The following is a 130,639-nucleotide window of genomic DNA, read 5'->3' on the forward strand; positions in this document are numbered from 1 at the left end:
AGGGTGTTGGGATAAAGCATTTTGCCCATCACTAGTCCCCAAAGTGCAGTCTCTCAATATTTACTACACAACTTTCAGGAATGCTTGAACCTGTTTTCTGCAGGTTCATACGTGTGTGTGTGTGTGTGTGTGTGTGTGTGTGTGTGTAATAAAAACTTTCATACTCTTCGTGTATATGTGTGTGGCATTATCAGCACCTGAACTAAATTCACAACACCTTATTGCATTTTGCGTAGCGGTGCTGGCATCTTAAGGTGATCACAGCATTACAGCATTAAAGATATAGTTTCATTAAAGCCATAGTAGAGAGCTGGAGCTGGCACAGCAGGTGAAGGCACTTGGTGGCAATCCTGACAATCTGCATTTGCTCCCTAGGGCCGCGTGGTGAAACAAGAGACCCTGCTACCATAGGTTGCCTACCCTCCTACACACACACACACACACACACACACACACATAGCACATGCATGTCCCTCTACTAAACAAATAAATGAAATAAATATTTTTTAAAAAGAATAGATCATAAGTACGTATCCTTTCATTTGTTGCTTTGAAAATACCTAAGACACAGAGTGTTCTTAATTCTTCTTCAGCCGCCAGTCACTGGATGTGGCCTGAGTCTCTGTACTTCCATTTTGTGGCAACCACTTTGAAAGACAAATTGAAGTAGGCGTGCAACACCCTTCCTCTGACTCCCCACTGTCTGATCAATAATATGAATGAGAAGTTTGAGGAAGACCGAACAATAACCACATCTTGTGCTGTTGGAATACAGAAGCCCTTGAACTTGAGTCCTAGGCAGAGACACACAATAGCCGTGTCTGCAGCTATCTTTATGTTTGTTTTATTTTCTCTCATGTGCAGGTTTTCATAGTGCCTTCTGGGGTTTGGATATGGTTTGGTCGTCGGAGGTTCTTTCCTTATCTCATTTTCCTAAAACTAAAATTAATTAAACTACTTTGCTTGAGTTAATTTAATGATTAAAATTGATTTAATCAGTATTTTTTGATTAAAAAAAACCAAGAGGGTGAATGGGAGAAAAGAGAAACTTTATTTTTCCGCCTGAGTAAGATACTTACAAGGGTAAGGGATGGAATTTCCTCGGGCAGGGTAGTGATAGGGTCAGCCAGCAGGGTTGGAGGATATATCACATGAAGGATATATACGATGTGATCTGTTAGGCATTACAAAAAAAAAAAAAAGAATGTCTATAACCATAGTCCTCCATAACCTGCCACTTACAGCTGTTTTCATGAACAAGAAATTGGAACTAGCCTAGATGACCATCAACATAGAAGTGCATAATTAAAATCTAGTGCATTTACACAGTGGAATTTCATTCATCTGAAGAGAAAATATGAAAATCATGAAATAGTCAGGAAAATGGATGGGTCTGGAAAGCATAACATTTAGTGACGTGACCCAAACTCAAAAAGACAAACTCATGTGTGTTCTCTCATAGGCAGATGCTGACCTGTGAGGTTTACATTATATGTAAGTAGGGTGCAATGGTAGGGAAAGCCTAAAAACCTAGGAAGGAGACCAAGGGTAAAAATAAATGTGAAGGAACAAGGACACGGGGAGAGGAAGGAAGAAAAGAGAGTGGATAGCAGTGGTGAGGGGAGGGAAAGAGTCTCAATTAAACCACACACGCTTTGATGGGAAATGTCATAATGATATCTAATGTCTTGTATTCTAATTAAACTTACTGCAAAAAACTCAAACATAAAACAAAAACCAATGTCATCTGAATACATTCTAATTATAAGAAAATAACGTGTGTATTCTAGAATGTGGGGAAATGCATTGGTTTTCGTTTGTATATTTAGTGTTGTTTTATAAGTTTGTTTTGGCATAGTTTATCTTGTGTATCTCAGGCTATCCTCAGAATTGCTATGTAGCTGAGGCTGGCTTCAAACTTGTGATGCCCCTGCCTCCACCTCCCCAGTGCTAGGATTGCAGGCATCTACTGCCACACCCAGCTTTAGGATGTGGAAGTTTATATGGTAGGAAATAAGAAGGAACTCAGAAGGGTGCCATTTCAGAAAAGAAAAAAAAAAAAACAAGGGTTCACTTGCTTATTAGAACATATATCACCTCTTGGTTGGGAGGGGTCATTCTCTAAGAGGTGAAACGGAAGAGGTGGTTCTGGACATAGCATCTGGTTTCTCCCTGTTGTTGGTCTGTGGTCTTGGGCAAGTTAGCCTGTTTCTACAGACATCTCAATTAGGAAATGGTGCTGATGCTGAGGTACTGATACTGGGTCATTAGTGAGGATTAAATGAAAATGCAAGATGTCGTGCACAGCCTTGTGGGTAAATGCTAACCATGATGGTGATAATGGTTGCTGTTCATGGTTGGTGGTGGTACAGGGTGATTTCAATAAAAGTGAAAAATTATTTCAAAACAGATTTTTTTTTTGGTCATAAAATCCTGTGCTTTGGTCTTTTGATTCTTCTTCCTTAGGCCCTACCAATGTAAAAGACCAGTACTGAGTTTTGTCCTTTTCTGAAGTTCTATCATTAGCTAGCTTTATTTCTAGAACTCTACCTTTAAAAAATTTCACCTCTGATATCTATTTTTAAAAGAACAGATACTCCTGATTTCCCTACTTCATTCAGTGTTAATACATTGATGTTATTGGAAAGTTCTGCCTCATTGCACTTAGCAATTTCCAGAATTATTAAGAGGTAAGTTATCTCTTTGATGAAGTGCAATTCCTGGGATTCTTTTTTTTTAAGACATGAAATTCAGAGAGCACTGTCCTTTTTGTCCATTATTCATAAAACATTACAAACGACTGAGGTATTTTTGCATGATTAATGTATCCTCTAAAAGAAGCAACAATTTTATGTAAGTCCAAAATGTTTGGAATATATAGAACATATCTGTGTCTCATTAGCAAGTCGCTGGGCCAGGATAATGCTTACAGAGGGTTTTTCTTCTGTCTTCTAAACCACTGCTAATGTGTTTGATGAATGCCATTCTCCAAGCGCCACATGATAGTTAGAAAAGAGCCAATTAGGATCTAAGCTTCCAAATCACATTTAGACGTGATGATAAATTCAAACAAGACCACCTGAGTCAATGGGGGAACAGGAAGTGTTTGAAGTTGGAGAGAAATGGTTTTCTCCTTGGAGAAGTCAGTGATAATTAAAGGTCAGAAATATAACAACCACCAAGAGCTCTAGCGCGCATGGTCACGGAGAGGCAGTGAGAGTTAATGAGAGTCAAAGCAAAGGAAGATGCATGTTGACGTCACAGATTGTGCCTGATTAAATGCCAGTTCCTGCTCAAGGAAAAGGTATCCAGTGCTTCAAAGTCACTGCCGAGGGCACGACACACAGTTCTCCACGTGTGAAGTAGAGCATCGTTTCCACTTTGCCCAGTTCTACAGTCTATGAGTCACAGTGCAGGACATGGGCTATGATTTCCAAGACTGGCAAGGAGAGCTGAGCTTATCTGCCATTGTATAGCATGAAGCAACCGAGCAGAGTTCCTGTAGCAATCACACATTGTGGTGGTTAGTGTTGACTGTCCGCAGGCTACAATCACCTAGGAGACAAATCTCCAAGCGTATCTGTGAAAGAATTTCTAGGTTGGGTTGACTGAGGCAGGAACATTGATCTTAAATGTAGGCAGCACCATTCCAGGGGCCAGGACCTTAGTCTGAATAAAAAGGATAAAATGAGCTAAGTATCAGTATTCATCCCCTACTTCCTGACTGTTGCTGCAATGTGACCAGCTGTCCCATGTGCCTGTCTTTATGCCTTCTCCACTATAGTGGACTGTGTTTCCTAGAACCGTGAGCCAAAGTAAAACCACCCTTCCTCAAATTGCTTTTGCTGAGTTTTTTTTTTTTGTTTGTCACAGAAATGAGAAAAGTAAGACACACACATATTATCACTCCATTTATAAGATCTGTGGCTGAAATAATACTTGAGTGGCCATGGCAGTAGAGTGGGAGGAAGTCTAGGCAGGATGGACCATGAGAAATTGAGAATCAAGCTTATGATCAGGATGATGTTGATATGTTCTTGAGGAAGTCTTTCTGGACAAACTAACATATCCTTGTCATAGTGGGCTGTAGAGTGCAAAAAACATTTGTTGACCTACTGCAGGGTCCATAGCAATATATGCATAGACTATTAGCCAACTGACTTTTGGATGCATATTGTCTCTATATCTTCCGCTGGTCTTATCCATTCCCTGGCTTTAGTTATGATCATATCTGTGATTTCCAGCCTACTGTTTCTTGCTTTTACCTCTTGCTGCCCTGTATTGTCTGGCCTTTACTAACTTCAAGACTTTCCTATACGGCAACATCTCTGATTCATGCTTAAGTCTCTGTTTCTAGTTTTCAAACAAACAGACATTGACCAAAAAAATGGTGATAACCATTGTCAGGCAAATAGAGGAATAATAATCTGCCTTGGACAACTTGTCCTGATATACATCAGAACATGTTACTACCTTTTCCAGATGTCCCAACATTTGTACCATTTGCCCTAGAGTAGAAGTGTACTGTGTTTTCTTGGGGCCTATGGTCCTGTCCCATGATTTGGACCTGATTTCTCAATGTATTTGCATATCTGATTCTTTTCATCTACCAGTTCTGGCTAGAATATTGACTCCTCTCAGAAGCATTTTGTAACGATCCCTGCAAGTAGACTTATCATTCTAACTTTCTTTTGTTGTGCAATCTTCCCTTTTCATATCAATTGATACTTATTTTTACTTACTTATTTGTCAGTTTAGTTTTACCTCGGTCAGTTGATTCATGAAAGTAGGACGGTGTTGGCAGATTTTCTTTTCATTCATTCTAAACATATGAATGGATGGATGGATGGATGGATGAATGACGAGTCCCCAGACTCACTTCAAACATGTTGCTTCCTATGTTTTTCACCAACCTGAGACGTTTAATCCTACCTCCAAGCCATGCCTCTTCCATTAATCTTGCTATTAAGAATTAACCACTTACTCTTCCTAGATGCCATACGAATTTATACATATCTCTATTATTTTAAGAATTTATCTTATGCTATATGACTGTTAACCCACTTATTCTTCCTTACCACCGTGCCTCATCTTTTGAGGCAACAAATGTGTCTCACTGATCTTCTGGCCCATAATTAAAATAAAGAGAAATAACTCCCAGATAATTGTCAACTTTTTCTGTTTATCTGAGAGTTCTGTGTCAAGCACTACTCTCCATTCTTCAGAACTTAGAGAGTTAGTCTTTTAGCACAAAGTCTGGGACAGAGATAACTCTAGAAATGGAAATTAGAGACTCACTAATAGATACTGATAAAAAGTTGTAGCTGGCTGTGGTGGTGAATGCTTTTAATCCTAGCACTCAGGAGGCAGAGGCAGAGGCAGGTGGATCTCTTTGAGTTCGAGGCCAGTCTGATCTAAAGAGCTAGTTCCAGGATAGCCAGGGCTACATAGAGAAACCTCATTTCTAAAACCAAAACAAGAAGAAGAATAAGAAGGAGAAGAGGAGGAGGAGGAAAGTAAAATTGCACAAAAATAAATATTTTTATTTAATATATAGCACTCTTAAAATGAGGAACAGCAAAACAAAAAGTCACTGTGTTCACCATGAAATTACCCCAGAATTGGGCAATTTAGAATAATACCAAAAGTTTCTCATCTTTTTGAACTTCAGAATCAGGAAGGAATTTAGCTATAATTCTAAATTACCCTAAATTGTCCAATCAGTGTTAGTGTGTTGGATTACAGTGGAATAGACATAAGAAGCAGGTCGTGCAGAAGAGTTCCAGTGGGGGACCTTGATAAGGACACCTCCATCCATTTGACAAGCATCTTAGAACAAAAGGCAGGCAAATCATCCTCTTGATCAGCATAAAGAGATTTGTAAGAGATGCCGCTGGAAACTTGAAAAGAGGGCTTCTGTACCTCTAGAGAACTTCTGAGCGCAGAACTGGAGCATGTGCAACCTCTGCTCTCTCCTTGCTTTCTGCGAACAGCCTGCAGCCGGAAATAAGAAATCTAACATATAGGCGGAGATTGAAATTAGGGTTGGAAATAGCCCTGTTGCGGGAACTTTAACACCTCACTGTAATTTCTGAAAGAGCCCTGAGAATAAACTAACACTTTTACAGACTGAGCTGCCAGAAGTCTCCAAGTAAAGAAACCTTGATAAAGGAGAGGCACTGGGGAAAGAATCATGCCAATTACAAACTGAAGAAAAGAAAAGTGAGTATACAACAAGAGTGAGCACCAGAGGTGCTTGTGAGAGGCACCCATGGACCGAGCATCCATTTGACCCTTTGAATGAAAAATGAAATAAAAAAGGGAAAGGCGGGTATGGTGGAGGAGAAAGTTTATTGTAACTGAAAGGGAGAGCAGAGGCTGGGACATCTGGGAGAGTCCAGAGGGAGCATGGGCAGACTGAACTAGGCCATGTGAGAAGAGAGGGGGTGGCAGAGCAAGAAAGAAGCCACCAATCAAGAGGAATGGCCTTGGCCAAGACACGGGCCAAGAGAGTAAAAGGTAGACCAGAAGGTGGAAAAGGACAAGTGTAGCAAAATGGCTGGATTATATAGGGAAGTGTTCAGTCTCTTGGCTGGAGAAATTTAGGGTAGGTGCAGGGTATTCCAGCCATACCTTGTAACAGGTAGGGAAGGTAGAGACTGAGGGATGATGAGAGAATCTGACAGCCAGATCTGCTGTGATATGTTAAATAGGCACCCGAACCATTTGTCCTGGGTTTGAGACCCAGGGTAAGATTTTTTTTTTTAAAATACTGCATGGCATTCTTGTGAATGTCTTCGCTATTGACTGCCATAGTAGTGTGTTCTGTCACCTCTTCCTCCAGGGCAACAAGTTACTCAGGTGATGGACAGCCCTAGTAACCCCGAGGGACTCCCCCTATGCCAACCCACATCTCTCACATTTGCCTCATAACCAAGAAACATTCCTCCATCCTTCCGGATTCTATCTGCTGACTGGGTTGGGAGAGATCAACTGGGCAGACAAATACATTAGATTCAGTATTACTCTCAAGGCGTGTTCCTGAAAATGCTGTGAGGACTCCTCCACTCACACCCAGTCTACGGTTAGTTTTGAAGCTACATGCGCTTTGGTCAAACCCTAATTGAAGATATCTGTTGCAAGGAAGGCCTACTTGTTCGTCCTGGCGGCCCAGCTAGCTTAGCCCTGAAATAACTGTATTAATTAAATCACTGCTTGGCCCATTAGCTCTAACTTCTTACTGGCTAACTCTTACATATTAATTTAACCCATTTCTATTAATCTGTGTATTGCCACGTGGCAGTGGCTTACCAGTCAAATTTCTAACCGGTGTCTGTCTCAGGCTGAGGATCCATGGCTTCTCTCTGACTCTGCTTTCTTCCTCCCAGAATTCAGTTCTGTCTTCTCTGCCTACCTAAGTTCTGCTCTATCAGGCCAAGGCAGTTTTTTTATTCATTAACCAATATAAGTAACACACAGAGGGGACTTCCACATATGATATCCATGACACATTACACTTTGTGCGGACTAATGTATACATTTTGTGTAGGGGAAGAGAAATGATTCTGCACCCGCTCCAGTCCAGTAGCTGAGCCCTGCATAATAAACTCTATTAGTATTACTCTTGCAATACTAACAAGGGAAGCATCATATATGCATACACATGAAAACAGAGCTATATAAGAAAAATGAAATATGCAAAGGTGCCACTGGACATCAGAGCTTAGATCCCATCTTAACCAATGGCACTGCCAGGAAATGAGAAGGGGAAGACAAAGGGTTAAGGTCTTAGGAGTGGTAAGTTATGGACTCCTTTGGTTTGCAAGAGAGTAGAGAGGTAGTCTGTCTGTGTTCTTCAGTTGCATTGAGCACAAAATAATTCTTATGCCCAACTGGCATCTTTTGGGGTGGTATATGCTGATCCCCTTGAATAGAAGGGTCATAGTTTAATCCTTCTGGGTTCATGTTGTCATAATCCCTATTCAATTTTTGCAATGACTTCTAAATGACGGTAGGTCAAGGACACAAATAAGCAGTTAAAGGCCCAATTGCAAATCAAAAGCCTCATAATCACATATACCTGCCATTGTGGGACTTCCACTTCTGAGTCAAGAAACCCAATGGACAGAGGAACACAGTGTCATAAGAAAACTGGCCATCATTTAATTCCCTATGATAGTGAGCCTCAATAATATTTCATCACAGGGTTGCATTGTTTACTTGTAAATCTGTGTCATGCTTGGTTTCATTTTTGTTTTGTCAAAAAAAAAAGACCTTATGACTCTCCCCTCATAACTTTATCAGTTCTTATTCTATTATATCATGAGCTTCACTCCAATCCTACGATTTTTTTTTTGCCTTAAAACACATGTGCTACAACATTTCAGTTCCCATGAATACCCTTACCCAACTTCCTTTTTGAAGTTGCAAGAAGACTTGGTCAAGGATGTCTTCTTCCATGCCACAATTAATAAAACTCCATTTTGATTGGTGGCTTTTCCCCTAATTTTCAGCAAGATGAGTTAGTTAAGGCTGGATATGGTGGTCACAGCCAATAATCCTAAGATTTGCAGGCTGAGGCAGGAAGACTGAGAGCTGGAGGCAGCCTGTGGACTGTCTCAAAAAAAAAAAAAGTCTGTAGAGTCAGAAAGCAAAACTGGATTTTTTTTTAAAAAAAAAAAACATCTTATGTGATTATTTACCAGATTGTCTAAATCTTTTTCTTGGAAGTATGCAGAATACATTGAGAATACGAATCACTCATCTGGCCCATTTAGCTGGGATAATTGGTGAGATAATGCAGGAGAAGATAATGTATGCAAAACACTTAGTGCTTAACATAGTTCCTGGCGCAGTACAGACTGCAGGGAACGTTAGCAGTATTAAATGCTTGTCTTCCTACAAACCCGAATTTCAAGTTCAGATTCATAGGCTACTTAGCTCCGTGTTTCACAGGAACCCTCTGTTCTTCCTCCCTTTCCCCCAGCCTGTGTATGTGGTGTGTGTGTGTGTACATGTGTGGTTGTGCATGTAGAGACCAGAGCTTGCCCTGATGTATCTTCCTCAGTTGCTTCCCACCATCTTTGTTGAGGCGGAGTCTCTCATTAAGTCTGGAGAACATCAGTTTGTCTAGGCTGCCTGGCTGATGAGCTCCAGGAGTCTGCACATGCCCACTCCCCACGCCAGTGTTGGGATTATAGAAGTGCTTCACAGCCTAGCTTTTCCACGTGGGATCTGAACACAGGTTTTCACACTCAGCTTCTCCTTTAGCTTTCCGCGTCCATTCCTGACATCAAGCTCTTTCTGTTGGCCCTCTTCATCAGCCTTGGACTCTTTCTTGAGGCTGGTGAACTCTGGAGACTAATTGGTCAGTACCATCTGAGCTTTTCTTCGTTTGAGGGATTGAACTCCCTGTCTTCTATCTTTGGCATATGCTCTACTACTGACAACCTAGTACCCCGACAACTGATTCTAACAGTAGAAAATGAGAACTGCATAATCACTAATAAATAAACAAATTTCTCTTTCTACTATTTCACCTAAACAAAGGAACAAACCTACAAGTTCTCAAAAATATCATGAACGGGGTCGCCGTTAATCCTGAGAGTCTTGATTAAGTTATGAAGTTAATGAAATTGGGAGTCTAAGAGAAACCCCAGTTTATCTTTAAGTAACAGATTTGAGTATCATGAACACAAAAAGATAATTTAGGAAGAGGGCTATCCCAGGAGGTTTGTCATATTCCTACACAACAGAGGCCAAGACACTCCAAAAAGCATTTCTGTATTCCCATTAGTTCCTAAAATTCTACTTTCTGAGATAGCATATCCCAAATGCTAACCCTGTGTTATTGTAGAATTCAAATTGACTCTGGAATGAAGAGAGAACAGATGAGCTATAAATGTGCGAATATAGGCTTCCAAGTCCCAAGAGAGAATGTTTAAAGAAGATCTCCAGAAATGTTTGCTTTAAGCTTGAGGCTTAGTGGATGGAATGAAGACACTGGTGACATCATTTCTTACCAGGGTAAGTGGGGTGCTGAGTTTGTGTGTATTCGGGGGTAAGGGTGGGAAGGCTTTCTTCCGGGAAGGGGTGTGCTGAGTATGGTTTGATAACCAGTCAAGGAATAGGAAGGATGATCTCATTTAGAGCATTTGCTGATCTCTTGCTGCCTGGAATCTATCAGCATGATGACCCTGGGCTTGGAATTAGAAAGAGATGTACAATAATGGCATCCTATAACATATCAGCCATACACAGCAAACATAATCTCAAGAGTAGGGATAATAACAAATTTATTAAGAAGTGATGAGTTCGAATTTTGATTTATCCCCATCTTCAATTTAATTTAAGCAGCAGGCTTATAAGGTTCACTTTTTAATAATGGTTGTATTTGATGACTATTTCACCAAGTGTAACGTTTGACTCTTGTGTGCTGAGTACCACTCATTTCTCCTGTCCATGGGGTTTATTTGACACCAGAAATCAATACTTTCATCCAGTTTTTATTACACTAACTTGTCTCCCATTCAAGGTATTCATTCCTGTAGAAATTGTCTCAGATAACTCCTTCTGTCTCAGTTTGGACAAGGATAGCCCATTAAGTCTTCATCGTTTCACACCTCCTTCAGGTCTGGGAGGCAAGGAGTGGAGGCAGGAAGGCGCTGGAGCCATTGGAACGACAGCCAAGCACTGAGACTGTCTAGAGATTATCTGTGTAGGGACAGAGCAATGACACTTTTCTCATAGTGACGTCGACCAGGCTGCTCAAATAAATTCATGTTCCAACTCAAATGACTCATTTTGTTCGAACATTAAGTTCACAGCCAATTTGTCAATAGAAGCAAACTAGCACTTCATTTTTTAACTCAAAAGTGATGCTTCAATTTTGAGTTATAATTCTTAATTTGGCAAAAGACTGATGAAAGTCCCCCAGAATGATACCAGAGCCATCCTGGCACTGTGTTCAGCTTGGGTGCCATATTTTGCAGGAAGCTGGAAGACTGGAAACTGTCATCTGAGGACTAGTTTAAGAACTTACTTTTTTGAGAACTCTAAAGGCAGACATGATGTGTGATTGAACTGCTGTCATGTGGGAAGGATTAGAATTTGTTTTAGCAAATGATCATGGTAGATAGAAATGGGGGGCGGACTGGGTTTTAGGGACCTGACTTCCAATTTTGGTTTTGTTATTTACTGATTGGACAAGTCTTATAAGCTCTCTAAATCTCAGGCCTCTTATCTGCAAAATGGGGTGTATTCATTTACTATAATAATGTATCACATTACCATACATTACATACATTTCATGACTAAAAGCAGCACGAATCTGTTATCTTTCAGTTCCAAAGGCTAAACTCTAAAATAGGTCTTCTTGGGATCAATCAAGAAGGAGTTTGTGGAGCTTTGTTCTTCCTGGGGGCTCTAGAAAGAATCCATTTCCTTGTCTTCTCTGCCTTCTTCTTCTTCTTTTTTTTATTTATTTTCGAATCAGGGTTTCTCCGTAGCTTTTTGGTTCCTGTCCTGGAAGTAGCTGGAACTAGACCAGGCTGGCCTCGAACTCACAGAGATCCGCCTGCCTCTGCCTCCTGAGTGCTGGGATTAAAGGCGTGCGCCACCACTGCCTGGCTCTTCTCTGCCTTCTTTAGGCAGATTGCATTTTTTTTTTTTTGGCTGATCACCCCATTCCCTAGCTTTAAAGCTATCAAAACTGGGCCAAGCTCACTGTCTTGTATGCATATATATGGCCAGCATTTCCTTGAGATAGAATAGCCTGTATTGTTGCTATGTTTTAAGCTAACTGGCAACCTAAATCTTAACCACAATCTTGATTCTCCCTTTCTTCTAGTCTCACACACGCACAAGTTGCAAAGATCAGGACATCTATGTTGGCCCATTAATCTTCCTACTACATAGTTAGAATATGAGGAAAAAACAGTATCACACCATACTCAAGAAGTGTGCATTATTCAGTACAGCATAAGAACTTAGGGAAGTTTGAGCACCATCACTGTTATCTTCAATAACCTGTGTGAGTTTTGTAGGGTTACCTCAACGAAGTACCATAAAGTAGGTGATCTATGCAACAATAGTATATTGTCCCTGGAGTGCTAAGTATGAGGCCTTGGAGGTCAAGGCATGCCAAGAATGACTTCTTCGGAGGGCTCTGAGGGAAGTATCTATTTTAGACATTTCCTCAAGTTCTTGGTAGCTTGTTGGCTTGTGGATTTATCAGTCAATCATTTCATTCATGTTTCCACATTTCTAGGGTTCATGGTTATGTACAATTTTTTTTCCTTTCTATAAAGATAACAGACATAGCCAGGTGGTGGCAGTACATGCCTTTAATCCCAGCACTCTGGAGGCAGAAACAGGCAGATCTTGGTGAGTTGAAGGCCAGCCTGGTCTACAGAGTGAGTTCCAGGACAGTCAGGGCTGTTACAAAAACTATGTCCCAAAAAAAAAAAAACAAACAAACAAACAAAAAACCCAAGAAGAAGAAAAAGAAGGAGAAGGAGAAGGAGAAAAAGAAGGAGGAGAAGGAGAAGAAGGGTCCAGAATCAGTTCCCAGCATCCCCATGGAGACTCACAACTGCCCTCATCTGGCCTTTTCAGGCACCAGGCATGAATGTGGTCTTTGAGCACCAGGCAAAAGTGTGGTGCACAGGCAAGCATGCAGGCAGAACACCTATATACGTAGAACTAAATAAAATAGTTTTTAGTTAAGAAAAAAGTACTGAGCATTGAAACAATAGGAAAAATATAGTGAGGGCAACCCAGAGATTAGACACCACTCATTTCAGGCTCAAAGGAGGTATCTTTGTTAGGGTTTCTATTGCTGTAACAAAACACCATGACCAAAAGGCGAGTTGCGGAGGAAAGGGTTTATTCGGCTTACACTTCAGCATTGGCGTTCATCACTGAAGGAAGTCAGGACAGGAACTCAAACAGGGCAGGATCCTCGGGCAAGAGCTCCAGAGGCTATGGAGGGGTGCTACTTACTGGCTTGCTCCTCATGGCTTGCTCAGTCTGCTTCTTATCGAATTCAGAACCACCAGCCCAGGGATAGCACCACCCACCATGGGCGGGGCCCTCCCCTATTGATCACTAAATGAGAAAATGCCTTACAGCTGGAGCTTATGGAGGCATTTCCTCAACTGAGGCGCCTTCCTCTGGAGACTCTACTTTGAGTTGACACACAAAACCAGTCAGTACAGTGAAAGAGTAAATTTGAGAGACACAACCCTTGAGAAGAGCTATTCCAGGATTTCCTGCTTGCACAGTGTTTCTAGGAGAACATTTTTCCCTCTTTCCATACACTCAGGGGGCACTGTAGGGATGTCCAAAGGGAGTCTCAACACAGCTCCAGGTGCCGGAAGACCTTGGTGTTGTCATGCAATGGTGATTGTTCAGATATGCAAAAGGCAAGCGTTATGAAGATATGACAGCTTCCACTTAGATTTCAGAGGAAGGCATGGAAAGCACTCAGTGTGCAGCAGGTCAGCTTCTGTGAGAACCTCTGTGAGGGCAATGTGTGAAGCCATGAGTGACGCTGAAGATATAAGGAGCTCTTTAAGACGTTAGAGGTGCCAGGAGCATGGGGCAGTTGCCAAGGAAAGCTATGGACACTGAGCAGAACCAGTCTATGAGAGGAACCGTGTGGCTCAGAATGGCAAAGGTACAGGTGCAGAACTCCCCAAGCCCCATGGGACTCCCATCCTGCCATGTGTCTGGATGCCAGACACAGAACTATAGGATTTAATGTTTGGCCTGCTGAGTTTTGGTTCTGCTTCGGTCTCACCAGTCCTTTCTCTGCTCCCATTCCTCCCTTTTGGAATAGGAATATTTACTATGCCTCATTATATGCTGCAAATTTACCATCTGCTTTGAATTTTTTTAAGGACTCATGGTTAAATTTGCTTTGAGCCTCTGAGGCTTTCAAGTTGGGCCTCAGAACAATGCTGGAAATGTTGATACCTTGGAGGCTCTGGGACATGAACCAAAAGCCTCTTTGCGTTTGGAGTTTGTTCCCGTGCGCTTGGGGCTAGGGCAGAATATGGAATGCCAGCCACAGACTCACGCGTGCAGCTTGGCCTCCAGGGGAAGAACTGCCACTTGTGGAGGTGCCAGAAACTTTGGGAAATGGTGCTAAGTTGAAGGAAGTGGGTCCCTGGGATAGGTCTTTGAAGAGCGCATTGCTCTGGTCCCTCTGTTGCTCTCTCTCTTTGTGGCCACCATGACATGAGACGTACAGCTTTGTCCTACTATCTCTTCCATGATGTTGCTGCCTTACCATGGAACTAAAGGTACCAGCCAACAAAAGACTGGGATCCCTAACTTGTGATCCAAAATAAATCTTTTAAGTATTTGCCATAAAAAAAAAAACCTGGGTAACACATAGTCTTAAAACACTGTCTTAAAATTCTCAAAAAACTAAAAACAGAGATGGTGTGGGAAGCCCTTCTGTATATGTGTTGCTTTTATTGGGTAATGAATAAAGAAGCTGCTTTGGCCTGTGATAGGGAATAACAGAGCTAGGTGGGAAAGCTAAACTGAATGCTGGGAGAAAGTAGGTGGAGTCAGTGAGAAGTCATGTGGCCGCAGCAGGAGACAGACGCTGGATGCCAGATGGAACCTTACCCGTAGGCCACAACCTCACAACGATACACAGATTAAGAGAAATGAGTTAAGATATAAGAGCTAGCTAGGAACGCGCCGGAGTCATTATCCAAGCAGTGTGGCAATGAATGTAGTTCCAGTGTGATTACCTCGAATCTGGGTGGCCAGAAAATGAACAAGAAGCCTCTGCGCACCCAGAACTATCACATACATCTAAAGGAGGTGAAATTGTTATGCCAAAGAGATACTGACATTTCCATATTTATTGAAGTGCTATTTATGGCAGTTAAGATTTTGAATCAAGCTATATGTCCATCTCAGTGCATATATAGAATAGCTTCAACAGAACAAGATCCTGCCATCTGCAGCAACACATGAAACCAGAGGTCGTTATGTTGAGTGAAATAAGGCAGAAACAAAGACAATGCCATATGCTCACATTCATTTGTAGAAACTGTGAAGTTGATCTTACAGAGCAATCTAGTGAAACAGTGGTTATTAGAGATGGAAAGGGAATTTGAGAGGGGGTGGGGGAGCAAAGAAGCTGGAAGAAGGAAGATAAAACACAATTAAGCAGGGAAAATTAATTTAGTACTCTATAGTACACTAGGGAACTTACTGAGTATAACAGCAATTGATACATTTCAAAATAGCTAGATATTTCCAACACATAAAAATGACTAATATTTGAAGAAGTAGGCACACTTACTAACCATGATTTAATCACTTATTGTGTACAAATGTCAAATTATCATAGTGTGCTCCAGAAAGACATACAATATATTTCAATTAAAATTAATATTTATACAACATAAAAGACAAGGTTTTAAAATATAATAAATGCCAGGGAGCCACACCATTTCTCAGAGGTAGAAATGTCCCGCATCCTTGTCTGTACTCTCCTCAGTTTGGGCACCATAGAGCAGAGATTTACTGAGGCCTTGCCTGGAACCTGGGTAGTTAAACTACAGACACTTCAGGTAGCTGATTCTTCTGGCCAAACAGTTTGAATGCATACAGGAAGTTCACACTATTTTATGTATAGGGTAAAATTAAACCTGAGATAGCTTCCATGAACTATCCAGAAAAGTAGCAAAGTCACAAATCCTTCCAGAGGTGAAAGGTTGTTGGCGGAGTTTTAACCTCCTTATCGTTTTCTGGTTAGTTGTCCTTGGCCTCCCACTATGTCGTCCCTTAGAAATGGCAAATAAATTAGCATCATGTGGTTACAAACAACTGTATTGGAGATGCACAGCAAGGTAGCCCAATGAATAGAAGGAGCCTACTGCCAAGCTAGGATATGTGAGTTTATCCATGGAACTTGTGTGGTGGAGAGAGAAAACGGACGTCCACAGGTTGTCCTCTGACTTCCCCACGTGTGCCATGTCATTTGTAAGCACACTCAGGTAGAATAGATAAATATGTAACAGAAATGTAAGAATTGCCCTCAGATGAGTGTGTAGCTGAGTGTTAGAGTACGTGTTGAGTTTGTTCAAGGCCCTGAGTTCAGTCCCCAGTACTGAGAATAATTCATAAAATAATGAAAAGATGAATTTCACAATTATGTTTATAGGAGTTACAGCAGGGCTGCATGAGTGCTGCCCACTTTGTTTACTGGTGACTTCCTGTGTGATGGTGGTCATGTAGAAATGGCATTGCCTCAGTTGGTGTGACACACTGAGATTTCACAAAAATGAGATCAGCTATGGACGTATTTCATAGAATGGATCCCTATCCTGGAGTGACACATTGATGTGGGACTCCCCTGCATGCTCTGAATATGTTTTGTTACCATTGGTTAATAAGAAGCTGAGTTGGCCAATAGCTAGGCAGAATAGAGCCAGGCAGTGATCCAAGCAAAGATCCAGGGAAGAAGAAGGCAGAGTCAGAGAAACGCCAGCAGCTGCTGGAGAAACAAGATGTGAGGTAACAAGTCAGGAGCCTCGTGGGAAAATATAGAATAATAGAAATGGGTTAATTGAAGTTGTAAGAGTCAGTTAATAATAAGCCTGAGCTAAGAGGCCAAAGAGTTTGTAATCAATATTAAGCCTCAGAGTGGTTATTTGGAAAGTGGCAGTGGGAGAGAAACCTCAAGTTACAACACATGACTATAGAATAAGCCAGTTATGGATCTGAATGTAAAGCTATATGGAGTATATTTTCAGCTCTCATTCCTGCTATGTCTCTGTGAGCCTGTATCTAACTTTGTTTGCCTATAAGTCAAAGGGCTATATCCTTTGGGAAGGCAAAGTCTGGATCAATGACAATCCTTCCTTTTATAGGGCAACATGAAACCCTTCTGGATTCAGGATGACTTGATGTACTTAGCTTTGATAAGGTTTATAACATATTGCGTATGTGTTTGTGTATGTGTGTGTGTACATATGTGTGTTGGGTGTATGTGCTTGTGTGTATGTTTGTTGTGTGTGTATGTCTATATATTTGTTTTTATATTTGGGAGATACAGGAGTGTCATGGTGCACTCTTGGAGGTCAGAAAACAACTTTTTGAAATTGGCTCTCTCCTTCTACCGCATGAGTTCTGGGATCAAATGCAGGTCATCAGTAAGTCCTTTGCTGCGCTGTCTCTTTTGCCATGTTGTTCTTTGTAAGAACAAATTCTGCCAAGCAGACCCTTTAGCGAAAAACACCAAACCTCATAAAACATAACTTACCTCATAAAACAAAGTGCTTTCCTACAGCAATCATCTGAGCCTAGAAACTTCTAAGAAGGATTGCTTTAACAGTCTGAAATGTGAATCTGTTGTTATACTTTTTTTAAAAAATGAAGGCTTTTAGATGTTACAAAATACAATGAAACAAAACAAAACAAAAAACCAACTAAATTCAGTAACCGTGAAAGAAACTGATCTTTCCACTGAAATGTAAAAGAGGCGCAAGGGCAAACTCAGGATTCCAGAAGTCAGCATGGCGACTCCTTAGTTAATGCCACACTGACCGCTGATGTGTGGCGTCTCTCGAGGGCTCCCAGTCACACCTGCCGAGGCTGGCACCAGTGTTGTTGGTCATGGCTGACATTTGTGGCTACTAATGAACTACAGAAGTGAAAACAAACATCCAGGCAGAGACAGCCAACCTCAGATCCCATTATATGTGTTCACAGTGCCCCAGGGAAACCAGGTCCCCACTACAGCTCCAGGAACACCGGTTAAGACAGCCACAGACATCATGATGATGGCCTGGAAGGGTTTTCCAATTTAGAAACAGCCACTGGAGCAGGGGAGGATCCAAAGTGAGAAGTAGGGAGCAATCAATTAGAAGACAGGACACTCACTTCCAACAGGCAACAGGTTTATTCCTACATCGGTGAGGGTGTGTGCAAGATTCCATATAGGTTCTTTTAACCACAATTACAAAATTTAAAATATATTAAGCACATACATCATTTAAATAGAAAGGCAGTGAGGTTCTTTGTTCAAACAACGTTGGTTACAAACGCAATAGTGTGGGTAGATGCTAGGGTATGAAAAAATAGATTTATTGCCATCTTAACTAGATTTGCAGAGATCATGTAAATGATTTCGAAACCATGAAAGTGCTCTATTATAGAACATAATAAATTCAGCTGCTGGATATATTTACATTATATATTATGCTTCACACAGATGAAGAAGCAGCTAGGTCCACTCTCTTCTGTAGACTCTAGGATTAGCAGGCATGATCTAACATCCAAAGCACACAGCCAGGAGCTACTTCTGCTCTGAACGGTGCATGCTGGGTACGTATGAGCTGTGAACTATTCTCTACACAGCGGAAGTTGAGGAGACAAACGTGCTCTTTGTTCTTGGAGAATTTATAAGCCCAAGAATTTTGAAGCCTCACAAACACTGGGCAGGATGAAGTGCTCTTTAAGTGGGGGCATTGGTGCCTTCTCTTGTCAGTATGGTAGAGACCAGAAAGACGCTTAGCTTTGGTCTAGACCTTCCCACTAGCCGGCTGATGGAGGCTGGTCGTCTCTGCTAGATTTCCAAAGCCACAAGCAAAGGTGCTCTTTTCTCGATGCAACGCTTAGTTACACACATAGCTACCAAAATACATCGCTGATGTAACGGAAAAGCTTGCTGTTGGGGGCAAGGATGGCATTCCTTAAAAGAAATTACTTGAGGCAGAAAACAGCCCAAACGAATCCTTCTTGTGACTGTTCTAAGAAGGGACACCTTACATTTGTCTGACATAATTCACAGTTTTGAAAGACTTACTTTGGTGTCTTATATAAGATCAAGTGCATTGGCATAGAGGTTAAAAATAATCTTTGGTAAATCTTTCAATATATCTTTTACCTCCATGACATAAACCTCTTCTTTGGGAGCATCCACCAATAATTTCCTTATTTAATCAATGTTATCTATATAGACAATCTATACAAAAATAAAACGCATACATTTATTCCAAGGAAGCCTCTATACAAGTGAAGTGTTCTTTCAGCCAGAAATGTTTTCACTGTTGAATCCATTTGAACAGGTTTTGTTGTTGTTGTTGTTATCACAGCTGCATTGACTGTCACCCTGAATCTTCATTGCAATGGCCAAACACTCTCAAAGTTACCCTGCACTATAAGACGCTAAGGTGCTGTCTGTGTATAAGCAGTGAGAGATCCTGGAAACTGAGTCACACACCTGGTTAGTTAAAAAACCAAATGAACCAATTCAATTGCCAAATCTGCTAAATAGCCTGACCGACATGATCCTAAAGAATCTCAACAGTAGTAAGACGGGACAAAGATCCCTTACCCGAAATGCTGGTGATCAGAATCTGCTTGATTTTAAAAGTAAGTTTGGAATATTTTAATAACTGTGATTTGAATATTGAGGATGGATCCCATGCCTAACTAGGAAACTCATTTCTGCCCCTCATATGCCCTGGATCTGTAGCTGACGGTAAACTCACATGATTGTTTTAATGTACCTGTGTTCTGACTGAAGCATCACGCAAGGTCAGTTGTAGAACGTCCTACTGTGTCGTGTCAGCGCTCACAAATGCCTTGGACTCTGGAGCATCTTGAGCGTTAGATCGGGGGCTTAGGGATGGCCAACCTATCTGCTTTAATAGACATAAACACATGACGGTATTTTCAAAGAACCGCCCCGAGAAGGCAGACATGCCATTCTGTCTTTCTGATGTCAGCTTCGCGCATCTCCTCTCCAATAGTTTCCTCTCCTTACGTCATTTTACTTCCTCTCTGCAGGCGTGCTTTAAAGTTTCCTTTTCTGTAAAACATTCTTTCAACACTGGACACATTTTTGAAGCTTGGATTTAAACATCTTTGGAGTGGTAACGGGGCACTCACTCAAGCTGGCGTGCTATTTCTCTGTCGACTCCTCGGGCAAGAGAGCTGGTGAGCTGGGACTGCTCGTGTCTTCTTACCGCTCTTGTCTGGCTGACTATAGCCATTTTTTTTTTTCAGTTAAACAGAACTTGGAAAACCTCTGAACTGTTTCTATAACCAAGCAGCTAATTACTTGTTATTGTTGCGTGGTCAGCTTTGGTCTGGGCAGCTTTGTATGAACAAAAATTCTAGTGTGTTCCATGACTGGAACTTGAAGGAAAATATACAGATCTAGTAGCTTCAAGGATTCAACCTTCCAAAATGCCCATTAATTAACTGAGCAAGAATTTAGTACATGGCAAAACATTCTGGGATTTTTTTTTTTTTTTTTTTTTTTGCAAAGGGAGCAGAAAGTGTTAAATACGAGAAGTTAGAGAGAGGCAGCGTGAAGTAGAACATACGAGCCCTATTTTTGTGTTGCTGGACATCTGTTAAATCATTTCATATTATTTTCTCCTATCAATTTTGGGCCTTCTTCCAAGAGGTAATAACAAAATTAATTACAGAGCCTCCTAAATATAACTGACCCCAAATCGCTGTATTGTTGCCATTTTGATGTTGAAAAAAATTAAGTCTTAATCACTCTTCTATAATGCTGAGCTTATGAAATGTTAGCAATGGATGAAAGACGATGAGATGAACAGACGATAAAAATCACATCCCACTGGCACAGGTGCTCTTCGATAGGAAGAAGGGGCAAGCGGCAGAGAAGTGGAACTTGGCCACTGACGGGTGGGAACTTCCTCGAGATGAACGTTTGTTTGCAAGCCCAGAGAGGGAGATGCAGCTCTGAAAACCTGAAGAGTTGGCAGCTTTCCAGAGAAAAGCAGATTGATGATGTAACATTGATTTAATGTGAAGAGATTAAAGGAGTTAATTATAAGGAACCTGGGTAAATAATTATTAGGATGCAGAACAGACTCTCTCAAGATTTGATAGCCTTGAAGGGCTTTGAAGCCTCGCTGATTAAAGAGCCGCTGTCAGGTGCAGACAGGATGCCTGCCAAGGCAGGAAGTGGAGTGCTTTTGGAGACACAGCTACACGATGCAATTAAGGGGAGATGCATCCGATGAGCGAACGGCAAAGAAACCTTTTCTTTCCTCTCCTGGCTTATTTTGTGGTACCTGAGATTAAACCCAGGGCCTCTCACACGCCAGGCAAAATACTAATTTACCAGTAGTTATGTTTCCGTTCTGGCCCAGACTGCTACAGTCGATGAACGGATCAACTAGATTTGTATTTCATCTTCCGAAGAGAGAGACTGCATAGCAAAATGTTTGTTGCTAGGTGTGTGTGTGTGGAGGGGCGGGGGGGGGGGGTGTGTTAAACTAGTCTTGAGAAGGAGGAATCAGGGCTTTCCGAAATAGGCGACAAGAATGTATGATTTCCCCTGGTTGGGTGGCTGGATTCATTTCTGTATTCTGATTCTCCCCAAAATGCTTTGAGGGTAGGAGTGTCATTTATGGTCACAGGTGTGCAGGTGTTTTGTGGTTCTAATGCTTGGTTTGTGCAATTTTAATTACTTTCTCTTCCGCGTCTAGTGGCTTGAGATTGAAACGGCTTCAGCCCTTGCCAGCAGGCACCTTACGGAAGGTGACCACTGTGCCCTCTTGTAAGTTCCAGTCATCACAGTTACAAAGCTCATCTCACTGTCGTACGTTCTCTTTGCTGGCAAGGAAGCAGGTTTTGGAACAGCACCGAAGAGGTTCCAGGCACTTGCTGGGACTTTTCTCAGTGAACGAAAAGCTGAAACGAATGTCTCTTTCCGGTTTACCAGCTTGCTATGCATCAAGCAACATCGGTTTACAGCCCTGTTTTGTTTTCCTTGCTTGAGCGGGGAGGGTGGGAGCTCTGGATGGTCACACAAGCATGCTACCTCCCAGCAGCCCCTTCAGCCTGACTTTCCTTTCTCTCCTAAAAAAATGATCCCTAACAGACGCCACACCAAGACCATGTCTGACCTCCATTTTCTCCTTAGTTACACATCTCCAAGCTTACACCCCTGCTCCTCTTTTTTTCTCTCCAGAAGGTCTGATGAGTCCCTGGATACTGGATCAGAGCCTAACGGTGTCATTTTCCCAAGGGCACAGCGCACAGACGCACTGTGAAGACTGAATCCTCACTGCTGCTCACAGGGACCCTTAGGAACTGTTCCTCTATTCCTATACACTTCAGGTACCCCAAAAGACATCTCCAAATGGGTGTGGAGTTATGGAATTAGGAATATCCTAGTATATTTGCAAGCTAAATTTGCAATGATTTTTGGTATAGTTAGCTATCTTCAATTGTTAGGCCAATTATATCCATTTTTGTTATGGGAGTTGATGATTTGTAGCAAAACCACATATGCTCAAGAGAAACGTGATGTTTCTGCAAATGAAGCCCTGAAATCAACAAATGTGGCTTCTCACTCAGGCAACCACGAGAATTCTTTCTGGGTTTTTTTTTCTCAGAAAAGATCTAGGAACTGGGTATTAAGTTGCTCAATGTCCACTTTCTAAGTCACTGGAATTTTTACAGTCAACATATGGCACAGATTTAAAGATAAAATTGGTAGGATGTGTGGTAAAATCTCACTGCTTCAGCAGACTTAAGAAGATGTTGGTATATCATGCTTTCTTGGGTCAGGGGCGTGACCAACCACCTTAGCTCTTTCCAAAGGAAAACCAAGTCTGAATGCTGCAGGGACGCGCCCTGCTTTGTGCAGGAGGCTCCAGTCAGAGGGACAGCTGGCATTGCTATCGTTAGGTATTCGTCTCATCTGTTAGTGTCTTTCTCTACCGGAGTCCCCAGCCCTGCAGTCACTGCAAGTTTCATGGTCCTTGAGCAGACCACGGCTTGTAACCCTGGACAGATTCCTATCGACAGCTTCCGGTTTAGATCACACACCCAGCTCCGCTTTGGGGCTGCCTAGCCTTCAGTTTTTAAATTTATTTTGAATTTCTTGGCATATGCTCTACCACCAAGGTGTAGCCGCAGCCCTACTCTTTCTCTGACCGTCAGAGTCTTTAGACCCCAAGCTTCGTTAATAAAACAGCAGCTTGGCAAAGCTGGCCTTATGCTATGCGCTTTCCAGCTCGGCCCTTTGCTCACCCAGTGGGCATCAAGGCTGGCAAACAATTCAGCCCCAGGGATTGTCCTTGCAGCTTTCTCTGCACACATTTGGCCAGTGGTCCTGTCATACAGGGGTGAATCAGTTTATGCAGAACAAGTCATGAACACTTCAGTGTGGAAAAATAGTATTATATAAAGCTTAATATTAAACATTATGAAAAATACATATTTACAGGAGGAACTACAAAATACAAGTATGTACAATAATAACTGTTACCTTTAAATTACATAAATTCTTTAACATTCTCCCGATTAATAAATTATACATAGTATCCACAGAAATAGCTGGCACCTCCGCAGGCCATGAAGCAAAGGTCTGGCGTTGAAAAGTCACACAGTGAAAAACTTTTATCCAGGGCATCTTCGGTACATCCTTAATGTCTCGAATAGATTGCATCTGGAAGCGAAAATAGTGTGGTCAGAGATTGTAAAGGAGTGGTTCTCAACCTTTGGGTCACGGCTGTTTGACAAACCTGTCTCCAAAAATATTACCCTTCATAACAGTTGCAAAATTACAGCTATGCAGCAGCAACAAAAATAATCTTATGGTTGGGGGTCACCACAACACCTGAAAGGGTCCCAGCAGGAGGAGGTTGGGAACCACTGCTGTGGAGGGACATAGTAGGACTGTCCCTGCTACCCTGTGTATGACATTTATACCCAGAAGACCCTGGTGGATGTCGCTAAAGTTCCATGCAATTCAGGATAGAGCCTCGCCTTGGGTCCAGCCCACCCCATTTAGAAACGCAGATTCCTGGACTTGGAAATGACTCCTAAGTCCTGCCTCTGAGGAACAGAGGGAGCCACAGGCCCAGAGGCAGAGTAACTTGCCCGGGTTCTATAGCTTCTCAACACTAGACAGTTCCAGGGGTGCTTTCAGAATCCCAGCCTTTAGGATGGTGGTTATCTGTTTCGCAGCACCCAGAGCTAGCTTCTTTTAGGCACATCCAAGATTAGTTTTAAAAGGATTCTCAGACAAGTTAACACAAGACAAAGGAACCCCTAAGACCTTACCCCACCACCCCGAGTTTCTTAAAGAAACTGACATGCGAAAGCCTTAATTTACTTCACTGGATAAATTAGGGGGTTATTATTTACAACACAAAAGATTATCTGATTTACAAAGCACTGCCCTAAATAACTCCGTTTGGTGCTTTACAGCTTACTAAATAACATGATGGCTGCCGAGGGTGGAGGAGGGTAGGGAGGTGGACAGGAATGGAGAATGCTGAGAACCAAGTAAACCTTAGAAGATCTTAACCGAATTGACATTGTCAGCTCAAACAGAGAGGCAGGGCAGAAGGCATGTCTGCCAAGAGAAAGGTGTGAGTAGATCTCAGGCCCTTGGCAAGGAACCTAGGTCTATAAGACCCCTTCCCATCTAGAACCACACTGTATGTATGGTACCTTTGGCCTTAGCAGTGGGCCAGAGGGCTGGAAGTCTCTTCTTGCCTGTTAATTATCCCTTGATGAAAGTGTGCCTAATGAGGTTTGTAATTTTTTTTACTCTTGAATTTTTTATTTGAAAGATATTTCATTCTTGTCCTAGATGATTTATAAAATAATAGAACAACATTAACTGATTGTCTATTGTTTAGAGAATACTAATCTGACTGTCAGATTTCCACCCGTTTATTTTTTTGTTTCTATAGACGCTGCTCCTGGTTGTTTTATATTCTGCATTTCATAACTTGTGCCGTGGTTAAGCTATGGTTTGTCACTCCATTTGGTCTCTAGCGTGATGATCCTGGAAAGTGAAGGGACCTGTAGGAAGTGGGCCAAGTGAGAGGAGACCGTGTCACAGAGATCACAGAGACATTATTGTTGGTGGCTTAGGTTTCACAGTTGTTATCAAAGATCAAGAATGTTCCTTTCTAGTTCCCCGGTTTCTCCCTCACTTCATGATCTCCACCCCCCCCCTCACACACACACAATTATCATCATCACCATCATCATCATTATCATCTAATGTAATAATGACTAGCTGCTGGACCCTATCAAAGGCCAAATGCATGAGATTAGCCTTCTCATGGGCTCCATTTTTTTCTCTTATTTTTTTTTTATCTTTGTGCTTATGTCTACTAAGCATGAGCTCTACCCCTGAGCTACATCCTAGCCCAAGCCTCTAATCTGTATAAAGTATCTAGTCTCAAGTATTTTGTTACAGCAACCATGACAAGCTTCTTGTAAAGGTATTCACCTTGTGATACTACCAAAGCCAGGTGTGATGGCATGTGCCCCTAATCCTGCTAATGGCAAGGCTGAGGTAGAAGGAATGCTTGGGCATAGAACTCCAAGGTCATTCTAGGCAGCATAGCCTTCACCTCACACAACAAAACAAAAGAACCTGTTCTTAATGACAGTGCTGTGCTATTTATTGTAAATCAAAGTGCTTTAGTGTAACTAGTCCCTGCTATGACTTGAATACGGCGTCTGTTTCACAGGTCCATTATAGTCAAAGGCTTGGTCTGCAGGGTGACAGTGCTAGAGACCTTTGGAAGATGGTGAGTCTCTGGAAGGAAGCTCTTAGGGGATGACTTGGTCTTGCCTCTCCCAGCTGTCTCTTGGCTTGAGATTTGGCCATTTACCCCAGCTGGCACTCCTGACATTGCTGCCCACTGTTCACTATGAGGTCCTCACCAGAGCTGAGCTGGCACACAAGTCATGCCCTTGAATCTCCAAATGTGTGAGCTAAATGAACTTTCTGCTGGGTAAAGTCATCCACCTCCCGTGTTTTGCTATGGTAACACCAAGCCAACTAGGGTAATCTTATGTTGCATCACTGGTTTTCCCTCCAACCTGAAGCTGGAAAGGCTTTGCGCACGAAGTATAGTCTATCTACTTAAGAAGGGAGGAAAAATACTCAGTCACAGATGGGATTGCGTGAGAGACACTGAAAACCCAGATGCTGAATTCTTCACCGCAACAATTTTGTTATCGATTCCAGTTATGGTTTCAGTGCATTCTTCCTTCACGGTCAGTCTTATCCCTTACAAAAGAAATGTTCAAGGGACTCTTTTGTAGAGAGCACTCTGTAGGCAAGCAGAGGCTAAGAGTCTGGAGTGTAGATTATTGATAAAGCATTCGCTGGCCATGTGTGAGCCCCGGGTATCATGGCAGCAATGAAAACATTGTTAGCGTACTAAGTTTCTGATATAGTGTGGTAGCCCTCTCTGTTCTGCCTCTCCTCTCTGTTGCTACTTTGGGAGCATCTTTTGGGTAAAAGAAGTAATGGGAGGTTCAAGCTGGAGGAGCACTGAGCTAGTATGAGTTTCCAGACTGGGTGCATTTTGAAAAATGAACTTCAGGACAGGTGATCTAAAAGCCAGTGAGGTTAACTCTTACCTCTATGGTATTCTGGGTTCACATTTTCGTAGATTGGAAACAGGGGGTTTTCTTGCTCGTTCCGCAGTTTCCTTGCTCTGAGGACGTCCCTCACACACTGATGCAGATAGATGTACTGACACTGTGGAAAGTCAGAGAACACGTAAGAGGAAGTAGTCAGGGTTGACCTTGAACTCTCAATCTTCCCACCTCATCTCTCTAGTGCGGGGAACAAAGGCCTGGCTCCTCACACCCACTTTGACCCCAGGCTGAAGAATGAACTCACGTTTTTTTTTTTTTTTTTTTTTTTGCAAGCTGGGCAAGAACTCTCCAACTGAGCTACATCCTCTGCCCTCCTCTGCTTTTGGTCTTTTGTGGTGCTAGGAACTGAACTCAGGGCCATACACATATGAAGTGAGAGCTCTCTACCTCCAAGCTGTAGTACCAGCTCACCAAGGACGTCACAGAAACCAACCATCAGCAAGACGTGCTCCAGAAGTAGGACCTATCCTTTGCTTTCCTTCTCACAGGTCCTACTTGGTCTTAAGACGCCTTGACCTTTGGAAAACTGGCTGATTATCTTTATGTGTATGCATGTGCTTGAATTTATGTGCACCATGTATGTGCAGGAGGCCTTGGGGGCCAGAAGACAGGGTTGGTTCCCTGGAACTGTAGTTCCAGGGTGTTAACATCCATGTAGGTGCTGGGAACCAAACCCGGATCTTCTGAAGGAGTAGTTGGCACTCCTGACTGCTGGGCCATCTCTTGAGCTCCACAGAACTCCGATTTTTAATTAAATTGCTTGTGTGTGAAAGAGGTAAGTCGTGAAGGAACTCTGTTATACCCTGGCCATAACTTAGCAATAAATTTTTCAACAGTGATCCACCATGGGCTTTGAAACTAATTATTCTCTATTAATTTGCCTTGTCTTAAATATCAACTTCTCTTTTCCCAATAGGGTGGCCCTTCAAAAACTGATTACTTCAAAAATCATCAAGTTGTTACTGTAGCCCCACTTAATTCTTAATGAAAAATAGAAAAAAAATATAAGCCTCAAGTCACACAAGATTTTTTTTTTCTAATTGGGGAAGCCCTGGCTGAGCATTGACATATTCCATTTCATTTAATTCCATCAATCTTTGTAGCTTTATGTAAGATTTATGATATTATGTGTATAGCCATTCGGTTCATGATTCTTGAGAGCAATGTTTAGCTGAAGGGCAGACATGACATGTATCCAATACCTAGAAGATGATGAATTAGAGTGTTTATAAAGGTTCACACAGCAGGAATCTCTTGATAGCATTTGGAGGAAGAAAATATCAAACTAGAAAGAAAAAGTGACCTTGAAAGACAAAGACATCGTGAAGTGAGTGGGGTGTCCAGTGTGGCTGAAATACAGGTTGTACAGGGGACCCTCACGATAGTCTCTTAAATGGGACCTGAGACACGTGATCTCATAATACCCCAGCGTTTCTTCTCATGTGAACAGTCAGAATGTCCGACTAGTCTCTCTCAACAAGGTTTTGCTGTATCAAAGGGTCAGCCTGAGTTAGGCTGCAAATCTGCCCCAAGGCAGAAAGATAAACAGAGGAAGATGTTTGCAACTCCCCCTATTGCCTCTTCATTTAGATAGCCTCCTGATTTGATTTGATATAGTCACCAAAAATTATAATGATGACCTCATGGTTTGATATAGTGACCAAAAATTAAGATGCCCCATGTCCCTTTGTATCCCAAGATCTCAAGGTACAAGAAAGCTAGGATCACCTGTCACTATGGTCTCAGACAAATTAAGCAAGGGCTCAGAAATTCCTTTCTTTTTTTCTGCAGCCATTACCCATAGCATTGGACGGTGAATAAGTCCCTTCTGCACCCATGCCCACTCACATAGCCAAGCAAGTCAGGCAAGCTTTGGATTTTATGAGTCAGAACCAAGGCAAAGAAAACAGTCCTCTGGCCTGGGTCAATGCGTGGACTCTGTGGCACCAGCTCAGTACAGCTGTATAAACAGGAAGACTTGAACTTGGAACTCCAGCACTCAAATAGAGAGCCAAGTGTGCCTGTGCAGGCCTCTAGTCCTAGCACTGGGGATTTAGGGAGGGTTGTATCCGTGGGGTTTACTAGCCAGCCATCTAGATGAATGAGGGAGGGATCAGTGAGAGACATTGTTTCAAAAAAATAAGGGGGACAGCAATGGAGAAAGACATCCAGTGCTCACTTCTGGCTTCCATATGCACACAACACTCCCCCAACGCACATGCATATGCACAGAGAAAGGAATATGTACACACACACACACACACACACACACACACACACACATAATGTACACAGATACTTCCCCCAAAACAATGAGTTTAGTGTTAAGCACGTTGAGTTGGAGATAAATGTAACACATATGTGGGAATGAACAGCAAGCGAGTCCTTAGATAAAAGTTAAGGAAACAGGGAAGGAGAATAAGGGTCTTAAAACAGCAGTGTGTTCCTGGGAGTGGAGGAATAATGTAGCCAATAACGAAGATTGAAAGAAATTAAAAGCGTTATTTCTTCTGGAGCTCAGACGCTGGAAATACAAGCAGAGAAACAAGGTCACCGAGCCTTCAGAGCAGTGGGAAGAGAAGACAAAAGGGGAAAGGAGAGGAATGTTCATGGAGCGGGAGGAGCTTTGGGCCATGGACGCTGCCTCTGCTCTGGACACCAGACAGCGATGGTTCTAACAGAGATCCTGCTTGGGGCCAATGTGCAGCCCAAGATGTTGGACCAGTTCTTGGAAGCGATGCGTAATCCAAGTTTGTCTCTGAAACTAATAAAGAGCCTAAACACACGCATGTGCATGCATATTTAAGATTACAGTGTGTTAGCTACTTCTTCCCTCTCAGAGAGTAATTATAGTCTGAGTTTGTAGAAATGCCTACTGAGATGAAACACCGCTGTGACTTTTGAGCAACATAATAGCAGGGTATTTGCTCATTTGTATAAATAGATTTTAAAAACTGACACAGAGACGGAGAAGTTTCTACTGCTAAGACCTTGTGCTCCCCGGGGTGGGGAAGGATGACGGTTAAGAGGAGTTATGTAATTCTATCCCCTAAATGAATGATAGCTAGATCGCAATCACTGTGAAGTGTATAATTACTGGGGGCCCTGAGGATGAGTGGCTGGGGTCCTACCAGTGAGGCCACCATTACTTTTGTCTCAATTCACCAAGCGGTGTGGATGTGAGGTGTCCAGCAACAGCCTGAGGGAGCCCTGTGACTGTAGGACCACAGCTGAGCAAGCCTCTGGATGTCATGGCCACCTGACTCAAACCACAAGGACCAGAGGAACATATTTCCACCATGAATACCTACAGAAGAGGTGAGCTGGGCTCTCTGACCAGTAAATGGCATTGAAAACAAGTGGGAAGGATTATTATGGACATAACATAGGTATAAAGATCCTCCAAAGAAATGAAAGAAGTCGATTTGGGGCTTTAAGGAAAGCCAGATTTTTTTCTTTTTCTTTTTCTCTTTACAAAAGTAATGATATTATTATTATTATTATTATTATTATTATTATTATTATTATTATTATTTTACTTAAAAAAAAACCAATCCAAGTTCCCACTCCCTTCCCTCCTCGGAAAAAGATATTGAAGTAATAAGGGCGGCGGGGCTGCGTGCCCAGCACCCCGGCCGCCTGCTCGGCTAGCTTATGCCCCGAAATAATTACACGGACACTGTATTCCTCCAAACACTGCCTGGCCCATTCTCTTCTAGGCTAATTCTCACATATTAATTTAGCCCACCTCTAATCATCTGTATGTAGCACCCCAAGGTGCGCTTACCGGGGAGATTCCAGCCTAGTCCATCCTGGGTCGGAGCTTCATCCCGGGAGCGGGGCATGGCGTCTCTCTCTGAGGCGTCTGCTCCCGAGAGAGCTGTGGAGTCTCTGACCTCACTTCCTCTTCCTCCCAGTGTTCTGTCCTGTTTTCTCCTCCCACCTATCCTCTAACCAATAAAATGGGCCAGGGCAGTGCCTTTATTAGCCAATGACCTTCCTCCATCAAGATATCTTGATTGAGGGAGCCATTATGGGTTTAGCAAGAAACCTGGCTCTAGAAAAATTCCCAGAAATCCACAAGGATGACTCCAGCTAAGATCCTAAGCAATAGAGGAGAGGGTGCCTGAACTGGCCTTGCCCTGTAGTCAGACTGATGATTATCTTAAATATCACCAAAGTAATGATTTTTAAAAGATAGGTAGGAGCCAGGTGTAGTGGTGAACACCTCTAATCCCAGCACTTGGGAGGTAGAGGCAGGAGGAACTCTGAGTTTGAGGCCTGCCTCCTCTACCTAAAAAAGTTTCAGGACAGCCAGGGCTACACAGAGAAACCTACTCTTGGAAAAAAAAAAAGAATAAAATAAATGAATTAGCTAAAAATGGGTGGGGATATTTAAATACTCACTAGGGATTACAATGAAAATTGTTAAGTGTGATAAATGGCCTGGCGGTAATGATGTTGAAGAGTATCTACCTATTTGCATATATCTACATATGTAAATATATGTCTATATATGTGTGTGTAGAGAGAGAGAGACAGGCAGAGACAAGAGAGACAGACACGCAGAAAGGCACACACACAGACACACACATACATACATATACATACACACACACACACACACACACATATATATATATAATGATTTGTTTGTGGATGAAATAGTATAACAGATTTGCTTTATAAAGTGACAATTGGTGTGAGATACAGATGCACAAATAATGTGATACTGTTGTTTGTGGGAGCTGGGGTTTGGGTTAATGCAGATTCTTTATCTGACTTCCCCTAGTTACAGCCCTGCCCTCACCCCATGGTACCGGTGAGCAAACCGAGGGCCCTGTGTATAGTAGGAAAGCACTCTACCACTAAGCCAAACCTAGCCCAAGTTTTGCCTGCCCCTAACCAATGTCCTACTGAAACATTGAAAGGATGGTAGATAATTCCGAGAATGAAAGTATCAGCCAGTCATGGTTGTACGTGCTTCTAAACTGATTGCTCTGGGGATTAAGAATGGCAAGCTCTAGGCTAACCAGGGCTACACAATGAGGTCCCATGTCAACAAAAAACCTGGTCCTGGGAAATGGCTCCATGGTTAAGAACACTTCCTGCTCTTGAGGAGGATCAGCGTTTGGTTTCCAGCACCCACAATGGTTGGTACACAACCCCCTGCAACCAACCTCAGTTCCAGGGGAATCTACTGTCATTTTCTGGCCTCTTCAGGCATCCTTATGCAAGCTCACACATACACAAATGAGAGAGAGAGAGAGAGAGAGAGAGAGAGAGAGAGAGAGAGAGATAGGATGATAGTGGTAGTTGAGAGTTCTATATCTGAATTAGTAGGAAGCAGAATGAAATGGGGGAAGAGAGAGAGAGAGAGAGAGAGAGAGAGAGAGAGAGAGCAGAGACAGAGAGAAAGGAAGTTTTTAAAAAAATCTATACACACTTTGGGGAGAGCTGTAATACAATGGCAGTAGCAGATCTGGCAAGTAGGTTCTGCTTGCAGGAGAGGCAAGGGCACCAGGCTTTTGCCAAAGCTGACACAGAAGGTGAGTTCCACAGGATATTAATATACACTGCACCAGAAACAATTTTTTGGGGGGGGGGTTGGTTTTAGAATTGTGGGCTCAACAGAGCTCCAAGGAAACCTTGCTGCAAGATGCTGGTTGTGGAACACAGCTGCATGTGTGGTTTCCATGGCTACTGTGGTGGTACATAGAATTTTTCATCCACAGAAAGCCTTTAAGACCTTGCCACTCACCCCCTGGGTTAGTTAAACAAAAACTTAGGAAATCTAATGAGAAGAGAACCTGAGCTTTGGAAGGGGTTATTGAGGGAGTGAGACATGTTTAATATTCATGAGGTATGTGTGTAGAAGGAGCAGCGGGGCTGCATCCCACCACCCGGCTAGCTTTACCCGAAATAATTACACAGAAACTATGTTCTTTTAAACATCACTTGGCCCATTAGCTCTAGCCTCTTACTGGCTAATTCTCACATCTTGATTAACTCATTTCTAATAATCTGTGTAGCACCACGATGTCGTGGCTTACCGGGAAGGATTCTAGCCTGCTTCCATCTCAGAGAGGAGAGCTATGGAGACTGACTTCCTGCCTTCTTCCCAGCATCCTATTCAGTCTATTCTGCCTATCTAAATTCTGCCCTATCAGGCCAAGCAGCTTTCTTTATTAATTAACCAATGAAAGCAACAGATAGACAGATGACCCTCCTCCATCATGTGTGTATAGACTTGACTGTGGGGCCTTGGGGCAATGGCTTGGTAGTCAAGGCTAGGATTTTCCAGAACACGGTCCAAGCTTAGCCATTTCATGGCTATGGATTTTGTGTAAACATTTTTAGCCTGTTGGCCTCAGCTTCCTATGGACCTCAGCTTCCTAGCTTGGAAATAAAAATGAATACTATGGGATAGTATTCTGCAAATTCAAAGCACGGTCCAGAGGGAAACCTGTAACCTTCCTGATAGATAAACAACCCTTGATGTATCCAGATGTAACCTTCCCAATAGATATACAACCCTTGATGTATCCAGAGATGGAGGATGTACATGGAGGGGACAGATCTAGGGGAGAGAAGAGATTAGAAACTCCCCTAAGAAAGTACCTATGCCTTAAAATGAGTTCCTAAGTGGGCTGGTCTAGCCAGTCCCTCACGTATAAGCTTTTCTAAAGTACTCCATCTTTCTTCCTGCCTACCTAAATGAATTCTTCTCTGAGATGCTCAGTAAAAAACATACCTTGTGCTGAAGGTCACTGAGATTTGCTTCAAAATATGAGGTCCTAGACAGCACGTATATCCACTTTTCTTTCTCGCCAAGGTGTTCTAGACAGTTTTGGGGATAGGGTTGATGGGTAAGGTGCGGGGAAGGGCACTGGTGTCCTTCAGCTTAGAGTTCTTACCTCGGTCTGGACCATGTGAACTCTGTGAAGTCTTAGGTCATGCACTGCTCCAAAAATGTCCACAGAGTCCTTGGAATCCAACTGCTGGAGGATCCGGTCCAAGGCAACAAATGTCCCAGTTCTGCCCACACCAGCACTGGAGAGAAGCAAAAAGAAGATGGGTCCTCTGATATAATTCCCCTTCTATGACTAGATCACTAGACTTTGGCTATCTTCCTTCTCTCTCTCAAATTATAGGAGGATACATGAACCTTTCTTTCCACAGACAGGTTCTCTATCAAAGATAATCTAGAGCCCCCATGACTACCTAGAGCACCTATGTCTACCTAGTGCTCCCATGTCTACCTAGAACCCTCATTGTCTACCTAGAACCCCCATGCCTACCTAGAACCCCATGTCTACCTAGAGCCCCTGTGGTCTACCTAGAACCCTCATGGCTACCTAGAGCTCCCATGACTACTTAGAGCCCCCATGGTACCTAGAACCCTTATGTCTACCTAGAACCCTCATGTCCACCTAGAGCCTCCATGTCTATTTAGAGCACTCCCATGTCTACCTAAAGCCCCTGTGACTACCTAGAGCCCCATGGTCTACCTAGAGCACCCCCATGTCTACCTAGAGTCTGCATGTCTACCTAGAACCCTCATGATCTACCTGGAGCTCCCGTGGTCTACCTAGAGCCCCTGTTTCTACCTAGAGCTCCCATGTTCTACCTAGAGCCCCCATGGTCTACATAAAGCCCCCATGGTCTACCTCTTCCCACTTCCTTCTAACCCCCACCTAGCCTCATGTTGGTACATATCAAGCCCATGCCTATTTTTAGAATTTTCCTCCATACCTGCAAATCCAAATGGAACATTTTATGTTTTGAACATTTACTAAAATGCTTGATACTACATATTCTTTTGCCAAGTTCTCTACTCAATATTGAGTATTGTTTTGAGATTTATCCATTGATGATACAGAACTAATTTCATCTCTCTCTCATTTGCTGTTCTTTTTTGACTCATTGTTTACTTTCTTTTGTTTTAGTTTTTGAGGAAGAGCCTTGCTATAAAATCATGGTCTTCCTGCCTTAGTCTTCCAAGTGTTGGGCTCACAGGCACATGCAACCATACTTGGCTTAATTTCAACATTTTTTTTTAACTATTTGTGACAAACCACTGCCAGTCCACTCTGTGCTGGAGAGTAAGATCATTTTTAGTTGCCTGCTAAGAATCATGTCGCAGTGAACATCTACATGGCAATTGCTCAGCAGGTGGTAGCTAAAATGGCTACTGGTGGCTTGGTTATAAGGTATGAATAACTTGCTGGACATTGCTAAATTGCTTCTTAACACGGGACTCTTGATGCTGTGCAATTTGATGATACCAAGACGAATTTGGTTTTATTCAACCCAGACAGAATTAGAGCCAGTATATAGCTCTCATGCCTGTCTTTCACTTACACACACACACACACACACGCACACACACACACACACACACACACACAAACATACACACACATATATACATATACATATACATATACATATACATATACATATACATATACACACACACCTTCATAAGGGCTTTCTAGGGCCCATAAGAAATCCCTTTTCATTCTCCATTCACACCATGCTTTAGGTGTGTTATACACATGCCAAGGTTTCTGTACCAAAGTTACCTTTATCTTTAAAGCTATAGCAATCCATGTAAGCTTCCACATAATACTTGCCAAGCAAAGACCAGTGATGGCACCTCCACCAGTAAGTGAACGCCAACTCCTCCCTCTGGTTATTAAGACCAGTGAGACTTGTGACTGAGTAACATATCTAAATTTCCTCACTTTCGTCTTAAAAACTCAACTGTGAGTATATCCATCATTGACCACGGCACCCATTCCCACTACACTGTTCTGCTATTTCTAAATAAGCACCAATATTCTTTTCTTTTTCTTCCTTCCTTCCTTTCTCTCTTTCTTTTAGTTCTTTGAGACAGGGTTTCTCTGTGTGGCCTTGGCTATCCTGAAATTTGCTCTGTAGATCAGGCTGTCCTCGAACTCACAGAGATCCGCCTGTCTCTGCTTTCTAAGTGCTGGGACTAAAGACGTGTGCTACTACTGCCTGGCTCAATGTCTTTTGTAGACACCCCCTCTGGTTATTTTGGCTGGCAACGAACACATTTATAAGATAGAGAACAGTTCTCCAATGTTTCTGGAAAGAAATGCTTGCCATTGTTCAGAAAGCAGGAGACCCCCAAGTGTTTTCGATACTCATTAAAGCATTGAGGTTCAAAGACATATAAAAGTAGGGTTCCTAGGGTGTGGGGTTGCTGGGGAGGAATTAACACACTTGACATTTCTTTTACTGTGGCAATTCTCTGCTCTTTCTTTATTAGTGCCTTTCAGTTAGAGCTATCAAAGCGTGCTGCAAACATTAATTAGTGAAACACCAGGCTGCCCAGAGAGAGAACGCTGGTTCGTTAAGTTGATTTTAAGGACACATGAACTGAAGCAAAAAAAAAAAAAAGGCAAGAGAGAAAAAGAAATTTAAAAGAAAAAATTGACTCTAGACATCTGGAGTGTGTTAGCTAGGTCCTTTTGCCTGTCCCTTGTCTTCCTTCCTCCACATGAGGACATAGTTTTCTGTTGGAGGGTATACGTGGCTTCAGAGACAAGGTCCCTATAAGACCAAGATGTCTGTGGTTTGGTCTTGAAGCTTCTATAATTGTGAAAGGAAAATTTCTGTTGTTTATAAATTGCCAATGAAGGGCCCAGGGCATGGCAAACACAGGCCTGAGCATGGCAAACACAGGCCCGGGAATGACAAACACAGGTCCTAACTTGGCAAACATGGTACTGACAGGCTTTGCCTTTTACCCTCCTCCCCCTTGCTAAACCTTTAGATTACATTCCTAAAGCTGGTCACCAAGGTCTAGTCTCTTATTTTGCCATTGACTCATTCCTGAGGCTGACCAAGGTCCAGGAATCAAAATTGATTCTTTTGACTATCCTCATTAAAATACCCATCAGAACTTATCAATGCGCCCTAGCTCATTCTAACACAGACCTACCCTTTATTCCCTTTAAAATTCACACCCTGTAAAGCCGTTTGCTGCCATTTCTGCCTGATTCAGATTCAGCCATCTTGTCTCTTTACCTTGCTTAATAAAGGATCTCTTTGTGTAGGAAATCGGGGTTTGGGTGTGATCTGTGCCTAATCCAGGCTCCAGAGGGGAGCACCCCACAATACTGAGTCCTTTCACTGAGTCCTTTTACCTGATCTGAAGTATTTTGTCCTAGCATCGCCAGTGGATGTGAACATGCTACTAGACCCCGAGGGGAGTCTGGGGCAGTGATATCAATAGGTGGAGAAGGCTCCTTCAAGGGGAGGAGCGAGAACGCTAACTCAAGGAGGTAAAAACAGCAGGAAACCACAGAAAACACCCTGTCTCCAAAACAAAACAAAATAGCAGAAAGCAAGAAGAAGTCTGTGCAATAGACTCAGAAAGAAAAATAGTGTGTTTCCTCCTCTATTCAGGACCTAGATGGAAAATTACATGAGGTGCCTTGAAAGGGAAATACTCTCACAGTTTTCGGGCATTTGAACACTGGGTCCCAGTTAGTGGTGCCCTTTGAGTAGGTTTAGAAGGTGTGGCCTTACTGGCAGAAGTATGTCACTTTGAGTATCTATAGTCATGCCCACTTCCTGTCTTCTCTCTGCTTCTTGCTTGCAGTTCAACAGGTAAGCTCAGCTGGCATCTCCAGTCACATGCTACTGTTGGCTGCCATATTGTTTCTGCCACAATGGACGTGAAACCTCTGCAACTGTAAGCCCAAAGAAACTCTTTCTCCCGTAAGGTGCCTTGTTCATGGTGTCTTCATCAAAGCAATGGAAAAGTAACTAATACATTGTGTGTGTGTGTGTGTGTGTGTGTGTGTGTGTGTAATGAAACTAGAAAGGGGGCCATGAGAGGGGAGACAGTGATCTCAAGGAGGGAGAAGGCAATGAAATACTTATGACATGAAAACAGAGGGGGTAAGAGGGGAACCCATCAGAGGAAGGCAAGATATATGGGGGAGGACTGTGGGGGAGGAGAACATACAAAAATAAAGTATAAGGACATATATGTATGAAAATGTGATAATGAAACCTATTGGTATGCACGGTAATCTGAAAAAAATTAATTTAAAAATTTGGAAGCAAGCAAAGCAAAAGAATAAGCTTGTAGAGTCAACTTCTGGGCTAGAACGGGAGAGGAAATGAGCCAGACGTTGGGCTGAAGGTGAGACAGGACCATGATGGAGGGCGTGGAAGTCACTTAAGGATCCTATAGCTCATGCAGTAGGAAAAAGAACAAGAAGAGAGCGAGGGGGAGAACAAAGTGGGAGGTGAGGAAAATGGAAAGGGAGAAGCTGTGAAGAAGAATGAGGTTAGAAGAGGAGGAGAACACGAGGCACTCGCTGGGGGGAGGTAGCCCGGCTGGCTTGGAGATCCCCCATGGGCCATGCACCCTTCGCATTGCTGTGGACTCTTACTGACATCGCCCCCCTACCCCTGCCACCTCTTCCATTGCTTCTACCTGCAGTGCACTACTGTGGGCCCCGCCCCCGGGCTTCTGTTGATGTAGTCTCTGACTGTTCTCACAAACTGGATCAGGGACTGGGTGGTCTCTGGCACTCCATGGTCTGGCCATACTGTGTAGTGAAAGTGACGGATGAGTCTGTGTGCGTCCAGCTGTTCCTCCTGCAGGAGTGGAGAGCAGACGATGAGAGGGACGGCTGAGGGAAACACAAGGACTCCGACAATTGTGCCGCACACAACTTTTCATGGTCTGAAACTACAGGCTACGAGTCAGGAAAAGCAGGATTCAGAGTCTCCCCTATGTAAGCTGAGTTGTTTCTTTCATTCCGTCCCTCTTCCCTTCCTGCCTCCCTCCTCCCCTCCCCCTTTTCCTTCCTCCCTCCTCCCTCCTTTCCTCCTTCCCTTTCTTCCTCTCTTCTTCGCTCCCATTCTTTTTCCTGAGATAGGGTCTCTTGTAGCCCAAGCTTGCCCCAAGCTATCCATGTATTTGAGAATGACTTTGAACTTCTTGCCTCCACCTCCCAAATGCTGGGATTCCAAATATATAACCACAGTACCTGGCTTCTAAGTTGGGTTTTAAAATGAAGTCAAGCAAACTAACATACACTGCAAATCTTAAATTCCCTGATGGTCCACTCGGGTAGCACGGATTCTGAGACCATCTGCAAGATGAGATCCCCATAGTAGAGAGAGTCCTGGTCTGCTGGCCAGTAATGGTCACACTTCACCTAGAAGAGAACAGAGAGGAAAAAATAAGTCTGGAAACATGACAGCAAGGCCATCTTCACTCTCCCTCAAATCCCTGAGTTAGGGATCCAGGACCAGCTGCTAAAACTACTTGATCATTTACTTTCTATTAATCTGCTCATGACCAGTGATAAAGTCAGGATGTTCTTCCAAGGGATAGCAAGAAACTGCCCCCGCCCCCAGCATGAACCATCCCCACTTTCAGATTCATTCACCTTTAGGACAGCTTAAGGGTTTTTTTTGTTTTTGCTTTTCTTTTTTTTTTCTCAATGATTTCCTCGGTGTCCTGGTCCCACCAACCAATATAAACAACTTAAAATTTCTTCTGTTTGCACTTGGGGCCCTAACTCAGTGGCAGAGAGGCCTTGCCTCACAAGGCCTGGGATTCCTTCCCCAAGAATTTCAAGGAGAAGGGGAAAACTGTTCTGTCAGAAGAAAGACCTAGCCAAACATAGGAAGGCATCGTTTTCTGGTCCAGTGATGTTCAAATTTTTATCACTTTCCTTACCTGGGTCCGATGACAGAGGCCTTTGAGGAGTTAGAACTTGCATCTGAACTTGTGCTTATGTGCACAGAGATGAGGAAGGAGATTCTGAGTATTTGTTTTTATATTCTGCACAGTGATGTGGGATTTCCCTCTGTATGCTGTGAATACCATTGGTGAATAAAGAAACTGCCTTGGCCTGTTGATAAGCTAAAATTTAGGTAGGTGGGGAAAACTAAACTGAATGCTGGGAGAAAAAAAGGCAGAGTCAGGAGAGAAGCCATGGAGCTGCTGGAGACAGATGCTGGAAACTTTACCCAGTAAGCCACAGCCACGTGGCAATATACAGATTAATAGAAATGGGTTAAATTAATATAAGAGTTAGCCAATAAAGAACTAGATCTAATGGGCTAAACAGTGATTTAATTAATACAGTTTCTGTGTGATTATTTTGGGTCTAAGCTAGCTAGGTGAGGTGGCCGAAAACAACAAGCAGCCCTCTGTATAACAGAACAGATTAATTAAAATTGATATATTTTATAAGATACATATTCATTGGCTATCAGTATATATTTGTATTTCTGTATATAGACTTGGGTATCAAAACAATGAACATAACTCTTATTTTATTTTATGGTGAGGTAGGCAGATATCGCTACATATGTGTATTGAATTTCTATTTACATGGATATGTAATATGTTTACATGAATAAGTATTCTAGCCATTTCATCAATATTTATGTAAATATCATCTAGTAAGGTTAGTCTTGTGGAGAAAGACATAGGTCCCAGTCTAGGCAGGATGATGGAAGACAGTCTGGAAATCCCGCATACACATATTAAGCTCTTTACCTTCAGTCTTTTAATCCTAAATGTAGCCATATAAAATAAAAGAGTATAAATGGGGATTATAAATATATAAGGTTTTAATAATAGTTCAGATAGATATTTTACTCCATGTCTGCCAGTACAGCCCCAAATACTTCTCTCCTGGGAGGTTCCTCTTCTCTGAGGGTGGCTCTCCTACCCACACTCTGAAGGACAGAGCACGGGGTCAGGCATTCTCCCCACTCATGTTTACTTCCGACTCTCACAGACTTCACAGTTTGAACGAAATGTCTGACCAAGAGTTTAAAAAAGGATCCACATTGTTTTTATCATCAAGTGGCTTAATTCCCTAACAGAGTTCCCCCAGGGTGTCTTCTTGGGTTTGTGGGTGGAACTTTGGATGGGGAAGGAGGATAGAATTCCATCAGAAGAACAGCAGAGGGCAAAGCCAGGGAGGCAAGAAAACTGTCTACTCACTCGGCCTTTCTCAACACACTGGGTCACCATGACGATATTGTGAACATTTTGTTCCCACGCCATTTTCCAGAAGTCGTCCTTGGTGCCAGGAAGCGGTCCCTGTGTGGCGATATATTCTCTTCTAAAGTTGTTACCCTGCGATAAGTTTACAATGCAGAGAGTCAGAAACAATGGGCTCTTCAGAACTGTAAACAAAGAGCTAGCTCACATATTAGAAGGTGTGGGGATCTCTGCCAGGCCCCGGAGAATAGGATATGAGCACAGTTGTCAAGGCTTGGGAGTGGGAAGGACAAAGGAGAGAGCATTGGGCCATTGTTTACAGCCACGGTCCCCTTAATAGGCTGGGTCTGTGTCAAGGCGAATGGAAGATTCCAGCCCCAACAGAGAAAACCATTTTACTTTTGTGTGTGTGTCCCTGTGTATGTGTCTATGCATACCCATGTGTGTGTCCATGTATGCCTTTGTGTGTGTGTGTGTGTGTATGTATGTGTACCTGTGTGTATGTGTCTGTGTGTGCCTTTATGTGTGATTGTGTATATAATTAATGTTTCTGTGTCTATATGTACCTATGTGTGTGTGTGGCTTTGTTTGTGTATTTAGTGGTTGTGTGTATGTGTGTGTGTGTGTGAACTGTTCAAAGAACAGTTACTCTTTTTGGATAATCGACATTACACTAATTTGGAAAGAGGTATCATACAAAGAACACTTAATGGAAAATGAGCCATTCATGCCCTGAGCTTCTCCCAGAGGATGCACAGTAGGTCTGGACGTTCACTGCTTTGACTTCATCCTTACCATAGTGACCTAGATATTCCCACTAATTCCTTCTTCCCTTTGGCACTCCAGAATTAGTTCTAAGTCTTAGTGGAAGCTCATTTCTCGTTGCCTTTGTTCAAGCTCTCTATATTACATTGGTTCTGCCATCCACAACCCAGCCACCCACACACTGCTTCTCAGCCTGGCTAATCTTTATTTATCCTTAGCACCTTGTCTGCCTGACTGAAGTCATCTTTCATCTTCCTCTCTATCTGCTGGCATTCTCCTCCTCCGTGTTCTGTGGTACCTTCTAATCTCTTGCTACTCAGTGTGGTCCTCAGGCTAGCGGGGATGGGATCACACAGGGGTCATTAGAAGTGCAAAGTAGCAGTTCTACCTGTCTCTGACAGATAGAACAGACGGTGTTGAAGTGTGAGTGGTGTTGATGGTCTTTCGTGTAGGAGACACTGCTCTGGCGTGGTAAGCATGACATTGCCCTGTGACTCTTTAAGGTTGCGACTATCCAACAATTCTCTTAGAGACATAATCCCTTTATATATCTCAGTGTTTGGATTATAGTTATCACTCAATTGATTAGCACTTACTGAATGTATAGACAATAATGAGGTATTTTCCCAATTTTTTTGGAAAAGGAATTAGGGGCTCAGTGAGGTGACAGAACTAACTGTGTCACAGAGCCAGCCAGGGACAGAAGTGGAATTCAGATCAGATCTAGGTGTATTTTTTTGACCTTTAAAGCCGCCCTTTTTTGGTGTATGTGGGAGGTTGGCAAGATGTAAGTCGGTATCAGAGCCCAGAAGTTAGTACAACTTTGAAGTGTGTATGTGTGTCTCGCAAAAGTCCAAGAAGCAAGAGATTGGCCCTTTTGGCATGGTGGTCTTACCCATAGGGGCCATCTTCCTTGAGCAACACTAATCTTCCTTATCTCAGGGCCACAAAAAGGAAACAATCTTTGAACACGCATCCTGGGTTTGTGAGAATTGCACCTGACCTTGGCCGTTGTGAAAAACAGCGATCGAAGGGAGCAACCTGTATTTTATGGCAAGTGAACATGGTCTTTTAAATCTCGCAACTTGTTTCTAGGGAGAATAGTAGGGAGGCTTTGAAGGCGTCGCATGTCCTACATAACCATCATCAGCTTCATCCTGGGCATGACGACACGGGAGTTCACTTACGGGGATGTAACTGGCGTTGATGTAGTCAGAGCACGGGTCATCATCTACGTTGGACAGCTTCACCCTTGAGGTATCATCTGCAAGGAGATTGATTGAATGATTTGCTGCTACCTGGGATGATAGTCCCATGTGGGCAATGTGGTATTAGATTGCCTGACCTCTGATCCCCACAGCAGCCCCAAGAGAAGTGTTCCCATCTCTGTTTACTAAGTTGGGGCTCTGACATGGTAACTGACTCGGGGCATGTGATGTAGGTGGCACATAAACAAAGGATGCAGGAAACAATGGGAAGCCCCATATGGCTTCCTTTGCAACATTAACACCCTTGCTCCATGCAACAGCCAGCTCTCTTTCACTTCTGGAATGAATACCAGCAGGAAAACCGCCTTTGATGGCTCTACCCGATAGGGTAGGCTGCTCTTCTTAAAAATTGCTGACTATCCAGGACAGGCTCCAAAACCACAGAGAAACCCTGTCTCGAAAAACCAAAAAAAAAAAAAAAAAAAAAAAAAAAAAAATTGCTGACTAAAGATTGTGAGGTGAACCCAAGTGTGTCCGTCAGAGCCCTGCTCTTAACTTTGGTCATGCTCTGAGCCTCCGAGGAGAAAGAGTAAGAGTCGCAAAGAGAAATGCCAACTGGGACTCTCAGAACCAGAGTTTAAAATGGCCATTACCCTTGTGAGAGAAGCGCCTGAGCACTGGGGACATTTCTTATTAAAGTCTTTAGAGCCTGAGAGTATGCATATCTAGCTAATCGGCATACACACACACACACACACACACACACATGCACACACACGCATACACACACACGCATGCACACACACGCATGCACACACACGTATACACACACACGCGCACACGCATGCACGCACATGGTTCTTATGTAAGAGCACCACTAAGTTCCAACACAAAACTTACAGGGCAATATGTTGTTGTAGCGATTTTTCCCTCTATTCTCAGGCAAGAGAGCAATGTCACATGACTGGTTTCGACCCACGTCTTTTAAGTCCTGTTAGATTTAGAAAAAAGTTTGCAAGTGGAGATTATAAAATAAAACAAGGCAACTCATACAACCCCAGAGACACATAAAGAAGTGTACCCGAGTTACAGTTTACGGAACACTGGCATTCCGTATGCATGGGATCCGGTCCTTTTCACAACCCTACATGAGAGGGTTCTTAGTACTATCTTAATACTATCCTACAGATGCGGCTTAGAGGCCATAAATACCACGCTCCAGGACACGCATATAGCAAAACTGATATGCAAAGCCCCAGTACTCTTTTCCAAACTACTTTTCCCCTCAGACATGCTGAGTAATGGGCAGTATCACATTGAAATGTGTTCATTCTTTCTCACTGATCAGAAAGCACTGAGTTTGCCGTGCGTTTCCAACTCAAACCAGCCTCCGAGAACAGGTGGAATTCTGTTCAAGGGGCCCGGCACAGACACAGGAGTGCTCTCCTGAGACCAAAGGCATCCCAACTGTGACTTCACAGTCACATTGAAGAGGGAATGCTGCAGGTGGGTGCAGAGGCTTCCCGGGCCTGCACGGTACCTCATATTCCTTGGACAGAAGGTAGTTGGAGTCAGCCTGCAGTTTCATGAAATGCCCTTCGAACTGATTTATCTTTATGGGGCTGTAATTCAAAACAAAGCAAGAGGAGAAGAAGTTACTGAAGGAATGGGCTCTCACCAGGCTGAGCTGTATTTCAAAAGCGAATTAATTAATACGTTTTCTCTTACCAAGAGGTTTTCCGGTTGCTGTGAGATAGATAAAAAAAGAAAGAGGGGCCTTGTTAGCAAATCTCACAGAATACCATTTTTCAGTAAACTGGGCAAAGGAAGCTTTGGCACTTACCCTTTCTGGCCCAGGTTCAAGTGGACAGACAAAGGCCCATCCCTGTGAATGCTCAGGCGGGCAGACGGCCTTTCTCGGCCATGGCTGAAACATAGCACACAGATTTTTTTATTCTAATTGTGTTACTTGGCTTGTGCAATGTCCCCCATTTACGGTAAAGCTATGCACACTTGTGCAAATGTGAAACTTTCAGATTCCATGGAAGTCTGCACTCATCTGACATCTCTTTGGGGGAGGAAGAGGAGATGGGAACAATATGACGTCACCTTGCCCACTCAGGAACCTATCTCCAGAATAATGGAAAGATGTCTCCTGATGTTTGGTCATAATCATTTGCCACACTCAATAAAACTTTCCTTAAGAAAGTCCCCTAAGCCAGAAAACTTCAGATGCCAGATATGGTTGTAAGGGAGAATACAAGGAACACAAGGGGTTTTTTTTGTTTTTGTTTTTTTAAATTAGTGACAGAAAAGGGCCCCATTCAGGAAAGTATTCGTTTTAGTTCTTCCTGAAATTAGGATAGCTGGTGAATCCCATGATGTTCATGCCAGCCGTACTTTCTAGGGCGTTTCAGAAACGCATGCAGACAGTTTGGAAAAGTCTGTCTTCATGAGGTTATGTACCCCAACTGTTTTGTCTGTGCAAAAGGATTCTGGTCCATATTTAAATAGATCTACTGATGGCCTCTCATCAATGAGGGCCCGGTGCATCAGTGGTTTGTAGGAAACCTGGAGAGGCATGAGTCTCAGATTCAGTTTGACTCTTGTTCTTACTAAGGAAACTACGGGTGATTTAACCTGGAGAAATGAAACTAGTTTGCCCGTTCAGACTAAAGGGCATTTTTAGCAGTCTCTCTATGTTTGGGAGCCAGATCGCTAAGGGCTTCTTCACACTTACTTAGTCTTCTGTCTGCAGATGAAGAAGGCGACGAGGGCCACCAGCATGCCAATTAGAAACAGGCCAGCGCTCACACCTTCAATAACGCCAAACAAGGGCTCTGTGATAATCCAGAGGGAAACGACAAATAAAAGGAGAGGGGATTAGTGGTAAGGCACCAATCTGACAGCTATGAGAGCTGTCTTCCTAAGTAACATCGCCATTCGTGCCGTTCAAGAGGCCCACAGTGCGGTATTGACGACCCCAAAGCCATGAGCAGGCAGGTGGGGTGAAAGAGCCGTTGCCTACATCCTGTGATAGGCAGGTTGGTTCCAGAGTAAAAGTTCATCAACTCTGGGAGCAGATAATGTATATATTCTCTTTTATGCATTAATTAATTCTTTGTGGATTTCCTATCTTGCATCCAGATCCCACTCATCTCCCCATTCCCTTGCCTCCTCCCTCTGCCCTTGCAACCTCCCCTCTTAAGATAAAACTTAAAAAAGACCATCAAAAACCAAAACAACCAACCAAACAAGAGAAAGAAGAAGAGGAGGAGGAAGAGGAAGAACAGAAGAAAGAAGAGGAGGAGGAGGAAGAAGAAGAGGAAGAGGAAGAGGAGGAGGAAGACAAAGATGATGATTTTCTTACAGAAGCTGTCATGTGGCCCGGTGAGTCACACAGTAGACCCTTTAGTTCATACATCTTTACTTGAAAGTGTTCATTGCTATGAATCATTGGTCTGTTTTTCCTTTGGAAAGTCTTCCTATTTTGCTTCTCCTGTTTAGTTTTGGGAGCTCCACTCTTAAACATTAGATCTGTTTATTCTATATTGATTTACATTGCTCATCCAATCAACACAGACATTTTCCTTTAATGCATTTATGATTCTGCTTTGAATATTTGCTGAGCGTTTTTTTTTATTGGACTACATAAATTTTCCGTTCCAACATAATAGTTCAAATCAGAAAGAATCGTGTTTGCAAAGTCTCTACTCAACAGTAAATTTCAGCCAGGCACATCCAAATCCTCTTAGCTGGCTTCTGATCCTTCTTTGGCCCAGGATGAAGGAGGTTATCCTCATATTTGCCAGAAACAGAGAGGAAGGGCTGTGAGGTTGGACTATCCTTTATCGCTCGCGCAGGAGGAGAGACCAACACAATGTGCCCAGACCAAAAGTCTGAGCCTGCAGCACACCAGACAAGGAAAGCTGGGATGTGATGGAGTCAAAGAACAAGACCATGGGAGTCATGCAATTTTCATGACAGTGGAGAAAATCAGAGACAGGGCAGTGCTGAGACCGCAGGCTTAGATGGGAGATGCCTGGATACCAGCTGAACATGATTGAGCACGTTACTTAACCTCTTGGTACCACAGGTTCTTACATTTAAAATGCAGGTGACAAACTGCAGGAACTGTACTCCGGAGAGTGCAAAACCAAAGGGGTGACTGGCAAGTGTCACTCACCATGGCCACCCATGCTGTCCCCCAAACTTGCTACACAGGTTTCCTCCAAACATTTATGCAAAGCCTTTCAAATTTACATTTTAATTTTTTAAAATTATTATTGTTACTTTGCTGGGGATTGGACTTGGGGGATCCTTCCATGTACTAGGCAAGAACTCTGCCTCTGAGCTACAGGTGAGTGATGACACACTGACCTCTAAATTAACATTATTTTTTTATTTTTTAAAATAAAAAAAATTGTAATTACATTTACTTATTTATTTATTGTGTGTGTGCATGGGTGTGCCCTGGTGTGAATGTGGAGGTCAGAGGACACCTTGCAAGAGTTGGTTCTCTCCTTTCCTATGTGGGTTCTGGGAGATCAAACTCAGGCAGTCAGGCTTGGAGGCAAGTAACTTTACCTACTGAGCCATTTCACCGGCCCAAGAGTGCAGTGATATTTCATTTGTATTTTAAAAAATAAAGCTTGCCTTGAAGTTCAGAGAGTAAAAACAGCAACACCCACCAGCCTTACAGACCAGGCAGTGGTGACACACACCTTTAATCCCAGTAGCTACACTAGCTTGCCAGAGAAACCGGGCGGTAGTGGTGCATGCGTTTAATCCCTGCCCTAAAGAGGATTATGAAATGGGAGGAGACAGCTCTCACACACAGTCTCATTCTGCGATTCCTGGAGGCAGGATAGCTATTTTGGACTGAGGTAGAGGTAAGAGCCAGTGACTGGCTGTTTTGCTTTACTGAACCCCAATTTCGATCTCTGGGACAATTTTTATTAATTGTGCTACACAAGACTTTAATGTAGGGGCTGGAGAGATGGCTCAGTGGTTAAGAGCATTGCCTGCTCTTCCAAAGTCCTGAGTTCAATTCCCAGCAACCACATGGTGGCTCACAACCATCTGTAAAGTGGTCTGGTGCCCTCTTCTGGCCTTCAGGCATACAGACAGAATACTGTATACATAATAAATAAATAAATATTAAAAAAAGACTTTAATGTATAAGAAAACAACAAACAGAAGGAAAACAAAAATCACCTTTAACCTCTATTTTTGGATATCATAATTAAAAATTAATACTTAGTGTTTTTCTTCCCCACTTTTTTTACATGCACACTTGCCCCTAGTGTTTATGGGCGATTGCTTCCATGACCCATACCTAAATGTTGGCGTATTATTCCATAAAAACTCGCATACCCTCTGTTTGATGTAGGACACCTCTGGATTAACTGACAACGCTCATACAATGTGCATGCTGTGTCAGCCGGTGGTAGACTATTTTAAAGAACAATGGCACGAAAAGAAAGTGTCTTTATAATTGGCACAAACATATTTGTTTCTTGATTTTTTTTTTCTGGGCTCCAACAGTATTGAACGTGCGGCTACAGAGAACCATCCCCATATGTGTATTTTTGTTAAGGTCTGCAAGAAGTCTCACGATAGGCCACCAGTCATGTATGCAGTCAGTACGAGCATTTATTGATATCACCAACATGCTGGGGTCTACCCATCTGACAGGGTTGTGCATGACCACCTCCAGAGAAGCTCACAGGCTCCTTTCAAGCGGGGCTAGGGAAGTTCTAGGAAGGAGAGATTAGTCTGGGGGCTGATTGGTGGGTTTAAGCAACAAATTCCCAGGATTGGCAGGTGGCTGTTGGGGTTAAGGACTTTCCAGCGGCAGGGTAGGGAAGGTTAGTTTTAGCTAGCAGAAGGCTGTGGGCACGCCTGCTGATTGTTTGCCCCTGAGATGTGGCTTTCCTGAGAACTGCTTGCTCAACTCCAGCCCCCTCCAGTAAACCAAAGGAAGGCCTTGTCCCTGGCAGTGGCTATTAGAAACCTGTCATGGCTTTGGTGTGGCTCCCTGGCCCTCTCTGTCCGACCTACAACAGACAGCCCTTTGGGTTGGCTTACATTGTGACGTGTGTAAGCTCTTAGTACTGGTGTTTCTCATTCTCTTAACACTTCATTTTTAGTGGAAAAACAGCATGTGCTTCCTCCTTCTTTTAAGATTTATCTCCCTCCAGTCTGTTCTGTAGAACTGGTGTCGTCCCTCTGATCCACGTCAATCCATGGTCACGTGGAGATTAAAATCCAAGGGAAAATAAATACCAGCCACCATCAGGCAAGTCACCATCCTCCCCACTAAAGGCTCTTGTAGATGATTTGGTAACCGGGGAAGGCATGCGTGGGCGGAGAGGAGCCTTACCTGACTTGGTGGTGATAGGCAAGGAGAAAAACGTGTCTGAATAGAGGGGCTTTGTGAATTCTTTCAAGTCCTCGTCAAATAGCTGCGTAAAGGCCCGGATGCTGATTCTGAAAGAAAACACGTTTATTTATCCAGCGACTGAGCGGCGCAGGATGGACCGAAAACTGAGTTCAAGGGGAAACAGGATCGGTAGGTGGTTGTCCGGTGTGCAGGGTGAGATGAACTATGGAGCCAGACAGGCGTGGATTCATGCAACCATTCACTGGTTTGGTCATCAAATTCTTATTGAGTCCCTGCAGTGTGCAGGTCACTTTCTAGGAGTCAGGGATCATAAGAGGACTAAAGCAAAACTCTTACCACCCTGAAAACTTCAGTCCTGTGGAGGAAGTCATACAGCACGTTTATAGATACAATGTGTCTGATGTTAACGAATACCAAGAAAAGAAAATGGAATTCTTAAGAAAAGAAGCAGAAACAGAAGGAGGAGAAGGAAGAAGAAGAAGAGGAAGAGGAAGAAGAAGAAGAGGAGGAGGAGGAGGAGAGGAGAAGGAGGAGGAGGAGGAGAAGAGGAGAAGGAAAAGAAGTAGAAGTAGTAGTAGTAGAAGAAGAAGAAGTAGAAGAAGAAGAAGAAGAAGAAGAAGAAGAGGAGGAGGAGGACGACGAGAGGAAAGGAGAAGGAGGAGGAGGAGGAGAAGAGGAGAAGGAAAAGAAGGAGGAGGAGGAGGAGGAGGAGGAGGAGGAGGAGGAGGAGGAGGAAGAGGGAAGAAGACGACGACTTCAGGTGTCACTATGGTGATTATCATTAAGACTGACATAAGTCAGTAAGACTTTGCCTGGCTCTGATCAGCCAGAATACACACTGGCTCCCAGGGAACCTGACTGGCTGCCATGTTGCCTGGATTATCAGGCTTGCCACAACACCCAACAGAGAAGGTCCATCCTCTGAGGAAATAATAAATTTGGATGTCTGTAGCCTTATCAGCCAAGACAGGAGCTTAGGTTTCCTTTCCCTTGAGGATGCTGACTGGGTGACTCTATTTAAACACAATGAAGAATAAGAATGCCACAAATTCCTAGGGCAGGAAGGCTCGCTCTGCTGGCAGCAGCTGTGCTTTCTGGGGGCTTAAAAGCAAACAGCTGCTAGACTCCTGCGCCGCCTCAGAGCGAGGAACAGGTGCTTTCATTTAGGCAGAGCTCTCTCCAAGAGCCCTGTCTGGACCATAGAGCACTTTCACGTTTGCACACCTTAGAGAGTAAGTATAGCTTTAGTCTCATTAAAAGTGTCTGATGGAGCTTCACATTGTTTGGGTCTCCCCAAACTCAGTCTCGCTGAATATTTTCACAACGGCGAGCAGCATATATTACTTGAGAAAGGCTAAAGCAGTTGCAGGAGAAAGAATAATCTATTAAAACCCCTCAGTCCTTCACACAGTGTCCTGGAGCTTTTGTACAGTGCTGAAAAAGCCCTCTTTGCACATTACCCGAGAGTGGATGCAGGAGCTCAGCTTGTATAAATCACTCTCTCTAATATAATATAGAGTGCTCTTGCCGCGTAGGCTATTCGTCTACAGGAGTTCATAAGGCACTGACGTTGCTTAGCTGCCTGAGCACCTCATAATGTAATACGTCTCCCAGGCCAATGATGGCCATGCATCTAACCTGTAGGCGGTGTGTGGCTTCAGTGGTCCATCACAGAACTTTTGCTGACTGGGATCACATTTACCACCAAGGCTGTCCATCTCGGCTCCAAGCTTAATGTTAAAGCTCTTAGAACTGCTGTCGGGGCTTTCGGCGCACTTGCTGGCGAAGTAATTGGTCTGGTAGACTCTAATGGAGGCGTTGTGCCTGTATTCCAGGTAGGAAGGGAGAGGGTGCTGTTGTTCTGGCTTCAGCTCATCCACGCCTGCAGGAGAAAACCTACAGTTAAAAACTAGTGTATGTGTGTGTGTGTGTGTGTGTGTGTGTGTGTGCGTGCACACATGCGCGCGTCATGTTTCTAAGGCTACATGCTTATCCACTATCTTCGGTTATACCATAATAAGGATTTGGCAATCTCAGAATATGCTATGAAACTATTGTTTCTAATATACATAAAAATAATTTTTATAGTTATGCAATACACATTCGATTTTCTAGGCCACCGAGTCAATCAATTACATCAAATAATAACATGTCCCACAGTTCTGAATGCCTGGCAACTCAAGAGAGTGAAGCCACTCAGTAATCTCTCTACCTTGCCAAACTTACTGTCGTTGCAGAAACTCTAATGACCTGGGAGATGGAGAAGAGATAAGGAAATCATGTCCCAAGGCAGAGCAGTTGTCCCCCTGGACAACCTGCATGTCTAGAGTTGTCTTACGGCTCTCTTATCTTGAATACGATTTGGTCCTGGCTCAAATTTGTCTGCTCACTTTGAGCACTTCCCAGAATACTCTCCTTGTTCACCCAGCCTGCTGTCCACCCAGCCTGCTATCCATCCAGTCTGTTGTCCACTCGGCCTGTCTGAATGCTGTGAATTAGTTTTGATGTTGCTTGAGGAAAAAGAAAAAGCATACTTAATAAGGTAAATATTACGAAGATGGGATTCTGTCTTCGATGTCTTTCCAGAAGTGGGTTTATCACAGCACCTAGGACTTTGTTTAATAAGAACCACTCACCAGGAGAATATCTTAGAATTTGTTTCTCCTGATTTATTGGTATTTTATTTATTCTGTGCCTGGGGATTCAGATTTGTGGGTAGAGAAGGAATCAACCAGAAGAGATTAATTCCAAGAACTGAGGTCCTCCTGGTATTATATTCTCAGGACACATTCTAAAAAGGCTCCAGACAGAGACTTGGAGGTCTTTTACTTCTCTCTTCCTCTTCCCAAAAACCTAGCTGAAACCCTGACGCTAGCTTTCTAAAGGCTTCCTGGGTTTCTGCTTTTATACATCCCTTCTGCCACGCCCCTTAGCCAGAAGAACCCCCGCCTCCAGTGTTCTTAAGTCCCAGACTACAGATGACTTCTTGCTTCTTGTTTTGTCATCAATTTACCTTTTCTGAAATGGAGATATTATTTTGATGGCAATATCTGAAATGAAAAAAAATATTGCCTCTAGGATGAGTATATATGCATGGATTGTTCTCTTTGGGTACCAAGGGACCATCGTGCAAGTCTGTGGACACCAGTATTGGAAACCCACCTGTCTGGGGAGCCGAAGGCTGACTTCCCTGATGGTTTTGAGTTTTGGGTCACTGCCCTAGATGCACGTGATGTGGAAACACGTTATCTTCATGGCTGTCTAATTAAAGACTATTCACGGCTCCCACATTTGTCTCCAACCACAGGGTGTGAGGAAACTGGGGATGGACCAGTGACCCTTGAAATTATCTAATTAATTATGCATAACCAATTTCATCAACTAAATAGAATGCAAAACAATGCAGACTGTTAAATACCCAGTGAAAAGAAAATGCCGTTTAGTCTAGAAATCGTTCTGGTTGTCTGTGCTGTTTAAAAACGCCTCTTTACCCACACTCGGCTCAGAAGTCAGAGATGATTAAGAAAATTCATGGAGAGCACCTTAAATAATTTTGAGAAAACTAAGGGAAGTGAACTAGACTAGAGTCACTGTGCACACTGGGATCTATTAGAAAGAGTTGACCCTTAGGCCCTGAACAGCAAAGGAATACTTGGACACAGGCACCCCTCCCCCAATACATCACCCCCACAGGCAATGTGACAGAGTGTGTCACAGTGGACTCTGAAGGTGACAACTCAGTTGTGTATAGTGGTGTGACAGCCACTGTATAGCGTGTGTCCCACCTGTGGACACCGGGCAGTCTCTGCATGTCCTACAAAACTAAGATAATGAAATACTGTTAAAAAAATAGACGCTGGGTGTGGTGACATATGTCTGTGATCCAAGCACTGGGGAAACCGAGGCAGGAGACTCATGAGTCTCAGGTTAACTTGGACGATGAAGCAAAGGAAAGGCAATAGTAAGATCAAGCAAACAAAATTCAGTAAAGGAGGTGATAATTCAAATGAACATCTTTTCTCTCTTGTAAGCTTTTGGGCATTTCTGTGAGCTGATGCACAATTTGGGAGTAGGTGGCTGTCAGAGGCATTTGAGACAGAGAGAGATAAAGGGTTGAGATAGACGGCTACATAATGGCAGAATTAAAAAAAAGTTGGAGCCAACAAGATTGACAGGTAGCCCAGGGGATGTTCATGTGTTTCCAACAGTGCTTGGGAAATAATAATGGCTCTGAAAATGATCTTTATATATATATTTTTTTGAGCTAGGTCTTGCTACATATTATAGGATGCTCTTGAACTCATAGTAGTCCTCCTGTCTCAGCTTCTTGAGTGCTGAGCTTGTAAGTGTGGGCAACTCTCTTCAAGTCAGTGTTTACTGTTATTGTTATTTTTATTATTCTCTTCTCATTTAATCAGTATGCCTAAAGATAACGGGATTTGTTGCCAAAGGACCTCCGATCAGCTTTACTTATATCTCCCTGGATCCAGCAGAGAGAGAAATGAGTATTAAAAATTTAATTCCCTACACTCTCCCAACTTTGTCATTGAAGGAGCCCTCACGTGACCTCGAAGGAGGCCATTCTGTGTCTTCGGTTCATTAACTCATCCCTACTCACCGTCAGCCTCTCTCACCACCACTGCGAAGTATTTCACGGCCCCGTTGGTGTCGCTGAACCAGCTGCAGTTGACAGTGAAGTTGATGGAGGATTTGCTGATCAGCACCTCCTTCTCATTCACACGAATATGCGGGGGTGGTGGAGGAGGGCCTGGAAAAAGAGGTGGGGAAGGAGCCAAGCAGGGTCACGAGGCTGCTTTCTCCCTCTGAACAGGTCAGGGGGGTGAAGGTCTGTAGTCACCTCAGCCTTTGTGCACTAGGGAGTGTGCTATTACAGCCCCCCACGAGGAAATCCTCCTCCTCTGCTGAACAGAAGCAGGCGGAGAAAACAATTAGCGGTATCACGTTAAGCATAATGGAAGAGGCGGCTCCTGGGCAGGATTTCCTCCGGTGGTAGCACCAAATCGTTTAAAAGCCCCACTAGTTATAGACTAACTAGACCAGGCAAGGCGATGCCCTTCAATTCCAACTCATTCGGGCGGTTTAATGTTGACTTGTTTGCTAGTGGAGAACTTTACTCAGAGAAAGGTCTCTGTTTTCCTGGAGTCCATTAGCTTCTCTTCTCTAAGGCTGTGCACACGAAGACAGCGTGCAGTAGAATGAAGGGATGGAAATGACCAAGAGAGGGGCACAGCCCTCTACCCTGGGTGACAGGAGGGCCCATGCAGAGCTTTGGGGGACACTTACGGTCTATCATCGTGATGGTGCTGTCTTCAACCACCTCACTGGTCACACCGGCTGAGTGCACCTTGATGGACACTAAGTACCTCTTATGAGGCACTAGCATCATGATGTTGAGCAGAGATTTTTCTTTCTCCAGTTTCCTGGAAAACTCAATCTCTTGGGTATCCATCTTCCGGCACTCAACATTATAACCATCGAAGTCGGAGTCAGGTGGTACCCAAGAACAGGCGATGGCCGTCGAGTTCTGGGGACGACAATGCAGGTTTTGTATCTTGTCTGGCTCTGTAGGGGCAAAGGGGACAAATACAACTCAGGAGTGTGGGAGTCTCACTTTCTTGAGCACCTTTGGAGGGAACTGTCTCAGAGGTGTACACAAACAGTCCCCATAATTTATTGAATTGCTTTTGGGGGAAAATATTTTTAAGGATCAAGGAAAATTTCTGGCTACTGGATTGCACTTTGGAAAAAATGTTTAAGCCATGCAATGGTGTCATACGCCTTTAATCCCAGCAATTGGGAGGCAGAGAAAGGTGAATTTCTGAGTTTGAGGCTAGCCTAGTCTACAGAGTGAGTTCCAGTACAGCCAGGGCTATGCAGAAAAACCCTGTACTGAAAAACACAAAATAAATGAACTAATGAACAAACAGAAAAAGTTTAAAGTCAAAATGGGGCCCATGAGATGCTCAGCAGGTAAAGGTACTTGCCGCAAAACCTGATGGCCTGTGTTCAATGCCTGGAAGCTACATGTTATAAGAAGACAACTGACTTTCACAAGTTATCCTCTGGCCTTCACATCCGTGTGTGCTGTGGCATCCACGCACATGCATACTCATGAGAGAATACCCAAAAAAATAGATAAATAAATACAAAGGCAAAAGAAATAGCTAGAAATGCCTGTAGGGTTGTAGCACTTGCCTGGCCCAAGTAAAGCCAAGGGTTCTCTCTTGCATACTGCAAACCCGAACGAAAACAATACAACAATAAAAACCCCAAGAAAAGGAATGGAACTGTCTCTTTAGAAAATCGTTGATATGGTTGGAGAAAACAAGTGCACGTGAGCACACTGAAACTGGTGGAACAGAAGGTGGGGCAGGGTAGTTTAGGGGTTAAAAGGGAAGCGCCCAGCCTGAATGCAAAGTCTACTTATCAACACTTTTGGACAAGTGACTTTTCCACCTCTACTGCCCAGCTGTCCATGAGGAAAATAAGAATCTCTACTTCATAGAGTTATTATAATGCTTTCATGGTGGAAACACGTACAGCCACCTAGCGTACTGGCTGGCAGAGTCCTTACTCAATTAAAGTGACCTCTGCTAAAGAGGAGGCTGGGAAGTAACTGTAAGGAGTCATGATCCTCCATGTACTGACTTCTGTCGCCATCCTCCAGTCTTGCCTACAGAAACCTAGAAGGACTCTATCATTCTATTTTCTACCGAACAGGAGATAATACGCATGCTCACTCTCTGAATCCAAGTCCAACCATCTCAAACGAGACTATGGATTCAGCCCAAACCCCACTGGAGTAAGATGATCCTCTCATCCCATCTGAACGCCAAGAGAAGCAAAACAAGCCATACTTGTCCTCACAGATCCAGAAATTGGTTTGCTGTATGTTTTCCAGGAATCCCCACTGACCGTCTTGACACTGAATTGATAGAATCTCCCTGGGTGAAGCCCATACACAATGCGTCCTTCTGATTTCCTGTTGCTGTACGGGTTGAGGACAGTGAGTGCATCTCTGGGGAACCACTGCAGCTCAAAGTCATTGTAGTCTGTCCAGTCTGGGGGTCCCTTCCAGGTGATGGCCAAGGAAGTGTTTGTAACATCAGCAAATGACAAAAGACTGGGGGGACTTGGGGCTATACATAAAATAAAATGAAAAAAAAATCACATAATCAAATTCATGACGTAGCATATAGATTCAGAGCATTGAGTGACATCACATCTACTTTAACGTATGAAGAGAAAACATGATAATAATAGATGCAGAAACTTTCTTTTATAGTAGCAACCTTGTATACGGCGCTATATATATAGCATTACATATGTCTTTTCTTTAAATATTCATAACCATAGTTTCCTTACCAGGATGTCACAGAACGTGAATGTATCCCAAATGGGTTATGTGTGTGGGAAAGTACTCCATCAGATTTGAAAGCAAAGGGCTGGGATTCAGAGACAACTGTGTCCGATTTTAGATAATTTTGTAGACTGACTATGTGGTGGTTTGCAAGGAAATGGCCCCCAAGGGGAGTGGCACTATTAGGAGGTGTGGTTTTGTTGGAGTAGGTGTGGCCCTGTTGGAGGAAGTATATCACTGTGGGGGGTGTGTTTTGAGGTCTCTTTTGCTCAAGCTTCCCTTGGTGTTACACTGAGACCACTTCCTATTGCCTGCAAGATGTACAACTCTTAGCTACTTCTCCATCACCATGTCTTGCCTGCATGCCACCATGTTACACCATGATGATAATGGGCTGAACTTCTGAACTGTAAGCAAGCCATCCCAATTAAATATATCTTTTATAAGTGTTGCCATGGTCGTGGTCTCTCTTCACAGCAATAGAAACCCTAACTAAGACATACTCCAAGGTGGGACACAGGTATTATCTGTGTATGCCCAAGGCACAGCAGCATGTAAAAGAGACTAGCCCATAGTGACACAGTGGTGATCTCTATCATTATCCTCGTTTTTTAGATCTGAGCTGAGCTGCTCAGTGATCCTACCTTGCTTCATGCAGGTGAGTGACAGTGCACAACCAAGAGCCTAGTACTTTTTATACAAAGCTGAGATAGAGGGGTTTTATTTTATCATTGTGTGTGTCCATTATGTACAGACATACATGTATGCCCATGAGGGAAAGAGAGAGAGAGACAGAGAAAGAATGTGTGTGTGTGTGTGTGTGTGTGTGTGTGTGAGAGAGAGAGAGAGAGAGAGAGAGCATGCATACATGCCATAGTTCATAGTTCATGTGCGATGGTCAACCCTGAGTGTTAGTCTTTATACTCAGCTGAGGCAGGATGTCTTTGTTGCCTGCCCCATGTATGCCAAGGTGTCTGGCTCCCAAGCTTCCCATGTCCCCACCCCCACTTTGCCTCTAAGAGGACACAGTATTACAGATATGCTTCCTTAAGCTCTACTGTACTTGGGTTCTCGGGTTTAAACTTACTCCTCTTCCTTGAGCAGCAAGTACTTGATCTGCCCCCCCGCCAGCCATCTTATCATTAAAACCATTATTGAAATATATCTCTAGAAGTCACTCCTCACCAGTACTCCACTGGGCTTCTTACCTGTCCTGCCCTCCCCTGTGACTTTATTGCTGAGGTCCCCACTGTGGGTCACCACATACAGGGTGTATTTCCTTCCAGGCACGAGGCCTTGAAAGCGCCACTCTGTCAGGCTCTTGTCTTTCCAGTTCTCTTTCTTTGTGCCATTGGGATTGTAGAGAATCAACTCGTAGAAGTCAAAGTCCCCAGAGGCTGGACTCCAGCTGAACCAAAGGCTATCTGTCATGTTCCGATTGGATGCTTTGAGATGGTTCACAGCAGCTGGGACTGAAAGGAGAAAAAAAGATCACCCTGAGAACGAGACCGTGGTGTGAAACCATGCTGATACGCAGGTGAGAATCTGGGCTGTGCCGGCCACATGGTTGAGTCCACTTGCACTGTGGCCTCAGCTCTTGCCGATGGGTCAGCCTGCTCTTAGCAAGGCTCATGTGGGGTAGCTATGGTACAGTTAAAACAAATCACAGCAGCTGGCAACTCTTCATGCTGGCTACGTGCACCCCAATAAACAGGTCCAGGAAAATATTGAGGACCTGATTAATATCAGGCAGCAATGTGCCAGTCACCTTCCACATGACCCAGAAAAATGGTGTCAGTTTCTCCTAGTCTGACCCACCTCTCCAGCAGCTACCATCCCATAACCACCCTCTGTGTTTCTTTACTGTTCCATTTGCCTTCAGGTTCTCAGTTCTGTCATTTTATTCCTTGTCAAAATCTGTATGGGCACAACCTCAATTTAGGAAAAGAAGGGGTCAGAGTCTTTTCTACAAATATGTAAATGAGTTTCAATGATATCTACTCCATAGATTTTTCTTTTAATTCTTTGGATAAAGATGATTCATTGAGAGTCCCTTTCCCCCCTCTAATGTGGAAGTTTATTATGTAGCTCAAATGCTCACACCCACAATGCTCCCTCCGCAGCCTCCTGAGCATTGGGGTTGAGTCAGGCACTACTATGCATATGTGCATCTTCCGTTATCTGTGTATTAATGGTCCAGGTCCCTCTGACCAAGGATACTGATAACAATGCTAACGTGTAGGCAATGCTATTTGTGGTCTGAGCTCATCACAGCTCTCTTTTAGTCATTTTGGTGGACAAAAAGAACATTTCCATTGAATGTCCTTCACACTTCTCTCACCTTCAGATCTCAGCTGAAGTCCCTCTGTTTCAAGTAGTGTCCTGTCCTACTAAGCCATGGTCTGCACATGCTCATTGCACGAAATTTTTCAAGGTCATCTTCCTTTAAAATCTGCTGCCCTGACCCTCTTTTCTCCTCTAACATGGGCCTATCTAAGGCCAGAAGCCAATCTTTCTTGATTATTGCCATTTTCTAGGAGTCGGTCATGTGCCTGGCACCTCAAAGCCCTAGCCCTGAAGAAGAGGTGTCAAATTAGAAAACATTGAAGTTGGATGAGATTTAACTTATTTCTAGCCCAGAGAGATTTTTGTCTCCCATTTTCCTTGTCTTGTTCATTTTTAGCTAGGGCTATGTTTCCAACACACTGTGGTCACTGTGTGTGTGTGATTTGTACCTGACCTTCTGTGACCTACTCTGCCTTCCATATATTTCTTGCAGAGAGTCGCTGGGCACAGCTTGACTAGAATCAGGAGGGATTACAACCCTCTTCTCAATGGTTTATTGGCAAATAGAGGAAGTTGGTTCATTTTTCACAAACTCCATGCAACAAATAAACAGAGGCAAATGAACAGAAGCCAGTAGACTAAGTAGACACAACTCATGCCTAGTCTAAGTTTGGCTCAAAGTTTCAAGGTCATATATTCATATAAAGTTCCACTCTGGACTGAATAGGGAAGGAAGAACAAATCAAGGCTGAGCCAGTGGATACCATGAGATACTGTGACACCTCCCTCCCAAGCTATTACTGCTTGGGTCTTACCTGTTCTGCCAAATATGAAGGACTCATTGGAGAGCTCCCCACTGTGAGTAACAATAACCAGTTTGTACATTCGGCCTTGCAACAAGTTCTGGAAAGAGAAGCTCTGGACCAGCGGGTCAACCTGAGCTCTTTCCTGAAGAGTTTTGTCTGGGTTGTACAGAAAGATGTTGTACCAGCTGAGCTCACCCTCCGAGGCCGTCCAGCTGAAGGACAGGTGTCTAGTGGAGTTCTCCGTGATCTTCAGATTGGTGACAGCTGCTGGGACTGCAAGAGCCAAGGGACAAGAATGAGTCAGCGTTTGGCATGTCTCTGACCCAGTCCGGGATCAACACCTTGGTGGACACATTCAACACCAAACACATCAGCTCTGAGTTAAGATGCCGACTTTCAACAGATGCGAACAGAAGCCTCCCAGTATGGGCTTCCCTGAGAGGTCTTGTCGACAGCCCTTCCCAGCTGATATTTCTGTTTCTGATTTTGATAGGTTTGTGCTCCAGACAAGCTCTGAGTTGGCCTACCCAAACATTTACCCCATCTAAGAACTGCTAGAGATAGTGAGGGGCCTGGTCTTGCAGCTGGGTCTTCGCGACACAGGACAACAGGAGATATACTCACGTTAGCTTTATAGTGTATTTTAAAATCGGATAGTATTATATTTTTAGCTTTGCTCTTTCCACTCAAGAATTCTTTTTAGCTAGTTTCCTGTCTGTTGTGGTTCTGTATTAATTTTAGAATGTTTTTCTAGTTCTATGAGACATACATATCATTGGTATTTTGATGGGCGCTGAACTGAAGCTGTAAGTCACATTAGGTGGTGGATATTTCAGTCATGTTCTTCCTTATACTCCACTAGTGTGGGAGCTCTTTCCAATTTTGTGTTCCTGTTTCCTTTTCCATTTCTGTTACCAGAGATTTGTAATTGTCATTGTAGAGACCATTCACTCTCTTAGGCAAATTCTAAGTACTTTGTTTTCTTTGTAACTATTATAAATAGCATTCTGTTCTTTATTTCCTTCCTAGGAGTTTTGCTATGATACACTAAAATGTTTTCATTTTTGTTTTTGTATGCTGACTTTGCATCCTGCAATTTTACTGAATGGTTTATCAGTTCTGTCTTCTGTGGACTCTCCTGGGCTTTGTTAATAGGTAAAATCATATATCCACAAATAGTGATAATTTAACAACTTTCATCCTGCTTGTGTGGTTTTGCCTTTCCTTTCTTTCTCTTGATAACTAGGTCTGAGTAAGGCTTCTGGTACTGTCTTATGAGGTAGTGGGACTAAGATATCTGTCTTGTTGTAGATTTCGACCCCTTTTGGGGGCTGAATGACCCTTTCACAGGGGTCACCTAAGACCATCAGAAAACACAGACATTTACATAACAATTCTTAACAGTAGCAAAATTACAGTTATGAAGTAGCAACAAAAATTATTGTATGGCTAGGGGGTAATCTTAATATGAAGAACTTTATTAAAGGGTCACGGCATTAGGAAGGGTGAAAACCATGGTTCTAGATCTTAGGGGAAAGTTCAGCTTTCTTTTCATTCAGTATGATGTTGGCCAAGTGTTCCTTATGTATGGCTTTCATTATGCTCCTAGATCCAATTTGCCCACTTTTTAAAAATTATGAACAGCGGTTGGATGACATTGGATGCTTTTTCTGTATTGTGGAGATCTTATACGCAGATTTGCATGTGGAACTATTCTAGCATCCACAAGACAAACCCTCTGATTATGATGAACAGTTTGTTGGGTGAGACTTGATAGAGCTCTTCTGTGTTCATTAGAGATATTAGTCTACAATTACAATCTTCTTTTTTTTTGTTTTGTTTTTGTTTTCTCCTTATCTGGGTTTGGTATCAACATATCGCTGCCCTTGTAAAATGCTTTTGGAAGAATTCTCTCTGCTTCTGATTTTTGGACCGGTTTGAGAAGAGCTGATTTTATTTCTTTCTGACTGGTTGGAGGGGCTCCCAAGCGACTGACCACAGATGAGGAAGCAGCAGAAAAACACAGATTCAGAAAACCTCAACACTGGGTCCCCATGGAGCTGGCTGAGAGACAAGACAGTGGTAGGGAACCATGGTAACTGCTCTGTGGTGCCCACTTGAAGTCCTGGAAGGAGAGTCCTCAAAAAGTTGAGGGGGGGGGCAGAAGGGGAGAGAAACAGGAACCAAGGAAGTGTGTTGTCATCACCTGACATCTTATTTTAATCCAAGCTTCTGACGTTTTGAGGACTATATGCTAGTACATTTGCACTGCTCCAAACAACCGAGTATATAGCAGAGTCAGCTTCAGCAACGGTAAATGGATAGCACAGTTTTTAACAATAAATCAGAATGGTAGCGTGGTGCACTGAGGTTATGGGCACTGACTGGCTGGTGTGGAAGTGTGACGTCAGAACGGGTGTGACTACAGTGTCAAGAGCTTTCCATCTTTTTCCAGCATCACCCGTCTCTCACCTTGCAGCGTCTACACTATGGTAGACAAGGAGATAGCTGGTCCAAGACATGACATTGTGTTAATTACCTGTTCGGCCTTCAGCCTGGGCTTCCTTGCTAAAGAGGCCTCCGCTGACAGTTAGGATGTGCAGCTTGTATTTCTTGCCTGGCGTTAGGTCTTCAAATTTGTGCTGCTTGGCGGTAGCTGGCTCTGACGTGTTGCTCAGGAGAAGCCCGTTCTCATTGAGAAGCAGGACATCGTATCTTTCTGCCAAGCCAGCAGCTTTCTGCCAGCTTACCGTTAGGGAGTTACTGCTGTAGGCATTGTCTGCAACGACTCCCTGGACAGGTGCAGGAACTGCAAAGAAACAAGAAAAGTTAGAAAACTCAGGCTCCACCATTTAGGGCAAAATATTCAATCGAGGAAAAATTTGTAAAACCAAAGTGCACAAAACTATGCTATCCTTTCTTAAAAATAATTTGGGAAAAAAAATCAAATTTTGAAAAGTGTGTAGTTCTGAAGACTTCTGTCTATAAATAAAATCTGAAATAAATTTTTAGCAAGTGTACATTTCCCTCAATCACATTTAATTAAAAAACTATTTAAAACAAAAAAAATAAATAAAGACGAGAAATACTCATAAAACTGTCAGAAAATGTACACACTTAGTTTTAAATTAGATTTTCACCACTTTGCTAAGTCGATTCATTCACTGGTCCACTACTGAGAACCAGAGAGCCCTCTCCCATCGGGGCCTTCACCAGCTAGAGCTCACCTGTCTGCCCATGCGCGTCAATCTGGTTGCTCAGGGACCCACTAACAGAAGCGACCGCGATCCTGTACTTGGCCCCGGGCTCCAGGCTGTGGAAAGTGTGCTCTGAGATGTGCTTCGGGATGCTCTGAGACTGAACCTTCTCGTTCTGCCTGAACGCTGACACCACATAGGAGTCAACATCCCCACCACCAGGGGTCCAGGTTACCATCAATCGATCCGTGGCTCCGTTGGCAGAAATGTGAATATTTTTGACAGTACTGGGAACTGAAAAAGAAAATAAATTTAAAAACCATCACTTAAGAAATGAATGAACCATGGGGATATTCACCTAAAGTTTCCAAGCTGGACTGGGGTGTGGCTCGCAGTTATTGTACTTGCCTATTGCGCGAAGCCTTGAGCTCTCTCCCTAGCACCTCTCCAGGCCAGGTTTTTTAAATCATTTATCATTTACTGAAAGAATGCATGTGAAGAAAGAAATACAAATTTGCTTTTCTCCCCTCTTCCCCTGACTCTTCTGCCAGAACAGAAGTTAAGGGGAGAAAGTTCAGACAGAGATCAGGCCAATGAGAGAAGTAAAAACACTAGCCATATATTGAGGGGTAGTTGATCGTCTCTATCCAAGACTTGGTTTTCTTCTTTACTAGCTATGTGATAATAGGCAAAGTATTTATCCTCTGTAACTTTCTTCCTAAGGAAAACCTATCAATGGTGATAATAGTAATGAGTCGTTGGCTTATGAAGTCTGGGCAGAATATATTTTGCTGTGGTACTGACCCCCAATAAGCTGTCAACTTATATTATTAAATAACTGTGGTAGTGCCTAACAGAATTCCAAAGAGCAGACACCCCAGCAGCAGAGCTAGTTATTAAATATATAATATAATCTGTGCATTCCGGAAGACCCAACTAGGCATGCCCTTTAGGTGTTGTCACCTAAAAGGGTCCTTGTCATCTCTACACCATAATGCACTTTTGTTAATTCTGCTTTTACAATGTCATTGTCATTATCAGGACAACTTTATGCTTCGTACAATCCCTCATGTCTCCAAACCTTAGCCTAAATACCTGCATTATCTAACCCCTTACATACATCACTGTGTCCACTCAGGCTGAAGAACAGTACTTCCAATTACCCGTGAGGCCCTCAATGAAGGCCGACTGCTGAACGTCACCACTGATGGTCAGGACAAGGATTTTGTAGTGGCGCCCTGGTGTGAGCGCAGTGAACTGATACTCAGTTGCGGTGTTCACAAGGTGAATAGGAGGAAAGACCTTCATGTCATTGAAGAGCAGCTGGACCTCAAACTGGTCAACGTCCCCATCGGCCAGTGACCAAGTCACATGGAGGTCCTCGGTGCTCCTGTTGCGAAGTGTGAGGTTCTTCACAGGCTCTGGGACTGGGGAGAAAAATGGGAAGATATTTCAGGAACGCGGCTGATCAAGTTTACCTACACAATCTATGACTCATGCTCAAGGATCTGCCAAACATCTCTCACCCCCTGAAAAACCTTGAGTTTCTTCATGCATAATTAAACAAGAAAAATTGAAAGCAACTACTTAGGTTGTGATTTTTCCCCCCTGACATAAATCTCATATGCTACATGTTGGTAGAATATAATTATAAAATGAGTTATGATCTCAATCAGAAGATAAAACAAGATGTCTATAATTTTATGCCTTAATGCAAGAAGACAGGAAAGAAAAATGAGACACGTTTTTCTCCCTCCCTCACTGTGCTTGCTTTTGATCTACCAATATTCTGAAATGGCAGGCCATTGCCTGGTTGAGTGATGTAACGGTAGGCCATTGGTTGTCTGAGTGATGTAACAGTAGGCCATTGGTTGGCTGAGTGATGTAACAGTAGGCCATTGGTTGGCTGAGTGATGTAATGGTAGGCCATTGGTTGGCTGAGTGAGGTAATGGTAGGCCATTGGTTGGCTGAGTGATGTAATGGTAGGCCATTGGTTGGCTGAGTGATGTAATGGTAGGCCATTGGTTGGCTTAGTGATGTAATGGTAGGCCATTGGTTGGCTAAGTGATGTAATGGTAGGCCATTGGTTGGCTTAGTGATGTAATGGTAGGCCATTGGTTGGCTGAGTGATGTAATGGTAGGCCATTGGTTGGCTGAGTGATGTAATGGTAGGCCATTGGTTGGCTGAATGATGTAATGATAGTTCATTGCTTGGCTGAGTGATGTGAGCCTGAGGTGAGAGCTATCGGGACTATAGCTGAGTGGTCAGGAAGTAGAGAGAACTCGGGGTTTCCATGAACTTATTCAGTGACCTCCTACTCTGGTCACCCACACTTCTGGTATCCCCTCCACTTACTCGTTCTCCCATTCCCTTGTTCACTAGCTTCGTACTGTCCACTTTTGGTACTGACGGTGACACTGTACAGGCGTCCGGGGACGAGTTGAACAAATACACATTCGTTTTCTGACTTGGGAATGCTTTTGGTTTGAATGAAGCTGTTTTTGTTTTTGATGGTGACTTCATAGTGATCGAAGTCTCCAGTGGCATGTACCCAGGACACCTTTAAGTAGTCACTCCTGGCAGAGTTGCTAACGCTGATTCCCTGGACCTTGTCAGGTACTGGAAAAGAGAACAATGAAAGTTTTAGTGGTTCTGGGAGAGCAGTTGATCACAGACAACACCCTGAGACAATAAAACAAAGAAGCTAGTTTTTATCCTGATGCAGACCTATACATCACAAAGGGGAAATATATTTGTGTTACTTAAAGTGACCTTTTAGCAAAACCTGATGGATGCATTCTAATCTAATAAATGACAAACAGAATGTCTCTTATAAGGTGGAGCATTAAAATGTTAACTAGTGCCTAATAGGAAGGATAGAACACATATTGATGACCCCAGCATATATTGGCAACTCACGTTTACAAGAAAAGTATTAAAAAACTCAAAAGAGAAATAGAAAAAGAGGAAGCGCATATGAGTACATATATAAAGAGATGTTCTGAGTCACTAGTGATGAAAGAAATCAAACTTAAACCCCAATTCTGTATTCCTTCAGCAAAACCGAAAACCTGACCCAGCCAGCTATGGGAGAAGATGTCTTTCACGTCCTTCCACAGAGGTCACACAATGAACTGTTGTGTGTATACAGTGAACTATCACACAGTTCTCATAATTAATTTCTTATTCACTTGAAACCGACATTTGAGTATCTTGCTTTTATTATAAAAATAGGAACTGTGAGAAAATCTAAGCAACATAATGATAACTTCAAAAATTCAAGTCCCTGAACGATGACATATTTCTTACATACATCAAATGCCTTTTTATGTCAAAACAGCTAAGAAATGAAAGACTTATTAAGCTAGGACCGTACATAAGTAAAGCTATGCAAGGAAGAGGTGAGCACGATGAGTCAGGACATTGGCTATCGGGGGATGGATTAGTCAGGCAGGCCTGAACCATGTGATTGGACACAGATTACTGTCAAAATCCTAGCTAGCCTTTATTTTAGGCAGCAGTTTCTCATGCCATTTTAAATTCATAAAAATCACTAGCTAGATGCCTAGAAAAATCAAAGTGTCAACTGATGTGTGCTTTTTTTGAAGCAAGAATTATGACTAATGCTATTTTGCAAACCTGAGCCTCTTTCCAATAGATATATAAACAAATGATTCCATGGGCCCATGTTTTCCTTCTTCATGAATAGGGAATTGCCTTTTACTAGGAACACTGCAAAATAAAGCAATTCTAACATTAAAGGATGGTCTGGCTTTCAATTTAGGACTGAATTTTGATTCAAAAATAAATAATAAGTTTTCTCTCTCTTGTCTATGTGTGGGGTGTATCTACACGATGTATTGCATTACATGTGTGTGGGCGTGTGCACACGTATGTGTGTGTGCTCAAATAAATGTAGAGGCCAGAAATTGACATCTTCCTTGTTTTCCATCGTACTTTTTGAGAAAGGGTCACTCACTGAACCTAGAACTTGTCAGTCTGACTGGGTAGGCCAATCAATTGGCTCCTATCTGCCTATCTCTGTCTTCCTAGGCCAGGTCCAATGTTCTACCATCACAGATGTGTGGCACCATGGAGTAGGAGGTCCTTCTGTTTGTGTGTTGCTTTCATTGGTTAATGAATAAAGAAACTGCCTTGGCCTGGTTGATAGGGCAGAACTTAAGTAGGCAGAAAAGACAGAACTGGATTCTGGGAGGAAAAAAGCAGAGTCAAGGAGAAAGCCGCCATGGAGCCGCCAGAGACACACATGCTGATTCTTTCCCAGTAAGCCACTGACACGTGGCGATACACAGATTAACAGAAATGGGTTAAACTGAGATGTAAGACTTAGCCAATAAGAAGCTAGAGCTAATGGGCCAAGCAGTGCTTTAATTAATACAGTTTCTGTGTGGTTATTTCTGGGCTAAGTTAGCCGGGCGGCTGGGATGAAGAAGTCACCTTCCTTGCCACAGCACCACGCTGGGCTTTAATGTGGGTGCTGGAGACCCGTACTCAGGTCCCCATGCTTGCGTGGCAGTCATTTTGCTGACTGAGCCATCTTCTAGCTCCATATCTGTTTCTATTTGACTAGAACCAGGCCTGGATATTCACAGGAAGGGGCATGGACAAGGGGCCCATGCTTGACCCGGAGCACTGAGCCTCCCTTCCAGTTAGCTGTCTTTTTTAGCTCTTTTGAACACCTCTAGGACTGTGGGAGTTTGGTTTACGTCATAGGAAGTCTGCTCTGGCATATGCCAAACTCATGTCCTTTTCTTTTACTTTCTCCCAAATCATAGAAGAGCCAGAAATTCCATCATTTTGGCACTTGATACTCTATTTCTTCATGATGCTTTTATGGGGTTGTATTCATATCTTCTGTTGGATTATATTTACTGATCAATTTTATTTTAGAATGTATAGCACACCAAAGGTCTGGAACAATGACAGGGCTTCACCTGAAATCAATTACAGTTCTGTTAGCATTCAGTCACTGCAGGGATGAGACATTCTGAAATGACACTGTATGCACGGACTGAGGACGGCCGGTGATCTTGGCAATTTACTGAAGGCAAAGCAATTACTACAGGAAGAAGAAGTAGCTGAGCGTAGTGCTAAGTCAATAAAGGGCACTCCAGGTGGAACTGGAAGCGGTTTGTGAGGACTGCTTCAGTGCCTGGCGAGAGGACGTGACGTGGGATTAGAAACACTGGTTTGTTTGCCTAAACGGAGAAGAGCTTTGGGAAAGTTAAAGAGCATTAAGACAGTCAGCCCAGACCAGTCTGACAGCAACTCCGCTAGGAGTCTTCTGTTAGAGTCATTGGCCTCTGTCAGTCACGCACCAGATCAAGTTCATGCTGTGGAGAGAGTAAGGAAGCTGCGCTGAGGAGAAAATAGTGTGTTTCTCACATTTGGGAAGATCTTAGCAGCGGCCTTGCAATGCTAGAGTCATTTGCAGAGAGAATGCCAGTGAGGTGGGTGAACCGGAAGTCGCAGATCGGTAGTTAGGCTACAATAGCCTTCATTCCCAGTCAGTTTTACGCCCTGAGTTGATGGATAATGTTGCTCTGATGTAAGATTACTCCGGGAGTGATAATCGGCTTTTCAGGTCTAAGTCACAATTTTTTTTTTTTTTCGAGACAGGGTTTCTCTGTGGCTTTGGAGCCTGTCTTGGAACTAGCTCTGTAGACCAGGCTGGTCTCGAACTCACAGAGATCCGCCTGCCTCTGCCTCCCGAGTGCTGGGATTAAAGGCGTGCGCCACCATCACCCGGCCTAAATCACAATTGTAATTATCAGTATAATTATGCTTTAGATTATTTGATGGTAGAGAAAAGTCTCTGTTCCTGATTAGTGCTTCCAAATTTGGTTGGATGTAATGGCTGAACTTCGCCACAGTTCAGTCACGTGACCTTGGAAAAGCCACACTTTGTTTCTGGGATTTTCATGGTCTCCAAATGAGAAGGCAGAAGGACCACTTTGATGCTAGCATTCTGTATCAAGGCGAACAGGTGGCTTTTAGTTAGAGACAGGAGGCACAAGGCCTGTAAACTAGAAAGCCAGGTACTTCCTTCTTAAAGACCCAGGGGCTACAGTGATGGCTAAGAGGTCAAGAGTACTTAGTGTTCTCACAGAGGACCTGAGCTTGGTCCCCAGTACCCACAGCAGCTGGCTCAGAACCACCCCAATCTCCAGCTCTAGGGGATGGGACACCCTCTTTTAGATTTCAGTAAGCACCTGCGCTTACATGCATATAGCCATGCAAAGGCACACATAATTAAAAGATACTGAAAGGAAGTATAAAAAGAAATTGCCAACCCGTTCTTACTCCTCATGACTTCATGGGTTACCGTGTTTCTAGAGTTTCCCTACGGGTAATTCGGTGGAAACCCTTGACTCTGATTATTCATCTACCTGGAAGGTAGTAAGTTCCTACTCAGCTCCAGCATCCCAGCATCTAGGCTCTCTAAGAGGGTGATGTCTCCATCCCAGATGATCATTGGAAAAGAACAGTTTCAAAGTCTCGTGGAGAAGACTTGACAAAATATTGATGTCAACCTTAAGCAGAATTCAGATGTAAGCCCCAGAAAGTGTGAGTACATCCAGAAAAATGGTGGCTGTCTATATTTCGTTCCTTCCAGCATATTAAAGACCTGACATTCATCTGCTAAGAATTTTGCTGCCTAGTCTAGGAACTACAAAGGGTACCATTTTTACCTTGTGTGCAGAGGAGGCACAGTAGTCTTGACCGTCACGTCTTTCAGCTAAAGACTATGGAGTCAAGAGCTTGGTAGGTTCTGGGGCGAATCAGACCTAAGTTTAAGCCCAAGTTCTAAAACTTCCTGGCAACTCAACAACAATAACAGTTGGGCAAAAAAAAAATTACTTAACCCTGACACTTGGTTTTCTCATCTGTAAAATGGGAATAATAATGACTAGCTCAGAAAGGACTATGTAAGGATTAATTATTTAGTATATATGAACCCCTGTTCTAGTAACCAAAGAACACTCCCTAAAAGTAAATAATTGTCATCCTGTTTAGATATAATATAAATTCTAGTTATGAAAGCTAGGGCAGTGTTCCTGAAAATGTAACGTCTCCTCATGTATATATTTTTCAGCTAAAATAGGAAGACGACAGGGCAATTTTGTGATGTTAATGACCTTTTATCCAGGACCACTGCAGGTCCGAGATGCTCAGAGTCACACAGCTGACCTGTTTCTGAGAGGCCTGTGCCATCATAATCCTTACCTGTCCGTTCTTCGCTGAAGGAGTGACTGGCGTAATTGCCACTCCTGGTGGTTATGGTCACATTGTAGAGGCGGCCTGGGGTGAGGGAGCTGAAAGAACACTCGCTGACAGACTTGGCAATGATGAGGGACTGAACCACCCTGCCATCGTGGGAGAGGGTTACCACGTAGTTATCCACGTCTCCAGGAGCTGGCAGCCAGGAAACACTGAGGTAATCATTACGGCCGGAATTGTTGACCGTGACCCCGCTCACGCTGGAAGGGACTGTGAGTTCACACAAGGAGGGAGAACCGTCAACGAAAACAGAATTACAAGTTTGAATCGACTATTTTGCTCAATAAAAAACTGTGGACTGGGAGTTCTTAGTCGGTCACACATGAAGTGGAGGAGGTATTAGGATCTCTAGTGGCTTTGGGAAGAGAAACTATCTTTCACCAGAAGGCTAAAGAAAAACAAAACAAAACATCACTAGGAGGCCATTTGGATGCCTCATAACCCAAGTGTGCCACCTCTGGGACTTTATGGGGTTTCTGTGTAGGGAGTGTTTTAGGGGTTATTTTATGGGACTATACCGGGAGGGTTTTGGTAGAAAAGGGAACACAGACTATAAAAGTTCAAATAAATCACGTTGGATCTAACTCATCAAACAAACAAAAACAACAACAGCAACAACAAAAACAAAAACCAAAAAAAAAAAAACCCACCACCACCATCAACAACAAAAAACCAAAACCAACCAACCAACCAAGCAAACAACAACAACAACAACAAAAAACCCCAAAACAGAAACAAAGACACTTGAGAGTAAAGGAGAAAAATTCCACGAATTTTCTGAAGAACTTAGACTCTGGGTTGCCTTTGACTTTCATGTGACCAGTTTTGTTTTGTTTTGTTTTTTTAATTCCTGGGACGTTTAATAGGAAACACATCTGGAGGCGCTGCTTATCCCTTTGCAAAGCGTTTTCTGACCTCTAGTGGCCGGAAGCCTCAAAGCACATCCTGGAAGCCTGGCGGTCGGGAGACTGGGCAGAGAAACCTGTAGCCAGGACTGGGAAAGCCATCTTGAGGTCGATGCCACAAACATTTACCCAGAGATTTATATTTCCCAGGTGTATAAACATGGAACAGACACAGATGCCTTAAGTTCCAAGTTCAAACTGAGAAATTAGTAAGTGGGGTGGTGAGTAAGAAGTTCCTTAGGTATTGGAGGTGAGTATCTAGCACACAGTACTGCCTTTGGTGACGGCAGACGGAACTCTCACAGTGCACAGACTGTTCTGCTGTCTCATCATGGGCTGTTTAACCCTCAGTTGTCTGTTTTCTCCTAGTTGTCAGGGCTGCTGCACGGCACACAAAGGACGGGATTCGGCTCAGTGAAACCGGAGAGTCCTTATGCTCTATATGGCCTGATTTTTATGAATTAAGCCCAAAGTCTATCTTACCCACAACTGATGAGCTGTGCATATGCTATTAGAAAAGACAGAACCATCAGGAGTTTTTCCAAAAGTGAAACTCACTTAAGATGAAATAGATATACAAATTATCGGGTGCTTTTCTAGAATTTCCTCAGCTTCGGATTAGACTGATCGAATATCTGAAACTTCAAACCGCAGTTCCCACCATTCATTCTATCTAGGCTGGGAAGGTTTTCGTGCGCCGGCTTCAACTCTGAGGAAGCTTGTGTGAGCTAGAAGAAGACTTTCCAGAATTATTTGAATGTTGAGAAATATATGAGATATTTGAAGAAATGCTAATCATTATCATTATGGTCTTAGCCACTGAATTATTTTATAGTGTGCTATGTAAAACCTGTACTACTTTAGAGAGTCTCTGAAAGCCTTAGTCATTAGGTATCCACAATAGTGGCACATTTTTCCTCTCTCAGGACAACAGTTGGATATCACACATGTTTATTCAAAACTTTTGTTCTCAAAATTTTATAATTATTCTTCATAGACTTTCTCATCAACTTAGTGAATGCTTCTTTTGCATAACATGAACCAAATACTGATATTTCTGATTATGTTTAAAGTACAGGACTAGAAATGATTTATAAAATAAAGTCCCATTTATTCCAAATATTCACGGACTTCAAGTGATATCAGAGACCATACTACTTTAGTACATTATAACGGGTAGGATAGCCTTTGTGGTATGTCTATTAGTATTGGGATAGCTTTTTCTTTCGGTGGTACTGGGATTAAATTCAAGGTTTTGTGTCTGTGAAACAAATGCTCTATCCCTGAGATACATCCCCAATCCTTTGTGGTGTTTAAAATAGAAATGAACCCGGGACAGAGTATGACTAGCTTACCAACTGACTGCCTTTCCTCTTAAAGCGCATCTAGACCATATTTCTCAGCTTCTCCTGCAGTCAGATGACACTAACTACAGCCACGCAACAGCTCTGTCCAGCACAATGAGGCTAGAAAAGCTACCTCTGCTTCCAGGCCTACTGATCTCTTCCAGACCATGTCCGGTCTCTACCTCAAGTCTCTACAGGAGTGGAAAGAGTTGCGGGAATCCAGAGGAAGGAAACCGTCAGGTAGTAGGAGCCTAGATCTTGATTTGTACTTGGAGAAGAATCAGTCAGTAGAGTTGTCTGGTCAGGAGCGGCCACATTGCCCAGTAGTGTGATAGGACACAGGTCCCTCTAACCTGACCGATACGGGCTGCAGCTCACAGGAAGATGGACACACGGGCCTTTTCAGATGTTCAGCCCTCCACTCTGACCGCACTACACTGAATCATGGTGCCAGTAACTTTTACAAGAGAAGGGAGAGGGTATCGGGTCTCAGGAAAGACACTGGTAGCTTTCTTACGTCTAGGGCCACAGAAAGAGAGCACTGGCAGGTGTCAGGGAATTTCTACTAAGACCAAGAGACATAGGTTCAGTTTCGTAGCTGCTCCTCTGAAAGTTAATACAGCAAAGTAGGGGACACTGGTGGTTTTGGCAAGAGATTTATACATGACATCACAACTCTTAATTGCTATCTGAGCGTCGGGTTTATAGATAAAGATGCCTGGATCCAACTTATAATAATCATGTAAAATTAAGAGGTCAAGTTTGTTGACCTGATTCTGAGTTTAACCATAGTTATCAAAGTGTCAATTGGGTTTGTATATTTTTCTCTAAGAAACTGGAACATAAATTTCATATATTATTTGAAATAATATATTACTCTTGTGGGCTTCCAATGTATGATGTAGAAAAATTCCACTTTTTTCTTTGGTGCTGAGGTTCTCTGACACAGTAGCCATACTGATACTTAATTGTCTTCTCAGCTCGCAGTTTCAACTGACAGGACCAGTAAAGGCCAGGGGTATCATTTAGGTGGCATTCAGCACTAAGCATTTGATGATATTGCTTACAAAACATATATGTGACTTCTACACAAGTTCAGCGGTATATTCCTGTTGTCCCAGTTGTTGGAGAAGCTGAGGCAGGAGGCTGGTAAGAGCCAGAAAGTTCAGAGTCAGCCTGGGCACCATAGCAAGACTCTGCATAAGCCACTGGAGAATTACATCTCATTTTAGGATGTTTAAAATGGAAGGCGGCTCCACGTACTAATGTATCTGGAAGCTGCAGACACATATAGGCACTTCTTACCTGTTCGGCCTTCTGCCACCACCTGCCGGGAAGAAATCCCTCCGCTCACTGTGGTCACCACCACCGAGTAGAGGCTGCCGGATTTCAGAGCGTGGAAGCTGTATCTGCTGGTCTCACTGGAGACGCTCTCGTTTTTGATGACCACATTCTCATGGATCAGTAAGACTTGGTAGAACTCTACATCTCCTAAGGCCTTTGTCCAGTTTGTGAACAGGCTGCTGGCCGTCCCTTGGTTGGTAACATGCAAGTCAGTCACATGGGCAGGCACTAAAAGGCAGTGGATAGAAGATGAAAACCCATTAGGCTCAGTCACCCCAAGGCAAGTAGAATAAGAACGAGGAGTCAGAGAGTCACAGTGGAGACAGACTAAAGAGCTGCAGGTATAAAACATGTCTTGTTTGTTTTTTCCATGGGTGTTTCACCCTGTTTCTTGTGGCATATGGACGCTTATTCCTCTACAGGGTTCAATCAGTTTAACCAGCTGTTTATACAACAGTTTTCCATTAATCAAAGTCAGTTAAGACTAATAATGAGACTACGATGCTTATTACTGGGCTTTGACATTTATGTAACAGAAACTGTTGCTTTAGACTTATTTAGTATAATTTTATCGATCCTTATTCTACAAGAACACAAAATCACATAATCTACCAGAGCCAATGTCTGTTACAGGGTAGCAATGGGAAATTCCTTCAAGCTGGTGGTTAGGTTATGGCCTAGCAAGTTGGTTACTTTTTTGTAAGTATATTCTCCAAAGGGTTATTGCTATTGTTCATGAAAATGCTATATAATATATAGCATTGTTACATATATTATATATATATATATGACATCAATGACTATTATAGTAATTAGTGAACACCTATTACCTTTCAGTTAGAGCAGAAGGCATTTTAGAGGGTATATTATCTAATATACACAAGCATCTATATAGTTGATTTCATATTTCTTTTACTAAGGAGGAAACCGAAGCTCATAGAATAGGAACTTTTTGATCTTACACCACAGCTTGATAAGTAATCAACCAGGTATCCAAGCTAGAGCTCTCTTACCCCTGAGCCTGTGACCTTTTTCTAAATTATCAACTACTGTCGCTTCCAAGACATCCATTAGTTGATGTTCACAGATACTGAAATTAACACTTGCTTCTTTTTGCACACCTTTCTTAAATTATAACAACCAGAGCTTTAATAGACTCCCTTTCCAAAGCTCAATAACTTTTGTATTAAGATGCAAATATGTTGACCAAAAGTGTTACAAAACGCAGGCTGGTTTTAAAACCTTCTGCTTTTAAAATGTATATGGGAAGTAAAGGAACTATAATTATCAAAACAGTTAAAACAAAGAAAACAACCCCCCCAACCCCCACTAATCACAAAACACAGCTTAAGGACAAATGTCAGCCAATTTTACTAGAAAGTTATAGTAATCAGGACAGTGTAAATAAAACTGGAAAAAGACAGACAGACATAGAAAGGAATGAAAAAAATAGGACATCCCAGAAAATAGTCTCTCTCTCTCTCTCTCTCTCTCTCTCTCTCTCTCTTTCTCTCTATCTATCTATCTATATATATATATTTAGCTGTTTTGTGTTTTGATAACTATAGTTCCTGTACTTCCCATATTTATGCATGTATATACATACATGTATATATACTATATATACAATATATGTTTACATGCATATATACATGTATGTGTGCATGTGTATCTATGTTACACATACATGTGCACAAGTATTTACTTATATGCATACATATATGCAATATACAGATGAGCATACATTATGCACATATATGCACATGTGTACATATATCTATGCATTTAAAACGTATATGTTTATATATATGTGTACACACATATAAAGACTATATATATAGTCAATTTCTAGAAAGAATCATAAGACAATTTTGTGAAGAAGGGTAGCATTTTCAACAAATATCTCTGGAATTATTAGATGTACATATGAAAAAGGAAATTTCATATTTAACATTTATATATTAACGTAATAATATTTAATAGCAATAGAGGTCAATTAAAATTTAATACAAGAATGGTTTGTAGGCCCGTGGTGTAAGTCTAAGCCTATAAGTGTTCCAGGGAAGATCTCTGTGGCCCTTTGGTAGGCCGAGCTTTCAAGTGTGCTACCAAAAGCATTGTCTATAAATGGTCTGAACAGTTTGATATCAAAATTAAGCACCGCTACTCACCAAAACACACTAAATTCAACAATAAGAAAACGAGCCACACACCAGAAGAGAACATTTGCAACACACATTTCTAACTTGGGTATAAAAATAACAAGTCTCAAAACTTTTGTTTGTTAGGCTGGTGAGGTGACTCAGCAGGGTAAGCGATGGCTTCCATGCCTGACCACTTGTGTCCATTCCTGGGACTCTCGCGGTAGACGGAGAGAGCACTGACTCCCACAGGTTTCCCTCCGATCCCCTCACAGGTGCTACAGTATGTGCATGCCCACAGACTCACCGAGAAAAACAAACGTACTTTCAAAATAGAGACGAAAGGTGACATCCTGACATTAACCTCTGGGTGCCACAGGCACTCAGGTGTGTGAGTGTACCTGCTTACACGCGAGCTCACACATGTGTACACCACACACATACATACAAATCTGTTTGTTAAGAAAACAATGGCAATTAGCAAAATATCTGACATAACCTTTCCCAAAGGAGATAAAAGACAGTGAAAAGGCACAGGGAAGGATTCTCAAGTCAGTGGATGTGAGCTCCCACTAACACACCTACTGGAAAGGTTTAATTTTAAGATAAACAAAGAGACACATAGACAGACAATACCAAGTGCTGCCTGGAACGCTCATACATTGTTTACAGAAATGTAAAGTTTTATAATCTAGCTGGGCACGGTGGCAAATGTCTATAGTCCCAGCTAACTAATGGGTGGCTGAAACAGAAGAGTCTCTTGAGCCCAGGTGTTTGAGACTGTCCTGGGCACCAAAGTGAGACCCCATCTCAAAATGTAAGAAAAGAAACATTTCAATTGCTGTAGAAGAGGGACCAACACTTCCTTGAAAAGTTAAACAAATACTATATTACACTTACTATATCGCCCAACGATATGAGTGATGAGGTGATGAAAATATTAGGGTACAAAATAATGCCTTGGGCTTTCATTTCCAGCTGTATGCTAGACTAATACCATGAAGGATCACTCCAATAAGTGTATCCTATGTATTGGATAAAAACAAACAAACAAACAAAAAAACAAATGGAACAATACATTGTCAGGAACGCAAGGCATTCTCAGTGGCTGGTAAGTAAGTGGTCACTGAAGTACTGAAGCAAGCTGTTGCCTTCAGCGTATGTTTCAGACATGAATTCACACTTTGTTTTTACATTGCTGTAGACTCCTGCAGATGGGAGGTAAAGTGGAGGACTCTTGGGCTTAGTAGGCTGATGGCTGAGCCCACATAGAACTGTATCCTGAAAGTCTATTCTTTCTCTGTTTCCTTTTTTTTTTTTTTTTTTTTGTTTTTCGAGACAGGGTTTCTCTGTGGTTTTGGAGCCTGTCCTGGAACTAGCTCTGTAGACCAGGCTGGTCTCGAACTCACAGAGATCCGCCTGCCTCTGCCTCCCGAGTGTCCCATACCACAGCAGCCTTCTTAGCATTGGCAGGAGAAAACCATTTCCTTCGAGATTTTTTTTTTTGTAGGCTTTATGATTTTATATGTGCTGGGAAATGTCTCTGCCATGGATCTAACACCCAAGCCTTCTTGAAAATTCCTAACCTTGAGGTACTTTCTGTGTGCATGTAGCTTGTTATGATCTCAGCCCCAATAAGGTTGACACTTCGAGGTTCTAGGGCCATGCATGTGAGGACAAGCCCTCAGGCAGAAGTGCCTAATGGCCCCGGGGATGTTAAAGGGCCCTGAATGACCCACATGTGGTGTGGTTGCATCAGCCACGTATGACTCGGCTAAGCCCTTGCACGCATGGGTGAGTCCTGTCATCTGCGTATGACGTACCCACGTCAACCCCCTGTGTGCATGCACTAGGCAGCTTTTAAAAGCTGGACGCTCTATCTTTCTCTCTGCACACTGACTTCCCCAGCCTGTGCATGCCCCCTCTAATAAACTCCTAAGCAGGTTTGTTGCATGTTCTGTGTTTCCTTCTCACTCACGCCAGGTGATTTTATTGGTACCATGAGACTTGGGAGGCTCTCTGGCCCCGAGCCCTTCTCCTGGGGTCGAGATCCTGAACTGGGTATTTTTTTCCACAACAACCATGTGTTCCATCTGCCTGAGCGTGATTTCTACACACATCACTGGCTTCAGTGGATGAGTTTCCCCCATTCTGGTCAGCTTGACCATTTCTCTGAACCTGAGGAATTGACCGTTGAGCTCCCGGAAATCTTCTGGTGTTCCTAAAAACAGGGGGACAGCCCCCAACCATGTCCTTCACAGCTACGGTTGAGGCCAACCTGCCTGCTACCTCTTACGGGAAGAGATTATTTTAGCAAAAGTAGGAGCTTTCATTTCATTTGCTCCTTCCATTCACCTTACCTCAGACTCACCAACAGCTCTTCTCCTCCTTCTAGCCTCCCAACCTCCCAGCTCCAATGTATCTTTTCATCTACCAGCCTCCCAGGTAGATTCCCAAGTCTGGGACACCCCAAACCCTTCTGATGCTAAACACCACTCCCCCATCATTATCCAATGACAAGACCCTAATAAATATATTACTTAAGCTCAGTACCCCCTCTCTCTCCAGAGCCTTAGGGGACTTAAGGCTATTATCTCTGACCCTCTAAGAAAAAACTACTTTGCTGCACCTCTTCTCCCTTTAACACCCCTATACTTGCTGTTAAAAAACTTAATGGAACCTATCACCTGGTTCAAGACCTCCAGCTTATTAACTCCTCAGTGGTCCCTCTTCATCCTGTAGTGCCTAACCCTTATACACTTCTTTCCACTATATTCCCAGGAACCTCCCACTTCTCAGTTCTGGATCTTAAGGATGCTTTTTTTCTTTATTCCTCTCAGCTTTCAATCTTGAAATATCTTTGCTGTCACCAGGCTGACCAAGCAGCTAGGACAGCAGCATTCCAGAGCCCAAACTTACCTCAGTCACCTCAGGGATTCCCACATTCTTACAGACACCCCCTGACACCCAGCAAATTCTGTCCTAACTACATCAGCTCTAATAGCAAAGCTTTGTTTCATTTTGTCAAGGCTTACCTCCAACCCACCCCGGAGGACTTAGAGCTCTTAAAAGCTACCAGTGCCTCTTGGAAAATCTGTCAAAAGTCAGATCCCAAGACCAAAGATCGTAGCTTCCCTTTTCCCACCCACCAGGCCAGGGTCTCCCTTCCAGGAACTGACTGGCAGCTTGGTTTTACTCATAAGCCCACAGTCAGATGAGTTAAATATCTCCTGGTTTTGGTGGACTCCATGTCTGGGTGGACTGAAGCGTTTCCCACTACTAACAAGAGTGCCCAGAGAGTTCCTGATGTTCTTCTCTGAGAAATTATCACCTGGCTTAGAATCCCAACCTCTCTTCTGTCAGATAATGGCCCAGAGTTTACCTCCTAGATCTCTCAAACTTTGTCTGAGCCTCTTAACATGCCCTGGTATTTTCGTATCCCATACCACCCTCAGTCTTCAGGGAAGGTAGAACGAACTAACAGTTCCTTAAAAGATGTTACAGAAGCTTCACCTCAACTGGGTAAAACTTTTGCCTCTGGCCCTTCTTAGGCTTAGGGCTCTTCCCAAAAAGCCACCTTTTCATCTTTCCCTTTGAACTCATGTTTGGGCATCTGGTTTTAACCCCTGGTCTCTCACCTAAAACCTCTCCCCTTCCTGATCACCTGCTTGCTCTGCTGTTATCCCATCTTCGCTCCCTATTATGGGATTTTACTGACTACTCATTACCTCAACCGGGTGCCAATTCATGCCCACTGCTGATTAAAATAGGAGATCAGGTACTGTTTTCTCCCCTAGATCAATGCCCCTCACCCTTTTCCCCTAAATGGCAGGGCCCCTTTAAAGTAATTCTTGTAACTCCCACAGCTGCCAAGCTCGAGGGACTCTTCTCATTGGATTCACCTGTCCCACCTTAAACCTTTTACTCTTCCAGCTCAAGATACTCCCTCATATATGGTAACTCAAACAGGCCCTGTTCTCTTAAGTTCCAGAGGGCACCAAGACCAGCCACTCTTTCTCCAGTTCCAGAAAAATAAAAGTCTCATCACTGTACTCAACTCCCCTGTGCCAAAACTCCATATATATATTCTCCCTCTTCCTCTTTCTCCTATCTGCTTTACCAACTTCTCTATATCTCTAATGTCATACTTAAATTTCCAGATTAACCACTCAGCTGTTATTACAGGGACCATCACTAAATATAGAGCCAGAGGTACAAGGACTGTCAAAATCCCGGGTGGTAAGAAACAATAGTGAATTTGGGGACATTCACAGCCCCAGATTCCAAAAACTCACAAAACAGACTTTAACATAACAGGTTTGTCACTGACTGCAGCAGTGTCTCTTGGATGTTAAAGTAATACCATGATGCTAAAGAAAACAAGTGTCTTAAGATTTGCTTTCGGTAAAACATTGAGGAGTCTAATAATTATCCTTTTTAATAATCCTCCCTTCTTTTCCTTCCCCCTCTCCACCATCTTCCATTCTAACACTGTATCAACGTAATTATAAGTTTTTAATATGTCTAAAATTTAAAATTTCTTTTCAAACATTTTTTTCATAAGCTCCAGGGAGCCAATTGGACCTATCTAAATGGAGCAGCCGGGCGGGGGTGGTGCATGCTTTTAATCCCAGCACCTGGGAGGCAGAGGCAGGCAGATCTCTGTGAGTTCGAGGCCAGCCTGGTCCACAAGAGCTAGTTCCAGGACAGGAACCAAAAAGCCACGGAGAAACCATGTCTCGAAAAATCAAAAAAAAAAAAAAAAAAAAAGGACCAGACTCACCCAGGATAAGTATCATTTAATTCTTCCCTTATCATTCCTGGTCTTGGGAACTCCTGGAAAATTCCCTCCTCCACCCCCCCCCCCCAATCCCCTTCTACCTACCATCTTGGGACTTTCCTCCCTTAATCACCGGGATCTAAAATTTTTTCCAGACATAATTTTCTGCCTTTCCAGCATTTTGCGAGGTTCAAGCTGCCAGCCAGGCAGTTCTACAGAGCCCAGAAAAACACAAAAGTAATCAGCCACCCCAGGACGTGGTCAAGCATGTCAACTCTCCGACGCCCACAAAATCAGCAGGAAGTAGTTATGAGAGACCTTATGACACCCCATTCCCACCCATTAAAGAGACCTAACTCCCCCAAATTTTTATAATAAAAAAGAGTGGAATGTTATGATTTCAGCCACATCAGGCTGACACTTCCAGGTTCTAGGGCCATGCATGTGCAGACAAGCCCTCAGACAGAAGTGCCTAATGGCCCCAGGGATGTTAAAGGGCCCTGTGTGACCCATGTGTGGTGTGGTTACATCATCCACATATGACTCAGCTAAGCCCTTGAGAGAATGCATGAACCCCGTCATCTGTGTATGACGTAATCATGTCACCCCCCTGTGCACATGCATTACGCAGCTTTTAAAAGCTGGATGCGCTCTCTCTCTCTCTCTCTCTCTCTCTCTCTCTCTCTCTCTCTCTCTGCACACTGACTTCCCCAGGCCTGTACAAACTCCCTCTACAAACTCCCAAGTGGGTTTGTTGCATGTTCTGTTTCCTTCTCACTCACGCCAGGTAATTTCACAGCTGGAATTCCCAAGTGTACGTGTCTCAAAATCCTCAGACGGACTAATTATGTTAAGCTAGTTCTGAGTTGACAGCAGTCCTGGGGAAGAATCAGATGAAAGTTCTTTCTGAAATGCATCTTCAAACAAAGCCTTAGAGAATACTCATAGACTAAGATTCCAAGGAATATAAGCTTATAGAAAAAAAAAGAGAGAAACATTTAAAGAAATAAAGCAGTATGAGCAAATAGCCTCAAAAATCAACAAACAGTAGCCCTTGACGGCTGGAGTTCAGATTTCAGTATAATGACAGACAGAATGCAAAGCTAACATTTTTATTTACATATAATTATATGTAAATATTACTATATTTAAATTTACATATGGTTATAAAAGAGTACATATCTAAAGGGCTTGGGAGATAGCTCAGTCATAAAACTCTTGTTCAGTGTACATGTGTGTATGAGAGAGAGAGGAGAGAGAGAGAGAGAGAGAGAGAGAGAGACTGTGAGACTGTGTGTGTCTGAGTGTAGTATATATTTAACTAGAGGGCAAAATAACATATATAGAAAAGAGAAAATCAAAGGGAACATATAAAAGTCAAAACTATAACAGAATTTAATAGATGAGAGAGAGCTGAGAGAGCGGGGAAGAAGAATTCATGAGCTGAAACAAACAGCTGAAGCAATCGTGCAAAGTGCAGACCAGAAAGTGAATACATCAACTGCAAAGCTTGTTACAAATGGGGAATGGGAAGGAGGCAAGAGACAGTGCTGGAGAGATAATCGCGGAAAATTTCCAGGATTGAGGAAAGACGGTGATTTGAAAGAACAGATGTCCCAACCAATCTCAGGTAAAGGAGTAAAAGGATTTCTGTACCTAGATCGTTCCTCTGGCACAGCAGGACGGCAGAGGTAAAGGGGGTGGTGATTATAAAGACCATATTAAACGGACTTCTCATGGGAAAGGAAGGATTAGACCGGAAGCCTGCTTCTTAACAGACAATAAGTACCAGAGAAACTAGGAAAATTCTTCCAGTGTCCTGATAGAAAATACCTTTCAAGACATAAACATAGGAAAACTGCTTTGCGAGACGGAGATCTATGTAAAGACACACCCAGAAAAGAAAAAAAAAGGTAAAAGCAGAGAGAGTTTGTCCATAGGACCTTTCAATAAGGAATTTAAAAAATGTCCTTCAGAACAAAGGACAAACCCTCTTACTTGGAACTTCTGAAACACAGGAAAGAAGGACAAACAGGTGGCTAAGTTGAAAGGAAATCTGAACAGAGCATGGCGTCACAAAGCCATGTTTTGGGGAGCTGCAGGTCGCAAGGAGAAATACAGGGAATGGAGGGGGTTCTGCAGTTAAGAACACTTGCTGCTCTAGGAGACGGCCTGGGTTTCTTTCCTAGCGACCACAGGGTGGCTCACAACTATCTGTAACTCCAGTTCCTGGGGACGGGACATTCTCTTCCAGCAGTACACATACATACAAGCAGGCAAACACTCAAACATATTCCAACAAAGCTGAAGAAAGAGGAAAAGACCATACGGACAACCCAGGGCATCTACACGGCTAACACCAGTCTTGGTTGGGATGTTGTTTCCTACATCACTGAGAAAATGATCGGAATTTTAGGAGCCGGGCTCAACATTGCATGTGCACCTGCTGGCATGGGTACTCGAGTCCTTTCTTTCCCTGCAGACACTGAAGTGCAGTCATCCACTCTCCTTAGAGCCAATTCTCCCAAAGCGCTATAGATCCTGTATCCCTCACTGAATGACAACACCTTCCCCTCCCCTGACAATATCAGCATCCCCCTTTTCTTTAGCTGTTAGAATCAACATAAAATAGCCTGCTCTTTTCATAACTAGAAAGAATACTTTTGCCCATACTTCCTGTTCTCCGTAGTGTCCCCCTTTTCTGTCCTCTTTTTCAATACAACTTCATGGTAAGGTTATTCTCTACTGCATTCTAGTTAGGAAAATACAGCTAAGGAAAAGAAGAAATTTGGTAAAAGAGAAAATACAAAAGAAAGGCTCTTAATGGCATGCCAAGTACCTAATAAGCATAGATACGTGCAAGTTTCGGAGGATACCATTGTAAAGTGTAAACACTGAGAATAGTATTACCCGTTCTTCCTTTTGTTGAAGACGACTGTTTTAAATCTCCACTCATAGTAGTGATGGTAGCCTTGTACTTTCGTCCAGGGACCAGGTCCGTAAAGGTGAATTCTCTGGTGTCTTTACAGAGGGATTTGTGGATGACTAAGAGGTCTCTGTCAGTCAGGGAAATGATGTATTTCTCCCATTCCCCTCCGGGGGCCTGCCACATGATGCCCAGTGATGTCTCGTTAGCATGTTTGACACGAAGCTGGATGACAGCCAGGGGGACTGAGGAAAAATCAATTGAGACTTGAGGTCATTGATCCATTAGAAAATTTTAGAGACCGTCTGTTCTGGGCTCTGCAGAAGTAGGGTGTGCTCTTAACTGCTCAGCCATCTCGCCAGCCCCAAGACTTCTCTATTCTTGTAGATCCTTGTTTTGAAAATCATTAGGCAAAATCCCGTGACCACAAAACTATAATGAATAGACTGTTGGACCAGTCATGACAAGCTCAACAGAGGCCTGAGTCTCAGCAGTTCACCCTAGGGCAATACCTGGTTCCAAGAAAGACCACAAACTGATACCACCCAGGCACCACGCAGGAACAGACCGTCCAAAGATAATTCCTCATGTTCCAACCATTGTGGATAGGATCACCTGCCAGCACACACACATCGCTTTTCACCAGGACACCCCTAGACAAATGTCAGCCTATCAGAGGTCCTGAACCTTAGAAATCCCTTACCTCGACCTTTGCTATTATAAAAATACCACCCCTACTGAGCTCGGGTTTCTATGATCTCTTCAATACATTGGACACACGGAGAGTCCGAGTTCAAACTTGAGTAAGAATAAAGGCTCTTTGCTTTTACATACAGGATTTGGTCTCCTAGTTGACTTTGGGGGCACTCCGTGATCTGGGCATTCATATAGACTATGATTGCTTATTTAAGTGGAGTGAGAACTTTTTACTACTCTCAAAGCTTTAAAAGACCAAGTGTCCCACACTTTATTTCTGAGGGAACCCTGCTGTGCCATGAAGGGGAAGGCAACTGGGAAGTTATAATAAAGATCTTAGTAAGGGCAGCCCTTATCTTCAAAGGATCTTAATTTCTTCCACTTCTTTAAAAGACGTTATCACTATGTCTAGAAGGTATTGTTAACAGCAAAATATTGATTCCACAAAACAAGACGGAAGCCAAATGTTAAAAAGAGTCAATTGTATGAAACTACAATTTGATTTGAAATTTTCTATAGTTCCGTGGTAATGGATCACCACATCTTTCCTCATCTGGGTAAACAAGTCAGTGTTGGTTTCTGTCAAGGCCTACCTCAAGCTACCTTATTCATCATCTGGAAGCGTGGTTTTTAAAAAGACACCTTCGCTCTTCCTTTTTTTTTTTTTTTGGCTCAAGGTATGAGATCGGTTTGCTGTTGTGTGATATTTTCATCACATTCTGACAGTAAAGTTTGCTTTGAGTCAGAGGGTGGAGCTAGCCATTAGCTGACCAAAATTAACCATAGAGGTTTTGGAGGACTGAGTACAGAGAGGAGACAGGAAGCAGTAAGGTAGGACTGAAAGAGGATCTCAGCCGTTCGGATGGAGGAACAGGAGAGATAGGAGGTCGCTGGTGGCTTCTCCACAGCTTCTCTGATCATTAAAATTTTTACCCCAACATCTGACTCTTGATTTTTATTGGTAAAGAATAATTAGATAAATGTTTCACCTGTTTGCTACTTGAATGAACCAGAAAACCCTGAAAAAAAAGGTGCAAATCAAGGGGTTCAATTTTTTGCATTCACTCTAAGGAAATTTGCAAAAACACCTAGGCCATCAAGGGCATGTGTTTCTGGAAAAAAAACTCATCAAGTATCTGAAAGACAAAATTTTAAAGAAACAGTGTGAACATTGCAGCCTTACTAGTATGTGGGGTCCAGGCCAAACAATGGGGCAGAACACTGGGTCAGAGGCCCCAAGAGAGCGTTGAATTGCTTTGCAACTTGTGTTTAGAAACGCAGAGAGAGACAGTTAAGGGTTTTGCGTGGATTCAGGCAAGTCTTAAAGATGCACACTGCTCTGAGCCAGATTTCCAAACCCTCCAGCCACATGGACATGAACCTTATCGAAAGAGAACAGGGAGTTTCTAAACTAGGAGACGAGATTCCACAGAAGAAACTGAAGAAATGATATAGTCTGAAAACAAATTGAGCAGGAAATAAATTAAAAATCAAAGTTGGAGGAGGGTTCTTTATAGAATTGCGGCAATGATGTTGGTCTCTACTGTTTATTCATCTTATGTTTCCAGATTGCTCGAAGTGATTGGCAAAATATGGGGGAGGGAGGATGACAAAGACACCCGGTGCTGTGAGTGGTCTTTCTTATGCTGGCTGTGCCTTTGTTCATTATCCATCAGACATTAATATTTGAAAAAGGAAAAGGTCCCTGAAAGATACAGTTGGTGAGTTAAGTGGCTATCACAACCATCCTCTTTGGCATTCTTCTCATGAGAACACTGGATCAGGGTAGTTATTTCTTTAGCAAGCAAGACTAAGAGAGATGAATTTCACTGCAAGTTTGGGCTATTCTACATCCCAACGATCATAGAAATGTTGAACTTGGAAGGATAACCATCACACTTGAAAGGTGAGAAGACAGATTTTTATGGCGGTGGTGTGTGTGTGTGTGTGTTAATATCTGCCAAAGAAATGCCACATAAACGTGACAAGGAAATGATCAGAAATGCCACATAAACGTGACAAGGAAATGATCAAGATCCACGTGTCTTAACCCTGCCTTTCCTGTCATCCTAACATATCCCTCTCCACGTCAGTCACTCAACCCCGCTACCTGAACTCCTCAGAGTAGCCAATATTAGGACAAAGCAATGGGAATTGGGTTACAGACACATTTTGGAAGATCGGTCTTTAGTCTCAGATTGCGTCTTTCCTGTTGTTTTGGCGTTTAAAGTGGCTTTTCTTGGGGCTGGAGAGATAGGTTGGTGGTTGAGAGTACTTGCTGTTCTTGCACAGGACCTCAGGTTGGACCCCTCCCAAGTTCTTTTAACTCAGGTTCTTTGGGATCCTCTGCCCTCTGCTGGACTTAGGCGCACATGCTGCCTCCCTCCAACCAACACATAGTTTAAAGATCATAAAAAATACATCTTTAGCAAGGTGAGCATCCAAACTGCCTAGGCTCCCACAAAGCCAGTACGTGCAGTAGGATCAAAAACCCATTGCCATTGTTCTTGAGTTCTCAGTAGTCCTCATTGTCCGAGACCTGGATGGAGGTGGGTGGTCCTTGGACTTCCCACGGGGCAGGGAACCCTGATAGCTCTATGGGCTGACACGGGAGGGGAACTTGATTGGGGGAGGGGAAGGGAAATGGGAGGCGGTGGCGGGGAAGAGATAGAAATCTTTAATAAATAAATAAACGGAAAAAACAAAAAAAATACATCTTTAAAATGTCTTTTCTTTCATGAAATAATGGAGTGACCAGTGGAAAGGAAGCTTGCTTGATGCTAAAATTTGACAACAGTAAATGTTAGAAACTCTGTTAATCTCTTAATACTTCATCTCGAGGGAGTACAGAAATATCATGTATCTGGTTACGTGAGACAGGGAACGAATTAAGTTCTGCCAATCACGAACCCCTTCGCGGTTGTTTACCTGTCCTGCCTTGACAGCGCTCAGAATTCCTCAGGTTGCCACTTTCAACAATGACTTCCACCTCATACTGTCTTCCTGGTACGAGCTCCACGGCATCCATGACATAGTGCGTTTCCACCTTTCCCATGGTGGCATTGAGCAGCGCCACCGATTCATTGAAGAGCAAGATGCGGTAGTGCTCCCAGTCTCCAGCAGGGGGCGTCCAGTTCACTGCGAAGGACTTCATCCAAATCTCGTTGTAGGAAACCAGATTCCTCACTTTTTCTGGAACTAAACAAGGATATATGCCAAGGGGGCGTTAAAAACGAAATTTAAGAATATCCATTTTCTTTTCATAGGAAGCAATATATAAAGTACACATTGTCTGCTTTTGTACACATTTGTATCCCTTCCAGAGATCTGCGTACCTCAGGTGAGTACTTTTTTTTTCATTTTGAAGACATTTGACATTCAAGAAACACACGTGAAAATCATTTCATTACACAACAGTTATGCACTCTCTTGCAACACTGTTCCTAGCCTAGTGACGCAATTGCTGTTTTTCTTTGCTTGTTTGCGATCCCTGGAGATCACATTGACATTGCATCTCATGGTGCGACATCTTTGGGAAAAGATGCTGGATATTGTGGTCACGAAACAGTCTTAATTTTTTTTTATTCCAACTGCACAGAACAAACTTTTTGCATCATGGCTTTAGGCGTGTTTTGAGTACAAACACTCAGAGTCTTTTCAAAAAAATGACCAATGGAACCCCAGGTCCTTCATTTACATTCGCGTTGCTACAAGATCAGACTTGTTCTCCTCCTAGACTAACCCTTGACTTCTCCCGGCAGCCAGCCCTCCTTCCCTCTTCCTTTTCGCGTGTTCAGGGTTATGTGCTGCAGAGCTGTGTCTCCTGAGCTCTGACTTCCGAGCTCTTGTTCCTATCATTTATTCTCTCACAGATATCCCTTCTTTCCCTTTTTATTTTTCAGGAAGTTTACACTTTCTGGGTTCTGCTGCTAGGCCATTTCCACTAAGAGTCTACTTTACTAAAGGAGAATGTTGCTCTCGGTCTCTTTGGGCTATATAGCTCTTTCTTGAGACCTCTAATGGCACTGAGATTGGACTCAGATAGAACCATCTGGTTTAAAGTCAAGCTCCAGAATGTTCTTGAACATTCCAGAATGATCATGAACAAGTTATTTAATCATCCCTGGTTATGTGTACAATGTCTACACTAACAGTATGGCTATTAGCTTACAGTTTTCTTGGGATAAATAAATGAAATAGGTATAAAGTGTTTATATGGGGCCTGACATGTGAAATTAATAATGCCACTAGCATTTCTAAAGGGTTCTATTCTTGGTGTGTGTGTGTTAGTCTTTGGTCAAAATGTAAGATCTATTAAGCAAAGGTGGGTTAAAACAAAAACAAAAAACAACTTGTATTGAACTACATAAATGACTCTGGAAAGATCCTGTTTTCATTTGGGGAAATACAAAAACAAGCCACCAAGCGGGTTTGCCCACAGAGTGTACTTTTCAGAACCTTGCCCGAAATCAATTGCACATCATAAGCACTTTAAAAGTGTCCAAGGTTTGTAATCCAGCAATTTATTTACATAAAGAACAAGGTAACTGCTAGGTAACATAAATTAATAAAATTATTTATACGAAACACAGTCAAGTGCTAACATCGCCTTGTAAGGATGAGGCAGAAATGCTCTCTCTATTGACACTGATGCTCATGCATTTGTGTGACTTAGGTGACATGGCATGGGAGAGCAGAGAGCAAGGACACACACAGGCCACACAGGAACCTGAGCACATTTGTTTAATTGACAAATTGTATGCAATTAACCCTCTATGTTCCTCTGCTCTTGGGTTTTATTCTATAGGCATTCTTGATCATAAAGACTCTCCTTCCCAGGGAGGAAAAGAAGCTTCTTTCTACATGATTTTGTCGTATTCTGAGATAGACTTGAGCAGACTATTTTGAAGGCTGACTTACCTGTTCTGCCCATCGCTATCTTCCGAGCCGATAGTTCCCCAGAGATGCTGCTGATGGTAACTTGGTAAAGCCGCCCAGGAACTAAGTCTTTAAATTGAGTTTCAGAAACACGCGGCGCTAACGTTTTGGATTCCTTGATGGTCCCTTGGTGAGACAGGGTGATGTTGTAGGAATCTACATCTCCAAGGGGTTTCTGCCACTTGACTTTCAGAGAGGTCGAACTGGCGTCATTTGTCACCTTCAGATTTGAGACTTCCATAGGAGCTAATTAGCAACGGATGAAACAGAGATATTACTCCTCAGATATTGCCTTCCCTATGACCACATTTTGACTTTAACTTTAACGCCTTCAGGACATACTGTTTGATCAAGAGAAAAATCACTTGAGAGGCAAAATGATACTGGAAATCCAAGAAAGACCATGCTATGGCAAGAACGCTATCATGCAGCCAGGAGCCTGGATTCTGGCTGGGACTTGGCAAGCTGCCCCCAGAAGACTGGACAGTTCTCTGTGCTCTGGGATTCTTTAGATAAAATTCACAAAGAGGTCTGCCATCTACCTAATTTATTTTTGCGTGTGCTTGTCTATATTTATATATTTAATAGCATTAAGTACACAGTAAATAGGTTGATTAGTTGGTAGTTGTAAATATTTGTGTGCTAAAATAGTTTTTACCAGGTTTTGTTCTTGTGTGTATGTGCATGTGTGTGTTTGTGTGTGTGTGTGTGTGTGTGTGTGTGAATGTAAGTCACATGTGTCCAAGTGCTCACAAACGCTAGAAGAGGACATTAAGTCTAAGGAGCTGGAGTTACGGGTAGTTGTGAGCTGCCCACTGAAGGTGCTAGAAACTAGACTCTGGACGAGCACCCAGCACTCTTGACAGCTGACCCACTACATTTCTCAGACCCACTGAAATACTTTTTATATTAAGTCATGATAAAAAGCCATGTTACTCTTTCATCAAAGGAAAACTCACGCCAAGAAAGAAGTTTTGATGAATACATTTCCTACCTTTTACACACACTGTAACTGTGCCTAATAACATAACATAACATAACATAACATAACATAACATAAATTAATACAGTTTTGCTAAAAGGATGATTATAGCACAGTGATTTTGCACAGTATGCTCAAAAGTGCAATTTACTTGTTCTCTCTCTCTCTCTCTCTCTCTCTCTCTCTCTCTCTGTGTCTCTTTCTCAAACTGTCCCTTTGTCTCTGTCTTTCTCTGTCTCTGCCCCCCTTCTTCTCTTCAGTACAGGATGACCTAGAACTTGCTTTATAATCAAGGTGCTCCTCAAACTTGTGATCCTCCTGCCTCAGCTTTCTGAGTGCTGGGACTGCAGGTGTATACCTGGCTGTATTTGTTCTTGATATTTACAGATAGCTCTTAAGACATCTTGTGCATTTTCTTAAGAACATCACATATTTTGGGGGTGTGTTATAAAAGATATGCATATATGTAGGAGTCCCCAGTATCTTCTTCCTCTGCTTCCTATAGTTCCAGGTACTCTTTCTACTGGAACAATGTCAATAGTACTATCTACTTTACAGATTATTTTAAAATGAAATAACTACAAAGAGAAAAACTTTATCAACACTTTACACTAATTAGCATCATTCAAATGTGAGTTCTCTGAGAACTCAGGCATTGTCTAACTTGAAGTATATGAATTTGCAATGCTAGGCATATGTCTAACGTACAGTAAAAATGAATTAAATGAATCACATTAGTAAGTAGCACCAATTAGCTTTTTCAGTGTAGGTTAGGCTGTCTGACACATATTTTCTTGGGTAGAGGGCTTTGGAAATAGCTGTCATACAAAAACGTATCTCTATACAACACTAAGAAAAGCACCCCCAACTCACTGTGGGTGATCACAAAGATAATAGTAGATGCCTATTTATGAGTCAGAAGTAGGGAGCCTTAAACATGTATTAAATGGAGAAATTTGAACCATGTTATAACTTTGTCTACTTCAAAATACCACCAAGGGCTACCTTTAATTTTAGACGAAAAGACAACTCTTTCTCTTTAATCAAGAGGATATCTGTTCAAGTCTTTCTATAACTCATATGAATTTCAACTTGTCCATTATCCAAATAACAAACCTGATTTAAACTTCGTTTGAGCTTTGCTCTTGTTTAGCTAAAGAAGAGGAACTTACCCGTCCTTACTAGTTTCCACCTGTAGTTTTGTAGTCCTGAAGCCATGGTGACAATAGTGAGGTTGTATAGGTGTCCAGGGGTCAGTCCATATAAAGTATAAGAAGTATCATGCCTGTCCACATTCCTGTCTTGAACCAAGGTCCCTTTATCCATGAGCACCAGCCTGTATTGTTCCACATTCCCAGAACCATGAGCCCAGGAGATTAGGAGAGAATTAGGATTGGAGGAGACGCCAATATCTTTCACAGGAGACGGTACTAGTGGAAAAAAAAAAAAACACATATTACAAGGTCACTCATAATCCCCTTGTAGAAAACATAGTTCTTTAATTTATATATTTATTTATTCTTCTCTTTGTATCGTAGTTTGTATCATAGCAATAATTAGTAATGACCCTCTTGAGAGTTCACTGGAACCTTCATTAACCACCTTTATAAAGCCCATAGGCTTTAAGGGCTAAAGGGACATCATACATTGCCTTTTTTATCTCCTCTGTTTCATAGATATTAAGGTAGGTGTGGCCAAGACAGTGTAGTCTTGCCAATGACAATAAATCGAGGAGATAAAGGAACAAACCGTAGGAGATGAAAAATGGAAAGAGACAGAAGTAACCAGAGACAGAGATGAGAGCAAGCTACAGGACAGCCATGCGTTTCCTGGGAGTGCCATCGTGACACATGGGGACACTCGATGGATTGTTTTTCACCATATTCAGGAAGCAAACACTTACTTTAAACAAAAGAGTACTCAGAAGATATCAAAATGTGATATTATGAGAATATACAAAAGAGGAAACATATGCTTTGTGATGCAAATTTGGAAAATGAGGCAGAAAATCTCATTTTCATGGGTTTGAATTAGATGTTTAGGAAGTATCTATTTTAAATAAGAGAAAATTCTGTTTTCTGAGAAATCTGGTGACTTGTTCAAAATCACCTAGCCCCACGCTCCGTCCAGTCTCCTCTCCCTTATAACCACCTTTTGAAGGGTTATTTACTTTTTTCACGTATGATGGTGGCATAGTCCCGTTTCCTTTGATAACATATCATTTTGAAGGTGCCACATAGGGCTGGACAGTGTTTGCGTAGCACGCAGGGGTCTCTGGGGTTTCATCCCTAGCACCATCAATAAGAAGAAAAGAAAACATATTGCATGCTATTAGCCACAGACCATACAGATCTTACCTGTTGACCCATTGATATACACGGGAAAGGAACGTTTTTCTCTGGAAACAGCCATGATGGCGATTTTGTAATTACTGCCAGCGGTGAGGTTCGAAAAAGTGCATTGCCTCCGTGTGGTACTCTCTTGAACTTGGACCTCTTGTATCTTTTGATTGTTATCATCAAATAGTTGCACCTCATACCACGTGACTTTTCCAGAAGAAGGGGTCCACCTCACCTGCAGGGTGGTTGAAGTTGTCTTCTCCGGGCTGACTTCAAAGCTGGCAGGAGGTGAAGGGTCTGCAAGGCAAACACCATCAAAGAGAAGGCAGCGTGAGGGCTTTGAAACTAACTGTTTATTCTGCTGCAGCCAAGGGTCATGTTCCTTAAAAATTTAAAGAATCTGCTACCTGGTGGGGGAAAATCCGGCATGTGGTTACACCTGCAAACCCACTGTTCGTTTTTTTTTCAAAGACAGGGCTCCTTTACCTATTAGTGACTATTTGATAAGACTTTTTGTTAAGGTAGATCTGACCTTGATAGCCCAAACAGTGTTTTCTTCAACTTGCAAGCATCCAGCCTGTGCTTGATTAAATACCAATGATCCAACCAGAAAATACAAGCTATTAAGAGATAATAGGCATTTGAAATTTACACTCTGTCTCTTCCTAGGTTGTGGATTCTTGGTATTATTTACACACTTAAGTTTGAGTAGCTTTCAGCTATTAGATAATCACAAAAGGCACAGATTAGATATTGATTCTGAAATAGACTTGCTTACCAAAATCAATGTTCCCAATTGCTGGAATTACCAATATCCCTAGATTTTTAAGATCTTAGTTCTGGAGCATGCTGGAGTTGCCAGGGACCCTAGGGCTGGTAGGATTGATAGTGTTTTGCACCTAACAGTTCACTTCATTTCTGTTCTCAGAGTCAGGGTTCGTTTGGGGAACACGGCTCTGCCTTTGCGGAATCTTCACCGTTGAAGTTCAATCAGCACCAGATTGGGAGCTAGGTCAACAGCCTTTCATAAGCAGTTATTCATCAGGCATAGTGACCGTCAAACATATGAAATTAGGCTGTCCCGACTTTGCATACAGAGACCAGAACCATGGAGAAACATCCACATGAAAAAAAAATTAGCAATCCTGCATAGTTCTTGGCCTCAAAAGTCAGAATGAGGTATTGAAGAACAATGTATGAGTCAGGGCATTTGTTTGAGCGGCATAGCTATACAGACCTCAGCTCTATCCACCTGCTGACGGCTGCATTTTCTTCATGACGGCAAGAATTACGGACCTTATAAAAAGGTGTTCATTTGCTATTAACACAACTCCAACAAGCAAGCTAACCTCACTTTATATTCAAATGGCATTTGTGATCAGACGGTTCGTAAAGACTACCTATGGGTGAACCAGATATCGTATGTGTAATACAGCTTATGAAATCCCATGCCTTCATGTTTTATGCTACTTTTATATGAATTCATCATTCACTAAAAATTAAATATGACACTAATATATCAATAATTATTAGAAATACAAAGAATAGCTGATAAGAAAATTAAGGCAGTATCTCAGAGAGAGGGCCCAGAGCGCAGGTGAGCTTTGAAAACAAACACCCTTTACTCTGTGTTTTCAACCCTTGTGTTCACCCAAAGGGACTGTGTTTTAACACTCAGAGGCTTTGAATCTGGCCCTATGGCTTGGTTGTTCTATACTTGGACAGTTTGTAATGTTCTATTACACGCTGATAATCTGCCATGGAACCAGTGGCATAGAGTCCTAGAGAGCACGGACTTTGGAATCAGATGGAGCTGTGTTCAAATCTTGGCTCTTTATATACCACTTATGTGACCCTGTGAATGAGTGGTACTCCATCAAAACTTCTATCTCCCTACTTGTCTGGAGTGTGATGATGATGATGATGATGATGATGATGATATGATAAATACCAGAGTTCCAAGGAATTTTGAGAGCAAATCAGATATAGAGGAGATTTTACCCAGCATGCAATGGGCACTCAGTACAAAATCTTATTTCGGTTCCCTTTATCAAAGAAATGAATGTTTTCTTATGAATCTCTGATAACAAGGAGGTAAAAGTAAAACAAAAAATTGCAAACTAAACTGACAATGTCTTCAATTGCTTCTGTTATTTAAAAAAAGTCTTTGTAAAATCTTGGAACTAATTTTCTAATTTAAGCTAAAATAACTTTCCAAGATGATTTCTCTTCATAGTTTTTTTTTCATTGAAAACTAGAATTTTGGGGGGAAGGGGAATGATGGGGGTAATGTTCTTTACATTTTCTGTCCTACACAGGACATGCCATACTGAAAGGAAAGAAGGTAATTTCCCTCTCACACAAGGTTTATAGTTGCCTGACAAGAATAAGATACCCAACATCATGAGATCCAGCAAGCCTTGAGAACAACACTGTGGGACCAAGCAGAAGTATTTTTGCTGAAGTAACATTTTAAGGACAAGGGTAAAAGAGATATTTGCACTCAGTGTCAGTTCCAAAGAGATAAATCTTGCCATCTTTGCCTACCACCAAGTCAGATAAAGATTAAATAAAGTGTTATGATCACTAGAATCTAAATATACAAAATCTACAAAATATGAGCTGTGAAAAATGAATATTAAGGTTGCGTGCCTAGAGGTTGAGCTTCAGAAATGCAGACTTCATCTAATCTCTCTGAGCCAGAAAACAAAACAGTCAATCCTTCGTACATCCGGCAGAACAAAGAAACAATGAAGCTGGGAAGTGTCTGGACTGGGAGAACCTGCCCTGGAAACAACACTTAAAACCCCATTTAGACTGCGATAAAGCCCTGCGCTGGCAGGGGTCCATGGCTGCGCTGCATGCTGCAGAAGCTAAAGAGTTGGTAGGATTCTTTTTCATCTAAGCCCAATGAAAACTTCACTGTCTTAAAAACATTAGGAGTTCATAGTAGATAAAAGTCATATGCTTCTATTTGGGGTGCATGGGTCTTTGGTGTGTATCAGTGTGTGTGCATGTGTGTGTGTGTGTGTGATGTGTTTGTATGTATGTGTGTGTGTTTGTGTGTGTGAGTACTGGTACACAGGTGTGCCATGGCATGTATGTGGAGATTACAAGCTTGGGTGCTCTTGTATTCCACCCTGTTGGAGGCAGGGTTTCTTGGTGGTCGTCACTGCATCTACCAGACTGACTGGCCCATGAGTTTCCTGGAGATTCTCTATTACCCATCTTGCCTTGGGAAAATTGGGATTATAGACGTGCATTACCATGCTTGTGTTTGTGTGTTTCTGGGGATTCCAACTCAGGTCCTCATAGTTGCATGGGAAGCATTTAACCCACTGAGCCATCTCCCGCCCCAAATTTCATATGTATGTATGTATGTATGTATGTATATGCGAATGTATGTATGTTTGTATATTGTGGGGGAATTTTAACACTGTTTGACAATTCAGTTATATAACTGCCAGCCCGATTTTTCTGTTCTCAAAAGAAAAAACAAAGCTTGGCAAAATTCCTAAGCCAAAATGAATTATGTTTTCCTTTCAAAAAAAAAAAGTTGCTTGGAAAGGAATTATTTCTAATGCAAACAATATTTAACCCATATGATTCTTATCAGTGAGGTTACTAAAAACATTAGTGTTTATTGATACACAGATTTCTAGGCTTAACATGTGAAATGGTTGGAATTATTTTAGAAATGAAGTTAAATCCAGAAAAGTGCAGCCAGCTGCTGCTCTGGTGTCAACAGCGATCTGGGACCTATATCTGCATAGGACGTCAGGATTCCCAGTGAGCCTCCTCTCCTGGAAGGAAAGCTGAGGCACCAGGAAGTGCAGCCAAATATCCCACACCTGGATACAAGCCGCGTGGTCTTCCCAGCACGGGAAACGCTGCCCTGAACTGCCTATCCAGTGTAACCACAACCAACGAAGCGTTTGTGGAAATGCCAGGCAGGCTTCTACAGCATCAAAGTTGAGAGCATCCTCAGCGTGAGTGACAGCAATAATGACACCTATGTGCACTTCTAGGCACGTGAAAGCTCCCTTGAACTTCTGATTTGTTTATCATTTTAGGAAGTGAAGTGAGAGTTTATTAAGAAGTGGCTGTAGATACAGCTAAGCATGTGGGAAAGAGACACACCAAACGGCAGCCAGAATCACGCCCTGGAGTGGATGTTGGCTCCTCAAGGGAGTCTTCCCGCTGAGTTTTAAAGCATTTTCCTTATCTGTGCCTTTCCCTAGTAGTTTTAATGCATTTGCCCGAGGTCCTATCACTTTGTGCTAGATTGCTGCAAGAGACATTTAGGTGTTTTCCTTATGCCATGTCTTTCCTCCACTCTTGCCAATTTACTTAATGTGTGCCTCTCCTTGCTTCTATCCTCATTGCCATCAAAGCAGCAAGAACTCCATCAGCATCCGCTTCAAGGCAGAGCTCAAGTTTCTTCACAGGCATTCAAGGGTTTCCTGGCTCTGGATGGAACCTTTCTTTCTAATTATTTTTTTCTTTACTGTCTCACTCAAGCCCAGGGGGCCTTTGTGCACCCAGAGTCAAGTTCTGAGAGCTTTACAGAAACCGGGGTATCTACCTTTCTTATTTAAAAGCAGGCGGGTAGCTAGCTTGATTGATTGCAAACTACACCTACTTGGCATTTTGTATAACCTGAAATGGACTTCAGTGATCCAAATCAACTAATCAGAGGGGTTTTCTTTTTCATGGAAATTCACGGGGTCTGGAGTAATAATCTCAAATAATTCCTGGTACATGCTCCTGAAAAGGGGAAGAAAAATAGCACACGAAGGGAATTTCCCACAGTCTCCAGCACATTCAATCCATTTCTTGTGGAAAGAATTTCTTTTGTTGTTATTGCTGATTGACTACAGTCCAGCAGTTCTCAACCTGTGGGTCACACCCCCTCTGAGGAGGTGTCGAATGACCCTTTAACAGGGGTCACCTAAGACCATCGGAAAACATTGCAATTCATAACAGTAGCAAAATTACAGTTATAAAGTAGCAATGAAAATAATTTTGTGGTTGAGGGGTCATCACAACACGAGGAACCGTATTAAAGGATCGCAGCATTAGGAAGGTTGAGAACCAATGCTATAATTGGTTTTCTTCCTTACCTTAAGGATGATACAATATATTATGTTAATGTGGAATGTATACTATTGAGTTAGTACATCAGGTTACTGGTCATGAGATTTACATTAAGAGTAAACTTCAGCCACAAGGTACTTCTGTACACCTCTAACAACCTTGACGGAAGTTAGAGCCGCTTTGACAATTATTTGCCACATTGTCAACAACAATACAGACTGCCATATTATTTAGCAGAACATCATATCCAACACTAAATATTCATTAAGAGCCGGTCAAGGCCTGAAATCTGTGAATCTGAGGCATACGTGAGAGGAATAAGCAGAATCGAGATGAATTATCAAGGCAACCAACTTTGGCATCACACTTAGACGGCTACATCCCAGCACCGGCGTTGATCACAAGGATGGCTATAGGCAAGGTACTTTGCCCCCTTGTTCCTCGACTCCTCATCTTAACCGGAACTAGTAATGTGAATTTTTCAGGGTTGTGGTAAGAAGTGATGCAGATGACGAGTTAAGGGCAGCCCTGGCACAGGGGTGCCACTGTGTAGAATGTGGTTGGCATGAGTCTTACTGCAAATACTATGCTCCACACCAGGAGATTTTAATTTTACTTGAAATGCTTGAAGCAAACATGTCTCATGTTTGGAGTTTATCTTGAAATATTTCTACACACACCTAATAAGTATCGTGAGGGTTGAACCCACGTCTAAACACAGTATTTGCATGTTTCCTTATAGCCTAAGAACATAGCATAAAGGTAATTACATATACTTTAAAAATTCATGCAGGAAGCAGAGTTTTATGGCGTGGCATTTTCTTTTAGTGACATCATGTCAGTCCTCAAAAAGTTCCAGATTTTGGAGGATTTCAGATTTTTTTGGATGGGATGCTTGATCTATACAGTAATAAAGGACATTTCAATGCTAAAATTGAAAAGCAGAGAATAGTATCCAAGGACCATGGACTTCAGATGTGCGCTTTATGAAGGAGATAAACCCCAGCAAATTTGGAAGGTGCATAGGACTTGAAAACCAGAATAAAGACAGCAGTTGCAAAGAGAGAAAGAAGTGTAATCAAAATCCCTGAAGAGTTCACATCTACTGGGCTTCAGAAGCCTACCAGCACCGAGAGCCTTCCGACAGCCTACAGGAACTGCATTCTCTTCCCCAGAGAGTCCGTTAGAGCTCCCTGTCCCCAGTTCATTGTCACCAACACCACGGTCTCCTCAGTATTATCTAAAGTACTGCATGGGTGCACTATACAGAGAGGTTTTTCAGCCACAGTTTCAAATAGGGCTGCCGCTCTAAAGCTTCCTAAGTCGAAATGATTGAGCTACCTCGTGAGGCATGCATTCATACCCGCACAGCTAAACAGTAAGGACATTTTTTTTTTTTTGCTAGTGTTGGGTAAGATAACTATATTGTTGTTATATGGTTCTTTTTAACCATACCTATAAAGATGCAAATTGGAATATTTATAAATCAAATGAGATCACCATGATTGGATTGTTCAAAATGATAAGCAGTGGACAACGATATACATGAAGCAAGGTTGGCCATAAACTGGTAATTTGTCAAAGGCAGGCAACAAGCACATGCTATCTCATTATATGACTATGTTGACTTTTTTCTTTAAAAAAAAATAAAATGCATTTATTTTACGTGTACGAGTATTTTGCTCACACATATGTCTGTGCACTGTGTGTGCGCTTGCTGCTATAGAGGTCAGAAGAGGGCGCTGGATCCCCTGGAACTGGAGGTTGTGAGTCACCATATGGGTTCTGGGAATTGAACTCAGGCCTTTGAAAGAACCACAAGTGCTCTTAATTGTTGAGTTATCTTTTTTTTTTTTTTTTTTTTTTACTTTCTTATGTGTTTGCTATGTTCAGTGTTTTTCTCCATACTGAAGGAACAATACAAACATCCCCAAAAACCTGTTGTGCTCCTTTTAGTTGCGCATATTTAGGGGCAGAGCTGCACCTTAATTTCCATGTAGCCACATACCCAATGGGCTTGGTTTCTCCTACAGGATGAGAAAGCAGCCAATACCAACTCCATCTTTTCTTCTCTGTAGGAAATCTAGCAAATTCCCATATAAAAAAGGAAGGCAGCACAATTCATTCTGTTCTTTTCCGTATATTTTTTTTCCTTAAAAGTTGACTTCAAAGGTACTAGGACATCACATAGAGATGTGAAGGAACTAATAACACCTTAAAAATAATATTCATTCTGTAGAACAAAGGTCAGAGTATTGAGACAGATAAAGCAGAGATCAAGGTCCGGCTCTGTCATGAATGAGCTAGGTGAAAATTGTGTTAGTTTTTAGCAAGGTGGATTTGTGAAAATTATGTTAGTTCCTAGCAAGCTGAAGACCATATCCAAGCTGGAAATAAATATAGATTTACTGCATGAAGAATATGATTCTTTTTCTAATTTTCAGTTGACAAATTATTCCAATCTGACAACTAAAACCTCCTAACGACCCTATGAAGTAGGCATTATTATTTTCCCATCCCACCATACAGATTAATAAGTGGCCCTGAGGCAAAAGGCAACGTTCTCTAAAGATTCTGCCAGTGAAGAGTGGAGGCGCCCTGCCTTCAGAATTCATCTCTGAAGCATCATAGGAACTTTCAAATGCCCACTCCACAGAGGCTCCGTGAGAGAGAGTCAAACAGTAGAAACCTGAGAGGCTGAGAAGGGAGAATTGTCATGCGTTTGAATGTAGCAATGGGGAGAACACAGGGAGACCCTGCTCCAAAACACAAAACAAAGGCCAAATCCAAAAGTTATATATATGTATATATATGCAAATATAATAAATATATACAATAAATACATATTATGTTGATATAAATATATAAAATATAAGTATCTATTATGTTGAACATATATTGCTGACTATCTATCTATCTATCTATAGATATTTTATGTTTTCATGTACTAAATATGGAAGGTATTGTAGCATAAAAACACACAACAATCTTTCTCCCTGGAAATCACAATGAATAGTCCCAGGATTATAGATTCAAGCACACATAAGAAGGCATGGTCCCCAAATATTACTGTTAATGGGTGATGGAAAAGAAATGCCGGCGGCCCCCAAGCTGCAGTGTGCTTTAAAGCACTTTGATCCCCAGCTCTATTTTTTCCAAGTTCAGGTTCGTTTCACATAGCATAGAAATGTTTCCCTATCATTCTCTGTAAAATTTGTGGATGAGAGAAAGTTACAGAGGTTTTTTTTTCCCAGAAATAATGGCTTATATTTAAAATTATAGCTAATGTGTATTGAAGCTGCAGGTTTCAGTAAGTCCAGAATGAGGCTGTATTTGAGAGAGTGGGAGTCTTTAGAGGAGAGTAATTTGTAGTGGGGCCATTAGATCTAATATGACTAGTGTCCTTTCAAGAAAAGCCTTGTTTGGATGGACAGATCTGTCACTTTGAGACAGTGGCCATGTACAAGACAAGGAGAGAAACCTATGAAGACAGAAAAGCTGCAGGTGTTTGACTTTGGAATTTCAGCCTCAAGGATTAAGGGAAAATCAATTTTGTTTTTAGACGACCCAAGTTTTGGTAGGGCAGCCAATCCAGTACAATCCATACAGTTCAGTAATGAAAATAATAGCAGATGCAGTAATTTGATAATGAAAGTTCTTAAATGGCTTTCATATAGATTAAGAAATTTGTGACTAGGCCGGGCGGTGGTGGCGCACGCCTTTAATCCCAGCACTCGGGAGGCAGAGGCAGGCGGATCTCTGGGAGTTCGAGACCAGCCTGGTCTACAAGAGCTAGTTCCAGGACAGGCTCCAAAACCACAGAGAAACCCTGTCTCGAAAAACCAAAAAAAAAAAAAAAAAAAAAAAAAAAAAAAAAAAAAAAAGAAATTTGTGACTGGAGAGATGGCTCAGCAGTTAAAAGCACTGACTGCTCTTCCAGAGGACCAGTTTCAATTCCCAGAACCCACATGTGGCTCACAACTGTCTTTAAGTTCAGTTCCAGGGGATCCAACATCCCCACACATACATACATGCAGGCAAAACACCAATGAACATATAACTAAATAAGAGAGAGAGAAAGAGAGAGAGGGGGGGGCAGGCAGAAAAAAATTCATTATGTTAATATGATTAAAATTATTTGAGGTTGGGGATGTTTGAGCATTATTTTTCCTAGGGAAATTAATAAGTAGCTAAGATTAGCAGGACGTCAAATGCCTGTGGATGGTCATTCCCCAAGTAAAATTCCCACCTCCAGTTCACTCGGCTCCAGGAGATGAGACAATGGGTCAGAAACTGAACTCTACCTCAGACGACTTTTCAGCACCAAAAGTGACAGATCATGTTCACAGGAAGAGCCTCAGTGTGACCCGATGAGAACTTGACCTCTGTATATGCTGTTCCTGCCGAAAACCTAAGATCTGGAGCTCCAGGTTAAACCTAAGAAAAGCATCAGCCTTGGGCTATAGAGCAAAACCTAGGAGTCTCAACCTCCCCCTCCCCCACCCTCTCCTCTCTCTTTCTGTGTGTGGTATTAAATACCATCTGGATTATCAGCAACAATGAATGCCATGTGGGACACCAAATAAGATCCTGGGACAGAGTAAGGACACGTAAATTCATTATGAGTTAATTATGCTAATACTGGCTCATTCACTGCAACAAACACCACAAGAATGGGGAAATCTGAGGTATCTGTGTGCTAAGTCATAACTTTTCTGTAAATCTGAAAATACAGTTTGTTGTTGTTGTTCTTTTTTTTTTTTGTTGTTGTTGTTTTTTTACTCTGGCTAGCTTGGAACTCAATATGTAGACCATGCTGGCCTCAAACTCACAGAGATCCAGAGGCCTCTGCTTCCTAAGTACTGGGGTTAGAGATGTGCCCGGTGACTTCTGAGCTCTTAACACTGCTGAAATGAGCTAGCATTTCCACAAATACTACAGATACCAAGCAGGGTCTAGTTATCATTTAAACAGCTAGGCATCCCAGGGGCTTTGCAAACCCTGTTTGCGACTCTGAGATTACAGTCTCAGAAATATGCCCACTTATTCAATATTTGGTATGACCATTGTATTATTTCCCGGCAAAGTCACACTGCACAACCTGACACTTCACGGCATTCTCGCTGCATCCCAGTTAATCACCAGATAAACTTGAGAATAGCTCTGTGTCCTCTCTGTGAGTACAGCAGCCTGGTACTCACGAAGCAGGACAAAGGCCTCATTCAGGAAAGATGTGTAAGGCTGTGTGGCCATTGTCAATATAACCTCTCACGCCTGCTCTAGGCTACAAGAGCAAGGACCATTTTTTTTTTTTTTTGGATTGTGATTTTATAAACTCATCCATCTCTCTGGCGTTTTCCCTTTGCCATCCCACACAGCGAATTCTTGTTAATCTAAATTTGAATCCACATTTTCCAAATGTAATTTGAAATCTGGACTGAAGGCTTTCTATTGATGAAATACTACTTGCTTAATATTTTCAAAGTCCAGGTCTACATAAAACAAAATAATTTTTTATATATTTTATTTAGTAATCAATACTGAGGAATAATAGTTATTTTCTCTTAACAAAATCTAAACTTCCATACGCCTTTAAAATTTAGAAAGCAGGCCGGGCGATGGTGGTGCACGCCTTTAATCCCAGCACTCAGGAGGCAGAGGCAGGAGGATCTCTGTGAGTTTGAGACCAGCCTGGTCTACAAGAGCTAGTTCCAGGACAGGCTCCAAAACCACAGAGAAACCCTGTCTCAGAAAACCAAAAAAAAAAAAAAAAAAAAAAAAAAAAAAAAAAAAAAATTTAGAAAGCACTACATATAAATGAATATATAAATAAACAACTTTAAAAAGCCCTCCCTAAAACAATATTTAAAAATGGTAATTCAAATTTTTGTATTTAAATGAAATCTTTATTTTAAAGGCATGGAGAGTTCTGAGAAGGATTATACCATCATACGTGCATGGGGGGACAATTGCCATTATGCAGACACCATCTGCAGTTCCCATCATCCATATTTACCCTGGGGCTCAGGAAATGTATGGTGAAAACTACATCCTTAGGAAAATTAACGAGCCTGGGTGTAGCTCAGTGGTCCAAGGCTTGCCTCGTATGGAGTAAGCCCTGGCTGGCTTCTGTCTCTAGCATAGTGAAACAGCAAGCACATCGAAGCCGTTTATCCAATAGCATCCGTGCAGTGTGACTGTTTCTCATGTTTACCAAATGCTTCTGGACTTGGAGCATCTCCCTGTGTCACGACTCGAAGCTTGACTTATGTTACTAACACCCACAATGGATGGTTTTCTCACGATCATTTTGGTTTCTATGAAGTAAATCCTTGGGATAAATAACTGTCTCCAGACTCCTTAAGGCTAATGTTTTCCCGAACGTTTATGAACATTCTGAAAATGCAGCTACCTTAAAAACCGCTCGGCTGCACTGAACACACACACTGTTGGTGAGGCCCTTTCCGGTGTACCTGGCACATCTGGACAGACAATCTCCAGCATTCTACAGCTGTAGTGGTGTGAGCTGTCACAGAACCAGCTTCAGCTTCCAAAAAATTGACAACATAATGACTGAATATCCAGCTATTTCCACTCCTATAGTTGATTTTACTCTCTCTCTCTCTCTCTCTCTCTCTCTCTCTCTCTCTCTCTCTCTCTGGTTCCATATAAATACAAGCATATTCTTAACAAGCGATTTGTCTTTTCAAACTGAGGTTCCTTCAGCCCTCAAGAATTACCTCTATATTTCATCTGTAGCAAGTCAAATGATGTAAGTGGGCATCATGGACTAAAAGATCTATGAAAGGATTAATAGTTTATTAATATTTCAGGGATTCAGTGAGATTTCCCAACCCTGCTTTCAGTCAGACTGGTGGCCTTCAAAGAGCTATGGCCAAAGAAACCATCTTTGTTCAGGTAGAAACAAGAAAGAATCATAAAGATAGCTCATTTCTCTATCCAATTTTCAGAATTGTTCTCTTTGATTTACTTCTGGTTGAAGGAAGTCTTCACTGTTGTATGGAACAGAGATGGCAAAGACTAAGGAACTGGGGAATCTGCAGCGCCCTCATGCAGGGAGGCTCCCGTGAGGAAAATGCCTGCGGCAGCCCCTGCAGGTGGGAAGAGCTTGCGCCTGAAGCGCCAGCCAGCCTTTCACTTCACAGACAAGAGAGGAAAGAGAGACAGACATAGCATCACACACAGAAGGAGATCCTGGGAAACCACTGATTCGAACTTCAGAGTGGCCAAAGAATGTTCTCCACTGTTATGTACCTCAAGAAACCCCAAATCATCTTTGCATTTTCATTTCAAGAGACTTTTCCAACGGTCCCTATGAAAAGGACTGTTCTATTCCTGAAGATTTTATATTCTAGTTCACGTTCCATAAACACAACCAAGCATATTCTTAACCATCACAACTCCATTATTATTAAAACATTTACTTAAAATGATTCTGATGTGTGACAAATTTACTATGTTGGAAGCTCAAACCCCATCAGTTAAAGAAAAAAAATCTCCCTCTACCCCCTTCCTTCCAGGGGCTGCTTAGTCAGCTTCTGTTTTCAGCACTAAAGGAGCCCTCAAGAGTCAAGCAAGTTGCTCTGACCAGGCCTTAGACAACTAGAAATCCTAGTCCAATATCTACACACACACACACACACACACACACACACACACACTTTTAAATGCCCAAAGATCAAATGAAAGCCCCAATCGGAAAAGGCAAGGCTCAGCTTAGAGTAGCTTGGCCATCCCATGACACCTGTTACTCTTTACCTGTCTGTAAGACCAAAGTTCTCTCTTCTCCATCCAGAGAAACAATCCTAAAGTTATAGAGGGTCCCTGCTTGTAAATCCTTGGGGTTACATCCATAGGTAATGTTGTCTATCCGAAAGGGATGGCACAGCGCGGGCCCTGAGGTATCACTGCTGTAGATGAGGCTAAAGTTGCAGGGTGACCCCAAAGTCCTCCACTGGATAGACGCTGAGAAGCTGGAGATCTTGGACTCCAACAGTGTGAAGTTACATCTCTCTAGCTCTGCCAGTCCAGCCTGCAAAAGAACCACAGAGCACGGATTAAGTCCCCAGTCTGCAGTGCCTAGAGGCTTAGCCACCTCCCTGAGCCACCTGTCCTCCCCAGTTGCAGCTGTCTGCTCAGCCTCCAACCCAGGAAAGGGCTCACAGGAGAAGTGGATGGCGGGCAACTTTCGCCCCAGTTGCTCCACCTCTCCTAGGAGCAGCTGGAGATCCAAAGTTGCTGTCTTGACAGGAGGGTAAGCTGTCAGTTTGGTGGATGGCAGGATTTCAGGAAAGGATGACTCTCCCACATAGGAGTATAAGATTTTGTTCCTTTCCCCCTCGCGCATCCCCGGAGGCTGGGACGAGGATGGACTTGGTTCTTAGCGGGGAGTGGAGCATCGTCCCCATCCCTTGCTCTGCCAGCTCACCTGCAGGAGGCTCAGCGCGATCCACAAGGCCAGTGTGGCTCCATGGTTCAGCATCTCGCTGGGAGGACTGCCAGGGCACCTTGAGTACCACTTGTTGCGCGCTTAGCGCGCCCCGCGGGCGCAGCGCGCTTCCCTCGAAGCTGGGGACGCGCTAGGGCCGCGGCAGCAGCTGCTTCTGCTGCCGCCCTGGGCGGGCTGCGGACGCGACAGGCGGCGGGGACCCGCGGCGCGCGGCCCTTCCCACGCTGCCATTCTGACCCGCGCTGCCTCGCCCCCAAGCCCCGTCCGGGACTTCCGCAATCAAAAGGCAATTTCCTTGTCTCCCGGCAAAGGAACAATGCTCCGGAGAGGGAGGGAGTCCCGAGGAGCCAACGCCTGAGGCTGCCAAGGGGGCCTGAGGCCAGCCAAGCTGCCCCCCTGCCTCTGCTCCTGCTTCCCTAGCCAAGGGTCCCTTCCGGGGCCGCGGGGCTCTGCCTTCTACCCGCCCCCCGAACTTTCACTTTTTCCCTCCCAGTGGTCCTCAACCCTGTTGTCATAGCTTTAAAAAGTGCTTGAGTGCTCTCACTTTTCAGCGCCCCCTCTCCTCTCCACACCCAGCGTCCCCCTCCCTACCTTCCTTCCTATCTTCTCATCTGCTTTCTCCAGGGCCTCGTTTCCCAGGCTTAAACTTGACCGGAGCACATTTCCCTGGGTCGCCCACACTCTTTCCTGAAGCCTTTTATTAGAGGGCTTTAGCCCTTCTCACCTCAAAACACCCATTTGTCACTGTCGGCATCCTTTTGACATCAGCAGAAGAAAAGACCCTCAAAGAGCCCGCCCATTATCAACAGGACCGTCCTGTCCTTTCTCCATCCACTTGCCCAATTCGCTTGTATAGGCCTGTGGGCTCCCCAAATCTTAGGAAAATACTGTGAACTGCCAACAAAATAATCACATTACCCACGTACACTCCCATAACTCAGCATCCCACACCCTCCAAAGAAGTAGGCTGCGGTGTTTCCCGCATCATCTGTAAGATCCGGGATGACTGTCATATAACCTGAAGAAATGTATGTGTCAAAGCAGGTCCGAGAAGAAACTCAATCCAAAAAGCGAAAGTACTTAGTATGGTGATAATAATGAAGCTTTGCAACCCCTTTTATAGCTTCGAGGTTTTGAGCTGTTTAACAAAAGATATGACCCCACTGAAATGACTAAGGTAGGGACCAAATCCTGCTCTGATTCTGTCTTATGTTTAAGACGGGTCTTAGCTTCCTACACCCCCTCCCTACAACTGTCAGGTCTGCCTTGGCAACACAGTTGAGATTTTCATGCCTTGATTATGGTTCCAGATGTATTAGGCAAAATAGCTGGCAGGTTTTGTTTCAAATGGCTACTATGCTCTGGCAGGAATGAGCATTTTAAGACTCTCTGACCCTCAACTATGATGAATCTTTAAGTGTTTTGCCTTTATACTATATCCCTGAGCTAGGACACCAAGAGACTTCCAGAGTTGTGAGCCCACTCTTGGTCTGGCCATTAATAAAAAAACTCAAAGGTCTTAATTGGCTCAATCAGCATGGTTGTCAATAATTTTCTCAGATGGATCATTACACTACCTTTCAAATCACTGCGGCATAAGGCACCCACTCCTGCACATTCGTTACAGAGTGGATACTCTTACGGCTCGGCTTCTTATGTCTACTATACACTTTGAGGGAAAGTAGAACACTTGAAGAAAGTGAAAACCACTTCAGTTCTTTTGGAAAATATGCTTGCCAAGATTAATGAAAAACTGAGTTCATTGCCTTTCAGAGACTTCTGGGCTTTAGAAGTAGACACACATAGGTCTGCGATCGATCTTGCAAGTCAGCAAGCTCACCAAGCACCAAACACCTGTGTGCTTTGGGAGACTGCAGCACGTTCTGTTCTTCACCCAGGGTGCTTCACTCCCTGAAAAACCATTTTCATTCTCTGGACCTTCACGCAGCAATCTCCACAGTCTGGCACACCTTTCTCTCATCACTGGTATCCTGCTTCTCTCCTCCATCAGCTGCGTGTTTCAATACAAGCACCAACTGCCTTGAGTCTTGAGTGAAGTTTCTTTTTAGCTCATTCCTTGCTACCCTTTTCGTACCTTTCTGTATTCAGAAAAGGCTACCTGGGTTGAAGACAAGAACGATGTTCTAAAGGCGTCACAGAGAGAGCTATGATGCCATCACAAACGTGAAAGCAACTTGGCGAACCTCATTTGAAAAGTCCGGCAACAGGTGCAGCATCCATATCAATTTATCTCATTATTTTCTTTTTGGGTCTCTTTTAAATTCATTCATTGCATACACCCCACTTACTAATTCCCGATGTTTAGGTTTTTCGTTGTCATCTTCTCTGGGATTTAAAATTTTTCCAATTGATTTTCGGATTTATAGTCTTCCCACTTAAATATACTAAATATCCACTGTCCTCTGAAAATCTTTAAGCAATCCTATCTTTCCCAAGCTCACACACACAAACACAGACTTGTGCACATACATATTCTAGCATGCTGCATCCTTTTAGACCAAACTTTCTAACATATAACATAATATATAAAGTAGCGAATAATCCTTCCTTATGACTTATAAGAGTATACCTGAAGACATTTGAAAAGGAACCAATGGAGGCTGTAGGAAACACTTTCCCAATATTACTGCTTAAATGCTTCCAAATTAACAGGAACCTGGCCAAGAGTGCTCCATGAACCTGTTCAAGAGTGCTCCCAGGAACCTCCCAGGAGTGCTTTCAGGCACCTTCCAAGAGTGCTCCCATGAACCTGGTCAAAAGTGCTCCCAGGCACCTGCCAAGAGTGCTCCCACGAACCCAGCCAAGAGTGCTCTCAGGCACCTGTCGAGAGTGTTTCTAGGACCAGGAGTTCAGAAAATAAGAATTCATGTTTTTAAATCCATTTTTAAATTTTGATCTATCAAAGTTGAACATGTATGCTTAGAATAATTGAGATTAAATAATTTTTTAAATATCATCAACATGGATGAAGAATCATATCAGAACATGATGGAAAGGGCCAGTAGTTATAAACATTTCTTCTCCAAAGTTATATAACTTTGGCCTTTCAAGTTATCATTATTTTATCATTATCATCTCAAGGCTGGCAACAGAGCTTCCAATAGGTTATGGGTTCAGTATAGCCCATAAAAATGAATATACAATGAGAGACAACAGGTCTGGCTTAAACTTGGACTTTTAGGGACTATATTTTTCCTTCCGAAATAATAAATGCAGGAACCACGGAGGGAGCTAAGCCGCTAAGAGCACTGTTGCCTTTGCAAGCACCTGGCTTCATTTTCCAGAACCCACACGATGATCTGCAACTATGCTTGGCCACAGTTCTAGGAGGTCTGATGCTCTTCTGACCTCATGGGCACCAGGCAGGCATGCGTGTGGTACACACGGTATAACTGCAGACCAAACACCCTCACACATATAAAATAAACAGAAGGTTTAAAGATTGGAATCACAGCTACTGTATTAATATGCAAATCTGCAAATGTGGCTACATGTTGCAGGAGCACAGAACATGTCCCTGAGGTCATCTTTTGGATAGGGAGTGTATGAAATTCTGTACATAGGATAAACACGTTGACTCATTTCTTATTTGTTCTCTTTGTTTGGAATTCCTCACCTGCTTTTGAGTCCATTTGCCCTATAATATAGCCCTATATTTACTTTTAGAAGTCATCGCATTCCAGGAATGGGGGTCAGTCATTCTGCCCCATTACAGTGGCCTAACCTTTTCCCTTTGTCATCAGGAAGCCTTTCCCAGACTCCACAGGAAGGGTGTGCCTGCTTCTGACTAGACAGCTGTCTTCTAAAAATGGTGAAAAAATTCATGGTAACAAACGTGTTTGCGTTCACACAGTCCTTACAAGCTCACAGCTAAGGTATGAATCTTGTTACATTATGAGCATAGATGCTGAACTCACCACTCACCAGGGGCAAGAACCCCTGCTTGGGAATGGCAACTTTATTTCTTTATATATTTTTCATGCTTATTTGCTTATTGCAAAGGGCAATTTAAAGATGTAAGCAAACGTCTCTATAAGAGGGGTACAGGGCAAGGTGTAAAAGGCCCACCCCCATGCGGTCGGGAGCATGTCACCCTTGGAAGCCCAGGGATATGTTCTTCTCATCTTCCTGGAAACCCTCCACCCCGGACACTTGCCCTTTGTAGATATTTTATGAAGTAGGGTTTGTTGAACCATTGACTGCTGGTAATGAACTCCAACTTTAGCCCTTTCCCCTCCAAGCAACCGTCAATCCCCGCCCTTGCCTCCTCAACTCTTATTAAGTATTTATCAGTGGTGCTTCTAAAAATCACATTCATAAAAGCTCAGGTGTGGTTGAAAAATATTGCTTTACCTTATTCACTCGGAGCTGTTTCAGGGATCTAAGTATAATATTTTAACAAAATTTATTTTTATTATTCTAGATACATAAGGAATTACAAGGATTATAGAAGCCATGAGCCAGGAGCCATAGATTTAAAAACCCAATGTGCAGAATGTTCCTCTGGACTTTTAAGTCCTAGTAAGCTCATCTGTGGTCAGTGTTCACACTTCTATGCCTGTTCTCACCACTGGTTGGTATGGCTGAGGTAGAGTTCGGATGCATGTTTTGCACCCCCAAAATGTTGGTTGCCCCATAATGGAGTTAGCTGTGTGGTGGCTTCACCTACACATTTGGTTTGAATGTGGCACAAGGTCCCCACATCCTTCCTGATCCCAGGGTGAGGCCATTCCCCGGGGAAGTTCAGACCCAGAAAGTGATTCCCACTGCTTCAATCCCATCTGGACACACGGCTTTCCCTTCTCTGCTCATTAGTTTTCCATGCACAAAACACGGTTGTCATGGTCTGTGCACAGCACACTGAACATACTACCGTTATGTTTTGTTTCCTATAACTAGCAACTTTTCCTAAGCTCTCTACCACTGGGGATTGCACTCACACAGGAATGTGCCTGCTGGACAGCGCATAGGGCATCATTTGATGTCTCACTAGGAAGGAGAGTTACTGTAGATCAGGGATCGCCAGGGTCCGAGACAGAGAGCTCTGTTTTAGAGAAAAAGTGAAGTGGATTGGAAGCAATTAATGCAAACAAGCCTCCCACGAGGGACTAAAAGGCCACAGACCTCAGCCAGGACCTTCGTTACCTGGCTCTGTTTGTTGTCTATCTTCTGCTTGATTCCCTTCTTCAGGTACATGCTTCCATTCAGAAAATGTGCCGAGCGCGGGCTCGGTGTCAGGCTCTGGTGTATGTTTTGAAGACTCCTCCTCCATATCAGAGATCATAAGGAGGAAGTTTCTTTCATCCTTTCTCCCTCACAGCCCATTTGTTTAGTTCAGAGTAATAATGTGCAACAATAATCTAATTATTTATGTATTTGAGTGTTGTCTGTGTCTTTGGTCCTTTGAGACATTCTTGTAGGGTAGAGCGTTGCTTTCTCTTTCGGCACGGGGTTCAGAATACAATAGAATCTCACTAAATGTTTTCTGAGAGAACGATTGGGTCTTCTTAGCTGCTCAGTAAATATTGTTAAGTTAATAATTTTTCTAACAAGCTTTTGCAAGTATGGTCTTAGGTCATGCTTTAAATGCTGTCCTGAGTGGGAACGAAGGAGAGGGAGAGGGGAAGAGAAAGGGAGAGGATGAGAGGGAGGGAGAGGGAGAGAGGAGAAGAAGAGGAAGAGTGAGAGAGAGAGGAGAGAGAGGAGAAGGAGAGGGAGAAAGGGGGAGAAAGGGAGAGAGAGAGCGCATGAGCATGTAGGAGTGGAAGACAATTGTAGAGAGAAAGAATAAAACAGGAAGAGGTTGATTTTGAAGGAAAAAAGGGAAAGTGGGAAGAGATAAGAGTGGGATCAAAAAATGAAAGTAAGGAAGGAAGAGGAGGAAAGGGACGATGAGGAGGAACAGGAAAGGGAATTGAAAAGATAAGAAGGAAGAGGGGGAGGAAGACAATGAGGAGCCATGCTCTTACAGGACAGTGCAGCATCAGCAGTTAGCTGAGAACTTGCTAGAAAGTCATAGTATAGGGCCCTACCTATAAGGACCCAAGGGGGTAGAGGAAGCATTTTGTGTTTCAACAAATCATCTGTGCTGTCAGCAAAGAAGAGCTATTTAAACTCAGCATGCTTCCCAATAAACCTTCAACCAAAATTTCATTATTAGGCGAGTTAATTTTAACTCGTCCGCGATTCCTCTCAAATTTCACTGATTGCTCTGTTTCCAAGATGTGATACAGACTATTTAGTGGGTCTGGAACAAATTTAGAATTCACAAATTAGTTATCTAATAATAATATCATGCATGTCTTGATATTTGTAAAGCTTCATGAAAAATTCAGTGTGAATGATACTTGAAAAAGACCTGTAAAAAGAACTTCATGTAACATCAAATGCTAGACACAAGATCAGCCTGATGCCATTCCTTCTAGGAAGAATTTTTCCCTAGTATTGGGCATTAAACCAGGAGCTTGCACATGCTTGACAAATGCTCTGCTTTGGATTTTTATTCTAACCCCCTATTTACTCACCTCCAATTTTATTTATTTATTCTTTTACATCAGGGGTTGGCTAAGTGGCCTTTGCTAGCCTTGATCTTACTTCTGTACCTCAGGAAGGCTTTGAATTTACATTCCTTTGCTCTGGCTTCTGATTGGAGTGGATGGGCATATATAGGCCTGCTCACCAAACTGTGCAAGTATGTGTGCGTGTGTGTATGTGTATTTAGTCTTTAAGAATTTCATATATGTATACAATATATTTTGATCATGTTACCTTCCATTTTCCCCTAGATCCTCTCTAACACATTCCCTCCTAACTTTATGCCCTCTATCTTAAAAACAAACACAAATCCAATTAGTGTTACCTATATGTGCACGGTCATGAAGCCATCTACAAAAGGGGCATATACAACCCATCAATGTGACTATTCCCCAGAGAAAAATGACCCTCTTTTCTACCAATAGCCATCAGTTGCCAACAAGTCCTCAATGAGATGTGGGTCAGTCCTTTCCTGACCCATGCTGAGATTTTTTTTAAAACATTTAATTCTTTATATACATTACATCCCCACCACTGTTTCCCTTACTTCCCCTTCTCCCAGTCCCTGCCCCCTAGATCCACTCTGCCTCTGTTTCCCTTCAAAATGAAAAAGCAGCCCTCCCAGGGATATAAACGGAACACGGCATAAACAAATTGTAATAAGATGGCGCACAAATCCTCATAGCAATGCCATTTGAGGTGACCAGTTAGGAGGAAAAGGGTCCCAAGTGCAGGCCATAGAGTCAGAGGCGTGCCCAACTCCTGCTGATAGGTGTCCCACAAAATTGCTAGCTATGAAACCATACTGTTTATCATGTTGGGGTTTTGATTGCCTTCATCTTGTGCTGGTCTTTTGCAGGCAACCATGATGACTTTGAAATATTTTATTTATTTAGAGACAGGATATTATGCAAACTAGACTGGCCTTGATCTATCCATGTAGCTGAGAATGACTGCAAATTCCTGATTCTCCTGCTTGTACCTTCTGAGTGCTAGTCTTACGAGCGTGCACAACCACACCAAGTTAATGTGGCTCTTAAAAGATAAGCCAGGGCCTTTCTCAGGCTAAGCAAACACACAACAAAAACATTTTAAAACAAGGCATAATAACCAGGCAGACATGTCAACTGAAACCAACCACAAGATAGCAAGTATTTTTCTACTTTTCTTTGTATTGCCTGAATAGAAAATTGTGGTAAAAACAACACAATTTTAACCTGCAGGGAGTGTCATGCATTTCAGAAGAGAAGCACTGAAATAGAAGAAAACATAATTTTGATGAGCAGTTATCTTTAAAAACCTCATGACCATCCTGTTCTGTATTTAGAGATATAGTTTGGAGTACTTAAAGAAATCTTTCTAGATAAACTTCCTAGATCACGAGCCTCCAGGAAATAACAAAAACATTTGGAGAGCAGTTTTAGGGATTGAAAGAGAAGTTGTGCACTACATGCATAGGGAAATTCCCAGTTCAGGGTCAGAAATATTAGGACCCATAATTGTTAATAGTAAAATAATGTTCTACAAAGAACATTAAAATAAACCATGGCAATTGAGTATTCAGTCATACAAAAGAATAACAGAGCCCATGGATGGAAATATCTTTCTGAGAACATCCAAATGACAATACATTCATACTGCATTCTCTCTTGTATCCAAACAGAGCTGTTCAGTAGAGATCAGAAGCATTTAACAGCTGCTCAGACTGGTGGCCATGCCATAGTTTTCTAAATACTAGAAGGGAGGAGAGGGAGGGAATTGTTATCAGTAGGCTCCACCACCACTTTTTGGCACATTTTTAAGGTTTCTTGGTGTCTTAGTTAGAATTTCTATTTCTGCTACCAAACATCATGACCAAAAAGCAAGCTGGGGAGGAAAGGGTTTGACTTATACATCCACATTGCTCTTCATAACTGAAGAAAGTCAGGATAGGAACTCAAACAGGGCAGGAACCTGAGGCAGAAGCTGATGCCGAGGCCATGGAAGGGAGCTGCTTTCTGGCTTGCTTCAGCCTTATAGAACTCAGAACCACCAGCTCATGGATGACACCACCCACAATGGGCTGGGCTTTCCCCATTGACCATTAACTGACAAAATGTCGTACAGCTGGATCTCATAGAGGCATTTCCTCAACTGAAGCTCCTTCCTCTCTGATGACTCTAGCTTGTGTCAAATTGACACACAAAATCAGCCGGTACACTTGGTATTTATTTTCCACTCTAATTTCTTACCCTTTTTTTTTGTTCCTCTTTTTTTTTTTTTAAAGAAAATCTGGGAGGAAATAGACTTTGACTTTGGGTAGTTTTCATCCCAGCATGTAGCTATAGGTAGCCATATGATTTACAAACAGGAGAGACTCTAAGAGATTCACTCCGTCAAACTCCAGGCTTCTGCTATAACTTCACCAACACAAGAGCTGCCACCACCCAACCCAAGAGATGAATCTGCTCACAGGTAGGGCAAGTCAGGGCAGCAATACTTCCCACAGGCTGTCAGGATGTGCATGGCTTCCGGGTAGAATGACTTCAGGAGCTAGACTGTGATACTCACAAAATCTATTCCCCCAATCCTTGACAGCAGATAAATAAAATGTGGCATAAGATTGGCTTTAAAAGAAAAAGGGAAATGGGGCTGGAGGGATAGCTCATCAATTAGAGTACCCGTTGCCCTTGCAGGAGACTTGGTGGTTCTGTTCCTATCACCCATATGATGGTTCACAACTATCACAGTTTCTGGAGATATGATGTCTTCTTCTGTCCTCAGCGTACCAGGCATGCACACACACACACACACTCATACGTATAAAATGAATAAATGTAAAACAATTTGAAAAAAGGAAAAGCCAAACAAGCAAAGCTTTTAGCTTCATTAGGGACTTAAGATTGGAAACTGAAGACATAGTTTTAATATTCTGTGGATCAAATTGTCTCCCTGGGAGTTCTGTAGATGTTACAAAGGAGAGGCTTAGTTTTTTTTTAACTGAATTTCTTTTCATTAATTTTACAATACCAACCACAGTTTTCCCTCCTTCCTCTCCTGTTCCCTCCCTTTGCCTTCCATCTACTACCTCCCCATCCACTCCTCCTAAAGGAGAGGCTTATAATGTGATAACCACCTGGTTAAACCCAGGTGACTGACATTTATAACAAGATTTTAATATCACTTTAAAAATCAAAATAAGAAAGCAATGAGAAAATCAAGCCTTTTCCTTTTTTTTAAAAAAAAATCTTGATTTTTGGCTCCAAAAAAAATTAAAAGATGGAACCACAATGGTCCTACATTCTGCCTGTTTCTTTGTTATCTTTAATTCAGCATTGCTTCCAGCTCCACCCTTCTCTACTGGGTGAGGCCAACTCTGGAATCTCTGAGACCCCTGAGCACTGGGCCGACAGTGATCAAAGCAGAAGATCAAAGGACCTTATCATGTTTTCCCCAAACGTAACGTGAAAACTATGAGTCAGATTATAGAGGCCTTGAAGGAAGGAGCCCTGTTCTTCGTCATCTCCTCCACATCCCCAGGTCACGGTGACTGGATCTCTCTTCGGTACGGACAGAATAAAGGTTTACACTCTTCCCCCAAACAAGGGCTTGCCTAAGAATTTTGACAAGCGCATTCTCACCCAACTCAGTGCAGAATTAGAACCTCAAGCCTTAGAAGTAATTGACATCCATAAAGCTGTTGTTCTGGACGGGTAGATGCCCCCTCCTTAACTGCGTGTGAGGGCGAGTGCTTCTCAGGAGAGACATTCCTGAAACTGCTACGTGTGCCACCAAGATCAGAACCCCCGGCAAAGTATGCGCTTGCTGAGTTCTGCCCATAGCTCTGCTCCCCCCCCCCCCCCCCCCCGCCCCTCACACCAGCAATCTTATAGAGGGAAGTCTACACAGGAAGCCCTGACAGCGGGCATCTCATTGGCACAAATCTATAAGGAATCCGAAATGAGAGACACAATAGCAACAAGGGTATCCCTGGCTCCCAAACAGACATTTCTGTAGTAGGAAGTTCTCATCTGGACCTATGGTGCTGCTTTCGCTACCAGCTGCCTGCAAGTGCAGGAGAAACGGAAACGGTACTAACTTCAGTAGCCGCTCCTGGAACTCACAGTGTTTCTCCTGCAGTTACTTTTCACCGTATTCTACAGTGACTGGGTTTCAAACCTGTGAGTCTCTGTGTGTGTGTGATCTGAGGGTACAGCCGCTGGCTGCGGTAACCTCAGAGATTTAAAGGATTTAGCAGTTCCTCCCAGGCTGTCTATCTTATCTTCAGACTTATCAAGAGGCTGGGAGCCAGTTCTGAGTTTTCACTTCACTGACTGTTTTTTTTTTTTTTTAAATTCATCTCATTTTCCCCTGTTGTGTGTGTTAATCTCGCCTCCTCATCTTCCACCCAGCGGCCTCAAGCCCCGCTTTCTCTCACCCCCGTTCTCGAAGAAGACACATCTTTAGCTCTAATGCAGCAGCTTCCCGTTCATGCCACCCTTCGAAAGCTAGCCCAGCAAAACGTCTCCTTGATTTCCTTTTACATTAAAAATATTTATTTTGAAGTAATTGCACATTAACAGGTCAACTGCAATGTGTACATAGAGTTTGTATAACCCTTCCCTGAACTTCCCAATTCTCTCCCTCCCTCCCTCCCTCCCTCCCTCCCTCCCTCCCTCCGCCTGCCTCTGTGTGTGTGTGTGTGTGTGTGTGTGTGTGTCTGTCTGTCTGTCTGTCTGTGTGTCTGTCGGTCTCCTCTCTTTCTCTCTGCAAATATAGTAAATCTACCTGAACTATTTCAGAATAGGAGGCGGGCATCCCGCATTAAGTTTGCAATCTTAATAAAATCTCTAAATTAAGGAACTTCAAAACTGATACAAAACTTACAGCCACATTTTATGTTTCAGATTTGAACACGATGCCGGTCATGTCATTTTTAGTAGTCACCATGGTTACACTGAATTGCCAAGTCCCTTCATGGCCTTAAGTCTGGGACACCCTTGAGTTTTGTGACGTGGGCTGTGGGATGTTTCCTGTGACTGTACTCAGGTTCTACAGCCCCATTGGGTTTCCTCTCTTTTCTTTCTTTCAATTTTTTTTTCCCCCAACAAGTCCATCACTCGGTTATCTCTCATCTGACCACAAACCCAACTTCCTAATAGAATTGCTGGGAGTTTCACACTGCAGGCTCTGAGTTTCTGCTTCAGGCAATTCTGAGCAATGACAGTCTGAACCTGAATCCTGCAATTGTAGCTTTAAAGTGGTACAGGTGACCGGTGGTGCGCACCTTTAATCCCAGCACTAGGGAAGCAGGAGCAGGGTGAGCTTAGCTTGATCTGCAGAGCGAGTTCCAGGACAGTCCAGGACAGCGAGTTCCATGGTCAGAGCTGACGGCATAGACTTTCCCTAACGCTTGGCACAGACTGGCTTCTATATTGATCTTGGCTTCCTTTCCTCATTCTCTCTTCTCACTGCATCAGCCTTTGCTTCAAGCACACCTCATCTCTCCCGAGACGCCAGTGTGCCAGAGGAAGGTGTTATGTCAGCCAGGCTTCTCAACACTTATGGCCTGTTCTGTGGCTGCATCTTAGGTGTGTGTGTGTGTGTGTGTGTGGCTTATATTGTGGCACATTATCAGCCCAGCCTCTGTATGAACAAAATGGAAGGCAATCCAATTACGTGTCACTAAAAAAATAATGGAAACAAATAGGAATCCTTGAGATTTTAAGGCTGGAGGGGTCAGGCGAATTTTAAGCTAGGTTGTGCTATTAGCAGACAGTCATCCATTTTAACTGAAGAACCATGAAACTGCGCTTTAGAATTAAGATTGGACAATGCTGGCTATGAGGTAGGGGCTTTAGCAACACATGGTCATAACACAATTGCTAGCATCCAGGCACACCTTGGCTCTGCCCCTTGGGGACCTGGTAGAATGCATCAACCCTGCATGCATGGCAGACAGTACCCTGTCCCTTTAAAAGGTAAAACTCCAGCTGGGTGGTGGTGGTATGTGCTTTTAATCCCAGCACTCAGGACGCAGAGGCAAGTGGATCTCTGTGAGTTCAAGGCCAGCCTGGGGTACAGAGGGAGTCCCAGGAATGGCTCCACAGCTACAGAGAAACCACATCTCGAAAAACAAAACAAACAAACAAAAAGACCCAAAAAGGCAAAACTCTGCCTACTACTCTCTCTTCTTTCTCCTCTTTCTCTTCTCTTTTTCTCTCTGTCTCTTTATCTCTTCCTTCCCTTCCCACATTCCCTTTATCTCAATAAAAGTCCCCACTTAAGCTCTGTCTGCTTGGCCTGTCTGCCTCTCACCCGCTGGGCTGCGCGGCCCCTTGGCCCTCCAAGGTTCCTCCCTTGCCCCAAATTATTCTAACAATGATGATACATGGGAACTGGAAAGATGACCCAGCTGTTCAGAACACCTTCTGGTCTTCCAGAAGACTGGAGCTTGGTTCTCGTGTAGAGCGGCTCACAGCTGCCCACCACTCCAGCTGCAGGCCAGAGGCATTTGAGGGCAGCTGTACCCACATATCCCACCTCCCTTTACATAATTAAAAATAATAAAAATAAGAATTAAAAATAATTGTATCAGTTTCATGGTCTGTGCTACTTGATTCTACTCGCAATGGACTGTCTAAGCACCATGTGGGTACTTTGAAGGTGGTCTGTGTGGTTTCCTCTAGGACAGAGGTTCTCAACCTGTGGGTCATGACCCTTTGGGAGTTAAATGACCCTTTCACAGGGGTCAACTAAAACCATTGGAAAACACAATTCAAAATAGTAACAAAATTACAGTTATAAAGTAGCAACGAAAATAATTTTATGGATGGGGTCACCACGCCATGAGGCACTGCATTAAAGGGTTGCAGCTGTAGGATGGCTGAGCACCCCTGTTCTTGGGGATGCTGTTCATCTTTAGTCAGTCTGTATAACAATGGTGACAGCCCTGTATCTCCCTGCACACTCTAAGTGGCCCAGGCAAGGAGGCTGCCTGGGCTTGGTTTTGAGGTACTTTCTGCACTAGCCTCCTCTCTTATTTGGAGACTCACACTGGGCTGTGATCTCTTTGAAGGCCAATGGAAGGAAACGCAGAACTGCAAAAGCTCAGCCCAGAACCACAATGGCTATTCACAAACTGAGGAAATGCTGCTCCTCCCAGGGCCAGCACAAGGGTGGGGTGGGAGAGGAAGCAGGCAGCAAGCCTCTAGGCAAGATGTGTAGATAGTGGTATCACAACCAGCCAGGAACCTTGCTTTTCTGCACAGTCAGCAACTTTATCTCTTCTAGAGCAGGTTTGCAGAATCCGCTAGCTCAAGTGGGTTCCTCGAGCCTGGAGTCAGCCGGGGTAGGGATGATAAAGACTAAAAGAAGCCAACATTAGTAAATCCTCACTTACACTCAGCTAGAGTACCTCCCAAGTTGATTCCTTTAATCAGATCTTTATTCTCAACCTTATGAGGCAGATGAATGCCCAGTGTGATCTCCGGTTCAAAGAAGGAAGCACAACTTGAGTAGAAACCCCTAGGACCTAGGCTCGGTTTCTTTGACACCGAAGTGCTAGTTCTTGATTTCGGCAACTGACCTGTTAATTCCCTTAAGGTCTTGAGTTGGAGGTTGGGAGAGGAGGGGCGGGGGGAATATCCACAGAGCTCTCTCTGAGACCAAGTCCTGGTCCAAGGATACAACCTTCCACAGTCAAATGCATCACATAGGCAAGGAGGACGTGGGACAAAAGGGGAAAGTTAAAGAAAAGAAACACCCTGCATCTTCAAAGAGTGAGTTTAGGGCTGTTCTGTGTGCTGAGTGAAGAGGGATAACTGCAGTGCAAATATGTCTTCCTTGGCATTTGCCTTGATGAACAGGTACTATATATTAGAGAATATGGTGACCGAGGGGGGTGGGTGTACATGGGTGTACACTCTTGCTATCTTTCTCCTTAATCATTTGAGAAGGTCTTTGGGCTTTAACCTCTGTATATTTTATATAGACATCTGCAAAATAGGGATGGTGATGATGGCAATAGGGTAGTGGTGATGACAATAATATACGGTGTCCTGTTTAGTGGTTATGGATTCACCCCAACTATATATATATATATTTGCAACATGATTTTGGTGATGTTCTCATAAAGGAGAAGATTCTATTGCCCTATCCCTTGAATTTCAGCTGGTTTTTAGCTTGTTTTAACCTCCAAATGTGGCCAAAGGAGCATTGTGTGATTCCAGAGTCTCTACTTCTAGAATCCTGCAGCCTTTACCTTTGGCCTTTTATGAAACTGGACTAACTTCCCATCATGAAAGGGAAGCTGGTATTGTTTACTAGAGGATGAGGGGTCATGAGGTGAGCCTAGATGGCCGGCTCATAGCCAATGCCGGGGGCTAGTCATGCAAATGAGCTGAGTGTTGATCCTAGAGCCCTGCTGACCTCCCGTGTTGAATGCAGCTGCAACAGTGAGCCCGGATGAAGCAGGAGAGAAACCACCTACCAGAGCAGCCCCACTGCAGTCCATTCCAGACCAGTCCACCCCAGTCCACTCCCTCCCGTTTCATTCTGTGTCATTACGTTCATCTCCATTCTATTTTGTTCCAGACTAGCCCAAACCTTTCCTTCCTCCCCTCCAAACTTTAAGTATTTTGTTCAGGCGCATTCGTTCAACGCATACAGTCACGAAGCCTTGTCTTCACTCAAAAACAACGCCCCAACCCAGCCCAGTAAAACATCTTCACAAACCAGATGCTGTGTGAGAAAGAAAATGACTAAGAGAGCTGTAGATACAATTTCCGACTATTGAGCTCAACTACTTTACTCACGTTCTCCTGATGCTCTTCGTCACAATTACTCTCAGAGGACACAAAGTTTGAACTGTCAGTGACTTGTGTTACTTTTCAAAGCCTCAGACTCCAGTGGCTAACAATGAACTTTGGAGTAGTGTGGAGTAGTGGGTGGGAAGGATGGTTAGATTAGCGTTCAGAATTCTGCATTGGGAGAAACTGCCTTTGGAGACAGAATGGTTTATTTTTTTTACTCTCACTTCCCAGAACAGAGTGAATATTTTGTAGAAACTTCAAGAAAGACAGAGGTGAGAAACCGGTAATGTTGGGTGCCCCCTCTGGGAGCACATATAAATACTGTAGTTGATTTCTTTCTAGAAATGATACCCCCAATGTACCCACCAACGAACCAACCAAACAACAAGCCAATGAAACAACCAACCAACCAACCAACCACAACCACAACAACAACAACAGCAACAAAAAAATACCCTTCCAAAATCCCGAGAAAACAAAAGAACAACAACAAAACCCTCACCATTGTGCTGTTATGATCCAAGGCTACAAATACTGCTTGGGGATGATCCTGTAAGCTTTGTCATGCAGGGTTAGTTTGGCCCAACCAGTGGTGTGTCTACAACAGCTCTGTTGCTGATTGTTCTGAATATACTTGAACCTAGTTTTAGGCTTCATAATGTCAGACATGGGAAGGGTTCTATGCTTTGGGAAGGATGATAGACTATCCTTTTAATGCTAAAAGACCACCTTCTGGCATTCAGGTACCTAGGTGTTTGTGATAGTCTTTATTCCATGTGTTTTGTTTGATGTACTTATTTTTTCTGTTCTGTTATAAATAATTAAGTTCCAATGTAGATGAAATGCTCTACTAAGTTTAGGGTAAAATGTGAGTTTTTGTGGAGGCATACACAGACAAAATAAGGATGTGAGAATTCATCTTCAAAAGTGCAAATAAATATCTCATTCACTTTAGTGGATGAAATGGCTAGGAGCTGAAGAACTAGGAAGTGCCCCTATCGTGGGGGGCTCCTGAATTCACGACTCTCCCATCTCATGTCCTCTTTTTCCACTTTGCAAAGCTAACAGTCTGAGACCACAATGAGCCAAGAGGTGGGCAGAAGTCAAGGTAGGAGTAAGGGGCTTTAACTGTGCTCCTCTTTTTCTCTCGTAAGCCTCAACTGAATGGAGGGATGGGAGAGGCACAGCTGACCTTCAAAGGCAGATTCAGAGTGCGTGTTCTCAGGATAGATATTTCTATTAATGGACAGAGGTTTGGGGTATTGCTTGAAAGGGATGTAAAGAGTTTCCAAAAAAGCAACCGGGCCTTCCTAGCTACTTTTCATAGGTAAAGACAGAACTGGGTCAGAGGGGAGATTATGGTCACGGAAAAGTGGAACCAAAAATAAAGTCCCAGGAGCTGTTCAACGTTCTCACTGTATTTGTTCTGTGACCCATAATGATGTATGTGCTCAGTAGTGGAAGACCATATGTAATATTAGGCTCAATACAATGCAAAAGTAATGAGCGATCCAATTGGGTGGATGTCATTTGGATGATATTGGATGTCTTCAGTCTTTAACTTATTTGGGTTGTCTATTGGCAAAGAGCTACACTCTCAAGTGGAAGCATAGACTTTTCTTTGTTTGTCTGTGCTCCGGATTAATTTAGGGCTTTACCCTGGCATGTGCTCTAGCACTGTGCCATCAAGATATACCTGTGTTCTGCAAACTTGAACTCTTCTTGTCTCTTCTAATTACATCGTCATTGCCTACATTATGGTTCGAATCTCCGAGAGGAAAGCAAAGTCAAAGAAATGAATGCTCAAACCAGAGAGAGTGTTTGGGTAACACCTACGAGCTGCCAGTACTGCTGTTCATTCTCTTGACCCTTCTGTCACACGGTGGGGACTACCAAGACCACAGGTAGGTGAGGCAAAGGGGATGGTGATGCGGAGGTGCCATGACTTCTGTTTATCTTCCCAAGCAATTCGAGTGACTCTGGATCTGTCACTGTTTTGTCATTCTTGCCCCTTAGGGCACAAATGGTTTGGAATCACCAAATTCTGGTCTCAGCATTTATTTACTTGTTTTGGGCTATGTTTAAGACCACGAACCCCCGACTTTGGTCCACAAAACGCTAATGTACCAGAGTGCCGAGTACCGGGACAGCACGACCAAGCCCAACTAGCTCCATCTCATCAAGATGCAGAGATTTCAAAGTTTTCCTCATTCTGCCAAATCCGTTTGCGTACAATTTGCAGTTTAGACACAAAATGACCCATTTCTTAGTGCACGGTGGCAGTTTGGACACAGAGAGTCTTTTCGAGGAAAGGGTTTTCTGGGGCCACTCGCAACCGTACCACCCGCCTCCTTTTACCTCTGTGGTGGTGCCAAAGGAAGGCGGAGTAGTGGATGGACTCCAGGCTGTCACTGTAGTCCCCGTCGTGTGCAGGCTGGGGAGAGTTCTCTTGCTGCTGCTTAGCCTGTAGGTCTCTGCAGTACTCCCGAGGAATGTCTCTGTGGTGTTCCTAGTGTGTTCCGGGCTGTATGGAACTGTGTGGAAAGTTGTGAGGGTCTGCGGTGCCACGGAGTTCCTAGCAATCCGCACCGAGACTTCTGTCCCCAGGCCAGCTGAGGGAAAGAAAGGACAGGGGCAAACATCATTCTCACATTTTATGAATTTTAACGATTTTGCTTTGAGATAGGCCATCACGTGGTTCAGGATGATGTTGAGCTTGCTATATAGCCTGAGGACATTGAACTTCTAATCATCTTGCCTCCACTCCCTAAGTGTTGATGTTACCTGTGTGGACCACCATGCCTGGTATATACAGTGCTAGGGGTTGAACCCAGGGCTTTGTGTAGGCTAGGCTAGGCTAGGCGAGGACTTTACTAACTAAGCCATATTCCTATCTAAAAACAGTCCTATCTAAAAACAACTTTTACATAGTAAAAGAAGGTCCCTTCAATAAGAAGCATGTGGATAAATGTCCACATGTATAGGAAATGTACAGGAAAATGTCCATTTACCCTGACCAGTATACCCATCCTTGGTCCATCTGCCAGTTTTACATGGTGGGGGCAGAATTATAAAAATCTGCTGTATATGGAAAGGCCAGTTGTGCATAGAAGTCAGAGTTCAGTTCATGCTATGGATGTCTAGATGACTGGATTGGTCTCAGGAAGAGTCCGTGAGTTTCCAAAGGTCTACCCACACTTCTGACCATAGGAAATTCATCTTACAGCAGTGCTGGGGAATAGTTATAGCTTTTACCAGCTTCCCAAAGGAGCTGATATAACAGCTTTGAGAATCACTGTTACTGACTTGCCTAACTACATCATGAAGAGTGGTGGCTCTTTGTTGGGGGAGGGGCTAGTGATATTTATTTCTTTAACCATAATACAAACATTTATGATAAGAACATTAGTGGTGTCAATTTATTTTAACTAACATATAAAAACATAAAATTATATATTAATGGAGTGTTAGTGATGTTTACATTTCTGCATACAGTATATAATGTTTAAATCAGATCATACCACATCTATCTCCTCAAACATCTTTTTAAATTTCATGGTGTAATTATTTCGAATCTTCTCCTGGATTTTTGAGATATGTAGTACTTTCCTGTTTACAGCCGACTGTCAAAGAGCACATCAGAACGTCTCACTCCTGTCTAACCATGGCATATTGTCTGCGGATGGGGAGTGTTTTCAATCCTGTGAGGCTTCAATCATGAGACTGTTGTATTTTCTTTTTTTCTTCCTTACTCTTTTCCTTTTTTGAGACGGGGTTTTTCTGTGTAGCCAAGGTTGTGTAGCCTCAAACCTGCCTCTGCCTCCTGAGTGCTGGAATTAAAGATGTGAGCAAGACTGTTGTATTTTCTAAATTAGATATCTTTTAAAAGAACAGCTAGTCGTTCAGGATATATGAGCAGCTGGGATAAATTTTCAATATTTAAAAGCAAGCAAAAGAATTGTGCTCATCTTACTTTTTTTTGTTTCTTTGTTTTTATGACAGTATTTCTCTGTAATTTTGGGGCCTGTCCTGGAACTAGACCAGGCTGGTCTCGAACTCACAGATAACTGCCTGCCTTTGCCTCTCAAGTGCTGAGATTAAAGGTGTGTGCTACCATCGCCCGGCTCTTCTTACATTTTTGAGAAGCTCCCAGGCCTTTGAGTCACTGGGTAGCCATACTGTAGGGCAAAGCCACACATTGGAAAAGTCTGCAAGTGACTGGCTGAGAGGGGTGTCTGGACGCTTCGCTGGCTTACCGATGCTATGTTGGCAGGTAGATAAACCCAGGAAATCCTGTCAAAAGCAGGTAACTAACTCGAAAGAGTGGGGACTTTAAGAGGCAGAGCAACTTTAATTTCTTATCACTTCTTTCCTTGTTCTTTGAATAAAACAACTCTTTAGTAGGCAATTACTATGTGCCAAGTAGCCCCTCTTAAAGAAGGAGTTAGTTACACTTTCTAGTCAACTTTACTTATCCCTCTTTTGAGTCTCATTCCTTCCCATCCTGATTTTTTCCTGACTAGCACACTTCATATGGCAATGTATGTAAATAAGAGAGGTTATGGGACAAAAATGGTTCATGACAGAAAAGGTCCATTTATGGTAACGAGATATAAGCAGACTTTTGTTTTTTTCGAGACAGGGTTTCTCTGACACTTTAGAGTCTGTACTGGAACTCCCTTTGTAGACCAGCCTGGTCTCGAACTCACAGAGATCCTCCTGCTCTGCCTCACAAGTGCTGGGATTAAAGGCATGCACCACTACCGTCCTGTCTAAATAGACAGTCTTGAAAAAGTTAATAAGGAAACGTGGTGAATAAGCATTCTTTCCCTGAGACGCAAAGGGCAGTGCCAAGGATTTTGTGTGTAGGTAGTTGTGGACAGATACTTCAGCAAACAAAAGTATCGGACACCAGTTAAATTCAAAGTTCAGGTAATAATATTTCAGTATAATTGAGTTTATTTATTTAGTGCTAGGAAACAACTCAGAAATTATATTCTATAGCATATACTTAATATTTATCTTAATATGCTTAAAATTTATCTGGAATTCAAATGTAAGTGGGCATTCCTGTGTATTGTCTGCAACTTTCCTTTTATGTCTACATTTTGATAGCTTCACACTTTGATAGCTTTCTGGATGCTTCTTTCTGTATATTTCATTTTTTTTCCTCCCACATCATTTAGCATGGTCCCTGCCTGTGTGTCATGGTTACACACTTTGCACACAGGTGAACTATTATACTCAAGGTGTTTTCTCATGTCAAACTCAACCATGATTGTCCCTGAGACTTTGCACAATCTTCTTAAGAAGCATCCTTAATTTCTCAGTCTTGAGTTCAGAGTCTACAGTTTAGATGTCTTCCTCAAAAGCATCTGCCAGTGTGGGGATGCAAAGCGCATGGAGGTCAATATCTCTGTTGCTTTCAGCTTTGCCCAATGCTGATTCTCTAAGTTAAGGACCACGTGATACAGTTTTCGTTCCTAGGCCTTTTTTAGAAAGTAATGATGGGGTTAGGACCCAAATCAAGCTTCCGAATACCTAGTATGCAATCGCATTCTTGTGTGCCAGGCTCTGCTTCCTTCACTAAAAAAAATGGCTGGTGAGTTTTTATTGTAAGACCTTAAAAAGAGAAAACCAACGTGCATATCATTGGCTGAAATTAGACTCTCCAGAGAAATGACCAGATATTCTGCAGATTTGGGCTGCAAATAGTGTTGCAGATGTTACCATTGCATACCGCTTTTGGAGAAAAATCTCAGTTTTCCACTGCAATCATCTTTAATAATCCTCATATGTTTTTAAGATAACACAGACCAAACATATCCCTTTTCCATTTGAGGCCACCTTCTCCCCGTCCCCCTTTTTGCCAAAGAAACAAATCTGGTATCTCTGTATTTCATGTCTGTGTTTTTGACTTTTTCTATTTAAAATCTAGAGAAATTTTAGCCCAAATTTCTATGTTTTGCAGACTTTAAAGCAGTGGCTTGCCAAGACGGTTGGTGTCAAAGCCACCTTTGAAGTTTTATCTTCAAAGAAACTCTCACTCCAGAAACTGCGATTTGGTGGAATTGGTGTGGGTTCCAGACTCTGCCTCTCTAAGGTTCCCTGCGTGACTCTAGTCCACAGTTTTAGCCAAATACACACTATGAACCAAAATGCAGCCCTGATACCTTCCCCTCTTCTCCATCTGTTCTTCCCCTGCCCTCCCCCTCTCCTTTCTTTGACAGGGTCTCATGTAGCTGAGGCTGTTGTGGACTCCCATTCCGTTGTTCCACATCCCAAGATTAACAGCATTGCAAACCAGCAATTGTGATCATTTCTCATGTGGGTATTGGAAGTTTATAAAGTAGTTGGGAAGAAAGACAATCCTCGTTATAGATATACAAGACTTTCAAAGTTAAGGTCATTTTTCTATTGATGAATTCTGTTGGAATAGACATGGAATTATTCTAAAAACAAATCTTTTGGTGTTTTGGTGTCTATATCTTCTAATTGTCTTGGAAGTGTGCAGTCATTTCACAATTCCCTGAAGAGGAATATTTTTTTGATGGTGGCAAGGGAAAGTTCTCGCACAATGGAACACTATGCTAAAGCTAGTTTTAGTGTTCTCATTGAGCCATTGCTACTGCATTGTTTCCACATTACAGCAAAATTCTTCCTAGGATATAATTCAAGGCCAGCAAGGCATCCTGTATTCAATCCAAAACATTTTCACACTGACATTGTTACTAGCTTTCAGTGAGACCAAGGTCATCTGTAAGATGATAAGATACACGTTGACTTCACCAGGTCAAGACCGTCTTTGAGCACAGTTTTAAAGGGCAAGAAACTAATAAGCAGACTCAAAATTCATCATTAACCGAGATATAAGATTTTTGTACAGCTGGGAGGTGGTGGTGCACACCTTTATTCCCAACACTCAGGAGGCAGAGGCAGGTGGATCTTTCTGAGTTTGAGACCAACTTGGTCTATAGAGTGAGTTCCAGGACTGGCTCCATAGCTACTGAGAAACCTTGTCTCAAAGCAAAAACAAAAACAAAAAAAGATTTTTGTATAACGATAAGAACAATAAACAAATTAGTTTCTCTTAGCATCATTCTTGTGGCAAGACATTTTAATTGTATTAGTTTTTTTTTTTTACTCTGGAGAAAAATGTCAAATGTAATAAAAGATAACACATCTATTAAAAGTGAGTAAATTATGTGGGGGAGCCAACAATGAAGCTGAAGGAAAGGGAAAGGCGATGCACACGCATGCACACTCCAGACAGTACTGGGCTCCATGAGGGTGAACGGAGCAAAGAGGGGAATTAAAGTAGATTAGTAAAAATGACCAAGATGACTAGAATATCAGAAAGGGTAGTCAATGAAATAAAGGGTACACTTAAAAACATACCCAAGTGGAAATAAACTAATATGATTAAATGAAAACTCATCCCAACACACAGCAGAGTTAAATACCAAAGAAGAAAAGAGCAATTGATATGAAATCAAAAAAGAAATATGAATATACTCAATGGGATACTTTTCAGTAGCCAGATATTGACAAGTTCTAGGTAGGATTATGGGCTGCACTATGAACCTTGTTTTTCTATTTTTAATGAGACAGGTTGATGTTTGGAACATCATGGTCTTGTTGCCATCTTGAAGACTCAGAACGATAGCTTTAGAGCACTGATTTTTGTTTTTTTTTTTTTGACTTTTTTAAATCTTTAAAACAGTGATTTGAAAAATAATTATTTTCATGGTGGTTTTAAGCTGGGTGTTCCACACCTGTAATCTCCGCACTTGGGAAGCAGGACCCTCTGTGGGACCCACAGTTTGTGAGTTTCAGGTCAGTCTGGGCTTACACAGTAAGACCTCATCTCAAAAACACCAAGGCCTTTCAGGCAGCATGGAGGTAAACACCTGCCTTACCTGATTTGAGGTTAGAGATGGGTTTCCCTTCCTGTGGGTAAGAGTAAAAATGTTGCTGGGGGGGGGGGGGTAGCACACACCTTTAATCCCAGCACTTGGGAGGCAGAGGCAGGAGGATCTCTGTGAGTTTGAGGCCAGTCTGGTCTACAGAGAGAGAGTTCCAGGACCAGCAAAGCTACATAGAGAAACCCTCTCTCAGAAAATAAGAGATAAAAAGAGTACAATTTGTTCTATTTAGCATGGTCCTTTGTCACTCAGGACAGAGCTGGACAAATTAACCACAGGGATGAAACTGTACAGTTTGCTCCATGTGCTGTATATGGTCCGATAAAGTTGAATTTTCTAATAGACTACTGTATTTTTACTCTCTTTGCATAGTCAGAAGTGATAGGATTGAGACCATAAACCTCAATGTCTGTTGTAGAGGAACCCTCAAATAAAATCTAATTACGTACTTGCTTAGCATTTGCCTGAGAGAGAGAGAGCACTGCTTAATGATTACCATGGTAGAAAATCTCCAATCAGCCTCAGAGGTGGGTACCTATGAAAAGGTTTTAGGGATAGTGGATGCTGATCCCCAAGAAGGACTGTGGACCCATGCTAGTGTTAATACAGGTCCATAGCTCCTGACTCCAGATCTTGAGGCCGTTATGGATAAAGGAAGGTGGGAAGGGATCTTGGGAATCTGTGTTTTCAGTAAGCTCTGCCTTTTCCTCATGGCTTTGTCAAGCAGCCAGCTAGATGGCTCAGTACTGGAAAGCACTGGGAAGAATTGGGGGAGTCCTGGAAGGGACTGGGGATCATTGGGTCAGCACAGGGAGTACTGGGTCAGCACTGGGAAGGACTGGGAAACACTGGGATAAATGGGATCTGCCCTGGGAGGCACTGGATCAACACTGGGAACCGCTGGGTCAGCACAGGGAGGTAGCAGGAAGCACTAAGCAGCTCACTTATAAGGGATGTACACTAGACACGAAATTAACTTGGGTTTAGGATGATTTATTATATCCTGATGAACTTCAGTGTATTTATCATGGAGATTCATTTCTAAGTGATTCTCCCAGTGTTCTTAAGGGCTCTTTCATGCCCAGTGTATTGCGATTCTGCAAGTTTTATCTTTCATGACTCCCTGAGCCAACCTCTGAAGGAAAAGCAGAGTCACCATGAATACAGCCAACCTCAAGAGAAGATGAAACTGCATATACGTTCCACAAATATTCCTACTTAGGACAATTATGGCCTGAAACAGGAATTTGTGTATGCATATACAATTTTTTATGCACATCTGTTATCTGGGGACACTAATTATCAACAATTAGAAAAAAAATTTGTGATTACTCATTGTCTTTGACTGTTTAAAAAAATGTATGTTCCCTTCGAATGATGTGAGCACCAGCATGAAACAGTTTTGAAGCATGGCCTAGTATCATCTCTGCTTTTTGATACTCCTTCCTGTGTCCTAAAACTCCTCCTCATTAGAGGATAGAAGTTTCTAGATCAGTCGAATCTAATTTCCCGACCGTTGACTTTAGTCATTACATGTGTACATATGCCTGGATGTATATTCCAATACCTAGTAGGGTTTGGT

General features: G+C 42.8%; 1 protein-coding gene across 1 annotated transcript; it reads right to left on the bottom strand.

The window, feature by feature from the left end:
* Positions 1-17,925: 17,925 nt before the first annotated feature.
* Positions 17,926-106,032, bottom strand: Ptprb (protein tyrosine phosphatase receptor type B). Its single transcript, XM_041665071.1, has 32 exons — positions 105,765-106,032; positions 105,095-105,368; positions 92,237-92,515; positions 91,052-91,309; positions 88,880-89,143; positions 86,888-87,157; positions 83,248-83,508; positions 73,378-73,644; positions 69,768-70,031; positions 64,875-65,138; positions 63,681-63,944; positions 62,548-62,811; positions 61,860-62,129; positions 59,330-59,593; positions 57,437-57,700; positions 55,726-56,007; positions 54,152-54,430; positions 53,466-53,615; positions 50,486-50,729; positions 48,827-48,933; positions 45,182-45,281; positions 44,285-44,368; positions 44,170-44,187; positions 43,982-44,063; positions 43,342-43,432; positions 42,421-42,497; positions 40,469-40,603; positions 38,538-38,660; positions 37,931-38,094; positions 33,363-33,498; positions 26,425-26,545; positions 17,926-23,476 (listed from the first exon to the last, which is right to left on the bottom strand). Exons 1-32 carry the CDS (start codon positions 105,816-105,818, stop codon positions 23,454-23,456), a joined length of 5,997 nt encoding a protein of 1,998 aa, XP_041521005.1. The 5' UTR covers positions 105,819-106,032; the 3' UTR covers positions 17,926-23,453.
* Between the last annotated feature and the right edge of the window lie 24,607 nt (positions 106,033-130,639).

Source organism: Microtus oregoni, unplaced genomic scaffold (genome assembly GCF_018167655.1).
Source record: "Microtus oregoni isolate MIOR12 unplaced genomic scaffold, Mior012 000001F_ref0000356, whole genome shotgun sequence".
NCBI classification, from domain to species: domain Eukaryota; kingdom Metazoa; phylum Chordata; class Mammalia; order Rodentia; family Cricetidae; genus Microtus; species Microtus oregoni.

Excerpts from the sequence above, each read along its gene's own strand:
- Ptprb (XM_041665071.1), bottom strand. The coding sequence starts at position 105,818 with ATGCTGAACCATGGAGCCACACTGGCCTTGTGGATCGCGCTGAGCCTC. Across the intron at positions 65,139-69,767 it reads CTTCAGCGAAGAACGGACAG|TACCTGACAAGGTCCAGGGA; the intron begins GTAAGGATTATG and ends TCTCTTTTCCAG. Across the intron at positions 38,095-38,537 it reads GGGAATTTAAGATTTGCAGT|GAGGAACAGCTGGACGCACA; the intron begins GTATGTTAGTTT and ends CCACTCCTGCAG.